The sequence below is a fragment of the Parasteatoda tepidariorum genome, chromosome 4 (genome assembly GCF_982258835.1).
Source record: "Parasteatoda tepidariorum strain Cologne lab strain chromosome 4, Ptep-v5.0, whole genome shotgun sequence".
NCBI classification, from domain to species: Eukaryota; Metazoa; Arthropoda; class Arachnida; order Araneae; family Theridiidae; genus Parasteatoda; species Parasteatoda tepidariorum.
The window spans coordinates 32,408,269-32,552,447 of NC_141758.1; the positions used below are offsets into that span (position 1 = coordinate 32,408,269).

The 144,179-nt window shown below is 29.4% G+C and overlaps 4 protein-coding genes across 7 annotated transcripts in view; 3 read left to right on the plus strand and 1 right to left on the minus strand.

The window, feature by feature from the left end:
• Positions 1-6,861: 6,861 nt before the first annotated feature.
• LOC107457031 (two pore potassium channel protein sup-9) lies at positions 6,862-75,095 on the plus strand. The gene is made up of 3 exons (XM_016075067.4): positions 6,862-8,638; positions 71,023-71,241; positions 74,364-75,095. Exons 1-3 carry the CDS (start codon positions 8,224-8,226, stop codon positions 74,903-74,905), a joined length of 1,176 nt encoding a protein of 391 aa, XP_015930553.2. The 5' UTR covers positions 6,862-8,223; the 3' UTR covers positions 74,906-75,095.
• A 7,262-nt stretch (positions 75,096-82,357) lies between these two features.
• LOC107440438 (WD repeat and SOCS box-containing protein 1) lies at positions 82,358-104,746 on the minus strand. 4 transcript variants are annotated; one of them, XR_015432999.1, is made up of 11 exons: positions 104,532-104,739; positions 104,274-104,361; positions 100,736-100,904; positions 100,400-100,444; positions 98,099-98,322; positions 96,163-96,395; positions 94,523-94,695; positions 93,166-93,279; positions 92,029-92,139; positions 89,593-89,764; positions 82,358-84,269 (listed from the first exon to the last, which is right to left on the minus strand). XR_015432999.1 is itself a non-coding variant. In XM_087160886.1 (10 exons), exons 2-10 carry the CDS (start codon positions 104,308-104,310, stop codon positions 84,104-84,106), a joined length of 1,257 nt encoding a protein of 418 aa, XP_087017012.1. In that variant the 5' UTR covers positions 104,311-104,361; positions 104,532-104,746; the 3' UTR covers positions 82,358-84,103. The 4 variants fall into 4 exon arrangements, 2 of the variants coding, with proteins under 2 accessions (XP_087017012.1, XP_087017011.1); XR_015433000.1 differs by having other exon boundaries at positions 98,099-98,307; positions 104,532-104,716; XM_087160886.1 differs by lacking the exon at positions 89,593-89,764 and having other exon boundaries at positions 98,099-98,307; positions 104,532-104,746.
• A 239-nt stretch (positions 104,747-104,985) lies between these two features.
• Positions 104,986-117,772, plus strand: LOC107440432 (RILP-like protein 1). The gene is made up of 7 exons (XM_016053349.4): positions 104,986-105,452; positions 108,285-108,417; positions 108,813-108,925; positions 111,163-111,360; positions 112,898-113,058; positions 113,640-113,717; positions 116,189-117,772. Exons 1-7 carry the CDS (start codon positions 105,183-105,185, stop codon positions 116,265-116,267), a joined length of 1,032 nt encoding a protein of 343 aa, XP_015908835.2. The 5' UTR covers positions 104,986-105,182; the 3' UTR covers positions 116,268-117,772.
• A 9,699-nt stretch (positions 117,773-127,471) lies between these two features.
• LOC107440431 (SEC14-like protein 2) overlaps positions 127,472-144,179 on the plus strand; it is a 20,313-nt gene continuing 3,605 nt past the window's right edge. The window contains exons 1-10 of the mRNA XM_016053347.4: positions 127,472-127,707; positions 130,059-130,128; positions 133,713-133,756; positions 135,457-135,519; positions 135,592-135,685; positions 135,862-135,956; positions 136,853-136,931; positions 137,975-138,055; positions 138,145-138,231; positions 141,958-142,052. Of these exons, the coding sequence (XP_015908833.1) occupies positions 127,651-127,707; positions 130,059-130,128; positions 133,713-133,756; positions 135,457-135,519; positions 135,592-135,685; positions 135,862-135,956; positions 136,853-136,931; positions 137,975-138,055; positions 138,145-138,231; positions 141,958-142,052 (765 nt within the window). The 5' untranslated portion in view covers positions 127,472-127,650. The remainder of the gene's footprint in view (positions 127,708-130,058; positions 130,129-133,712; positions 133,757-135,456; positions 135,520-135,591; positions 135,686-135,861; positions 135,957-136,852; positions 136,932-137,974; positions 138,056-138,144; positions 138,232-141,957; positions 142,053-144,179) is intronic.

The following is a 144,179-nucleotide window of genomic DNA, read 5'->3' on the forward strand; positions in this document are numbered from 1 at the left end:
TCAAGGATAGACTCAAATTTGTATCTATTGATTGATGTTGCCGAATGTCCAGATTTGGTTTTTCTTTTCTGTCTAGCTCTTCGCAGACTGTCTCGTATTCCGTTCCACTTCTTTTTACATTCCTCTTCTTGCCCTAAAAATGATAGAAAGTTATTAATATAAGTTGTTTGTTACAGGTTTCTTGCTACAGGAGATTCTTTCAAAACCATATCATTCAGTTACAGAATGGGAAGAAGTACAGTTGGTTCCATTATTCATCACACAAGCAGAGTGGTAATTCAAGTACTTATGAACGAAGTAATGCCAGCTCCGAATGAGGACAGGTGGAATGAAATAGCGATAGAATTTTGGAAAAAGTGGCAGTTTCCCAATTGTATTGGTGCAATGGATGGGAAACATGTGACAATACAAGCTCCAAAATCGTCAGGAAGTCTCTATTGGAACTACAAGAAAACATACTCCATTGTTCTTTTAGCTCTAGTTGATGCTCGTTACTATTTCATATTTCTAGACGTGGGAAGCTACGGAAGAAACTCTGATGGTGGTGTTTTGTCTAATTCTAATTTTGGTAAAAAGCTATCTCGAAACCAACTTAACATCCCTGACAAAAAGTGTCTCCCAGGAACAGACACTAAACTTCCTATGGTTATAGTTGCAGATGAAGCTTTTCCCCTTACTGAAAACATTATGAGACCATTTCCTGGAAAGAACTTGTCTAACGAGCAGAGAATTTTCAACTACAGATTGAGTAGAGCAAGAAGAATATCGGAAAACGTTTTTGGCATTTTGGTGCAAAAATTTCGAATGTTCATGAGACCTCTCCAGGGAAGTCCTGACAACATAACGAGTCTTGTTTCAGGAAGGAAAAAAATATGCGAGAAACTTCAAACTTTCCTAATACACTAATAAATATATATAAAAAAAATTTAAAATATTATTTATACATTTAATTTTTGGGATTTTTATGGAAATAGCGCATTTTTTTAAAATGTAAATCTAAGCAATAGAGATTTAAAAAGTAATGTGATGCAACTCCCAACTTGTTAAATTGTTTGAAAAGATTTTCTAAATCAGCAAAATAATACAGTAACAGTAAAAGATTTTAGGAATTTCCTAAAACTTAAACTATTTAATCAACACTTAAAGGCATAGTTGTCTATTTAATGGTAGGTCTGCCGGACAGTTCTATCAAGAAATTTGATATTTGGAAATATTAAGATAAGGCAGACATCCTTAATTCGATAGTGAATGCGGTGAATAAAATTCTTATTTTGAATTACATTTTGGCAAACTACGAAAAGTTAAAAAAACTAAAAGGGAAATTGGAAATGACCAAATCTTCACTTTTAATTTATCCGTTCTTAGCCGCGGAGGGCGTAAGAGCAAGATTTTATAATATGAATAAGAAAAGTACCTTTTTATAAAAGTAATCAGATATTTGTGCTTTAAGTGTAATTTTTCCTTTATAAGTTAGAACCTTCAGTTTTTTTTATCTCCCTAACATAAGATCTAGAGCCGCAAAGGGCTCAGTGTCTAAGGCTCTGAGCTGTTATTGTGAAGAGCTGGGATTCGATCCCCAGAGGTAGCCTGAAGCCCACCTAGCTTCAGATCGGTGGAGCCAGCTTATCTGGGAGGTAAAGGCGGTCTGTGCACATTATGACCACATTGCCACAATTATGCCGTTGGTCACGAAATTGCGGAGCCGTATCCTCCATGACCCCCTGGCCCACAATGGGCTGTTTCAGGAATGTTTTACTTTAACATAACATAACATAAATAAATTTATATTAATAATATATTATAGCGTTCTTTAACGTTATAAGTTTACGAAATAAATGTTCAGAATGAAAAACTTAAATTAAATATTTTTTCCTCAATGGGAGCGTCGGTTGATAAAAGTTCCGAAGTTTTGTTCAAAGTCATTAAAAGTATTGATGCTTTTTTAAGGTTGTGTGCTGATTTTCACACTAATAATGTTTTACTTTTATTCTAATTACAAATTAATTTTCAATTAGCAAAGGATTGTTTTCACACATTAAATATTAAAAAATATATTGATTTTAGCCTTCTTAATTGCTTTTTTATTGCAATTTTACTTCTATGACACAATTGTTCAAGAAACAAAAAAAAAATATTTAATTTAATAAATTCTTTTCACTTATAGTAGATTGATTGTAAAATAATTAAGTTTTCTTTGTATTTTAAATTCAAAATGTCCAAACGTTAAATTCAAAATTAATACACTTTAGTATGCTTTATTAGAAAGTAGTACGTATTTTAATTAAAATATGTCAATATTTATTCTCCAATAAGTCTGAGATTAAAATTAATTCCATTTTGGCTTTAGATATATCTTTCTTAGTCGTAATAAATGACTACTTAGTAAGTTATCAAGTTTGTCCCCATTACCCCCATAGCTTGTCTACTCTAACCCTGTGTAGTGGGGCTATAGTGTGAACAAACTATGGGACAAGCCGGCATAAAACATTTTTAACCTTTTTTTAAACCTTTTTTAAAAATAATATGAAAAAACCACTAGATATGTAAGTAATGCGTGTATGTAATTAAAGTGATATCTAATCATATTGCAGATAAAAACTTTTCTGGACTTACAAGAACTATCTGATTAAGAAGAAACTATCTAGTTGCTAACGATGCCTTAGAATATCTCATTGTTACAAGGATACAGTTAACCTAAATCTAGTTAATTGAGTTCTCATAAATCAGAAAAAAATTCGATAAGTCATACTGTGCATACAAAGAAAAATTGATTTATCTATAACTAATAGTACAGTTATAAATCCTGGAAGAAGAAAAAATATTATCAAATAAATATCATTTAAATAAATACGATATTTTTAATTGAACAAACATAGGTAATTATTCTTTATAATTCTCATATGTAATTAAATTCAGACAATGTTAAGCAACAAAAACTTAATTTCCCTCTCGCTACAAATTATTTATGTTATTTAATGCTGTGCAAACTACACGAACAACTTCGTGATCTTATTTCAGTTCATTGTGAGACCAAATTTATTGAATGTTTTGAAATATGTTCTTCTTTGCATCGATATTTGGGACGTGCATCTAAATTTAGGATTAAGAAGCTGTTTTGAAGAATATTGTAGCGATAAATGTATACTTTCAGTTTATTGATTCCGGCATGAAATTTATGAAATTGTTTACCCATTTTCTAGTAAATAATGAAACGTATTTTTATTCTATGCCTTATTGTAATCTCATGTGATTCGTTAAATTTTTTATTGGAATCCTTCATGCAACTTCCATATTTAAAAGGCATTATTTAGTAGGTTCTTGATTAACCGAGATCCAGCCATCAACTATATCAGAGAGCTTCAGTAACGGATTTTATAAGTAGTATGAGCAGATTATTTAAAACGCGAACCAGTTGTGCGCATGAACCCAAATTCTATTTTAAAAGTACTTGAGATAAATTTATCATTTATATTTGAGAATTGAATCTGTATAGTGGTTGACAAGTAAATAAAACTAATAATATTCCAAAATTAAAAAATTTTTTAGACATATATTTGCTACCACTTTCTAATTTTTAATAGATTTTGCATTAAGTGGCTCTTTCGTGTACCAACTGGTTTATCTTCTTAGTGGTCTGATCGGACCTATACCTATAAAAATCCGTGTGGTGGCTTCTAACAGTTGTGGTTTGTTACAAAAAGTAAATAAAAAAACTTTTTTATTTGGTTTAAAACATAATTTGCGCTTGTGGATTGAAAACAATTGAAACAAATCAATTTTCCTCAAGAAGTTGTTCTTTCACTTAAATTTGCATACTAAAATTCGTCATGAAATAAATAAAAAACGAAACAGAGATTTATCGTTTTCAACAAATAAGATGTAAAGTACTTTTATTATACAATTATAAATTTAAATAACCATTAAAACTAAGTTATCATTCTTTTCCTTTTGGATTAATGAAACTATTGATAACCTATTCTGTTAAACTATAATGCTAACATTTTATATTTTTAGCTTTTTTATCTCTTAAAAGTTTCATGAACAGTTGCATAAATTCGATTATTTGAGATATTTACAAATCCAGACCGACCATCTACGTTGATCAAGAGTCCACAGTATAATATTTTATATCAAACACATCTCTTCCCGTTTTCGAGAATGAATAAAAAAAAAAGCTCATATGAATTAAACAGTATTTTAATGGTACACATGTTTTGTTTAATTTCATTGAATATTTGTCTTCAGAATCAGAAGGAAAAGTGACTTTGTTCCGATAAGAGATTTTCCTAATGATTGTTACAGATTTTATTGTGTGTCCTATAGAAAATTAAAAAGGGGTAGCCAATTTACTTTAAATTAACATACAGAAGAATTTAATTTAAAGCAAGCAAAATATTTAGATTTCGCTTCATTTTAAAAACAAGACTGTGATTGTTTTAAGGCAAAATATTGTTATATACTTGGTAAAAATAGCTTAGTAGATAAAATATCTTGCTTCATCGAAAAATAAACAGAAAACATCCTAAGTATCCTACCACTATTTTATTTTTAATAGGACCCTGTGACTACTTATAGCTGATTGCAGAAATGGTTTCGTGAAATTCATAAATAAAAACATAATGTGAAAGACATAATGTAAAGATAATTTAAACAACCTAATTTTCATTCTCTGCCGAGTACTTTTTATAGAACGATAAAAACTAGTGACACAATAATTATATCAGTTTTTTTAGTCGATTTTGGTTTAAAAATGTGATTCTTGTCACCCAAATCATGATCTGCTCTTTTTAGCGTAGCTGGGCGCTTGAGGCCTAAAGGGGCCCTTTTCCCATTCCTCTAGCAATTTAGATGCATAAGATTCCCAAAATTTCTTATTTTGATCTGAAACCATTAGCAATATTTTTAAAACTGAAGTGGTTGTCTCTTCATAAATTTTTAATGTATTTGCTCCATTTAAACACTTTTAAATCAAAAATTAAATTCCTTTAATTAATATATCATGATATAATGTTTCACAATTATCGCGTTTTAAGTGAAATTTTATGCTAAATTTTAATAAATTTTTCAGAAATTCTAGGACTAATATATTGACCTCGGTGATTCGTTTTGTCCAACTCTAATAAATATATAGCATAAAAGAGTTGTTGAGAGAAGTCCTTTTTCTCTAATACTCGTTTTCAGCTACAGTGAAATCTCCAAGAAAAACCACCTCTATATAGCGTACTCCTCTATTTACGACCACTTTTGGAAGGCACGGAATTTTTTCTATTGACTTTGTGTTGAAGAAAACTTTTAAAAGAAACCATCAAAGACGAAAGAGACTAGATTTAGGAGAGACTATCCAAGCGACAGGGTAAACCTCTGCACCAAATTCGAAAAAAGTCAAATAAGAAAACGCGAAAAATAACAAAACAAGTAAGTCGTTTCTAATGTGTTCAAAATATTTGTGTGTGTCTCTTATTTAGAGTCATATTCTTTAGTCAGAGTGCACAGAGTGTATTTTTGGAGGAAATTTAAATTAGGAAGAAAAAAAAAGTTCTTTTCGAGAAAACTAAGAGTCTCAAACAAACTTTTTTAAAGTTAAGTAATTTTTATGATATAAAATTAAATGCTACAAAAAATCATAATTATTTATTTAAAATAGTTCTATTGTTCATAATTGGTAATTTTGTTTTTACACATTATATCAGTAGAGATTATTTTTGTTGACGCTAAGTTTTGTTGTTGATTCATTTATACCGTTTTTCCGAACCGAACAGCATTGACATTTCCACACCAAGAAAATGATACTGAATAAAATTAAAATCGTTTGCAAAAAATCGAGTACCTTCGATGACATTTTGAAGTCAATGGACGTAACCTCCTCTAAGAACGACCAACCTCCATTAACGACCATTTTACTGTGGAACAGAGAGTGGTCGCTTCTGAGAGGTTTCACTGTATATATTCGCATTTTTTATGTTACGAATTTCGTATTTTTGATATTACTATACGACGCTTTAAAGTGGCAATCGCTTATAAACCACCCTATAAAAAAAATTTGCAAACTGTAAATAAAACACACGATCCAAATCGATGCTTCCGTTCAAAATTAGTTAAAGTAGCAATGAGGGATATAGAGAATGTTGCCAGATGTAAATATTAGTATTAATGGTGAAATTTTTTAAAATAAGAATATTTATTTAATAAATAATGATAAAAAACCGTTTCTTATTTGAATTGTTATAAGTCGAGTAAAATTACTCTCATTTATTTCTTATTGAATTTCACAATCTGTATTCCCCTGGCTAATTTTTTTCCAAGTATACTAATGATTATTTTTCAAAATCTCGGTAATCCTTACGATTAACTCATTAACAAAATGTCCCTACATAAAACTGCAATAATTTTATATTATGAAACTAAATGTTCTGTGTTTTATTGTGGAAAAAATTGGCGCAAAAAAAGAAATAAACAATGATGAATAAAAATCAATTATGGGGGCTGGCCAGTGGAGTCTCCAAGTATAACTAGAAAATATTATAAAAATAGCTTATTGGCGATACTTACTAAAAATAGCTTAGCTAAGGAATAAACCTAAAATTATAAACATGAATCTTTAAATAAATGTCGTCTGTAATCATATTACATAAATAATAATAATTTTGCTTATTAAAATTAAAAAAAAGGACTTAATGAATACCTCATCTGAGGGATTTATTATTCTACTGAACCATCCAGCTAGTAAAATTTATTCTCGTATCTGTTTTACAGTACGATATTTTAATTTCTGAGAGCGCATGCGTTTTCTTTCGTTATGATGCCAACGCAGTCAAAAATAAAAAAAAAAGATGAACTGGAACAAATCCTCCCCATCGAGCTGTTTGCCGGTAGAGTAGTTACGGGGTTAGTAGCATATCGTTTGGTGTCGGAAAACTTTTTGAGAGGAGGAAATTTTTTTCCCCATCTTCTACTCGCTTTATCCTGACACAGATTCATCATGCCAGCTGGAAAACACGTGGATTTGGATTAGATATTTTTAAGATACCAACATCAAAAGTTGTCACAAATTTTATTTCCTAAATATAGTTGACTGAAATAGTACAATAATTCTTTAATCTAACGTTAAACTATGCAAATGATTTATATAATTTGTGTTTTATAATTATTATTCTAAAAAAAAATATCGTCTGCGTTATTTGACACCAAGCTAGGACTTTATTTAAGTCTGGAGAAATTTCGTAAATAAGTACAATGATGTCAAAAAGTGATTATCATTTTTGCCAGAGGTAAGGAACATTTTTAGCTTGTTGCTTTTTAAATACTGAATATTAAATGCTTCCTTTTTACTCGATAAGACAATGCAAATGAGTTTTTAATCTTTTGGCCAAAGACAGTGGAACAAAGCAATTATGATTTCGTAATATATGTATGAAACTTTGAATTGCGTCATTATAAATAATTGTAGCTTTAAGAATAAGCTGTTATAAAAAAATAATATTGAAGTGTTTTAAAATTAACATTTCATTATTCAATCTGAAAATATTATTCGAAAAATAAAGATAGGTTTGTATTTTAAGAAATATGTATTTCAGCATATCCGTATAAGATAATTGCTGTTTTTTCCTAATGGTTTTATATTTTGAAGAGCATAGACTGCAATATATACATTGAATTAAAACTGCGTATGAATCAATTCTGGACTCCACCTTCCAGCTTTATATGTTGATGGATTTAGACTTCAGTATACATATTTAAAGCATTGAATTAAAACTGAGTAACGAAAATCCAGGTATTCGCCTTGAATGCTTGAAGAATGTAGACTTCCATATGTGAATCGAACCAAGCTACAGAAACATTGAATTAAAACTGCGTGTAAAATAATTTTGGTCTCCAACTTGTGTTTTTGATGTGGTGAAAAATATAGACTTCCATATATAAACAGAAGGAAACTACAGAGACATTGAATTAAAACTTCGTGTGGATTAATTCTTGTTTCCAGCGTATGGTTTTCATGTGTTGGAGAATATAGACTTCAGTATATATACATAAAACATTGAATCAGAATTGCGCATGGAATAATTCTGGACGAATTTTCCTATACAAACTAATGGATTAGAGCAAATATACCTGCTGTAAATATGCGATGTAGAAGTTTCTTTATTTGTGCGATGAAGTGATAAATAGTAAGTAATGTGACTTTAGTTTTGATTTTATTCTAAAGCCACTTAAACCAATCTTAGAATGGCGGAACCAAGAAATGTATCAAAACTAGTGAAATGCGGACATTATTGTCGAGTTTTCATGACTCATTTGTTCTCGCATGTCGGGCTATGTGGTTTAGTGGTTGGCTATGCCATAGTCGGAGCACTAACATTCGAGTATCTTGAAGCCCCAAATGAAATCAATCAGAGATCTACAATACAAGGGTATCGGGACAAATGTTTGAAAGACATGTGGAATGTTACCGAAACTCTTAATGTCCTGTATGAGAAGAATTGGACAATCTTAATGGAAAAAAGACTTAAACAGTTTGAAAATGATGTTGTTCATGCTGTTAAAAATGAAGGATATGATGGAAAAGACAGTTCGGACACCGAACTGCAGTGGTCTTTTTCTGGAGCGTTGTTGTACTGCATCACTGTTATCACAACCATCGGTAAGTTTTTATTTTCTTTATACTTTTAATGCACGCACAATTGAATTTTTTTTTTAAATTAAGCAAAATGAAACGAATGATATTTTTACTTATATGAATTCCAATTTTGGTCAAAGCCATTGAGTCAAGCCGCTATGTCTTAGGGGATAAAGTGTTCGCCTTCCAATGAGGCGAACCAGGTTCGAATCCCAGTCGATATGAATTCCGCATCCAACTTGCACCGACCACAGTGTTGACGTTAAATATCCTCAGTGGTAGACGGATCACGGGTTAGAGACCCCTTGCCGTCAAGCTAACCGTGGGAGGTTCTCATGGTCTTCCTCTTCATGTAACGCAAATGCGGGTTAGCTCTATCAAAAAGTCCTCCGCGAAGGCAAATTTCTCCCAATACTCGATCCAGGAGTTTCTTTGTTTTCTGGATTGGGTTCAAAATTATAAGGCTATGGAGTTGAATGTTAGCAGTCGTAAACCATAAAATTGTGTCGGTTATTCAACGACAGTTATAAAGAAGAAGAAAAAAAGAAGAAAAAAGCCATTGCGTCAATAGCTAAAATGCTTAACTCGACCTAAGACTTCCTGAGAGCTCAACTGAGAAAATAATCTCAGATCTAACAAAAATTTTACGAAGATCTAAATCTAAAAAATGCAGATCTTAAAAATGTAGAAGTATGTTTATAACTGCTTTAATCGTCAAACAGATCTTACATATATCGACAGTAAACAAATTTTTATATATATATATTTTTATTACTAATCAAATGTTAACATTAAATTACGTATTTCTACTTTTTATTTGTGAATATAATTATAGGTATCTTATTTGAAATTTCATTTCATATTATAAAATAACAAATAAAAGTAATAGAAAAGTAATGAAAATTAAAAAAACAAATTTTATTTTGTAACCGTAGCTGAACAGCCAACTCAATATTAAGTTTAAGACTACCAATTTTCAACTCCGTATACTTGTAAATTTGAACCCCATTCAGAAGACAAGGGAACTCCTGGATCAAGTATTGGGAAAATTTGTCTTCATGGAGGACTTTTTGACGAAAGTAACCAGCATTTGCGCTACATGTAGAGGAAATCCTCGATAACCTCCCACTGCAATGGGATTCTGACCCATGATCTGGCTACCACTGGGGATATTTTATGTCAGCACTATGGTTGGGACGATCAGATTGCGGAATTCGTATCGACCAACCATCGATGAGAATCGAACCCGAGTCACCTCCATCTCCTGAACCACTCAGACTCAAAGCATATTGTGCAAATATATTTGTATAAAACATTGCGATTGTGCAAAACTATTAAAAGAAAAAACACTCCCACATCCACCACACAAGCATGCCCGCACACTCGCAAATATTATGAAAAGATTCATCAGTGAATATGTAGAAGAAACTATTTGAATTGATGCATGAAATTTACTAATCTTTTTAATTAACTGTGCAAATTTAACAAATTTGATCTTGTAATAGTTCAAAGAGTTGACCTAAAATAAGCTAATTTATTGATGCTACGAATTAATTAAGTTTCGAAATCAAATACAAAAACTCTTTCTCTAAATAATCATTCGATAAATTGTTTATCTTTTTTCTCCCAAATCTTGATTCTTGGAATTCAATAAATAAAGTATAACCGAAACCAGAAAAATATAACTTGATAGTTTTATCAGAAAGGCTGTCGAAATTAGTTAATGTTTATTTTTCTGCAAAAACCACTATGTCTCGTGAATTTCTTAAACAAATCGAAATCTCTTAATCTCTGTGCTCGCCATAATGAAATATGTTCATCCAAAGATATGCCTCCATGCAATATATATATATATATATATATATATATATATATATATATATATATATATATATATATATATATATATATATATATATATATATATATATATATATATATATATATATATATATATATATATATATTCTTCTGGATTGGGTTCAAAATTACAAGGATACGTAGTTGAATATTAGTAGTTGTTTACCCTAAATTGGGTCGGCTGTCCAAAGACGGTTATAAAATAAAATAAAAATTGCAGGTATCAAGCCGCGGTGGCTCAGGGGATAGAACATTCGCTTTCCACTGAGGTGGACCAGATTCGAATCTCAGCGGTGTCTGATTGATACGAATTTTCGCTCCCAGTCGCATCGACCAGAGTGTTGACACAGAACATCCTCAGTGGTAGACGGATCAGGGGTTAGAATCCCCTTAGAGTCGGGATAACCGTTTGAGGTGTTCGCGGTTTTCTTCACCATGCAACGCATGTTCCACCCAAAAGTCCTCCACAAAGGCTAGTTTGTAGCAACGCTTAATTTGGGAGTTCCCTTGTTTTCTTGGTTGGATTTAAATTTATAAGGATATGGAGTTGAATATTAATAGTCGTAAACTCAGAATCGGGTCGGCTGTTCAATGCCGGTTACAAAATAAAATTGCATCTATCCGCCATATTTTGATAATCAAAAAACCAAATCCAATAAAAAGATTGTATTTTAAGAGAGATTATGTGCTCATATTGCGTTGCAGGTAAATTATACATATGTATTAATTAATTAGCTGATTAATTAATAGTTGAAATCAACTCTTAAAACCACACTGGATTGACTCTTAGTTTCAGTCTTAGAGTTGATCATTAAACCACAAGTTATTTAGAGTGATGAATCTTTTTGGGAGGGGTTCTTACTGTTTGTCTCTTAACTAATCTTTATACCGTTAGTGTTTGCTATTTCTTTGACTTTAAAATATTGCATAACTTTAACTCAAATTGTATTATTAATACACATGTTACTCATGGTAATGTCTTGATACTTTTTTTTGTGGGTTCACAGTACTTGTAGATGTTTACACAAAATATACAAGACAGTTTAACAGTAAACATAGCAATTTAATAGCTTGCAATAAGCCGTTTTTTTCTTCCGTTTGTTTTGAAAGTGATAATATCATCTTTTGTTTTAATTTTAAAGTCATTTTTAAGCTTGTTAACAAAATCAAATTTAAGTCTCTTAAGGATCTTATTAGTTTTGATAATCGCTGGGGCATTTAACTCATTCCTTTCCTGGGCGAGCTTGGCTACATCGGATAAAGTAGAGGACCTTTAAAATTTAGACTTAAGGAGCACGATAGATATGTCTGATATCAAGAATACGAGAAATCATCAACTGTACATTGTTGGAATCTTGGGCATTAATTCACTTTCGACAATGCCAAAATTATTATTACACTACTCACATCAGCTCATCTTGATGTCTTGGAATCCTGTTTCATTCATATGATTGCTGATTCCCTTGTTAACGACATTAGCTCTTCACCATCTCTCCATAGCAAGTAGGAATGCATTTTACCCTGATTTGCCCTTCTTGGCCGCTCTGGTTTTTATTGTTCTGTTTCTTAAATTTACTTATCCATTTTTCGTTGGCAGCTTTTCATTTTATATTTCATATCATTTTGTTTCATTTACACTTGGCAAGTCTTGAAAATGGGGGCTTGAAACATGTCTAATGTTATTTCCTATTTATATTTTTTTGACAATAATATATTTTTACTTATATTTTTTGATTGAAATGAATGAAGTTTTTTATCAGGTAAAAAAAAAAGCTAGTAAAAACTTTAAACTATGGTATTCAGTGCCTTGAACAATTCAATTCTTTAAAAGTAAAATTAATGTTCCTGTTTTCTTTTCATACTGATAAAGATGTATCATTGTGACATCATAAATTGGATAGGTTTTTAATAAATTTTTCCATTTGTGATTTTAAACGTTGTTTTTAATGAAATTTAATTTCATCAAAATAATTTCTGTAATTTTATTCATCATTTAGTTTTTCCTCAATATTATTTATCAGAAGATAAGTACTTATGAGTAAGTACATATTAAGTGAGCCAACTCTAAATTTATAAGCTAAAAATTTTATTGAAGATATCAAAATATCTACGAGGAAATAATGTACCATTAACATGTTGAATGCCTCACTATTTTTAAATGGCTTGCCCGTCTGGCCAAACGGTAAATAACTACAAACTAAATTTGCAAACATCAGACACATTTACTAGATTTTTAAAAGGTTTAGCATGACTCATCAGAAAAAAGTGGTGAATATTATAAGCCTGCGAATTGCTTGGAAATAGTGGTGGATAAAAATCTACTAAATTAAATTTATTAAACGAAGAATCACAATTAATAAACTTCCACTTGAAAATATTTATTCGCTGTCCGTAGCAAGTTGGCATCTCTGTGTTTATAAATAAAACTATTTTTGTGTGATCTATATTGCATTAATTCCTTCAAACCATTTTAGTAACGATAATAATATTAAAAAAAATTAAAAATTTACTAGAATTATGTGTTTCTAATAATCTTGGCTTCGGGGTCACCGTCACGGGGGTCACCGGTGACCCCCATGGAGCTACGAACAAACTCCGTGTTGATCACCGGTGACCCCGATTGCATTCATTCTGTTACACGTGTTAAAAGAAATCGAACTCTTTCAAAAAAGAAATTTTCGCACCATGTACCTCCAGATATACTTACATGCGTTTTTTTTTTTTATTTCTATACTTCCACCCCTTATATTTTTTTACTTCCAAAAATAATTGCAAAAAGCTGTAGGTTAAGCTTTTAATTTTCGAAAAAATTAATAATTTTTCTGAGAATGTATGGCATATAGCTTCCAACTTTCCCTATAAGTGAAGAAAACTACTTTCCAGTCGCTTCCAAGTGAAGATAATAATGCTGTTGTGTTTTATAAATTTGCTAGTACTTAATAACATCGCCGAATATTAAGTTAATAATCCCATGAAACTGAAGTAGAAAGATACACTTTAGATGAGACTTCATATACTTTAAGAGATATAAAGCAGGTAATTAGGGTTCTTCGCTCAAAAATAGACACCCATTTGTAAGACTAGCCAGGCGTGAATGAGGAAAACAAAAATTATTTCATACGAGAAATAATAGTTTTTCCAACCAAAAAAATAGAAAGGAAAAGTAAAAATCGAAACTAGAAAAACCATTTGACTAAAAGTGAAACAGTAATTTAAAAAAGATTAAGGCGGGAATAAAAGACTAGAAAAACCGCCGTCACAGAGAGAGGCGAATCAAGACAATGTGCATTTCCCCGCGCTATGAAGAGGTGGTGAAAAACTCATGTCGTTAACTGAGGTTGTTGTTGTTGTTAATTTACGTCGCACTAGAGCTGCACAATGGGCTATTGGCGACGGTCTGGGAAGCATCCCGGAGGATGATCCGAAGACATGCTATCACAATTTTGATCCTCTGCGGAGGGGATGGCACCCCCGCTTCGGTAGCCCGACGAACTGCGCGCGAAGTCGAGCACTTCACGGTAGCACAGTTTAACGAGGACCAATACCCCACACCCTCGGTCCCTACGCAGACTGATCCAAGTGGTCACCCACCCGCACACTGACCGTAGCCAGTGATGCTTGACTTCTGTAATCTGCTGGGAACCGTGTCGTAACGATCAGTCCACTGCCGGACCGTTAACTGAGGTATCGGCATTGATGTGAATGAAACAACATTCCATTGCACCAAAATTAGCTGATGTAACAGGAGTGAAAGGAAATTTGGCCTTATCGAAATTTAATTCCAACACAAGAATTGCTGAATTATGATCAAGTATTCTATATGCATGCATAGCTGTCTTCATTTGAACATTTTGGTAGATTTATACCATAATTACACGATACGAAGATTGGAAAAATTTCCACGGTTCGTCTTCAAGATTTTAACCAATAATCACAGGGTATTCTAGTTTTACCGCAGAAAAAGTTTGCGAGTACATATTTAACAAAATCATCAAAAATGAGTCATTTTTGTAGCTATAAAACATAAAATTGCAAACAACGATGATAAATTAATATTTAAAAAAAATCATTTAAATGTATGTTTTTCAAGACCAATGCAGTTTAAATACTAACGAAACAATACTTTACTCAAAAATGTGTATGAGAAAGTTCAAAGTTAAAAAATTTTAGTGCCGTTTTAAGGCGCAAATCACACTTTCGAATGTCAGTGCCCTAATGCTGATTTCAGCTTTTCTTAAAATAGAGATAAACAAAACGTCTCATCAGCTTCCGTAAGAGAAAGAGAGAGAAATTATAGATTTTAAGAATAATTTGTTTTGTTCTTAACACTCCGAGATACACCTTCCGTATCCGATGCCTTGTAGTTAATATTCTTATGAAAAGAGCAAACTTTTAATTGAATTTTATTAATTAATTGAAAAAATGCCGATAGCTTAAAAAAACGTTTTTAAACTCTTGTTTCAAAAGGTTATTCACCTTAAAACTTTCATTCGGCCTGAAAATAACTGTAAAAAATTTGTTTTATATTAAATAAATTAAAGTGCAATATGTATAACTTTTCCCGGGTTGTTGCTTGGAAGGAAGAAAAATAAGATTGGACAAGAAACAGCGTTCTGCAGCACTAAATGTGAGACGGGGGGGGGGGGGGAAACATTTCAATTATAGCTAACTTTCATAAGGAGTAAAATAAGCATTTACTATTGTAAATTTTAAACCATTCATCACTTTTTACTTTTTCTCGTGACAAATAACAGTCCTATGATACCAATTTTCTCCTCTTTATTTGGAATATTTCTTCGAATGAAAGCAAAATTTGTGACCACAAAGATACATTCAGAGCGTTTTGCGGATCGATCAATAGTTATAATTGGTTCGCAATATTTGCATATCTGCCAACTTTCACTCTTTCCGAGAATGGGTTTTCAGAGTGGTTGTAAAACAATAAACGAAAAACTATCTGACTCTAAAATATATTTACATTTTGATCCCATTGAAATTCGCATGAGCAAGGATTATTGTGCTTTGATATATTTATTGTAATTATTTATTTGTAGTGGTGGTCAAACTCATTTATAATTATCATTATAATTCAAAAAGTTAATTGGAATAACCCGTTTTGGGTATTACCAAAAGATATCAAAAAGGAGATAGCTTACCTCCACCAAAAGGCCGGGAACACTTCGTATTAATCCATAGACTTCTATAAATTACATAAATAATGGCAGTTGAGAGTGAAACATTCAATATTAAATTTTATTCACAATCACAAACATATGGACACAAAATATTTACGGACACACACAACAAAAAAAAACATGCTTCGCATCGCAGTTCTAAAACAGTTCTCCCTCGAACCAGAGTGTCAGTGTGTGTGGGAGGAGTCGGATTTTAATTGGAATTTCCAACATCCTCCCACCTTTGAGTTTTTACACCAAGAAACTCAAATACGCTTTTCCAAAACATCCTTTTCGTTTTCACCAACTTCAAGAGGAAATAGTCTCGATGTTGATCGTAGAACTTCACCACCTTTTGTCTTTAACTTTACGAGTCTGATGTTTCCATCTCGTGACGTGAACACCTCGATGACTTTCCCTAGAGGCCAATCCAGTCTCTTTGTGTTGTCACTGGATATCAGCACAACATCGCCTATTTTGATAGGTGAAGAACTTCGCATTTTTCTATCGAATTGTCTCAGCTGTCCCAAATATTCCGAACGAAAACGTTTCCTCAGATCTTGTCTCAATCTTTGACGGTAGGCAAACCTTTTATTCAAAGATTTGCTGTCCAAGAGATCCATGTCTGGTAGTCCAACTTCTCTGACCTCTTGAAGGAACATGCTGGGAGTAAGAGGCACTAGATCACTTATATCTTCACTGACGTACGTGAGAGGTCGTCCATTGATGATACTTTCACAATCACATAAGACAGTATTTAATTCTTCGAAGTTGAGAGACGTCCGACCTAAGACTTTGCGAAGTATTCGCTTGAGAATTCCAATCAAACGTTCCCAAAAGCCACCCCACCAAGGTGCAGATGGGGGGATAAACTTCCAGTTAATCTTATTCACTGCACTATTTTTAACTACTGCATCCCAATTAATCTTTTTAAGAAGATTGTTCGCTCCAACCAAGTTTGTTCCATTGTCTGAGTAAACGATAGCTGGTCTTCCTCTACAAGCCACATATCTTCGAAAAGTCTCTAGAAAACTTTCAGTGGACAGTGAAGTAGTTAGTTCCAGATGAATTGCTCTAAACACAGCACAAGTATAAATGACAATCCACGACTTCTGATTTTCTTTCAGATAGAGAGGCCCTGTAAAATCTATTCCTGTAATTTCAAATACAGAAGCTGCTCTTAGACGGTCAACAGGCAATGGAGCTGTTGGAGTTTCGATTGGTCGTGAATCAAATCGTTTGCAAACTATGCACTTTCTAATAACTTTGCGAACAGTCTTTCTGAACTTCAGAATCCAGAACTCTTCTCTAAGTTGGGTCATTACAATCTGAACACCTGCATGACAAAGAGAACAATGTTTCCAGTGAACAAGCTTTTCAACTATCGGATGATCACTTGGTAACACAATAGGAAATTTGAAATTCTCCAAGTCGTCTTTTAACGAGAGTCTAGTCTTAATTCGAAAAAGTCCATTATCATCCTCAAGAACTTGGAGATTTTGTAGTCGCTTATCATGAGGTCCCGTGAAAGATTCTCGCTGTGCTATTTTTAGCAACGAAATTTCAGTTCTGTTCCTTTCTTCCACAGTTATGTTTCCAAATTTTCTAGCATCTTTCTTCTTCTTACAATTATCCAAAAATCTGTAAACCCAGGAAATAACTATTAGTAGTTTAGAGTAATCGGAGAAAAGATCATAAATTTTGTCTTCATTTTCTGTATTTGTGACGCTTACAACTGTTTTTCTTTTTTCTGCATTTATAATTTCCTCATCAGGAAAAATATTGGATTTAGGCCAATTGTCAGGATGGTTTTGCAACAAGGAGGGTCCTTGAAACCAGTTAGACTTTGCTAAAGTTTCAATACTGCATCCTCGGGAAGGCAAATCGGCAGGATTTGATTGACCGGAGATGTGATTCCAATCATCTGGGTCGGTCAAAATTCGAATTTCTTTCACACGATTATATACAAAAGTAGCCCAGTTTTCATTCTTCTTAATCCAGTAAAGCGCATTGCTGGAATCAGACCAGTATCGTGTGGCAACTTTTTCCATTCGTAAACTTTCTTTCACAGATTGGCAAAGTCTTGCTCCTATGTTACATGCTAAAAGTTCTAGCCTAGATACTGATATTGGCTTCAGTGGGGCGACCCTTGACCTAGCCTGTATTAATTGACAAGTAATTGAGTCCGGTGCTTCACTCCTCAAAAATACGCACGCAGCATATGCTTTTTCGGAAGCATCACAAAATACGTGCAATGTTATTTCCCTAACTCCCTCATTTTTATCTAAACATCTGGGGATAGAAATATCATTTAAAATTTTGAGTTGATCTTTCCACTTAATAAATTTCTTAGCCATCCAAGATGGCAACTCGGAATCCCAAGACAATTTCAATTTCCAGCATTCTTGTAATATTAATTTTGGTATTAAGGTTACAGGACAGGTAAATCCAATAGGATCAAAGATTTTGTGTACGGTTGACAAAATATTTCTTTTAGTTACTGATTGATTATTTTCAATAGAATCTAAATCTCTTAAATCAATGGATAAAATGTCCTTTTTACTATCCCACTTTAAACCCAATACAGGGACTGTTTTGGTTTCGATCAATTCAGATTCAAATTCCTCAAAAGGAGTATGCTCCCACCCACGTAAATTAAATTTTGCGGAAGCGAGAATTTCTTGTGATTCATGAATAAACTTAACTAATTCTTCTTTATTTTCAACACTGTGTACACAATTGTCTACATAAAAGGATTTCAAAAGTTTTTGAGATGTTTCTCTAAATTCAGAAGAAACATTATTCAAATGAAATTCAAGAGTAGCTCCTAATAAGAAAGGACTCGAGGATATTCCAAAAACAACCCTTTTATGCTGAAAAATTCGCAAATGTTCTTTTTTACCGTTCTGCCACCATAAACATTTTAAATAAGGCCTATCTTGTTTATGGAGTCCGATTTGCAAAAATGCCTTTTCAATATCGGACACAACTCCATATTTTCCTATTCTAAACCTATTTATGGCAGAAGGTATAAGTTCTACTAAGTTGGGCCCCTTTTCTAAACAGTCATTGATAGAAGGCGACTCTTTATCTCGAGCGGAGCCATCAAAGACGGGTCTAACCTTCGTTGTCGAATTTTCTTTAAAAACAGGGCGGTGAGGTAAATAGTGTTCGGGTTCAGAACAATGCGCCTCCTCTATGATACCCTGATCTAACCAGTCATCAAAAATTGTTTCGTATTCAGTAATTTTGCCTAATTTCTTAAGGGATTTTACACAATTTTCGAGTCTTTTCTCAGAAATACCCTTACAATTTTTTAAGGGGGGATGCCCATCAATCCAGGGCAATCGAACTTGATACCTCCCCTCAGAGTCTCTAGTAACGGTTCGAAAAAAATGCTCTTTCGCCGATTGTTCTAATTCTTCCCTAGTTTTTTTCTCACTGGGGTCAGCAATACCAAGTGTGTCTAACCGCCATAAATCTGAAATATTCACATCATTTACATGACAAGATAGGACGGTATTTGTACTATCATGTTCTTCTGCCTTATTATTCTTTCCCATTAGAGTCCAACCTAATTTAGTTCCTACGCAAACCAATCCTGAACTAAGTTCCTCTATTCCCCCACTGAGCAGTTTGCCAGCGATCTCAGCCCCAATTAACAAATGAATTTCTAAGGGAGAAGATTGATACAACAACTGATCATTATAACCCTGTGTAGTATCAGTTAAAAATATGCTACGAGATTTAAGTTCTTTTATATGAGGGAATAAATTTATTCTAGAAATATTAGAACAAATTACTTCTTGATCCAATACCTCAAAATTACAATGATAACTATTATCTACATTACTTATATGAACTAAATATCTTCTATGATTTTCTGCTTTTTTAACACCCCCAAATAAAGAATGCAAAATAGATTCTTCACCGATAACATCATATTCCATACACGTTGCAGCGTATTTCGATATGTACGATCGCTGCGAACCCGTATCAATGAGAATCCGAATAAATTTGGTTTTATTATCCCCTCGTATTTGTACTACTAATGTTTGTAAATAAACCTGACGCATGCATGTAGTGTTAGTTAAAGAGCTTTCCGTAACGACTTTTTCTTCCGACCCCTTTTCATTAATTTTATTGCCATGAAATTCTTCATTCATTTTACACATAATTAACAAATGTTGCCCATTACATTTCAAACAATTAACTTTATTTTTACAAAAGCGCGCAATATGTCTATTAGGCTTATAACTTAAGCATCGAAAACAGATACCCTTCTCCATAAGTATTTCTTTCTTTTTTTCAAATGGTAAATTCATAGCATATCTACAATCTTGACTTAAATGGGATTTATTACAAAATACGCACTCATCCACTTTCGAATTTGCCAGATGTGAAACGTTTTGTTTTGAGCTATTAATTAAATCATCGGCAGATATCTTATTCCTCTGGAAGTGGTGAGTCATCGGTTTTCTGTTATGATTTTCTAATCCGAAAGGAGAACGAGCTATCAATAATTTTTGTTCTGATTCTATTTCCTTTTTTAAAAAATTTAAGAGATTAGCTAATCTATCATTTCCAGAAATCTCTGTTTTTAATTCACTTTGCGCCCGTTTATATATCTTCAATAAATCGCTTGGCAAACATGACTCAATCAAGGGATATAACAAAATGGCGGAAAAATTAACTTTCGCTACACCCAAAGATTTAAGAGATCTCAATTGGCCTTCTAGTGTATCGTACAATCTGACTAAGGAATACTTTTGACCTTGAGGATTTGAATTATTTATTACTAAAGCAAGAAGTTCTCGAATATAAACTTCAATCAACAAATCATCCCTCCCAAAACGCTGTTTTAAACATTTAATAATTTCTTCATAATTTTTTCCTGAGAGGGGAAATGATTCTACTAATTGTCTCGCTGCCGAATTTTTTACAGTTGATTGAATTAAATACTGTAGCTTATCGTCATCCTCAATGTCCGAATCTTCGTGTATTTTTTTGAATTGCCCCCACCACTGAAGCCATTCCTTAATGTTTCCATTAAATTGTTTCAATTCTAATTCAGGAAGTTTGAACTTGCGCGGCGAATTAATATTTTCAGTAGAACTTTTTAACACGGGTTCTTCTATTTTCGGTTTTTCTATAATATTCAGACGTCTCTTTAATTTAGTACTGGTTTCTAGAAATCTATCTTCGTACACAGTTATTGCGTCATATTCTAAATCAAAATTATCTTGCGAGCATGTTTGATCATCACTTAAAATGGATAAAAGTTTAAAATCCAATTCTTTCAATTCTTTGTATTTCTGTTCTAAAAGAACAATTTGTGTGGCCAAAATATCGGGATCATTTTCATTTTCTTTCAATAAATCTAACGCCTTATTCAATGCCTTTGAGAAATTACTTCTCACTGGCGTTCGTAATTTCTTAACACTCTCAACTGACATATCTAATTCGTATAAAGTTTCATAAAGTCTAATAAAGTTCTATTCTAGTCTTTCTAATTTCTTAAGTCTATGTATGTCTATTCTGATCCCGGCAGGGATGCCAGATTTTGGGTATTACCAAAAGATATCAAAAAGGAGATAGCTTACCTCCACCAAAAGGCCGGGAACACTTCGTATTAATCCATAGACTTCTATAAATTATATAAATAATGGCAGTTGAGAGTGAAACATTCAATATTAAATTTTATTCACAATCACAAACATATGGACACAAAATATTTACGGACACACACAAGAAAAAAAAAACATGCTTCGCATCGCAGTTCTAAAACAGTTCTCCCTCGAACCAGAGTGTCAGTGTGTGTGGGAGGAGTCGGATTAGCCTTGAGCACGTGATTATCACGCGCTCACTAGATGAAATTAAGTGATAGATTAATGATTTTAATTGGAATTTCCAACAACCCGAGTATTGCTACCATTTTAAATATGAAAATAAAATCTTGCGGAAAATCCAGAAGAGTTGGTAGGTGTGCTCAAATATTGCATATAAAGCTCATATCTGAAAAGTACAGCACGAAAATACATTCAGAGCCACAGCACTCTTGGTGGGTAATATCGCTTTGCAAGAAAAGCTCCTCAACAGTATTCGTTCGTTTGTTGTTGTTGTTGTAGAACTGGGCATCTGAGGCCTAAATGGCTTTTATCATAATCATCAACACTATTAGATTATAATGCATTAATTTAAAATTTATATTTTTTTAATAAATAAGTGGTAGCATGTTTACACCTAATTTTAGCGAATCTGTTAGCTATGATTTCAACAATATATTAACTCAGCGAATATCCTTTGCCCTTGAGTACATTAAAATGCTGTTGAACAAATGTAAGTACAAAATCCTTTAAAATACTTCTTCTTTACTTATGTCAGCGGGAAAGCCTTAGCCGGCACTAGGCTGTAGTGCTGACGAAGAAGAAGAATCTCTTAACCCGTTTTGTCCCGAATTTATATATTGAAATGATACAAAAAGTGGTTTTATGGAAGAAGTGGTAAAATATATTATCGAAATTAATTGGTTTTTCTACAGTTAGAGCATTCAAAAAGCCTTTGATAGATCAAAAAGTACTTGTTCCTTATAATTCTAGATCTAATCAGAAATAACTAAATCATCGTGGTATCTGAGAATCTTTTAATTCACCCAGATAAATGAAAATGCTGAAAAAAGTTTCCCACCACAATGAATGTCTTCGAAGAAAGGAACTGTCCTAAATATATGACGCTGGGCGTTAACCAATTAATGCATGATTCTTTGTTTAGTAAATTCGATTTATTGAGTTTCTACTCACCACTGCTTCTAAATTCAAATATTTATGTGCTACACCACTTTGTTACAGTTATGCCGTGTTGAGCTTTTCATAAAGTTGACAAAATTGAATGACAATCTTCAAATTTGTGTTTGTAGTTCTCTACCGTTTCTTAAAATATTTTGTCGAATCCGGAGCAGTTGGCATCTTTGGTAACTGTAAGTGGCGTGTAACACAAAGCTTCGAATTATTTAGAAGTAGTGGTGGGTAGCAACCCTATAAATCGAATTTACTAAACCAAAAATCATTAAAAGACTACCACTCGAAAATATTCATTCGCTATTCAGAGCAAGTTAGCTTCTACTGTGTTACACAAAAGAATGGATAAAAAATTTTTTTTAATTAATTCCCCGCACAATTTTCGAAGAACTCAATTAAATGAGTACTTTTTAACAATCACCCTTTTCTTAAATAAAATGTTTTATTTTTATTATTATTTATGTCTTATTATTATTTAAGGGACTTATCTAATAATTCAGAATAACATTCAAAATTATTCATAACGATTATTGTTCGTTTCCAATTATCTAATAAAACTTTACTGACAACCCAAAAAGACTAACTATGCTTTTAAACGCAAATAAGAACTGGAAGAAAAAAAAATTGATATTTTTATTTGTATGTTTGTTCTATTTATTTCTTGTTCTATCGTTAATAATTAATGAGAGTGTATTTCTGTAATTTATCTGTTTTGTACTTCTAAATTAAATTTGACGGAAAATTACCAGTTTTACCCTTGGGCTTTTCACATTTTAATGATTACATGGTTATGTCGACCACGGGTCATTTTTCTTATTGTTAGTCCATGATATAAACAAGCCATTAATGAGTTGCAATATTTAGATTGTACACAAACCAAATAAAATCATCTTAGTAATTACTTAATAGACTAGCAATGATTGTCCTACTTAATTAGTAAATTAAAACGGAAAGGACTGTTATTAGAATTTCGATTAAGTTCGGTTATTTATTCATCTGGTTGAAATAACAGTATTGGTATGAGCATATATTTGCTTAATATATTATATACGCGTTTTTCTTGATTATATGGGTTTTCAGAATGCTATGTTTGTTATTAAACTGAAAACTGATTAACTAATATTGCATTTTTTAATTATTATTTTAATTTTTCTTTTAATTTTTTATTTTTGCATTTTTCTATCATATTAGGGCAACACTTTCCTGAATAATTTCAGAACTGAAAAAATTGATAAAACAAAATGTTTTAACTAATTACTATTTACCAAAAATATTTGCAAATTAAATCTGCGTCACATATACTCAAATGAATTATATATGTGTCATTCTCACAAAAACAGTCATTTTCATGTCCCCAGTATATTTTATGTTTGTTTTGCAACTTACGAAAAAAAAATTTCAGGAAAAGTGTCCTTCAGAATGCAGGCTAACAAAAGAATAAAAATAAAATTATCAATTTTTATTTTTTATTTATTTTAGGTAATTAAAATATACCAATATGTCATTCCCTCACTTGTCCCCACTGCTGATTTAAAAAAAGAAAAAAAAATTCTGAAGTAAAAAATTTTTTTTTGCAAATTCGTGTTTTTTATTTCAGAATATTTAACCTAACTGAGCCTAACTGAGAAAGTGGATAATAATATGTTGCTTTCTTGCATGAATATAATTGTATGTGATTGACTTCATAAATTAATTAGGCCTAACTGTTATTTTTAAATTTTATTAAATTTGTCATTCCCTCACTAGTGTATAAAGTGAGGGAATGATTAAAGATGAGTATATTATGAAATTTTTTTTTTGTTCAATCGTGCCAGCCAATTTTATTTCCCAACCTGTAAAATCTGTTAAATGTATAAAACTAAATTATAATAAATATTAGATATACTTAGTATGTTATCATTTTCAAACTTTAGGTAGATGTAACTTAGATAAAAACTTGTATTAAAATAAAATATCATTCCCTCACTATTAGTGTCATTCCCTCACATTTTAAATAGTGAAATTAATTAATTTATTTATTAATTAATTTAAAAAAATTAATTAATAAATTTATAAATTAATTTTTAAATTAATTAATTTATTTATTAAATTAATTAATTATAAATTAATTATTTAAAAAATTAATTAATTTAAATATTAAGTATAATTTATAGGATACATACTTTCTTTATAATGCCATAACATATTTCTATTAATATAAAAAGTTTCAGAGCTTTTTATTCACTTTACTTTTTTAGGATTTTATAAACTGAAAAATGACAGTTTTCGTGAGAATGACCCATATGAAAATGAAATGTTCAAAATGAAGAATAAAACAAAGAAAAAGTATAGATATATGAAGGAAAAAAGAAAGGGGGGGGGGAAATAATAAGTAAAAAAATAAAAAATAACGAACAACAAAACCGGAAGAAAAAAATACCGGAAAAAAAGTACCGGAAGAATCTTTCTGCGAAAACAATTTTCATCATTCCTGAAAAATGTCCAGACCTTGTAAGTTGATCTGATTTCGCTACTCGCTTTATAGTCCATTTTTATACTGTTTTTTCTTTTTATTTTATTTTATTTTCTGTTTTTACATGTTATTTTTACTTATTTTTTCTTTTTGTGTTCTATTTTATTTGTTGTAATTTTCATAAAAAAAATTTTTGTGTGCTCCTCTTACTATTGTATTAATATATTTCGCTTTGGCTTTATTGATACAATATCAGAAAGCAGTCTGTTTTGCGGATATAATCGTGTGGGCTGATGAAAAGATTATATCTTTTTTTCCGGTTTTTTAAATAAAATTTCACTTTTTTTTTAAACTGTTGTTTGTTATTTTTCTACTTATTATCCCCCCCCCCTTTTTTTCATATGTCTATAATCTTTCTTTGTTTTATTCTACATTTTGAACTTATCTAATGAGCTCTGTTTACTTGCAGCTTAAGCGCAATAAATGAAACTTATTGTTTTTCTTAACTTTCTTCGTGTTTTCTTGTATTTATATATATATATATATATATATATATATATATATATATATATATATATATATATATATATATATATATATATATATATATATATATATATATATATATATATATATATATATATATATATATATATATTTAAGATTGTTTTTAATAAGGTGTCTGGAAAGTTCGCGCCATTTTCCGTTAGGCAGAGCTCCCAAAAGTCAAATTTGTAAAGCTGGTATCAAACTTTATACTATAAATCTTATTTCATGTTTCTTAAAATGGTTCATTAAAATTTATTGCTCTTCACCAAGATTTGGAAACTTTATTTATCCATACAAAACTGATAACACCCATGCCAAATTTAACGCGTTTCAAAATAGATTTTTTTCCCAGTGGTAGTGAAAAAACTATATAGATATTGTAAGCAACCGCTTAACTCGTTTTATCCCGACTTTTAAGTGGTGCAAAAAGTGGTTTTATGAAAAAAGTGGTATAATATGTTATTCAACTAAATGGCTAATATCAAATATTTGTTACCATTTCAGTTCGAAATGTCCCTGCACCTTATAGTTATACATCTAGTGATGGAAACTTAAATCACGAATAAATTTTCGTGGAAAGGAAACTTTTGATTTCCCCTTGATGAAAGACAAAATTGAAGCAATTGTCCTACCAAAATATATGTTTCTGAAAAAGGAAACTGTCCAATAAATATGACGCTGGCCACTAACAGGTTAATTTACTTTTCATTATCACTTATAACACTTTGTAATGAATTAGTTGGTACAAATTATGTATGTTTAGACTATTTATATGTAGTAGTAGGTATAAATACATTAAATCAAATTTGTTGAAACAAGAATCAATCATGACTGAAAAAGTTTTACCACCACTCTAAATAAACTCACAATCGAAAAATATTTAACTATCTACTTTAAGCACTAATCCACGATGTATTTTTTTAAAAAGTAAAAGGTTTTTGGGTAAGATTTGTTTTACAAAAGTTTTTTAAAACTTTTTCATAAGTTTTGTAATAAAGTTAATGATTACTTTTACAATGAAATAAGTTACGGAAATTAATTCGTTATAAAAGTAAGTATTATGGAACCTACTTTTATGATGAAGTTATAAAAATGGGCTTTTTAACTCAACAAAATTTCTTACCTGAGTTTTTACATAAAACAATTTGAACTGATGTTTTTATCTTCCACACCGTTGTTCACTTTCAAACAAAATTTTAGCATTTCTCGGATCATCTGTCCCTCTAGGAAATCATGCTACTTCATCAAAATTAGATGTATTATTCATTGGGTTACCTGAAAATTCATACCTATAATTTATGCGTATATTGCAATATGTCCCCGATTATTTGACACCTAATCATACGTCACATTGGTTACCAGGCACCCATCTCACCGTGCGTTTAAACAATGCCTCCTACAACTGAAAGCCTCCACACGATTTTTTTAGAGGTAGTCCGATCGCATGTAAACTCTCTTTACACACATAGTATCCCCAAGAGATTTTGAGCGCGCTGATTGGCTTTCTCGGCAACGCCATCTGTGACGTATGGCTATTTCATTCTGCCATGCTTGTTATTTTCAGCATACAGTGATTTCTATACTCCAGCTTTTGTGTACAAACTTGAAATGTCAGTTTTTTCAACAGAGAAACTGCCTTCTTCATTTAAAAATGAAATAAAAATATTTCCTCAAATACCATTACCCCTTAGAAGCAATGTTCTAAATTTTGACAATTGCAACAAGTGGGTAATGGAATTTGGGGAACCTAACAATACGAAATAGAATTTTAGAACTTCCAAACGTCATGGAAAAAGATTTGTTTGTATTTAATTTCTATGGGAAATGCTTTTTTCGTTAAATTTCTGATTATTACATGCAGGAATTCTTATGAAGCTAATATCCCTCTAATTTACTGAATAACACTGAAATCGAATTTAATTGCCTTGCTTAATTCTTATACTCACTATAAAATGAACACTGAATAGGTTTCACTGGATATTTATTTAATTAAATTAATGCTCATAGAATTAAATTAATATTTTATTTATTTATTGCGGATTACTAAAATTAAATTATAAAATTTTTTATTTAAGATTTATTAGTGGCGCCATCTATTAATATAAATTAAAACTAAGTGGCCTGCATAATGCCTACCTATTTATGACTGATTTTTAATGTTTTTTTTTTTATTTGTTAAATGTTTTATGATACCGAAAAACTATTAATTGACATCTAAGAAATTAAGCAATTGTCTTTTAAGATGCTTCTTTTATTAATTTTTGATTGCATAATTTTCATCAAAATAAAAGTTAATGATTATGAATTGTCCATTAAATTAATACCATGAATAATTAAAGAATAAATTTACAAAAAATTCCCTCTTTTAATTCTAGTACATTTCTATAGGATTATAAATATTTTTTTTATTATTTAATTGCAGGAAATTATTTGTTTGTCACCAAAGTGCGTTTATGAAAGTGCCGCAGGAAAAATGTAAAAGAAGTTTTTCAAAAAATTCTACAATTTTTTGCTGAATTATAATTACATTTTTTAAACATTTCAGAATATTTTCCTCTAAGATATGATAAAATCTTTTTCAAATAATCAAAGATAATTTTAAAAATTTATTAATATACATTTTAAAATTTCATATAATAAATTCAAACTTAACTGAGTGGTTCTGCAATCATACTTAATAAATTTAAGTAAGAGATTTTAATTTTTAAGTCCATATTCACAATGGTATTAAATTTCAATATTAATCAATTCTTATATATATATATATATAAGAATATATATTAAAATACAATTAATGGCGCTGTTTAATTTTTTGAACAAAACTTCAACATTTGTCATAAAATTAGTATGAGAAATATAATGGAACTGATTTATGATTGATTTACTTTTTGGGAACACACTACGGAGAAATGTTATTGGGGAGGAGCTGCAAAAAGACGTAACAGAAGGCAATGCCGAGAAAGCCAATCAGCGCGCTCAAAATCTCTTGGGGATACTATGTGTGTAAAGAGAGTTTACATGCAGTCCGATCAGACCATTATGATGGTAAACCAGTTTACGAAAGAGTAACTTCATATGAAATCTAGTAAAAATAAGAGAGTGGTAGGAAATATATGTCTAAAAATTTGTTTAATTTATGAATATAATTGATTTGTTTTATTTACTTGTCAACCACTACAGATTCAATTCTCAAGTATATATGATAAATTTCTGTCATTCAACTTTAGAATAGAATTTGGATTCCATGCGCACAACCGGTTCAATTTTTTAATAGTCCGCGCGGACCACTTATAAAAAAACAGCGTGGAGGCTTTCTGAAGTAGGAGGTGATGGTTTAAAGCGTTCTGACATTCATTTCGTTATTATGACGGCTGGTGTTATCCAATTACTTTCGTAATGATGAATCTGAAATTAGGTTACTGGGAAACGCTCATTTAACAGAAAATAATAACGCATTAATCAAAGAAAAATTTCTGGATATTATATCATAATTGATGATGGAAGAATAAAATATGGTGCTTTTCTTTAATTCAGTATATACGCTTTACACTTATCATGGACAAAACACTTAATCAAATCTTTACACTTCTCGCGGTTTAACACTAGGTTTACGGGATGCGTCATTTTGACGCATTTCGAATTTCATAAAGAAAATTACAAAATCCGTTTGCATTTTTATTTTATCCCTTGTAATGACTTTTATCCATTGATAGGGGTAAATATTTATTGAAGTCTATTTTCTTCAAAAGCGTTGAAATATTGAAATTCTCTTTGTGATATACCTATCTCTACTGATATGCATCAATTTGACGCGATCGTAATTTAGACAAAATTTTGAGTCAACATGCAAAACATCACATCAATAATAAATAGGAATGTAGGTACAGACAATACTTCGATCCGTTATCCGATACCTCAAATGAAACAAGCGATAAGGAACTGTTGCCGATAAGCAATAATGCAACAAACGCAAAATGTCAATTGATGTCAGAGTGTCAGATTTTGAAGGTTTCAGTTGCTTAGTTCCAGTATTGAAAAATAAAATACTAGAATATTTCATAAATATATATCTCATATTTTCCTTTTTTTCTCATAGTATATAATTACATTGCTTTCTAAGTGCAGAGATGCCAACTGCTCCGGACCCGCCAATATAACTTTCAAAAACGGTAAGTAATTCCTAAGTAAATTTTGCAAATATAAAATTGTGAAATTTATAAGACTATGAATTACTTAGAAATAGAGGTGGATAAAAATCTACTTAATAGAATTTATTAAACCAAGAATCACAATTGATAAACTACCACTTTAAAATATATATTTGCTGTCCGGAGCGAGTTGCCATCTCTGTAAGTGCTGTTGTATGTGTTCGTTCATGCGTCAAATTGGCGCGTGCTCGTTGAGAAACGTATATAAGAAACGTCCGTAAACCTAGTGTTAATATCTACTTGAATAAGACTCCAATTATCCGACGATTTCGATTTTCCGACATACTCCTCGTTTCGAGAATATCGAATAATGAGAGTTCTGTACTATACTCTAAAATCTTCATTAAGTTAGCCACTAATGCTGGTTTAAAACATTTATCTTTCTTCGCTCTCAAAATAATTTAAAATTTAACAATTTGTCTCCCAGAATGCTCTGCCAAGTAGGTTATTTAAGCAAACATTTTGTTTGAGTAAGTTAAAACTTATGTTGTTATAATTATAATAGCAAAAAAAAAATATCTGGTTCGAAGTTTCCTTTCAATTTTTAGCAGAATGTATTTAAGGAATTAATTGTAATCGGCAATTTAAAAGGCAATATGTAGCAATAGAAACCTCTTCTGATGCATGTTTAGAAAAAAATTCTGTATAACCAGTAAAGCCGTTTAACCTTTTGACGCAAATGGAACACCTGTGCCCCTTTTATGTATTTTTTTCTGGTGCTATAATTAGAAACAAAAATATATCTTGGATTTTTTAATTATTAAAAACAGTCTATGAGCTTCTAAGAAAAGTTGTTAGATTATCGAAATTATATTTGCACGAAAATATAAAATCCAAAAAAAAGTAGTTTGAAAAAAATTTTCATTCATGCTTAAAACTTTATCAATATCTGATTTTCTAAATTAAATAAATCTCAATGATGAATGATTAGATCTTAGATCTAAATACTGCAAATAAGAGCAGATATAGAAAATTATTGTTTGGAAGTGAGCCGTGTTTGGAAGAACTTACCTTTAACGCAGAAAAAGACACTGGGATTTAATGCTGTATTTGCTAACCATAACTTATTAAAATGCTAAATATAATATCATCACGGATTTTGGCCCAATTAATAGAAAATAATTTTTAAAAAAGTATGAAAAATATACTTAATAAAAATTCTGCGTCTAAGTGTTAACGCTATCATTTAAATTTCTTTAAAAATACATATTAATAGAATGAGAGCTTTTCTCCGAGATTTAATTTTTAATACGCAAAGCAATATTATTCACCTCTTAATCATTGTTATTACATAATGTTTATTCGTTTATTAATTACTGCCACATTTAAATCTTGTTCCGTATTTGGGTCTAAAATACCAAACGCCTCGTTAAGTAAAATTGCTTCGGATTAACAATGAAAGAAAAAGACCAACATAAACAGCAATTAGTAGTTTTTATCATAACTTTATGATTGTTCTTTAAATTATTTATACTTATAAATCATTATTAATATTGAGAAAAGTGAATTAAAGATGTTGTAAATAATTAAAATGAATAAAACAATAAATAAATTATAATAATATATATAAAAAATTGAAACAAATGTATAAGAGCCGAAAGATTTTAAATGCAGTTAATATTAAACAAAATAAACTTACTTTAATAATTATTTCACTCCTACTTTTAAAAGAGTAGGGAGCCAGTTTGTTTACATATCATTCATGCCAAAATCTTGTGTTTGAACAGAAGATTTGTTTACAACACTTAAAATGGTTATAAATTTCGTGATTAACAATTTTTTCATCATGATACGTAATCAATTCAAACAAATATATAAGACCTGGTAATCGGGTCGTGAAGTTCTAAACAATTTGGCCCACTCCGAGGAAAAATTCAAAAAAATTAGTTGAGAAATATTAACAAAATGAATCATTTTTAGTACTTTTCATCAACAAAAATATCTTTGTAATTTACAGGAAATATATCTTGATATTAAAATTGCCCAATTTAATTCCTAAAATTAAGTGAAATTTAAGCTTTTAAAATTATTCTGTAACTTTTTCCACCACTTTTTAGATTTTTCCGGCAGTGGCCATGCTGCTGTAAGTACTGTCCAAATAATAAAATTATGATTTCTTGAATTGTTTATCTACTACCACTTTAAACGTTGGGAGGTGTATGACAGATCAACCTTAACCTCGTCATTACGAAATCAACGGGTTGAAAACAGAAAATCTACAAAAAGAAATATCATAGCTGGGGTACATCAGGGCAGCATTCTTGGACCGATTTTATGCATCCTATATACTTATGATTTTCCAATAAATAAAGCCCACTACAACAGCATAACAGCCTATCACGCAGATGACACCTGAATTATAATAAAATCCAGAAACCCAAATCTTACCCTTCAAAATTAAATAATTCCAAAATCATTATATATATATATATATATATATATATATATATATATATATATATATATATATATATATATATATATATATATATATATATATATATATATATATATATATATATATATATATATATATATATATATATATATATATATATATATATATATATATATGAAAGGGTAGCAGTCATGGTGAGTGATGTTAGGCCACGCAGATAGCAGTTGGAAGGCAAAAAATATTTTATTAGCTTCACAGTATATTTAAGACATTTTCTAGCAAAGGCGGAGCTCCAATTCGCACTCAAAAACTGTGTGCTTAAGTTTTTATCCTAGGGAAAGTAGCAAAGGAATTTCCCTCTATTTTGTTATATTTGAGGGGGAAAGGGAAGTGATACGGATTACTATTGGTTTATGAAAGAAATCTAGCGTTTCCCACACAGAGCATAGGGAGATATGTCCTGCTCTTAATTAAATGCATAGTTGAGCCAAAAATAGATTTAAGAACAGGATGTGGCTTTTAAAAGTGTGAGAAAGAATTTGGAAAAGAATAATTAATTAGGAATAAAGTAGGAGTTGTTTCATAGCAAAGAAACTAACATAAAAAGATTAATAAAAGCTTTTTATGTTACATCCCCCCTCGCCGAAAAATTTTGACTAATATCTAAAAAATTTTAAAATTATCCCTTTGCAAAACTTTCCTTATGATGACACAATTAAAAAATTTAATACTAATATTTGTAATATCAACAAGATATAAAGTAACATGAATTATAATGAAAAAAAAACACATTTGCACACTATGTAAAAAAAAATTTTCATACAGTGTTAGAGGAAGAAAAAAAAATTTTAAGTAGCGCTACTATCGAAATGAAGTGTTAGATCTCCATTTTCAAAAATTTCTTGTGATTAAGTTTTTTCTGTCCTTCTTTATAATCACAGTAAATAAAGTTATTCCTCATACTAACACAATTAAAATAAACTTTTCACTTAAGACAAGAAAATCTATAAAAATTTCCTAAAAGATGTAAATATTCATATTCAATAACAAGAAAGATACAAAAATATGAAAATGCAAGTGATATGAGATATAAAAATACAAATTGACACTTTTTATCAAAAAAATTTTCAATATAAAATGTAAAAAAATTTTTGACACAATGGTCTTTAATCTGAAGTTTAAGAAAAAAAAAAAGGGGGTCCACATGTTCCATTTAACTATGTGTATTATTGTCATATTTGGTATTTAATTTTATTTTCATGAAACAAAAAAAAATTGACACTGGTAAATTTGATGGTTATTTTACCCTTTGAGGTTCAACTTTTATTGTCTCTATAAACTATTTATTTTTAGCAAAAATATCTGAAAAATTTCTTAAAATTCCTGAAGCTGGAAATTTTTTTCATCCTCTTGAATTTGCATAATTCCGTCAACATGATTTTGACAATGTTGGCCACCATTATCACAATCAGTCTCAAGAACACTTGAAAATTCAAGATTTTTTCAGTTTTGCTATTTAAATCTTTATTTTCAGTCTATCTTTTGTTTTATTTTTCTTTAAACTCACTTTGTCAACATTTTTCTTTTTACTATTCTTTTTTTTTATGCCGAAATTTTTATTTTCTTCCTTTCTTTTTGTTTTTCTTAGATTTAAATTTTGTTTTCTTTTCTATCTACTTTCTTTTTCGATTTTTTTATTGCAAACATTAACCAGGATTTCAGGGAAAAAAATGTGTGAGAACAAATTGCTTTTACCAGAAAAGGTGATCAGTCTTCTCAGAATTTACATTACAACCCGTTTAACACAATTCATTATTAATTGAAATCCAAAACAAAGCTTTCAAATTCAATATGGTATTAGGTAAATCAGTTTTTTAAAATTTGACTGACCTAGCTATTTTCCTTATTTTTAATTTGAAGTGCAAGTTAGGTTAATTTGCAAATTACTTTTTGTTTGTTTTCATTTATCTTTTTTTTTTCTTTTTGGACACATAACTTTTCTAAAATATTTGTTGGGTTTATTTTTAAAGTACCACCTGTGTTAGTATTTAACAAGATAGTTTTCTTAGTCACCATCGGGTAGTTGTTACTTTTATTATTTTTATTTTGAATGTATTTTGAGTGTATCCGGATACTATTAATTGTCAATTTTGTGGTTGGTCACTTTCTTGTTTAGGCTGGGTTTGATTCTCAGTCATAAAAGAATTAAGTTTGTTTATACAATTTTGGCCCCAATGATAAGCATTGGTTATACCAAGCTTATCACAGTATTTACATGGCTTAGGAGGCAACTCCTGGGAAGCCTGGGCGAAATGACTAGTTTGTTGTTTATTTCTTTGAAACTTTTCATTTTGAATTCTAGGTCTAAATTGGGATTGTTGGTTATAACTTTGACTAGGCCGGGAAAAATTTTGATTTTGTCGAGGATTATAATTTGGTTTACCTGAGTTGCTAAAGAATGGCCGCCTTGGTGCCCAGCCTTGATATTGTGGTCTATACCCATTAAATTTGGATTCTGGTAATTTTTGTTTAGTTTCAGTTTGGGGTAAGACCGTAGGTACATCATGAATTATTTTCGAAACAATAATGAGCCATTCAATTGGGGTTTTAAGTTCTTTTAAAACCAAAAGTAATTTGATTTGGTGGGGCAAACCAATAGATAGACCCTCAATTATATGATCATTACTTAAATTTATTTTTCGACCCAACTCTACCTTTTCGGTAAAATATGAATTTAGGTCTTTAGCTTGGCCAGAAAATTTTAAATTTTGAAAATCATTAAAGCCAAAGGGAGGTGAAAAATAATGCTCTCTAAAAATTTCAACTATTTCTTGATATGAATTACAATTAAGACAGTTATTAATATACAATTTCAAAGCTGAACCTTTAATGAATTTTTGAAAATTTCTAACTTTCCATTCGTCATTACATTTAGCATCTAGAGTTTGTTTTTCGAAATATTTGAGCCAGGATGTGAATTGAACACCAATGTCAGGCTCAAAGACTAGTATGTCTGGTTTATCCTGTACACTTTGATCCATACTTAATTTTTGTAAATTATCACTCAATTCTTTTTCAGAATTATCTGTATTGCTTTTAGCGTTTTCATCCATGTTAAAATTGTAGTTTTTGCCACTCCGTAAGGGCATTCAAATAACCAAAATAAATTTCATTAACTAAATATAACATTTAAAAGAAAAAAAAGTTAAATTTATGAATAGCACATATTTTGCTTTTTTAAACACCATAATAAAATGAAAAATTTAAATTTCTCTTCTACAATTAATATAATATACACTGTGATATATAATGCAATATAAAAAGTGATTCCTTAAATAATAATTAAAACTATAATCATACTGAATCATAAGTGGAAAAAAAATATGTGATAGCACTAAATTTTAATATCATTATTTAATTTAAACAAATAATATTATAAACCATTGAATAATAGTATCAATAAATGGAACTATTATCAAAATATAAATATTAATAGATAAATATAATATTACCGGAATAAATATTTGGAACAATAAACATAAAATTATATGTTCCTATTTCAATATATGAGCGTAAATGATTCAAAAGTATTCACGTTTAAAAACTTAAACTTTTGAGAGTAAATACCAATCACATCTGTAATTAATCACCAATAAATCACTTCTAATATTTGATGAATCACGCGCACACGCGAGCGGAATCATAGCTACCACTTGAGATCACATTCTTGGTCATCTTCCGTTCAAGGAAACACAGAACACTCGAGAAAATCGCCAGAAAACGAAATCAATTCGATCATATGCTGAACCTTTATCAATCCTCAATGAGACCGACAAGCAGCAAGCAAGTAGGGCAACACAGCAAGCACTTGCTGTAAATCCGCAAGAAGCTAATTGTTGATAGTAACACACGGTAGGCGAAAACGAAGCCAAAACAGCGAAGACATCAATTCTTTAACGGCGATTCCGGTACAACGGTGTAGAGGCAACGTCTGGACCCATTATGAAGGAAAGTCCCGAAATTCTCATTCTTTTAGTCAGGATATCTGTTTCACGAGCAACGCCGGCATCTCCTAAAACTTCATTCCATTATTTTCTTCTTTCCTTTTTTATTTATATATTTTTTACTTATTTGAAAAAAGCATTTTTTTTAATGGAGCCAGTGAAAAAAAAAGTGCCAAACCAACTGCAATTTATCTATCCTGCTAGGCTTGAAAGGGTAGCAGTCATGGTGAGTGATGTTAGGCCACGCAGATAGCAGTTGGAAGGCAAAAAATATTTTATTAGCTTCACAGGATATTTAAGACATTTTCTAGCAAAGGCGGAGCTCCAATTCGCACTCAAAAACTGTGTGCTTAAGTTTTTATCCTAGGGAAAGTAGCAAAGGAATTTCCCTCTATTTTGTTATATTTGAGGGGAAAAGGGAAGTGATACGGATTACTATTGGTTTATGAAAGAAATCTAGCGTTTCCCACACAGAGCATAGGGAGATATGTCCTGCTCTTAATTAAATGCATAGTTGAGCCAAAAATAGATTTAAGAACAGGATGTGGCTTTTAAAAGTGTGAGAAAGAATTTGGAATAGAATAATTAATTAGGAATAAAGTAGGAGTTGTTTCATAGCAAAGAAACTAACATAAAAAGATTAATAAAAGCTTTTTATGTTACATATATATATATATATATATATATATATATATATATATATATATACTGTTCACAAAATAATTAAAGGATATTGTAAGTCTTGTACAAAATAACGGTATAAATAAATGTTTTTGCATGAAGTGGGAGAAGATAGTCACAAATGCAAATTTTTCTTATTTCAAGCTCGCAGTTTGCAAATTTTGAGTTTGACGTTGAAGACGACGCTTCAGCGGTAGCGAATTCGATTTGGCTTTCAACTTAATGTGAGACAAAGCGGCGAAAAATTATCAGTAAGCGCATTATTTCAATGAGTGCGATGTCGCAACGAAGTCATTTAACCGAATCAACTGGAATTTCACAAACCACTGGAATTTCACTAAGTAACGAGAACGAAGCTCTAGAAACAATCCTGCATTCGTGCATGAAAGTGCAAGATTTGGCGGTGGGGGAGTGATGGTCTATGCTGGCATCTCCATTGATGGGTGCACCGATCTCCAAATCGTTCGAAATGAAGCTCTGACCAGTTGCCAAAGTAAGGATGAGATCCTTGTAGTCTCTTACGTTGCAGCAATTGGAGATGACTTCGTGTTAATGGACGACAATTGCAGGCCACATCTTGCCAACTCAGTGAATGATTTCCTTTCGGCAGAAGGAATAATGTGAATGGATTGGCCAGCGAGTTTTCCTGACATTAATCCAATGGAGCATGTTTGGGACATTAGAGGCAGATGAATTTCTGGACGCTTACCATCCCGCACAAACTCTCCAAACACTGGAAAGAGCTCTTCTATAGGAGTGGGGCGGAACCAGCCCCTCATAAATAACCTCATTGACTCGATGACTCAAAGGTGTTCAAAGTTGCTGGCCGTCTGGGGAATCCATACCCCCAACTAAAAACAATTTTTTTTAAGGAAGCACCTATTTTAATTGTTTTTCTTATATGCACAAATTGTGGTCTTTTCCTTTCGTACCCAAATGCTTAATAAAACGCATTTTTTCTGCCAAACAAATCTCATTTTTATCTTATATAACCTACTACGTCTGTCGATAATAATCAATCATTCAAACAATTCTCCAAGTGCTAGATTAACCAACAACCTCAATATCCTTTCATTGTTTTGAGCAGTGACTTTCAGGTCTGTATTTTACTTCTCTCAAAAACCAAATAGAATTGTTTTTAAGTAACAGTTTTTTTCTTCTCTTTTCCATCTTACTTTAGAGCCTGGATAAAACCATGCAGGCTCTAAACCATCAATGTAGGAGCCTCTCTGGCCCAACGGTATCGCTTTCCAAACGCTGTGCAAAGCGTGGAGATAGTGGGTTCGAATCCCGCTGTTACCCTGGATGTATCTTCGCGTTGTACGTATCTGTCCTTCTATTTAACAAAGGTTTATAAGCCTAAATTGAGCACACAAGCTTGCAAATGTATGTAATTCCAATAAACCATCCATGTAAATATTTAAGATATAGTACTAATTTATAAAAAACTCACAGTAAAGAAATTCAACTTTTTTTTTATAATATCTAAACCTTTTCCACCGAAAGTTCCTCTTTGGCACCATTATGTATTTACCACTCTGAGTTCCAAAATTTTTACACTTCAGTGTTCAGTAACCATTTTATTTAATGGCCTTTTGGTGTTGTATAGTAAATGTGCAAACAGTGGGTTTTGTCTTCTAAACTCTCTGTTTTACGTTTTTTAACTGTAAATAGAGCATCGCGTTATGGTTAGTTTATTTTAAGGCCTATACACATGTGTATTCTTTATGAATGCACCAGCACCAGAATAGGGTTTTATCACATTCATCTGTTTGGAAATTATAAAAAGTTCGGAGCGAAGCTCCCAGAAAAGTTCAGTAAAAGAGTTCTGTTATCACTGGCTGAGCAGCGGCAGTCTTGTAAGAAAGTACACGAATGAAATTAGACTTTCACATTGGTGACAATGACAACCATTAAAACTCGCTACTACCAAATATACCTACTCTTTCCAAGTTATTTTATAGAGTGGTAGACTATTAAAAACTAAGCTCTCTGAATTTTTGGTTAATTCTGTCTCAAATTAAAAGCCTCAACATGACGCATCAAATGTCCTAGTATTTTCTACAAGTAAATTTTTTTGTCATACAAAATTTTGCATTTCAGCATGATACATGAGTTAAGTTTTGGCTTGTTAGTTAAGCGACTTACATATTAACACATTGCTGACCGGCAATTTTTCTGTGGAATGGATGAGGAAGTAAAACAATATTAACTTTAAAAATAATTATTTATTACTCGACTCTTTATATGTCTTTTTTGACAAGTTTTGTAAATATATCACGTTTCGTAAAGTTATAATAAATTGGTAGAGAATTAAACAGTAAAACTTGAAAAGTAAAGAAAATTACATGCACTTTTTAAAATAGTCACCTCGAGATAACTGCTAACATGATTGCTATGACTCGTGACCGGTCACAAACGCTAGACCACGAAAACATGAGTTAACTCGGGCGTGCCCGGTCAGCAATTTATTAAAAAACATATTTCAATCATTATTTTCGACACTAACTAGTAATTAATCACCAATAAGTGTTTCAGTAATAGCTTAGTTGCTCGATTAGTTAGAGTTAAACTCCAAAGATGAACTGTATAATGTAATTATATTTGTTTTATTTTTTTAGTGGCTGATTAAAAAAAATTATATAATTTAATTTTTACACACAGGCAATTTAAGTCAGTGTTTTCCAAAGCAGGGCCCACTCTCCACTGTGTATCTATTTGATGACTAAGGGGTAAATTAGAAAATGCCCAGATCTAGAGTTAAAATAAACCTTCTATACATGTTGTTTAACATCTTATAGTATTATCTGTTGATTTAAAAGAAGCTAGTTATTTTGTTAAGGATTATTGGCGCAATAGTCACTTTTGGCCATACAGCACCTTCAACTTGTTTTAAAAGAAACATTCTTCTATAAGTAAAAGCTAAATTGATTTGAATAAACCAATGTCCCGTAGGTAGTTAAAAATGTCACTGTGTGGTTTCTCTCCAACTAAGAAAGTCAATATTGGATTACAGCTACCAAAATGGCGTTGTCTCTGTGTTTTAAATTTGTTACACTTGATTAAAATATGTTTCACAGTGAGTGGTTCCTTACAATGAGAACATTCGGACGTAGGTTCTTTTAATTAGAGATGTTTATGGGTTATTCGAGAGTGACCAATGCGCAAGCGTTTTAATATTACTTCCTCTTTTCGATTTACGTTTAGACTTTTATAAGATTCTATAGAAAGTTTAATGTTATGTAAGTTATTGCTTATTTCATTTTCCCAGTGTAAATACTGTTTATTGTCATTCGCATTTTTGATATCTGTGTAAGTAAGTGGGTTGTTTGTTATATTGTTAGTTGCAGGCCCGGACTGGGATCTAAAATCGGCCCGGGCATTTTGGAGATATCTGCCCTCTACTTCAGATAAACACCGTGTGCGCGAAGCGTACGTGGCTCCTAATGTATCATTTTTAGGCATTTTTTACTTATAAATTCTCATGAACGTAAGTTAATTTACCGAAATAAGAAAGTAGATTAAAATTGCTTAATAATCCTTTATAGAATATATTTCAGTTTAAAATACATGGTTCTTATGAGGAAACATCGGTTGATAAAATCAAAAAGGTGAAAGATGAAGTTGTTGTTGTTGTTAATTTACGTCGCACTAGAGCTGCACGTTGGGCTATTGGCGACGGTCTGGGAAACATCCCGGAGGATGATCCGAAGACATTCCATCACAATTTTGATCCTCTGCGGAGGGGATGGTGAAAGATGAAGAGTAAATAAAAATATTTATTATACTGCACATACATGAATGATTTATCTAAAAAAATTTTTAAAAATAGATTTAATACTTCTTCAAAAGTCATTAAATTAAAATTTAATGACTTTTGAAGAAGCTCACTATTTTCTGCCACTTTATCGATTCTGTCGTCGCTATCTAATTTCATTAATAGATCGTTTTCTATTGCCATTACCATGAGAGCATTCAAATTATCCGAAGATAAAGTACTCCTCATTCGATTTTTAATTACTTTTAATGTGGAGAATGATCTTTCCCAAGCCACCTGACTTATTGACAATGCTAGTAAAAATTTTAATGCTGGACCAATTAAATTGTAAGAATTGGTCAATAAATTGAATATCTGTAATATCTTGTAGCAACAAATAACACAATTTTTGCACGCACTGCGTGTTTCACATTTTTGGACTTACTTCTTCTTGTGTTTCCAAAGTAAAGTCGTTATTATCTTCATTTGAATGATCTTCTCTTATTATTTTATAATCTTCTAGGTCTGAATTTTTCAGTTTTTCCCAATGTAAAGCTAAATTTTTTAGTTCAATCCGCAAATTTTCACCTATAGCTGTTTCATTAAATTTTAGCAAGAATTTGCTTAACTCATTTAGTTCGCCAGATTGAAGCTTGTTAAGACGCATTTCAGGGAAATGTTTCGGATCTAGATAGGAAATATCAGCGTACTATTTTCCATTTGCGGGAAACCGGCGTTCCATTGGCGCTACAACTGTGCTGAAAATAATGATATGGACGTTTATCTTAAATGCAGTGGTTTCATCATCAGAAACTGTTTCATTCGACGCTATCTCAACCGGCATGAATTTTCTTTTCTTCACTCTTTTTTGTGGAAACTTTGTTTGAATTTCTATTTCAGTTTCTTCAAATTCCTTATTTACGCGAATAATAAAATCGTCTGTAACTTTTTGTACACCTTCAAAATCTCTCACTATTTTTTTTTAGTTCTGAACACGTTTGTGATACCATTCCAAAAGCTTTTAAGATGTCTAAACCAGAGGTTTGCAAATATTGGGAGAGCGGTGTAGTTAATTCAAATATTCTTGAGAATATTATGGCGGTGATTACAGTTTCATATTTGCAAAATGATTCTAAAAATATTTTTGCCTTTGCATGGATATATGGCTTGAAATTTGAATTTTGTTGTATAGTCTCTAAACTTGTAATCAATGTGACATATAACGGCTTTATAGTTGAATCTGAGTTTGAAAATGACAGACATTTAGTAACAGACATTTATCTTTAGCAGTTTACAAGATTAAGAGCCCATTAAGAATAGCTGTTTCATAAAAATTCTTTAATTTTCCAATCAAAATAAGAAAAAATATTGCATGAATAAATACAATATGTATTAGACAATTTGCTATACAAACAAATATCAACTTTATTACAATTTTTACTAGAAGACAATGAAGTGTATAGTGTATTCAAATATTATTCAAATTATTATTATATAATAATTATAATTATTATAATAATAATATTATTCAGATATTATTATTTTACTTTTAATGTTTTAGTACGGTATAAATTCGACAATAGACCCCCATAACCCCTTCGTCCTTATAGACCCCCTTTAAAGGTGCTTCGACCGGTTGGGGGTCGATAACGATCCTTACGAAACCCCTGGAACTTAATACCTATACAATATAGAAATAAAAATTAAAAATAGGTACTTACCAAATAGAATTTAAAAAACACACAAAAAGAAATAATACATTATATTAAAAGTCTAGTGAAGAGTCACACACTGTAGAAAATTCTACTGGATAAAATAAAAGTTCACGTTTGTGCAATACTGCAAATAATAAAGAAAGAGAATCTTACACAGCACTAAAGACTCACAGTCGGACATTTATTTATTTATTTGATTTTATCATGTGTCAACAACGACATCTAACAGTATCTCCAGGAACTAATTTAATATTAAGTTATAAAATACAGGTGATTCAGACCATGCGTGCCACCCATGTTTTTCGAGAATGGAGCGAATAATAGATTTGAAATAAAAATCTTATATCTAAATCTACCCCAAGGGATTCAAAAGTGATACTGTTAATTCCCGCAAGTAGCCTGAATTACCAGAATTTGAACACAAATTTGATTTTTAAAATGGAAACCTATATCTTATTTGGCATCATTGGAGAGAGTTTTTGAAAAAAAGTAACTTTTACTTAAAATACTTTTTAATATCTCTTACTATTTTCAAGATAACAGATAAAAAAAAATACATATTAATTAGATTTTGACATATTCATTGAAAAAAAAAATTTTTTTTTTGTCGTAATGTCTTATACCTTCATTGAAACACATTTGTGCTTTTCTTCCCATGTTTTATAAAAATTGAAGCGATTTTGATAACTTAAGTTAATTATTTTTGGTAAAAATGATAAATTGAAGTAAGTAATCAGAATTTTTTCATATCTATTATCTTGAGAACGGCAAGAGATATAAAAAAAATTTCAAGTAAAAGTTACTTTTTTTCGAAAACCCTCTCCAGTGATGCCAAATAAGATATAGGTTTCCATTTAAAAAATCAAAATTGTGTTCAAATTCCGGTACTTCCGGGAATTAGCAATATCACTATTGAATTCCTCGGGGTCGATTTAGTTGTTAGATTTTTTATTTCAAATCGATTATTTGCTCCATTCCCGAAAAAAATGGGTGGCACGCATGGTCTGAATCACCCTGTACATTAAAACAATATTATTTACTACATGTATCATAAATATGTTATTTAATATTATTATTATTTGCGCAATATTATTTGAAATTCATGCAATGTGTAAAAAAAATTTGCGCTGCTGGTTCGGCCCAACCGGCCCTCAGGTCAGACAGGCCCACCGGGCATTTGCCCGGTCTGCCTACTGGCCAGTCCGGGCCTGGTTAGTTGACTTACTGCTGTTTCATTGCCTGAAATGCCAGCATGGCCTTATTTAAAAGAAGATTTTCCTGATTTAAAAGAAAAAAGAAATTGATTTTACAACTTGGATGATACAACCTATGTTTGTGAATTTGTCTGATACAGGGCAGAAAAATACAACGATATATATATATATATATATATATATATATATATATATATATATATATATATATATATATATATATATATATATATATATATATATATATATATATATATATATATATATATATATATATATATATATATATATATATATATATATATATATATAAATTTTGGGAAATTTCACCAATGTTTGAAAAACCTTACCGCGAAAAAGCTAATTTATGTATTTATATGTACAACATGCATTTGAAAGCTTGTATGATCGACCAAGGCTTATAAGCCTTTGTCAAATATAAGGATAGATAGCACAATACAGAGGACGACTGCATGAAGATGCATCAAGGATAACAGAAGGATTCGAACCGACTATCTCCACGTGAGACACGGCGTTTGGCGGACGATATCACTCGGTCAGGGATGCCGAAGACTGCTGAAACAAAGTGACGTTTCATTCGAAGTTTTGAATCATTTACATGTAGTGATGCGTAAAATAACTTTAAAAATCAAATTTGCAATTTAAAAAAAATCATACACTGTATAACTCAAACTTAGCTGTCGATAGAAAACAGTTTCCTAGAGGGCACAGGAAGCTGACCAGTCCATACCTGCCAACTTTTACGCATTTGTCATAAAAAAATTTTTCTATATTTAAAGTGGTAGAAAAGTGTATGCTTTCTATATATTCCTAGCATTTATAAACTTATTTTATAATCTTTTTAGACTACCACTATTTTTAGAAGAATATACACTGATACATAATACTGATGTCAGCCCATTCCAAGTGATACCTCGTATGCATCTGCTTAAAGTTTAAATTTAAATTCCATTCCACTGGGAAAATCATCCTCGAAAGGGTTAAAAGTTTGTAGGGATGGTTTAACGAATTCCTGACAACTGCTGTGATAATGCGACAGTTTCATTTTAATGAGTTGAAATAGTTTAGCTTTTTCTGGTGTTGGCACACTCATTAATAATAAAATATCGAACATGCGTAATTTCATATCAAAGTATCGACATTTATATAGTAAAGATATTATACTGAACACGAATGAAATGTATTCCTTATGAAATAATTAGATTATTAATCTTTCTGTTTTTGAGATAGGTGTATTGGAATGTTAGTTAGTTAACCGGTTAACGCCCAGCGTCATATATTCAGGACAGTTCCTTTTTTCAAAGACATTCATTGTAGTGAGAAACTTTTTTCAGCATTTTCGTTTATCTGGGTGAGTTAAAAGATTCTCAGATACCATGATGATTTAGTTACTTCTGATTAGATCTAGAATTATAAGGAGCAAGTACTTTTTGATCTATCAAAGACTTTTTGAATGCCCTAACAGTAGAAAAACCAATTAATTTCGATAATATATTATACCACTTCTTCCATAAAACCACTTTTTGTATCATTTCAATATATAAATTCGGGACAAAACGGGTTAAGGTAAATATTTTTTATTTACGTTCACGTAGCTAAGTCAATAATAATTATAATCCTTTTATAGTTAAGGTAAAACCTAAGCATTGCTATTTTCTGCTGCGTGAGGAAAGTAGTGGCCGTATTTTTGATTTTTTGCCAAATATTCTCTTCATTCTTGAGATTCTGGGTTAGAAACATGGTTCCACGGATAGATTTTAGTAGATCTTGGTTTACTCATTCGAGTGAAATTATCACACCAAGAAGTCTTTCACCTCGTATGCTGAACTGTTTTAGCAAACAAAATAGAGTTTTTAGTTTTATTTATGTTTTGCATATAATATAATAAATATGCATTTGATTTTGTTCCTATGAAACGCTTTTTACTAAAACAAGGCAAAATGAAACAACAAACGAAGTACGAGAATTATTTATATTAATTTTGAAAAATAAACCTAGAAAATAAAATGTTTGGGGACATAAATCCAAAAGCTTTAAGTAGACATTTACCTCGCTTTTAATTTCAGACAATTTTTTGCGCTTCCTAATTGAAGCTTAATTATCTCCCTTAATACCATGAATGAAGAAATAAACTGCACTATTTTGGCTGTTAAAAGGTTTAATAATCTAATATTTATTTTATGAATATGTATACTGATACATTTTATAATGAAATCTTATTATGATCAGAATATGAGATATTTTGAAATAACTTGTAAGTTAATGATATAACACTAGAAAAACTGAACACTGCTATATACGTAGAAAGTCTGAAGGGACCAGTCTGGTCTTACCCAGATTGTTTGTGCGTAAATCAATTAGCCACAATTAGTGCGTAGATTATTAGATAGCCACAAAATCTTGAAAGATGATCATAATTAATTTAAAAAGAAATATATTAGAGACTCTGCCATCAAATTCTACGATATTTTATTCCATTTGATTAACGAATAGATTTTATTAAACGGAACACTCGCTGTTATACATTAGTTTCTCATAGATTATTGAATTTCGTTTATTCTATAAATAATAATAATAGTACATAAGATTAAAAATACTCTTGTTTTTTAATGAAACAAAGATAGCTTATACTTACAAAGAGTACTTCATACCTAAACCTACTAGGGAATATGGGGTACGTACGAAAGTACCTTATCGGACACCCTGTTCTTTTCCGTCTTTCTAGGAATGAGGTTCTGTACGTACGTTTCTATTAGGCTAACACTATTGATTAAATAGACACTTAAATTGGATCAAATTATAAAAAGTCAGGAGGATCAAATTAAAAATGCTCGATACTTTCGGTAAGTTTTATTTTGAATTACAGAGCGATAAAAAACGAGCGAGGTCAAAATCGCTCCATCCATCTTTCTAGTGTATTCTAAGCGATGGTATGCTCCAAATGCAATACTGTTATTTTTTACACTTTCCAGTTAAGACTCTTTGCAGCGGTATATATATAATAGTTAATTTTACAATTGTAAGCAGGGATAATTTTAATTATGCAAGTACTTAATATTTTTAAAGAACACTATTAGAACTTTTGTACAGTTATTTAAATTATTTATGCGTGGGGATAAACAAAATTATTCTAAAAAAGTTTGATTAAATAAAAATAAAAAATATTAACATTAACATTTTGCTACCACTTTGAAAATAAAATAAAATTCTTATAAATTTAACAAAAATAACAGAGTTTTTTAGGCATGGAATTTAGCTAAAGTAAAGAACTTCAACGAAGATGTAAATGGTGTTTGAAATTTATGAGGAACGTAAAGAGATTATGTTAGTAGTAACTTCTAAAACTTTCATATTTCGTGCAGAAAACTTCATAACATTTATCAACAATTAAAAACCCTATTACATCGAATGAACAGCTTATACTCTGATATAGAAACCTAAGGCCGTTTGTGGACTAAATTAAGCGTAAGCTTCTTTAACTCAGAGTGGTACTTAATGTACCACTCTGAGTTAAAGAAGCTTATGCTTAACGTACATTGTAACGATTTTTTTTTCAAGTGATAACAAATTTAATGCTTTAATATTTAATTCTCGATTCCATAAATGAGATTTTAAAGAATGTTTTCAAACACGAATTTCTAACCAGTAGAAATATTTATATAAGATTTGACAGAGTAAACATTTGGCGTGCTGGAAGGGCCACTACATATTTAAGAGCTTTTTTTTTTTTTTTTAATTCATTTTGAATGTATTTTATTTGCAATTTTCAATGATTTTTTGAGAATTTTTTTCTCAATTGTTTTTTCTTTACGTCACATTTTGCTTTGCTGCTCAAAATCTATAAGACTTAGAAACATGAAATTTTGAATGTGTGTAGAAAATATGCAAAGAGTTAGAAAGAATACAAGAAAATACAATTTGATTATTAGTTTTATTTTTTTATAACCGTCGTTGAACAACCGACTTAATTTTGAGTTTACGGCTACCACTGTTTAACTCCGTAGCCTTGTAATTTTGAACCCAATCCAGAAGACAAGGGCACTGCTGGATCAGTACCTAGAGGTATTTATTTGTTACGAAAGATTGGTGGACTTGGTGATCCCGACAGATTTAACATGCACCAGTCACCATTTTATACATGGGTATTCTACTGCCGGCTGGATTCAAACTCCCATTCTCACGAACACGAGTCCAACGCCCTCCCAACCAGGCTATCCCAGCCAAATTTATCAGTTTATTCTATAACAGTCATTGCACAGCCGACCCAATTTTGAGTTAACGACTACTAATATTCAACTCCGTAGCCTTGTCATTTTGAACCCAATCCAGCAGTCCCTACATCCTGGAGCAGGTGAGGGCCGTTATATTAATACTGTTTATAAAAAAAAGAACATTTCATAAACTGATGTTATTTAATTGATGTTTCATCATTTTTGCTTTCTTTTTAATTGTTTTAAGTACATTTGTTAAATTTTAGTGCAATAATAAAAATTGTCATTATTAATGTAAATTTTAGGCTTATATTTTTAAGGATTTATTAAAGGGTCCATTAAATATCAAGGAGAATAAATGTGATAAGGGTTTGAAGTATCAGCTCTGCTCTTGATGGTGTATCTAGGATGTGAAAGAGCAACAGTCCCGGGCATCCAGCCAAAACGAGCATTCAACATATCAATGGAACACACTAAAGCTTTATATCAATTAGCAATTAGTTTTAGATAATAACAATTGTAGAATAATTATCTTATTACAGAATGAAATGTTTTAAAAGACAAATATCTGTTAATGTTTAACATTTAATCAACTAAAAAACAGAACCAATATTGAAATTTAACGAATTTATTATTTTTAATTACTGATAAATTTTGTGACAGAAAAAAAAATTAAAGCCTGATAGATTTCAGAATTTTAGAAACACCTTCTAGTTCTACTATTCAATCAAATAGGTTTCGATGTCTCTCATCCCGCCTGTCTCATTAGTGATTCAACATATTTCAATATCATTTTTGTTTCGTTCCTACTTAATATTAACTTGTTTGCGACAGTTAATTTGTGTACTTCTTTTACTACATTTTTCGAGGAGTTCAAAAATATAATATTGATGATTTTAACTGAAATTTGCTTTATTTGTATACCTCTTTTATTAGGTCATCATCACACCCACACGCAACTGTCTGCTCTAAATAATGCTATGTAAAATGAGATAGCAAAACAGACGTGTGTAGTTATTTAAATTCATATTCAAAAGTATTAGTTAATTGTTTTTTGAATTGACAATTTCAATCATTTTTTAGATATTTTAAAGTTTTATTTAAAACTGCTGCATATCACATAAAAGCATTAAATATATCATTTGTACAATTTTAAAGAAAAATAAGAGGGAATTCTGATCCTTAGAAACAGATATTAAATAGTCTGATGATCGAATGAAGGGTAAAAAAAAAAAACTTTTTTACCTTTTCAACTAAAAAATTGTTTATTCATAAATAATTTATTAATACTCAAATTGCTTAAATGATGACATGTTCCCAACAAAGTTCTTTGTTTTATTCAGTCATTTATTTATACTCTTTATTTATATTTATTATGCCCGACAATGTAAAAAAAAAAGAAAAAATGCATTTTTGGCTTCTGAGGGCCCCAGCTACGAATAAAACTTTTTAAAAAAAAGAGAGAAAAAAGTAGGATCTGGGGGCCTCATCATCTCGTCATTTACCTAAATCCGGCCTTGATTGTGCATAATAATCAAACAGAATATCGAAGGTATGGTAGTCATTTTGTATAATTATTAGGTACTGTTGAATTTAAAAAAATTTCTACTCCCAATTATAATTACCTTATCACCAATTATAATTACCTTATCACCAATTATAATTACCGTACAGGAAAATGACATTATAATATTATTTTAAAATTTTTTTGTTCCCAATTACATATAATTATCAAGTCAGATTGTATCATATCAAAATATTACAAATTATAGTACCACTGTTTTTTGACTCTTATATACTACTGACCCTGGGGATCTCTCCCGTTAATTTTGTACCAGTATAAGCTTATTTCTTCATGACTTCTGAGCATAGAACAAACCAGTATAAGATGAATCGGTTGGTGGCGCTGCGCGCCAAATACCGAGGTACCCTACATATCCAGCATCCAACCAATTATAATTACCTTACCACCAGAAAAACTATATTATGATATTTTTTTTAAAAAATTCCTGCTCCCATTTATAATTTACCTTATCACCAGGAAAACGACATTATGACATTTTTTAAAAAATGTCTGTTCCCAATTATAATAACCTCACCATCAGGAAAACGATATATGATATTTTATTTTATGGGCAAAATTAATGTTGAAATTAACTTGAGGCTCATCCGTTTCAAAACATTCTATGGTAACTAAATCTTTCGTTGAAGCAATAGCACACCTGCCAGCTTTTAATCTTTACGAAAAAGATTTTTTCTGGTCTTGAATCATGCAATTCAATAGATTCTTTCTATTGTTAGGACTACTCTTCAGAAATTTAATTTCAAAATATCAAATATTAGGGGCCCGGAAAATTTCGTGGGCCTGGAGCCAGAATTTGTCTTGATCGTTCCCTGGTAGTAGAAACTCAATTTAGCTTTGTTTATTTAATTAATCTATCGTAACTACCACAATGCCTTAAATTGCCAATTATAGCAATTTAAAACGAATTAATTTTTTTTAACTCTAATAATAAATTGAAAAAAATATGCTAATATTTATTTCTGTCAATAGATTTTTGCCCTATTTTAATCGACACTCTTTGTAATGTTAGGCAGAATAATATTTAATATTTAGTAAAAGCTTTAGCATACAAATAGTGAAATTTTACGGAGTTGTCACGGGCGACTGACTATAAATGCAAAAAGAGGTGACTAATAAAATCCAAATTTTATTAACCCGTTTTGACCCGAGTTTATTTATTGAAATGATACAAAAAGTGGTTTTATGGAAAGAGTGGTTTAATATATTTATTATCGAAATTAATTGGTTTTTCTACTGTTAGAGCATTCAAAAAGTCATTGATAGATCAAAAAGTACTCGCTCCTTATAATTCTAGATCTAATCAGAAATAACTAAATCATTGTGGTATCTAAGAATCTTTTAATTCATCCAGATAAATGAAAATGCCGCGAAAAAGTTTCCCACCGCAATGAATGTCTTTGAAAAAAGGAACTGTCCTATATATATGACGCTGGGCGTTAACCGGTTAAAAGGGATTAAAATTAGCAACTTTTCCTAGCGTGTTTTTTCTTTTCAGTTTACTATTAAGAGTGTATGTAATTGCTTTTTATTTAATTATGAATAATTTGAGTTGTAAGTCCTAGTGATAGTTACGTTTGAACAATTAAACAGATAATTAAAAAAAATGAATTGAGTTTCTACCACTTTTAACAATTGTTATCGCCTGTGGTTATTATTGTGTGGCCCTGAGATTATTACAGATTTCTATCTATGTTTAATTTATTTAAAAGTAATTACTGTGATAATCAAATTTAATTCAATTTATGAAATCAAGGAATAATTAGAAAGCATACAACTTTACTGCCACTTACTTTAAGTGTCAAAATTAAATTTTACGTAAAATTTGGCAGTCATGCAATAGTGGTAATTGTAAACGTTTATTGCCCCTTGTTCTTCAAATTTTAAAGTTCACCCAGGTTCGTAGACGACAACAAAGCGAAAACAGAAAATACTCGGAATTGCTTTCATTTATTGTTCTGTCTTCTTAGAAGCTTTCTTTCTCGAATGTAATAAGAAAAGAAAAAAAGAAGAGTTGATGTTCGAATAGCATCGAATGTCTACCGGATTGCAAGAGGAGTCAGTCAGTCAAGTTTCCCTCTTCCGTTGCGCGTTCAGTCAGCAGATGTCATTGCCTGTACGATAAGTTTCTATTTTGAACAACTCAGTTTTGACTTTACCCCCCCCTACTTTTTTTACGACTAAAGAAGTTTGTTAAGAATGGAAAGACGAACGGAAAGTTGATTTTATACCGAGTAGTTTTTTTTTTTTTTTTAAAGATAAAGAATGTTTTTTTTTGAATGATAAAATGGGGCTCTGCTCATGCTGAAATCATATAGAGGGGAGAAATGTAATAGGAGACACTCAAAATAAGCTGGTAATTTATTTTTATTTTTTTAACTTGAAGACCTAAATTTTTTTTTTAATACTTCATAACGTCATCAAAACGATTTGAACAGAAATATATATTTACACTCTGTTATGAATGCAGAGATTCCACCTGTGTAAAAAATTATTTTCAAGTGGTAACGGGATTCAATTTATTTTTAATTTGGTATTTTTCTTGTTTTGTAACTTTTTCGCCACAACATATCGAAAATTCGAAGTATAACATAAAATGCAACTACGAGTCAGTCATCTCGTTCGTTGTAACATTTCCTAAAAAGTAGGCGATATTGTCCATACTCTACAAGTTTTGCTATTTAATTCACTACCAATTTATTAAGGCTTTTGCAGAAAGCGGAGCAGTTCGCATTCCTGTAAATGAGGGAAACAAAAAGGAGCAATTCTATCTTTTTAATTTAAAAATATTTATAGGAACATTTTTAACTATTGAAGTTTAGTCACTTTTGCTATTTTATTAAAATTATTATTTTAGATGGGTGCCAATATTTGCTTTTATCATTATTACTATTAATGGGAACGATTTTTTTTTCATTGGAAGTTTAAAAATTTTTTTGTCTATTTTCGGTTAGGAAACGCATCGTCGGAGAATCTTTTCTTTTTAGATGCTACTCAAAATAAGTATTTGATAAAGTAGGGGAAGCTTGAGATGCGCGTTTGAAAATATATAGCTCAAAAGTTGCTTTTAAGAAATTGACATAACTGTTTGAAATGAGTATTTGAAGAAAAATCGATACGGATCCAAACGAATGTTAACACGTTGAATGTCACGCTAATTTTACATGGCTTGCTCGTCTGGCCACACGGTAAATAACTACAAACTAAATTTGCAATTATTAACGGATTTTGCTAATTTATAAAAAGTTTACTACGGCATGTTGGAAGAAAAGTGATGAATTATATATGCCTACGAATTGTTTAAAAATAGTGGTGGATAAAAATCTACTGAATTGAATTTATTAAACTAAGAATTACAATAATTAAGAAAAATTTGAATAAATTTTCTACAATTACATAAAAGAGTGTATATTTTATAGTTCTATATCATGTTATACGCCGTCAACCAGCTGTTTTTCGAGGCCTAGGTGAAAGAGCAGACGCAGCTCCCGGTGGTTGACGCGGCGCTCAACGTGTTAATGAAGTGATTTCGGTACTAAGTGCCCCTCTCTATTGTTAAACAGTGTATTCCAAATACTCCATATTTGTTATTTATGAAAAAAAGTGCTCACTCGATCTGTATGAAATTTCCCTTAATTTTTTTTTAAACATTATCGTCAGCATTCATAGAGTAGTTCTTCAAAAACACGATAATGGAGTGGGAGCTGTGTGTTCGAATTTCAGCGATGGCTGTTCGATACGAATTTCGCACCAGGCTCGCACCGACCACAGTGCTGTCGTAAAATATCCTCAGTGGTAGGCGCATCATGGATTAGAGTCCCCTTACCGTCAGGGTGAGCATGGGTGGTTTTCGTGGCTTTCTTCTTCGTGTAACGCAAATGTGGATTAGATCCGTCAAAAAATCCTCGTCGAAGCCAAATTTCCCCCAATACGTGATCCAAGAGTTTCATTGTGGTCTGGATTGGGTTCAAATTACAAGGCTAAGGAGTTTAGTATTAGTAGTCGTAAACCCAAAAAATTGAGTCGGCTGTTCAACGACTGTTATAAAATAAAATAGTAGAGTGGTTCAGCAGTTAGAGCACCGACCTTTCAATGAGGTGTGTCGGGTTCAAATCCCAGCGACAGCTGGTCGATACGAATTCTACACCCAGCTCGCACCGAGCACAGCGCTAATATGAAATATCCTCAGTGGTAGACGGATCATGGGTTCGAATCCCTTTGCAATCGGACTAACCGCTGGAGGTTTTCGTGGTTTTCCTCTCCATGTAACGCAAATGTGGGTTAGTTCCCTCAAAAAGTCTTCCGCAATGTCTAGTTTGTCCCTATAATCGATCTAAGGCTACGCAGCTGAACTTGGATAGTCGTCAACTCAGAATTGGGTCGGCAATTCAACGCAGCGGTATAAAAATAATAAAAAGTCATGAGAGGATTCTAAAAAACGGAATTAAATACTATGTTCCTTTTCTTAATCGCAGATTTTGAGTTATTTCTTTCATTAAACACGTTTTCAAGCTGTGTGTTTTACTTCAAGGTCCATTTTGAGCTTTTATTTGTTTAAAAAACGTGCATTACCCAACCTATACTTTCTGAAACGCATATTTTGAATTTTGCCCAAACAAGCGTTTCTGAACATTTAAGAATGATTGAAAGTAAATTATACGTTTGCATATTCTAAAAGATGGAATAAAGAAAAGCATTGCACCTAATTAAACAAATTAAACACAATAAATGAAAACGAATCGAAGGTGGTTGCATTTCATTAAAAAATTATACGGCACCATGTGTCATGAAAAAATGTGTTTGAAATCGATTCGAGATCCTCCCCCCCCTCCTCTTCGCATCTACTATATTCACCAGATCTTGTGCCACGTATTCCCGGACATTTTGTACTTTACAAAATTCTACTCATGAAAAGAAACCTTCAATTATATTAAAAAGAATTAGCAGTACAAACTACTTTTTAAATTTAGTGGTGTTGAGGAAATATAAATTAAGAATTACAATGTTTAGCCACTTTCTTTAAAAAGATCAAAAGCAGAAATAAATGGTCACGAAATGTGCACAAAGTTCATTTTCAACAATACAATGCAACATCTACCTATACGTTCTTTATAACTTGTACATTCAGAAAAAAAAACTAATTTAAAACTATAAATACCCTTTTGAAAAAAATCTGCTACAAAAACGCTGTTGCATGTTATCCAAACAAAAACTCATTACAGATTTGATGTCCCTACACTTGAATCTAGTAAATTCAAGTACTTGCATAAAGCGACAAAAAAACTTGCTCCCCTATGCTATTTACAGTGGTGGCCAAACGTCTGAAGGACACTTTTTGAAAGTTTCATGTTTTTCAACTTTGTGTGCTTGTAGAATATATTAATTTTCACTTAAATACAAACGTTTATATATCAAATTGAAAGTAATTTAATGTAGAATTTAATAATAAATTCAGTATTACAATATCTGTATTACAAAAAAAGTTATGCAATTAATAGTAAGATCTATCTTAGATTTGCATTTTTTTAAAGTGATACTTACACAATCAATACTTGGTAGGATAACCCTTAATTTTTAAGACAGCTTCACAGCGTCTTTTCATCGAGTAAACGAGTGTTTGGAGTTCATCTGTTGTAATCACATGGTGCCAAAAATCAATTATAGCTTCACTTAGTTGTCTTTTATTGGATAGACGTTTTTTTCGTACAAGAATTTTCAAACGTCGCCACAAATTTTCAATTGGATTGAGATCAGGGCTGTTTCCTGGCCATGGTAATATATCTATGCCTTTATTTTGAAACCATGCTTTGCATACTTTTGCTGTGTGGCATGGAGCTGAATCCTGCTGAAAAATAAATGGTGCGTTGTTGGAGAAGAGATCCCTGATGGAAGGTATCAATTTTGGTTTCAGGGCAGTTTCGATGTATTTTTTGGCATTCAGGATGCCATCAATCACTTGAATTTGGCCCACACCATCTGCAGATATACATGCCCAAATCATGACATTTGCTGGATTTTCAGTAGTTCCTTCAATGCAATCAGGATGAAGCGCTTCACCTACTCTACGTCTCAGGTATTTTCTACCATCACTTCCAAAGAGCGATATTTTACTCTCATCACTCCAGATTACTTGCTTCCATTGATTTTCTAACCATTTAATGTGTTCTTTTGCCGACTTAACTCGTTTTTTGCGTTGCTTTTGATTTAAATATGGTTTTTTCCTTGAAATTCTAGCTTGTAGTCCAAATCCTGATAAGCTTCTTATTGTTCTTGAACTTACTGCGATACCAGCTGTATTCATTTCACATCTAATGGCATCTGATGACTTTTTTCTATTTTGAAGGCATAGCCATTTAATTTTTCTATTGGTAGTAGCACTTGTACATTTTTTTCGGCCTGATTTGTCATCCTGAATGCCAAAAAATGCATCGAAACTGTCCTGAAACCAAAATTGATACCTTCCATCTGGGATCTCTTCCCCAACAACGCACCATTTATTTTTCAGCAGGATTCAGCTCCACGCCACACAGCAAAAGTATGCAAAGCATGCTTTCAAAATAAAGGCATAGATATATTACCATGGCCAGGAAACAGCCCTGATCTCAATCCAATTGAAAATTTGGGGCGACGTTTGAAAATTCTTGTACGAAAAAGACGTCCATCCAATAAAAGACAACTAAGTGAAGCTATAATTGATTCTTGGCACCATGTGATTACGAAAGATGAACTCCAAACACTCGTTCACTCGATGAAAAGACGCTGTGAAGCTGTCTTAAAAATTAAGGGTTATCCTACTAAGTATTGATTGTGTAAGAATCACTTTAAAAAAATGCAAATCTAAGATAGATCTTACTATTAATTGCGTAACTTTTTTTGTAATACAGATATTATAATACTGTATTTATTATTAAATTCTACATTAAATTACTTTCTATTTGATATATAAACATTTGTATTTAAGTGAAAATTAATATATTCTACAAGCACACAAAGTTGAAAAACATGAAACTTTCAAAAAGTGTCCACACTTTTGGCCACCACTGTATCTTGAATTGAAATGCTGGCTTAAAAACAAGTAGTAGAGCTGTAGTAATAGTAGTAGTAGTAGTAGTATCCGAACTGCACGGGATCGAACGTGTATCGGATAATGAAAAGTTCGGATAATTGGAAAGTTGCTTAAAATCTAGTTTAAATTATTATTATTTATGCACTAATTGGCCTTCACACTTTTTCTAGGCTTAGTTCTGGCAGTACTATCTAAAATAGCTCTGGCGTGTTTGAAAGTTTTTTTTTTCAATTTTTAAGTATTTTTTATTTATTTTTTTTACTTTTATCATTTTGAATTTTTTATCATTAATCTTTTATAATTTTTTTGTCAATTACTGATTTTACCACATTTTTCTTTATTTTCCATTGCAAAAGAAATCCAGCAAAGACTTTTGTTTAAAAGAAGAAGTTTTTTTTTTGAGCAGCCATACCCCTTATTCATTTTAAATAAATCACCTGAACTGGATCAGCATCATTTTGACATTCTAGCCAATTCATTGCAATATCTAATGAATTACATGCTTCTATATGAGAAGGTTCACTAACTTAAACTAGATCACCTACTTCTTCCTCTTCGTCTGTAGAGATCCGATTTTCATTCAAAATTTCATAATCATTTAAAATTTGAAATTCTGGGTCGTTTTCAGTGTCTCAACGCCAGTCTTCTATTTCTTCTGCTGCATAACCTGTCATCTTTTCATCCGGAAAATCAACTGGATCAGTTTTGTTTGTTTTTTTGTTAAGAATTTTATACCAAGATTTTCTACGCGTCGATGTTTCTACTAAATTCCAGGCATCCGCTATCATCATGCAGCATTCTTTTAAATCAATAGCTTTGATTGAGTCTCGAAAATCCCCCTCATTTTGTTCATCCAACAACAAAATCTTCCTTAAAAGTTGCTTTTTATAAAGACGTTTCGAGGTTTCAATGATTTTTTAATGTTTTAAATTAAATATGGTCTTCAGATGTAGTGGATATTATTTATTCCTTAAAATTTAGAAAAACTATCGATAAGTTTAAAAGTATTCTAAACTTTAAAAAAAAAAAATTTTAAAAATAATAAATGAAAAAAAGAAACGAATTCGGACATAGTTCGGATAATTGGACGTTCGGATAATCAGCGCTAAACTGTTATTTGAAAATTACATTTTTCCATTTATAGTAAGGAAATTTCTTCCTTTTGACACTGGGTTCAAGACAATGACAAAATTATTGTCATTGGATTAACTAAGTTCTGTTTAGACCCTCAGATATTTTGAGATTGTTTTCTTCATAAAAATAAACCCACAGAATTGCAGGATTGGGGAGATGCCCAAAACCAAAGCATCTTTCTACGAATCCTAATTTTGAAGCGAAGACATATCGCAATTCATCGGCATTCTGCTTGTCTGTCTATCCATCGACGCAGACAAGAAAAAAGGAATATACCTGAAGCGGGCCTTCATTAAATATGACACTTTGGCAAAGAAGCTGCTTGTGACAGTGCTGTTATGAAGATAAATCACGTGATAGTATTGCACGCGGGAATACATGCCTTTTCAAATTCTCAACCACTTGGGAGAAAGCTAAGATAAACATTTCATTTGTCAGTGGGAAAGAGTTAAACGAAACTGACGGGTTTTCGTTCGTTTGTTTTTTGTGGAACAGTTTTTGGACTGCTTATTTGCCGGTCCAATAAAACACTTAAATTTGTTTAACGTAATGATGTAAATACGTTTTTTTTCTTTTGACTATCACACAGCAATAAAATCTATATTTTTAGATCATTGCGCAAAAGGTTTTCTTTTTGATGCTTCAAAAATAGAAAACAAGGCTTTTTTTTGTTTGTTTGTTTGTATGGTTGCACCTTTTCCTTGAAGGTCATGTTTGACAAAAACTTCCTTCTTCGAAAGTTCACCTAAAATAATACTGTTAGCTATAAACTACGTACTCTGTAGCTTCTTGTAATAAAATTGCGTTTTAATAAAAGCAAAAATAAGTCGTTTTTGAAATCAAGATGACGATATTCAGGGCGGAAAGAAGTATTGGCAACTAAACTACTTTTGCTATCGATTAATCTGTAGGTGGGATAACAATATTTAAATTTTTTTCTTTTTTGGTTACTGTTTCTTATTTTAAAATAAATATTTAGTCAGTAGTCTCAGATAAATTAAACATGTTAAAAACGAAATGAAAGCTGAAAGGAACCTGTTAAATTGGTCCTAACTCAGTTTTTTTTTTTACTTCTTTTTTTTGCCCTGGTTGTCACCACCCTAAAGATACTTTTTTTTATTTTATTTTATAACCGTTGTTGAACAGCGGACCCAGTTTTGGGTTTACGACTACCAACGTTCAACTCCGTAACCTTGTAATCGTGAATCCAATCCAGAAGACAAAGGAACTCCGGGAATTGAGAAAAACTTTCCTTCGTGGAGGACTTTTTGATGGAACTAACCCGCATTTGAGTTACATGGAGCGGAAATGAACCCTTGATCCGTCTATCACTGAGGATATTTTACGTCAGCACTGTGGTCAGTGCGAGCCGGGTGCAGAGTTTGAATCGACCAGCCATCGCTGCGATTTGAACCCGGATCACCACATTGAGTGGCAAGCGCTCCAGAGCCGCCACGACCCGTACCTACTTTTCAGAAAAGACAAAATAAACTACAAACACTTTTCTTTTTAACTATCGCTATTTAGTAATGTTTATACTATATTGATAACGGTCAAAATTAAAAAAAAGTCAAGTAGCATACAATTTCTGTGCGTTACAAAGTGACCACTGTCTGGAAATGTTTTTTATTTTTATTTTTTAAAGGGTGTAAATACTTTAATAAGATTATCTTTAACTGTACTAATATACAGAGGCTCCAACTACTTCGCATTCACACAGAGTTGTAGGGCTCTCACGATTTAACAGGTTTTTTCCTTGTTTTGGGAAGAGTATGATCTGTGTGTGTTTCCATTTTTTTTGAAAATTTTTTATCCTGGTACATGAGTTGATTTTATGGATTTTATTTGTTCTATAAGGTTTATTGGGTGATTTTTAAGCATGATGTTGTTTACCTTGTCCAATCCGGGGGCCTTGTTGTTATAAAACTTAGTTATGATATTTGATAATTGTTCCAGAATGTCTGGTTGAATTGTCTCGAAATGATTATTTGAAGTAATAAATTTGTGGTGGATATCCAAGATCTCAATTTCTGAGGTTTTGTCATTAGGTTTGTAATGTAAGGAAAATTGTTTCTCCATTGCATCCGCGAATATTTCACATTTGCTACTGTCGAAATACGCTTATTGCTAATTCACAGCAGTTTAATATAATTGTATTTCATATAGTAGTAAGTAAAACCATTGTATATTAAATTTATTTATCAAAAACAAAATTATAACTTATAAAATTTGCTCTAATTTTAATAGTAGGAAAAACTTCTCGTCGAAACGGTGGAAGTTGGCATGCATGAAAAGATGTCACGTCAGGTATACGTACATACATAAATTAAAAATCTCACCAAGTACTAAAATCTAAAACAAGATACGTTTGATTTTAAACAAAATCATTGTTACATATTTTTTTCTTTTATTTTTTACTATAAGTTTTATATTTATAAAGCTGCCACGTAACTTTAACATATAAATACTAAAGTTTTGTGTTCTTAAAATTTGATTTCAAAAATGGAACGCACAGAAAATCTTACATTCTGAACTATACTTCATAATATGGAAGTGCCATATTATGAAGTATAGTTCAGAAGTTGTCAATTAACGCAATGCCAAACTTATGGAGTTATGCCAAACACACGAGCACCCAAATCATCGTGTGCGAGGAAAACAAACATTTTGCCGCCAAAGGATACAGTGATAGCTGTTCTGCTGCTATCAGCAATTTTGCAGTGTCATTTAAAAATGATAACCACAACAAAAATCACCAAAGTATATTTGTCTTCTTATTTTTACTTTTCAGTTTAAAATAAATTAGCTAAATATGTATAGTTTCTTGCATAATATAAGCAGAGATTTTGCTTGCAATGAACGTGATGAGATTTAAAAAAAAAAAAAACTTTAACAGATATAAAGTTTTCTTTTTCTTTAGAAATCGACGTTGATCTGGAAAAAAAAAGCTTTTCTCTCACAGATATCAACTTGCTTCGCCATGTGAAGATTATTTAGAGAAAAATTATGTTTTAACTACCGATTCTTAGTTTAATAAAATTGATACAGATTTATTTTTTCAAATATCATATAAATAGTATTTAAGTTCCTATTAAGCTCCATTTTGTACCAATTATCTTGAAGTGATTCTCTTAAAGAGATTACAAAGTTTACCTTTATTCTGCGAATTCGGTTTAATATTCTCTGCATGAGGAAAAAAACACAAGACTTGTGACGCGTCATAAAAATTTTAAAACATTATATGTTCAATTTGTAGTTTTTTTTTTCTTTTGTTTTTGAAGTTTTTATCTCAATCTCTTCTTGCTAGTGGTCAACAAAAAAGTTGTCAAATTTAAAAAAATTTCTCACTATAACTGTAACCGTTAGAGCTACGCAATCGTTTCTAACATCATTCTTGAGTGCATAAACCATTATACATGGATACAAAATTTAATACTATTCACTGAAACAGTATGCCTTCTAGAGTGCCATAAGTCGAAAAAGTTATTTTAAAATCACTCTGTATTGTAAAAAGATTTTAATAGTTCTTCTTTTTTTTATTTTTTTTTTATTTTTTTTTTTTTTTTTGTAAAGTGATTATGGTTACTGTCCAGTTGTCGTAAAACTGTTTTCATGAGTTTCATCTCCCCGCAAAGCAATTGTGAGTCAATTTACTTCAAATTGTTCTATATCTAGCTTTTTTCTTTTTTTTTTTTTTTTGTCAGCCCTCTTACCTTTTGCAGTAAGTTTGATTAAGGTAAGTGACGAAAATGAACGGGCCATAAATATGCGTGTTTTCTCTTCATCGTCTGCACCAGGAAATAAATTGTAAAGTAAATTAGGGCGCGATTTCAAATGAGGCCTCATTTTGAAACACTTTGAGAGAAAACTCTTGAGAAGAATGTAGTGTCCATCGATTTAAAGCTGTTTACAGAAACAGAAATGCCGAATTGTTGCGCTTATGAGATTTCCAGTGATAACATAATTTATGTTTTATTACTGGGATTTTAGGCTAATAAGTTTATCGAAAACTAAATTTACCCGACTTTACATTAAAATAGTTTAAACATATATATAAAGAGTAGCTTTGTTGATCATTTTACCTGTAGTAGCTCTTAAAGAGTTTTCAAAATGAAACGAAGAACAGAAATTTTTTGTTTTCCCCTTTCCAACTTTATAAAATATTTTTCAGCAAACGCATCAGTTAGACTCATTGAAAATATTATCAACTTCGTTTAAGTTAACCGCGTTAAGTTTGCTGGATACATTCTCGTAAACATCTAGAGTCCTTAACTTCAAAGAAATAGAATGTGAGTCCAGGTATTGTCCCCAGGCCTTAAGACTTTAAATTGTTGATAGTAAAATTACGTTAATGCTAGTAGCAATTTCTTATTTTAACGTATGACATTAAAGTTTCGAGATCTTGCTGGAAATAAAATAAAAAACTATTAAGAGAAATATTTTCTTTAAAAATTATGAATAGAGGTGATCACAATGTATTGAATTATTAATATCTGTCTCAACTTTTTACCTCTTTTTAAAATTTCTAAGACTTGTGGGAACTCTGAAATCTAAACTAATGTAGGTTGCGAAGAAAATGAAACACTGACAGTGACCTACCGGGATACCATGGGAAAGATTCTGAAGAAGGCCTTAGCGCATAAAGGGCTGCCGAGTCAATATAAAAGAAAGAAATATTTAAGTGGATATTTAAATTTAGAAAAAGTGTCATTTTTCGAAACATTTATAGTGAATAATTTGAAGCAAAATACGTGATTTAATAAATGGAATATATTATAATAGCTGTTTTAGGTGGTATATTTATTATCTTTCTTTTCAGTACCTGATATATTATAAGGCCTAAGAGACCTTAATAAGAGAAAGAGGTCACAAATTTTTAGGTACCCCTTTTAATGTATTTATGCCAATAACGCCTTTTTTTCCATCGAAACTTTTCAACTGAAATTCCGAATGGAAAGGGAAAAACTTGTTTGAAAACAAAAATTAAAATACGCATAAGGTTATTTTTTTATCATAATTATCCAGCATTAAACAATCAAAAACATATTTGCACTGAAACAAAATGTTTATTTCATTCAAGATTAGATGCAGAGGGCCCCCTGACAATTTGAGCCTACAGTCACTGGATATCTAAATCGAGCCCAGGTCTTTTTAATCTTTTAGAGATGCCAAAACGTAAAGTATACATCACGTAAAGTATATATTAAAAAAAAAATTCCTACTTTAAGCAAAATTTCGAAGGCCGAGATTAAGAAGAAGTAGGATTTAATTCTGCAAGTTGTCTCACAACTTTAATCATTGTTCTTTGCATCCATACCTTTATATTTCCATTAGCCAAATGATTTCTGTCACTTGGATAACGTGTCGTGTCAGGATGTCAATGCATGTCACTCACAAGACTTCTTCGAAGCTTTCTATGAGAAAGACCTCTTCAGGGGTTGACAGACATTGCCATTTTTACTTCATAATTATGTGGTCCGTAATTGTAGTAGAGAATATAACTGTTATTTTTACCTAAACACTTAATTATGAATCTTCAAGAGAATTAATAACATCCTTTTTATTTGGGGCTTATATGTCATAGATTGAATGAGCTGCCTACTTTATACACTTTTTGGGAAACTTTTTTCTAGTGGTAGTTAATATATTTAAACGCATGATTCGTGGTTTTGTAAATTTGTGTTAAAGTTGTTTTCCCCACCACTACATTTAAATTAGACAAAAGTTAATAAAATACGGCACTTGAAGGTTTGGTAAGAAAAAAAAATTATTTATATTATGTAAACTTGCGATTGTCATCCACTCTATTTAAAGAAATGATAACAATGCATTAATTACTGAAGAAAGTTGGTGAAGAAAATATAATACATATTATTTTAAGTGTCCTCAAATTTATTTAAAAATTTTCTTTAATATTTTAAGTGGTACTAAGTTTAATGCTCGAATATTTTATTTTTATTTATATAAATTTGATTTGCATTGATTTTAATAACCGCTAAAAAAATAAATTTTTAAGAAATATATATGACCAGATGAACGATTTGCGTAATTTTTTTAACTCCTAGCTAAATTAAGTAATTAAAGCAGAAATTTTTAAAATAAACCGAATTTTCACAAACTTTTTATCAGAATTTAAAAGCATGGCTATTTTTCAATATGATCTTTTAGGTATCAGTTTAAATAATTTATGTATATTGATGCACAAAGTTCTTTTATGTTACTGAAATACTAACACACTACTTTTTTTTTCCTCTCAGAAAAAATATTTCCTAACCTAAAACTATAGAAATTCCATAGTAGTTGCATTGTACCTATAAAAACATAAATTCCTATTATTTTGTATATTTGTCATTTTCTTGAGCACTTGCGTGCTTGAAAACAACAATTTGCAATTCTCACAGAGTACATAATCCTAGTAGTTTCTTTTCTTTTTTTATTCGTAATTTTTTCAAATTGCAAAAATAAAAATATTTAAAAAAAACTAGTTTATTTTCGTTATACTTTCAACAACAATTGTGGCCATTGATTTATAACTTACGAAGGAAATTGTCATAAATCAAAAATGTCAATACATTCATTGACTGATCAGTAAAAGCATTAATATTGAAGGATAAAACCATTTCGTAATAATAATAAAAACCATTTAAATACCGTTCCCGTTCCATCTGATTTTACAAGAACAGAAAGAGAACAACCTTCTAAAAACAGTGATGACGTCCTGAATTAAAACAATATTCTTTAATTTTTGTGAAAAACTTCATTTCGCTTGTAAATATGTTTTGTGTTCATATTTTGCAACAACTGTTTTCGTTTCGTTTTAAAATTATATTATGAATTTAAATTAAATTGTAAAAACCTTCTATAGGGTAAAAAGATAATTTTAAACCAAGTAGTTTCTGTAATGCTTTCACATCTTATTTTAAAAAAACAAATGTATATAAAATGTTGAAATTTTTAGTGTATCCCCATTTAAGAATTAACGAATATAATACTGCTCAATATGCTTTTTAATTGCAGTATTAGCGAATTAAATTGTATTATTAAAATATAACCATCCCATCAGTGTATAAAATCTGTGTATCAAAATATACCTGTCCCATCAGTGTATAAAATCGGTGTATCAAAATATACTTATCCCATCAGTGTATAAAATCTGTGTATCAAAATATATCCATCCCATCAGTGTTTAAAATCGGTGTATCAAAATATACCCATTCTATCAGTGTATAAAATCATTGTATCAAAATATATCCATCCCATCAGTGTATAAAATCGGTGTATCAAAATATATCCATCCCATCAGTGTATAAAATCGGTGTATCAAAATATATCCATCCCATCAGTGTATAAAATTGCTGTCAGCATAGGCTGAACTAGGTCGCTCACATAAAAAAGGAGAAAAAAATTGAACGTAAAACTGAGTTGTTTTGGTGGGAAGAATTATTTTTAGTAAAAGTTGTAGGGGTTTGAGAAACATTGAGTTTGAACGAACAAACACGAGAACATCTGATCGCAGTTTATATACTCGAAGAATAAAAAAAAAAGATTTTTTTTTATCAGGTAATATTTTTAAGCTCTGTGAATTTAATTCCTCCTTAACAGTTTTGTCTTGAAGAGGAGTTGTTGTTATTTATTACCTCGGCTTCTGTAGCTTCTGTTCGGGATGTTGGCGATATCTCAGCCTATTCCGGCGATAGTGGTGAACCGTTGGCGATAACGAGTCTCGTTTTGACATGCTTTATGCGAAAGAGTGTGACACTAAATTTTTAAGTGTGAGGGGTTCTCTCTTGTATTTTTAAAAGGTCTTTTCTGGTATCTGTGGCTGAAAATAAATGCAAGGACATGAAAAGTGTCGACATAAATTGTACGATGAAGATAAGTAAATGTCAGAATATTGCTACTTTTTTTCTGTTCACACATTCTCACCTTGACATTTAAACAAAAGATTGATTGAAAATTTATTCTCAAGGTAGCCTTTAAAACCTTATTCGTCTTGTCCACTTTTCCTGACGATTCCAATTTTGACAAATCTTTCGCATTTTCGTTGCGAATGCTGAAAAAAAATTACTTTTTCGTTCTAAAGGAAAGATAATACAGCTACGCCAATTTTTTGGGGTTTACTACTAATGTTCAACTTCGTAGCCTTTTAATTTTGAACCCAATACAGAAAAAAAGGGAACTCCTATATCAAATATTGGGAGAAGTTCGCCTTCGTGGAGGACTTTTTGATGGAACTAATCAGTATTTGCGCTATATGGAGTGTTAAACTGGGAAAACCTCCCCGGGTTAGCCTGACGGCAAGAGGACTCTAACCTTTGATCCGTCTACCGCTGAAAATATTTTACGTCAACACTGTGGGCGGTGCGAGCTGAGTGCGGAATTCTTATCTACCTGCCTTTGCTGGGATTCGAACCCAGTTCACCTCATTGGAAGACCAACTCTCTATCACATGAGCCACCATGGCTCTGCACTCTTGTGTAATAGCAACTTAAGTATTCATATTTGTAAAGACATATAAGAATTAATGTTTTTTGAATATTATAAAATTAATGTTGTCTAAAATAACAAATAGACCTTTAGTTCAGAGGCAGAAAAAGCTACATTTTTTGCTGCGGAACTGTGATTGCATAGAGGAATAAAATTAAGTCAGAAAATAAAAATTTTAGCTCAAATTGCTTATAAGTGAACTGCTTTAACCACCTTTCCATAAAAAGTGAAGGAATGCAACAAAAGAGTGCAGAAAAGGCAATTTTAATTTATGAAATTCCAACTCGTTCGAAAGTTAAGGCAATTTTATGTGCTTTTTTGCGAGTTTTTTTTTTCCTTTCTTACTCACTTGCATTTGTTTATGTTAGCAACTGTTCTTTCCATTCTATTTCGAGAAAGCCAAGCCCGTCAAGTATCAATTCTCTTAAGCGAAATATTCTATTTTCTTTCACGAAGATTTCACTTCTTTAACCATATATTTCTTACTTGCACATTTCACAAAGACAGGTACGAATACATGTAGAAGATAAGCAAACTAATTATGCATCGAAGTTGCCTGGAACACAAAACCGAAAATATATATCACTTTTATAATAAAATGCAGAAACAAATAATAAATCTAAGCTGAGTAAAAGACGTAGACAAGAAATAATTATATTTCAACAAATTCAAAGTGCGGTACGGCGCCGTATTTTATTATTTTCACGTTTATTAACATTCTAACTTATGTGGAAAAACTTAGCTCAAAATTAGCACGCCATTTTGCTTATAACTATTAGCTGGCTGCGATGACTCAGGGGATAGAGCGTTCCCCTTCCCTGAAGCGAACCGGGTTTGAATCCCAGTCGATACGAATTCCGCATCCGGCTTGCTCCGACCACAGTGCTGACGTGAAATATCCTCAGTGGTAGATAGATCATGGGTTAAAGTCCCTTTACCGTCAGGCTAACAGTGGGAGGTTCTCGTGCTCCTCCATGTAACGCAAATGCTAACCCTCATTTGCGTAACATTCGTTCCACCAAAAAGTTCTCCACGAAGGCAAATTTCCTCCAATACTCAATCCAGGAGTTCCCTTGTCTTCTGGATTGGGTTCAAAATTACAAGGCTACGGAGTTGAACAATAGCAGTCGTAAACCCATAAAATTGGGTCGGCTGTTCAACGACGGTTATAAAATAAAATAAAACTATTACCTGGCGCTGACTTCATATCACGCTGACGTAGATCACATGCGTGGGTATCCGAGATCTTCTTCTTCAAGTGCAAGTACCCATTTGCTGTGACTACATAAAGTTATCGTTACATATATTTTTTATCATTTTTATTTAATCTTATTGTATAACAAATTCGACACTTAAGTTTAGTTTTTCTCCAGTGTTATCCTATGTTCTCATGTAACAATTATAATACTAATAAAATGTGCTTTCATAAAATTATAATACGTAATTATATATCAAGGTAATCGTAATATATATTATATATCAAGGGACGGAGCATCTGGCAAGACAAAGATTATGATTTTTGTAAGATAGGAATTTACGTGTGTAAATGAAGAATTTCCCCCTCCAAAAGTGTAACAGCATGGTACCTCTGAGTACAAGCATATAAAAACAATATTCAATACTATTTTTCGCAAATTTTTTAACAATGACTTTCACTAAATGTTTTAAATGCCACTTTTAAAATCTCACTATTTTTTAACGACTCACTATTTTTCAATTATTTTTCTAAAACTCTCACTATTTCTCAATGACTGACTGTATCTCGAAATTTAGATTCACATTAAATGAAATTACAAATGTCTTGAATTATCTCGCCAATAAGGCACGCCATTTAACACTTATTTTCGCCTTGTTATCAATTAATCAAGGGGGGAAAAAGGTGTCTTCTTTGAAAGATGAGATGACGGGTAAAGAGGGGAAGGATTACCTAAGATAATCTTTATTCTCTACAAATGAAAGTGGAGCCAAGGAGAAGGATAAAAAAAAAAGGGACGTTCTTGCAATCAAAGAGCCATTACTTATTTCATGACAAAACAAGCCAACTACTAATACAAATGCATTCGCTCATGACGTTTCAAGGTGAATCGTTCGTGAATTTTCTCGCCAAATACTTGGTGCAGTTCCAGAACATAACAGCTGCAAATACCACGTAATGAAGCAGAAAATTCCAAATGGACCTACTGTGTTGTTGATTTCCTGTATCTGTGAGCAACAATCTAATGTCAAATTTTTTTTTAAAAAAATGGGAAAAAGTATAGGGAAAATAATTTGCATTTTTTAATTATGTGTGTTTTCATAAAGCAAATACGGGAAGTCAAATTTTTGAGTAAAAACAGCTTTTCACAAACTTTTTTGTTCATTTAATCTCTCTAGACCCAAGTTATTTACTAAATACAGGATTTCCATAACCTGGAAAAATTCTCAGAGGGCTGCTTAAAATTCCATTAAGCTAACTTCCAACTATTTTTGTAAAATCAGATTTAACGTTTTTACACCACTATGAACGAAATAAAAATATTTCTGGCAAATAAGAATACTTCAGAGTATGTATATTTTGAAAAATTTAGCAACCACTTATAAACAATCTCAAGCCGTACATGGGGCGTGCCGTATTAGGTAACTGGCAGTCAGCCACTGCTCTTACAGACGGTGTCCAATTTGCGGGACTAGAGGTTGAAAGTTAACTAATTTAGTCCTTTTTCTCATTCTCAACTCAAATGAAAAAGTGTAAAATCTTTGAAGCAGTGCCCTTTACGAACCCGAAAAAGAACATTTGTGTTTAATTTATAAAATGAACTTGTTTTTTTGAATAGCTATTTTAATTGTGCCGAAATAGTTTCTTGTGACTTTCCTTGAATGTTCGGAACTGTTATATATTAATTTATATATTAAATAGCACTATATATAATTATATATTAAATAGCACTTGAATTAAAGGAATATAAATAAAAATAACACTTTTTACTTCGTTTAAATGATGTAAGATTATTAATATTAATAGGGCGAAAGAGGCATGCTATGAGCCCAATACCAAGCATACGAATATTTTTCAGATCAAATAATGCTATAAATATGAAAAATATCAATATATATATATATAAATGTATATACTGTTTTACCCAAAAAGATTCATCAAATCAGTAACGCATGTAAATCATTTACTATCTCTTGCTGCTATAAGGAAAAAATATTTCAATTAATTCACTGTATTGATTGGTCAGTCCTAGTGGTTGTTACGATTGACTAACTGAAGAGTCAGTTAATAAATAATAATAATTAAGTTTCTACCTTTTCTTACATTTTTAATCACCTCTGGTATCTTTAGTATAGAGTTTTAATTCCCTTCAAATATCTTTTTTAATGAAACTTAAGTAGCGACAAAAAGCACCGAAAATGAAAAACCTTAAAAGTTTCAATTTTTTTTTTCTCTACTGTATAAGCTCGATCGATTAGCTTTTGATTTAATTAGATCCGTAAGCAAGTTAAAGCACATAAAAATTTCATTTGTATCTTTAGCAATATCTTATGCGTAAATATGTATGCATTTAATATTGTACTTCTTATACTTCCCTTGCAACTTTTAAAATATTAGTCCCATCAACTTGATATTAATTTCTTTCGATAAAGCGCAAAAGGGACTACCGAAAAAACAACACCGTATTTGTCTAGTTAACTGCATAACACATTGTCAAATACGTAAATAGGTATTAGTCAAAAACTAGACTTTTTATGCATAAAACCACTTAAAACTTCTAAATTATTAATCCCATCAACTTTGTTTCATTTTATTCATCGTGAAAAAATAAACGGGATGATCTTCCTCAATTGACTGTTGGTATTACTTTCAGATGCGTAAATATTCAAAATTTGAACTTCTTACTTGTAAAATCTTAACAATTAGCAACAAAATCATTTTCTGGCAATATTTGCCATAAATATAAAAATACGTTTTTCTTATAAAAATTATATTGTGCAACCAAACTAATTTATATTTCAAAACATAAAATAACCTGGGAACGCATGAATCGAGATATTAACCCTTCTAAAGTGTTTGTCTGGAAACCTTTTCCAAATGTTTAAAATTATAACAATATGCTTTGATATTTTATTATTATTCACTGGATTAGATTAAAAATTATTCTGACCCCCATCACCCATTAATAGTAATTTTATTTATTCATTGGTTAAATACATAAAAGCTTTAGTTTTATAAAATATCATTCGATTTTTCCTGTTACAGTTACAGAAATTCCGACTAACATATAAATATATTATTTTTGTAAAATGATGGTTGTCAACAGTTTTCCTATAGCTGAATAGTTTTGTTTTAGCATGGAGATTGTAATATGAATACAGGACACTCTAAATTTTGGTTAAAATTCAGAAAATGATAAAAGAGATGTAAATTTATCATTAACATGGGATTGCAAACCATGTTGAGAGCAAAAAAACGCATGCAGACTTTGAATCTAGAGTAGACAAAATGCATGATTTGTCGTCGCTTCAACAAACATCAATAGCACACCTCGTATCTTTGAGCACTTCCGGGAATCGTTTTTACATCATTGTGGACAGTGCAATGACGTCAATGGGCACCACAAAGCTCAACTTTTGTAATAAATAATCAAATAAATAGTTTTGTAAATAGCAAGCTTTTAGTACTTTTTGTCGATATTTTCCAGCGAGACGTCAAATCCTGCTTGGATTTTTTTCTTCTTTCAATTTTCACCTTCTCAAAGCAGTTTGAAACTCAAGTTCAGTGGTAAGACTTCATCATTTAAATGCCTTTTTATACCCCTCATAGTTTTTTGGCCAAATTATAAAACACCTTGCGTATAAAAATAAATAAAATGACTTAAATCTGATGACATTGCCTACAATATTAGAGAACAATTCGTCAAACACACAATTGCACTATGTCATTAAGACATATACTTTATATTATACCATTTATACCGTGTATCATTGAAATAATTTTTCCATCATGATAAACGAAGAATTTTTTTTCGATAATGCCATAGATTACTGATATGATGTTAAAAAAAAAACACTGCTATTTTAAGGTTATCGAAGAATTACATTTTCTAATCTATTGCAGGTTATGGCAACATTGCACCGAAGACAGATGTTGGAAAAGTCGTGACAATATTTTACGCTTTGCTTGGCATTCCTCTGATGTTGATGTGTTTAACAAACATTGGCAATCTTTTGGCGAGATCCTTCAAGTTCACCTACTCTAACTTATGCTTCTTATTTAGAAAACCTCGCCGCACTCATCATGCCTCATCAACTCAAAAACAAGTGGAACAAATGAAAGGTGAACTACACTGCTTAATCTATACATACAATAAAATAGAGAGTTTTTTTGTGTCTGTATACCTAATTGCGTGTGTAACGTAGGCACTAAAAATAACGAAATTCAACATGAAGCTAAATGAGTACAATTGTGAACAAATTGCAAATACCGATTTTCGATTTTTAATTAGATTTTTAAATACAGAGACATTTAAAAAACAGAATTTCCTCATTATTTAGGGGAAGTCATTGTTTTAAATTAATCTAGAGACGATTCCGTTTTGTCAAATAGTTTAAAGGTAAAGGCCTCCTGGATGATAGCTTTTATCAAAAAAGTTATTAATTGTGAATTCTGCATTAATTTATTATTTTTCATTCGTTTAGCCAGGTTATCTGAATAATCAGCATGATCGTGATACCATATGTGGATATTACGTTAAAGCGAAATGAATGGTTTGAAGAATAAACACATTAAATAATTACTATTTACATTTATTTACAATTTATACAAAACTCGTTTAGGTTAAATGCGGCATCAAATATTTAAGATGCAATACGCAAAGATAAAGTAAAAGAACAACATTAAAATATAATTCTAAAATGTGAGAATTAAAGTTGAAGTAGTATAAACAAACAGTCCATAAATAATAATAAAAACAATTTAGAAATGCAGAATATGTGTTTCACATAATGTCGCTTCAACGTCACCATAGTAATATTTCTAAGGTTATCTGAAACCATATGTTTATTTTGTTTATGATCATGTTTTTAAAACGTGTTATTATAAAACTAAACATTTTAAAAAATACGGTAATTAAAATTTTTAAAAATAGCTTTGTTCTGAAAAGCAAAGTTAATGAAGAAATGGTACTTATTCTTTTAAGAGAGTGAAGAAAAAAAATCAGCAAACTATTATAGACGTCAATGATGCTTAATTAATTTTGGTTATTGGTACTAATTTCAATTTTATAACCGTCGTTGAACAGCAGATCTAATTTTTGGATTTACGACTACTAGTGTATAACTCAGTATCTTAAACCCAATCCAGAAGACAAGAGAACTCTTGGATCAAATAGTGGGCGAAATTTAGCTTTATGAGGGACTTTTTGACGGAACAAACCCGCATTTGCGTTAAATGGTGAGGAAAATCATGAAAACCTCTCACAGTTTGCCTGACGGCAAAGTGACTCTAACCCATGATCCGTCTACCACGCAGAATATTTTATGTCAGCACCATGGCCAGTGTGAGTCGGGTGCGGAATTCGTATCGACCAGCCATTGCTAGGATTCTAACCTGGTCACCTCATTGGAAGCGAACGCTCTATCTCCTGAGCCATCACGGCTCAATAGGTACTAATTTAATTTTATTTCATAACCGTTGTTGAACAGCCGACCCAATTTTTGGGTTCACGACTACTAATGTTCAACTCCGTAGCCTTGTAATTTTGAACCAATCCAGAAGACAAGGAAATTCCTGGATCAGTACCCCCAGAGGTATGATTTGTTATGGGAACATGGAAGACTTTGAGACTCAACAGATGTAACGTGCATCAGTCATCATTTACTACACGGGGAGTCTTCGGCCGGAGAGGATCAAACCAATAGGTACTAATTGAAATTTGAAAAAATAATAAGCTACGAACTAAACGGCGAAATTGAAGGATTAAATGCGCTTATTACTTATAGGAAATTATGAAAAATCCCCATACTGTAATTGTCACCAATGGCACTACTGGCATCATGGTAATTGGAGCAGTTTTAATGGGTACAAAATATCTTAAATAGATACAAAGTATCTTATAAGTAAATTTGGTGCTTATTGCAGCAGCACCATTTCTGTACATTTTTGGGATGCTGAGGAAATAAGTTTTTTACAATCCCTCGAAGGTATAAGTACACGAGAAAGTAACTATATTAAATTTAAATTATCATGCCTCGAGCACCTTATAAAGGCTCCGATTCTCATGATAAATTTAAATTTATTTTGTGCAAAATCATGCAAAATTTATTTTAAATGGATATTCTTCTGTATCATGTCGATTAATATAATGAAATTGCTCCAAACTATCTCTATTTAAACAATTTTTTTGTCAGCAGCAAATGTTTCGAAAGGTAAAAAAACAACTGCTAGCACAATTTGAAAGATTATGCTTGAAGCTTTTAGAAATAGAATCATTTTCCTTCATGTAAAATTCGGATCGACCCAAATGATTAAGTTAATAATTTCTTCTAGCTTTAAAATACCAGTTAATTTGAAATCATGTTATAGAATTGCGATATTTATATAAGAATGCTTTTGAAGTTATAGTAAATATTTAAAAAGGAAAAAAAAACTTTTAACGATCATTTTGGTCAATGCAAATTTTGTTTGGATGAAAAGACCATCATTTCATCCAATCTTTCGAATTATACCAGATTTGCTTTCAAGTTTTGTCAGGTAAACTCTTTTAAAATATTTGTTGCAAAAAGTAAAATTGTTTAGAGTTAGTATAAAAGTGTTTCTATTGTTTTGATAAGTCTCTGTATATATCTAGATATTATGTTCAATCCTTATCCTACAATGTATCATTCTACATACTGTCTGATGTTGTTAGTGTTGTTCTATTGTGATTTTAACGACTAAATATATATACAATATAACGGGTGTCTCAAAAATGACTGACAATTTTAAAAATCACCTAAAGCAAAAAAGGGAGACAAAATTTATGGTTTTCTGTACTCTGCTAGGAAACAAGTTTTATTGTCACCTAGTTTCAGATTTAATTAAAATTCTTCAACAATTGGCTTTGCTGGCTTAACTATCCACAATGTTTTCAGCTTTTAGAACCGAAATATTTGCAGGAGCATCTGTTTATATTGATCACAGTATGCACAATGTTGTTGCTGCAAGCTGTTGACATTTTGAAAACGATGTCGCAGCGCCATCTATTTCGAACTTTTGTAACTAATTTCAAAAAACTAATGAGAAAAAATCACTAGTTTCCTGAGCAGAATCACACCTATAATAATTTCTATTCTCAGAAGATTAAATTGGAATAGTAAAGCAGTGAGTTTCCAAACATCCATGTAGAAATTTTACTTATAAATTTGTTTTATTATTTTTAATTGCATGTAATGTTAACAGTATTAAATAACGTTTTTTAGGACCAGTGCCAAAGGTTGTGGAGATAGCCACTCTGGAACTTTGCAACGGAGAAGAAAAAACACCTGTGGGAGACAACATCTCGCACATGTCATCCTCTCCTGCGAAATCATCCATGTCAAACAACACAGTGGTCGTCGCTGATCCTTCTCCAGTCGTCGTCGAACGAGTTTACCATGATTCCATAGGTGCATCTGAGCAGAGAGTCCCCATGCTGCCAGTCTTACTTTTGGTTACTGGCTACATATGTGGTGGTGCCGTGCTATTCTCTCTTTGGGAGAAGTGGACATTTTTAAATGGGGCTTACTTCTGCTTCATAACCTTAAGTACCATCGGATTCGGCGATTTGGTTCCAGGGTCAGACATTTTCGACGCCGAGAGTGGCCAAGCCAAACTTATAATTTGCTGTCTTTACCTCATTATGGGGCTGGCCATCATAGCCATGTCTTTCAACCTAGTGCAAGAAGAAGTAGTCATTAAGTGCAAAACAGTGGCTAGAAATTTAGGATTATTGAAATCGGAATATGATGATGACGATGATTGATTTATAAGTGATAGATTCCACTCAGAATGGTTAAATCGGAGACAAAAATATCACTCTTTGGGTTATAGGTATCGATAGTATTACGGTATTTGTGTTCATTCGTGCTCTTTCAGTATTCCGTATTTATCTGATTATAATCATATTTGGAATTTTCGCTAGCGATGTTTCAATAAAGAATTTTACTATAAGAGTAGCAAGTGTGTTTTTTGATTGTCAATATAAAAAATAAAGATCATATTTTTTAACTCACCGCTTTCAAATGGACCTGCTGATAAAAAAACGGTTCTCAACAACTCACTTTTTTTTCTTTTTTTTTATTTGAGATTTTACTTTTGGTTGTAGTTGGTTCCAATTATAAGCTGTTATTTCTTATAAAATTTGTTACCTAAACTAAAAAAAAGTCAAGAATCAAGAATTTTATTTTTCATTTAAGAAAGAAAAAAAATTTTTTTTTTTCATTTAAGAAAATTATCTCTGCAGAGGATCAAAATTGCGATGGCATGTCTTTGGATCATCCTCAGGGATGATTGCCAGACCGTCGCCAATAGCCCATTGTGCAGTTCTAGTGTGACGTAAATAAAATATCTACCTGCTTGAAGGCCGAAGAAAGAGAAAGCCAAGTCAAGAAAATGCCGAAAAGCTGGTCGTTAAAAGCCTCTGGATTGGAAAATCGCAAATTCTAGCTCCCCACAATATTTAGAGTGGTAGTGGAATAATTATTAAGGTAAACTTAATTTGTTTAACTCGCGTCTGTCACCGTGTGGTTTCACAAAATTTGGCACGGGCTAAAAAAGCTTTGAAAGCACGCAGTTTCAAGTTTTGATCTAACTGTAGATGTCATCTAGGAAACCGTTACCAAGGTTTCGTCATTCACCACTTAATTTAATCTGCTTATTTTGGCATTTTGACCGACAGAGAGTTATCTATAATTCTTGCCTCGCATGTAATTAAATCTTCTATTGACTTTATGATCAACAAATGTTAGATTTTTATAGTTAATCCACTGGCTTCAGACTATACCGGCCCCAGTGATTCCCTTTTCTAATCATCCTGGCAAATTTTGCACATTAGCTAATTTGTTTTGATTTTGACTATATTCAGTGCGCTTTTTATCGAGTGTGTCGGGGAAGTAATTTGAGGTTATGAGATACTTCACTTAACCTCCTCTCTATTTTCAAAATTAATACGCTTATCATTGCTCAGATCATAAAGTCAACTGTTTAAAAGCTCGCAATATCTCTTTATATTGCTTCGGCAGAATAAGCAGACTAACCGACATCTTTTTGTTTCTTCTTATTTTTGAGGAAGAAAAAATGATCGAAATGTTTCTTGCTTTTGCAAAGTTATCTGTTTTTTGGAGTATTTCACAAAATAAAAGTACCATTGAGTTTTACAATAACAATAATCCTAGAAACGTTTGATAAAAAAATAGGTCTAGGATAACAAAATACTGTAATATTGAGGGAATGAGCCCGCCATATTAGCCATCTCATCATGAATTCTGACCTTCCCGTCAATTTTTGAGAGATATTCGTATTCAACAGGTTTGTATAAGTAAAAATTGCTTATTTCGTCTACTGTAGCTACTAGAACACTTTAGCAGATATACAAGTCTATGTAAATGAAACTAATGCTTTAAGTAAATGAAATACGAACATTAAAAACTAACTTTAATATAACATTAATATAACATTTAACAAGTAAATAACATTCGTGGAAATATAAGAACACAACTATAGACAAAGATCGCTGACCGTTATCTCGAGTAGAACACAAAAGCTAAACTGGATCTCTTTGTTACAGAAAACTAAACTGAAACTCTTTGTTTAGTTGCCAGATCATGAAAGTTCAAAGTTAGTGCCGCCAAAACACTAAAAATGGCCATTTTTGAGAAAAATAGAGAAGATAATCTTGTCCACGGGAAAAGATCTAAAAAACAATTGTGAAGTCCGTTGAATAAAGACTTAAGGTCTGGTTTCTTAGGACAAGCGCCTTATCTCAGCGTCAGCGGGACGTCAACGTCCCGCTGACGCCAACAAAATACTGGTTTGTTAGCTCAAGGCCTGGTTTCTTAGAACTAGCGCCTTATCTGGGCGGCAGCGGAAAGTTGATGTAGAGCTGACGCCAAAAAAATACTTTTTTGTTAGCTCAGCGTGAGCAGTCGGTCCTACGCAGACATTATCTCTCATTGCGCATGCGTTAATAACGTAAACAAATATTTATTTTGAATTTGTATTTATTTTGTTATTGTCGACCAGTGTTTTAGAGAACAAATAATGACTTTGTCCAAGAAAAAACATATTATAGCTGAGTTAAATGAAGAGTGCTATGTTTAACGAAGAAGCTATGTTTAATGCCAAAATCAAAATCTTGGCGGATTTCAATGTGCTGTTGGATGTTGTCCGCCATTGCTTCTGTGGTTAACGTCACGTTGTAATCCAACTGCAGTTGAGTTGGACGGCAATTGTAGTTCAAGATGAGCGTTCGATGACGCATACTATCAAACTCACAAATGGACCAATCAGAGGTTAGCGCTGATTTCCAGCTGACGGCGTCCTGTCCTAAGAAACCAAGCCTTTAGATTAAAAGTATTGTAACAAGTGATTTATGCATTACGAATTTATTTGGATGTATTAATAAATTCTTACGGAATTAAGCGTCACGTTCACATCCTTTAACACGCGTTCTAAGCCCGTTTTTTTTTTTTTTAATTATTTGGAATCTTTATTACAATTGGATTCATTAGGCTCAAACGTTACGATCATTTCTTTAAATACGCATCTTCATGCTGCATCCATATTTTAAATCAAGTCATTCAAGTTATGTCCATTTCCTTAAGCATGCATTTTGAGCTGTATCTTATTTTCAGAATAAGAAAAAAAATTATAATATAATCTCGCCCTTTCAAAACGCCAGACCATTTTACAACGATTCATAAACTTGATCCATAAATCTCATTCAACACTAGATCCATTATTTAGATTAAAATTCTTCATAAACACTTCAAATTCGGAATAATTTGACAGTCGGATTTACGCAGTGTATATTCTAAGATAGGAATGTTTATCGATTTTAACGCACTATTAAAATTAAGCATTACTTTAAGCAGATTACTCAATACTTAAACCACTTAGCTAATTTTATTAAAATATCACAAGATGTCGGCAACTATAGAAATATAAGTAATTCTATATAAGTAGAGATGTTGGGTTTCCAGACAAAACTCTTTGTTATGATCTTCATTTTCACCCAAATATTTATCACCATATTTGTTTATTTTGATGCGTTATCAAGGTCAAAATAGGTTTCTCATATCAACATAATTTTATTAATAGTTTAAATATCAATATTTGGATCTGAAATCATGCTGATCATTTTTTAAAACCGAAATTGTATTCAACAAAAGAAAACATCTATTCATTTTAATCATAAATTAGTTTTACTTTCGATTTTTTTAAAAATTGTGTTTGTGAGGACGGATAGGTACTTTATTTACGTCGCACTAGAGCTGCATAATGGGCTATTGGCGACGGTCTGGGAAACATCGCTAAGAACGATCCGAAGACTAACCATCGCAATTTTGATCCTCTACAGCAGTGTTCCCCAACCTTTTTATCACCGCGGACCTGTCAAACAACGCTTGATAATTGGGTATAATATAGCCTACGTCACAGGTTGTGTTGTTCCTACTAAATTTAACCCATGAACGGCATTTTCTGCGAGCCTAACTTCAAGCCACAAATAAACAAACGAAGCGTTCGATCGTTTAAATAGCTGCTCGCCAGATTTTATTGCATTATAAAGAAAAGTTATTGAAACTAAATACAACTAAATAAACAACAACAACTAAAACAAATAACAACAACTACTAATAACAATAACTAAATAAACAACAACTAAATTCCATTCGTTTAGCATTGCGTCATATGTTGTTCCTACTAAATCGAAGTAGTTGTGTTTTTTTCATATTATACCCAATTTTACCGCGGCCCGCTGGAGGGGGGGGGTTGATTGCTTATATATTTTAGATTATATTGATTCATTAATTTTAATTAAATTCTATTTAAACATGCCTTTAAAATAAAATATAGTTACACCAAAAAATAAATATAAAGGGATGTAACATTTTAACTTACTAGAACGTTAAATCAATGAGAATCCTGAACTTGTTTCTTTGCAATGAGACGGTTCCATCTGGGGGTAATCGGAGAAAATTATACATTACAAACATTAAAAAATTTATGCCACTACCCCTTTTATTTAAATCAATAAAATTTTAATGCAACACAGATATTTTTAATTTGGGGTATAAACCTAGGAATTTAAATTGAGTTTCAATGCAATGGGCGGCCCCAGTACCATTTGATCCACGGACCGGTACCGGTCCGTGGACCGGGGGTTGGGGAACACTGCTCCACAGAGGGGATGATTCCCCGACTTTGGTAGCTCGACGACGTAAGCGCGAAAACGAGCACTTTACGTTAGAACAGTTTAACGAGGATCGATACTGCACACCCTCCTTCCCTACACAAGTTGATCAAAGTGGTCACCCACCCGCTTACTGACAACAGCCAGTGATGTTTGACTTCGGTGTTCTACTGGTAACCGTGTCTTTACGATCAGTCCACTGAGGGACTTGTGAGGACGGAAGTTCACTGATTCGTTCATGGATGTGAGGATTCAAAATTCCAATCATTACCAAACGAGCTAGAGCACAATCTTATCTTAACTTGTGCTCCATACTGCATGACAATGCGAGTTTCTCCAGATCGCTACAAGCAGGATTTATAGTCATTTTTACCGGCAAATCGACATCGGTTTCAATTACAAATTCAGACCCCTTTCAAATTAACTAGATTCTTGAAATCGCGCCCGAATCTTTGTGTTATATGGCAATACAAGCTTCGATAGATTTCTGAACCTTAAAAAATAATTTTTAGCTTACAGAAATTCATCCTCGATCAACATTTCGACCATTCATCCAGCTGGAGTCCTTAAATTTCAACTGGAGCTCTGTCCCGGTGTTAATACAAGTTACAATCGTTTCCTGAATTGTGTTAGCAAATTTATCGAAAACCGAATTCACGATATAAATGCACCTATATGTTGACGATGTTGCTTTCGACCGCACAGCTAATGTGGAGTTGTAAACATTTTTAAATTTCACAACACAGGACTGTGCTATTTTAATACTACTGGACTAAAGTCAATTTGAAGAAAATATCCTATCACTTATTATATGGAATACTGTTTAGATTACTTTAGTGAAATCTATTTAGTAAATAAATTTTTAAAAATAATTATGCAAGTTGTTGTTGTAGTTCATTTACGTCGCACTAGAGCTGCACAATGGGCTATTGGCGACGGTCTGGGAAACATCCCTGAGGATGATCCGAAGACATGCCATCACAATTTTGATCCTCTGCAGAGGGGATGGCACCCCCGCTTCGGTAGCCCGACGACCTGCACGTGAAGTCGAGCACTTTACGGTAGCACAGTTTAACGAGGACCAATACCGCACACCCTCGGTCCCTACGCAGACTGATCCAAGTGGTCACCCACCCGCACACTGACCGCAGCCAGTGATGCTTGACTTCGGTGATCTGATGGGAACCGTAATAATAATTATGTAAGAGAGTCATTGGGTAGAACATAGACAACACGACCAGTAGGTTAATTTGACTTAAAAGGTAATTTCAAGTATTTGAATACTAGGCACTTAACAGAATGAAACCTCAGGTAGTAGCATCTACACCTAACAAATACATTCAAAAATCTATGCAACTGGCGTAGAACAAGGCTACTTATAAACAAAAATTGCTTGACCTGAAAATAATAACTAGAAACTAAAGAATACGTCATAATTCTTGTCTTTTTTCCTATGCTGACAGAACATTATATTTGTGACTAATAATTATTTTAGTTGATGATACATGCTTTTTGAGGATAACTCTTTAGTCCTATCATTGAATGTTGTTTTAGTAGCTGAATAATAGCACCTAAAATGGTCTCAAAATAAATTACATATTTGAATTCAAGAACTTAAAATGTACACAATTGTACAGAACGCAAAAGAAAAAGTGAACATCCTGAATAAATTTTGATCTAATATGATTTTCACGTACTTCGTACTGAGACTTAACGGTCGGAGGGCCTAACCTTAAATGTGCTAATTAATCAGTGCAAGCGATATTTTAATCTTAAAATACACCCAATTGTACAGACCTCAAAATAAAAAGTGAACATCCAGAATAAATTTTGATCTTAATGTGATAATTAATTATCACTTCTGGATCAACTTTTATTATATTCTGAATAAACGTACCTTTTCCTCGATGGATTTGGATTCGTGGCTCTCAAAATAGTAGCTGCAATCTAAATATAGTCCCAATAATAAAAGCAAGAGAGCAGACAAAAGTTTGGACTGCTTAATGTTAATTCACTTTTTGAATATTTTGCTACATTTAGAAGATACTTTAAGCGAATCGAAAATAGATTTGCATAACAATTATAAAATTTGTTTAGCCCATGATAATTAATTCCGTGTTAACAATATCTTTTAATAATTATGCATTGATTATTTTTTTTATTTAATAGTAGTCTAGAAAAATTTCAATTGTAAGGCATAATTTTTTTTTTTTTTAACATTTTAAAGCATACAAAATTTGAACGGAATCAGCAGAATTGTTCCTGAGAAGTTGAATTTCTCAAAATCACATTTAAAAATTTTATATATCAGGAACATTCTCAAATGTTCTATTTTGTCATTTAAAATTATGTTCTTTAAAATTATGTAAAAATTTGCATGAATTACAATTTAAATTTTTTTGACTATTAAATAAAATAAATATTAAATAATGGTAAAAGATCATTTTTTACATAGAATTATCTTTGGATTGATGAATATTAAAATGAGCAAAAAATTTCCGAATCACTTCACAAGTTTTAATGAATCGTAATACGCGAAAATCCAATCAATGAGCAGAAGTTATTCACTATTTACTTCAGCACACTGCACCATACCATTTGTGATCTTTCCCAGTTGTAACCAAATTCATATTTCAATATTTTCTACTTGAAATAAATAATAATGGGTAACAAATATTCTTTTTTAGTCTTCTGCTGAACGTGATTCTTTAACTGATCTTGATACTTTGTATCGCTGATTCGAGATTTAAAATCCCAAAACCCAAATTAGGCAATGCGAAGTTTTTGCATTCAATTTTGCAACAAAAATTTTTTTACTCAGTATTATTTTAAAAATATATGTATAAATTTTAAAAAAAGACAAAAATCGTAATTTCCAAGCAGTTTTCAAAGTCCTCTGGTGAAAAAGTAAAAAAAAAAAAAACTGCCCTTAACATAGAGATTATAAAAAAATTAAATAAAATATGAGTATCACTCTGAAAATTGTACAAAAATAAATAAATACAGATAAATAAATCCAGACAATTATTGGAACAAATTTTTATTTTTTAAAATATTAAGTATATTTGACACAAGAAAAAAAAGTGTAAATTTAAAAAGCTCAGATATAAAAACAAATCCCACACAATTAATCTAAAAAAAAACAATGAGCAACATTAGCTATTTGGTGCTGGAACAATGCTAGTAACAGCAGGAAAAGTGCTCATCTAGAGAGAATTAGGCCGACTAAAATCTCAAAACAATGTGGACAAATATCAATACAATTGGAAGACATATGGAGTATATTTACAGTACCTGGCATATGTATCAACTTTAATTTCATTCTCTACTCAAAAGTTAGGACCATGCAATATAATATTGAAATCCTTGACAATAAAGTTAAAATGAAATAAAAACTGTAAAGCAAAAAATTTTTTGCACCAAATATTGTAAATTATAACTATCAGATTTAAGGTATTAATCAAAATTGTTTCATCCTAAACTAGTGAATGAACTGTTATAGCGTAAAAAATTAAATATTGACAAACTGAGCGAGTATGATCAAAATTAGAATTCAAGAAATCACAGTACCTTATGATTAGAAAAGTAAATAAATCAATATTTGTATTTTTTTTTTTCTCTTCCCTGACAAGCTCTATTTTGATCACAACACATAAGCAAAATGCGTAAACTAAGTAGCAAATAATTGATATCCAATTAAGGAATAATAATAATTAAAAAAAACTTTTAACAGCAATTTTAATTTATTTAAAACAATCGTTTTCCAATATAATAAACAACATTTTTAGCATAGTATACCTAACTAAATTTATAAAAATATAATTTAAAAAAAACATCACATTGAAGTGTTAAGATCAGACGTAAATAGAAAAAATAATAGTCACTCACTTTTAAGTAACATATTTCCCAGACATAACTCCAATGATATTTAATCATACTAGCAACAAAGAGTTACCAAAGATATTTAAATGGAATATATTGAATATTATATGAAAAAAAAAATTTATTTTTTCTAAAAATCTATCTATAAGAACTATAACAATGACTAAGATGTTGAAACTGAATGAACACATTTTCTAATGGTTTAAAATATGAATATAAATAAAATGAAAACTTAAAATATTAGCAAACTTTACTTCAATGCACAATCACTTAAAATCACAATTGGACTTTGAGTTTCAAAAAAAAAAAAAGTAAACTGCTCATAATTTTATTGCCTGAATTATCAATGAATGCCTGAATGGTGAAAATTTCATAAACACGCCTTAAGCATTCTTAATTAACTTTCTTAATATTTTTAACATTATATTTATTCATTTTCTTAGAAATTCAATGTCCTTTTGCTGAAATGAAATATCAGAAGTCTCTAAATTTTTTCTTTTGAATAATCTTTATATCCTTTCAAAAAAAATTTCAAACATAATGATTTATGATTTAAACATATAATATATATTTTTCTAATTAAAACAATGACCAGATTTCTTAAAAAATATATTTTTTAAGACTATTTTCAATGACATACAGATTTTGTTCACGATTAAACACTCTTTTAAGAGTACTTATGCCGATTTTTTAATTACTTTTTGTAAGGACATCCAGACTTAACTCACGAAAATAAAAACAAAGTAAAAAATATCCATGTTAGTAAATTAAAATGTATACAAAAAAGGTAACATCTTGATACAAAGAGATGGGCATTTTCTTTCATCAATAAAAAATGTTTGGGCATGATATACAATGAAAGGAAGATCTTTCTTGGACTAGTAAAACTCACTCCCATTCCTTGTACAACAAATACTCGACTAGAGATTTAGGAATGCAGAGTTCAGGTACGCTTTCTGCACCCACAGATTTGCGAACAGCTATTCGAGACAAATACTTTAAAGACTTTACACACAGTGGAGCTTTCCAAAATGATACTGGACCACTTCGACTTCTAAAAAAAGGGAAAAAAAGAAACAAAAAATATAAAAATTGAAATAGCTGTGGTGCATGAAAGGTAATAAATAATTATACAATAATTTAGAATCAGCACTGTAAAAGCTACACTTAAAGTCTAATGTTAAAATGCTTTAGTACAGAATTTAATTTTAAACAAAAATATTAAAATAAATTAAACTACTGAATCTGAATGGATAATGAAGTGAATGGTACAATTGGAAACTCTAATTAAAAGAAACTTCTGCCAGAAAAAATAATTAATGATTAGTTAAATAAGAGCTAGAATTGACTAGTAAAATTAATGAACTATTTGAATACATGAACTTTAATTTTTTTTTAAAAAAAGAGAATGAATAAAAATGCTATTGTATATTAAAAATTATATCCTCTCTAGTAACTCTAGTTAATTGTTACCAATACAAATATTGTGATTCTTTTAATTTATAAAATTAAATATATTCAATAATCTTTTATTTTAAGCAAATCTTTTGCAACTAAATAAATTTCTTTACCTTTTTCACATCTAAATCACATAAAGAGTAATGAAAAACTAAAAGTAAAATATTTCTGACTTCGGTCACATTAATTTGAAAACAATATTTTGTTCAGTCTGTAGATTTATTTATTATCTTGCTTTAAAACTCATTTAAAGTTCAAAAAACAAACTCATTAGTCACAGTTACATTAAAATTACATAAATATAAAGATGAAAGTTAACTTCACATCTATGAAGAGTTATTTCATGAAGTTTAAAGAATATTAAACTTCATGAAATAACTCTTCATAGATAAAACTATTATTTAAAGAATTTTAAACTTATCAATAAATCATACTTTATCAATGAATGAATATACATATATTGTATACCCACATATATGTACATAGCGTTGATGTTTAGTAAAATAATACTGTCATCCAAAGATGGCTTTACAAAATCTTAATGAATTTTTTACTAACATTACAGATGAAATATACATTTAAAAAATTACGAATGTGCTGGTTACCAGCAGACAAACTATATAGAATTTTCCATTTATTTTTTTGACGAAATATTATGCGATTAAATTCAAAATTATGAAGACAATGGTTACTCAAGCAAATCTGATTAGGGTTAATATGGTGAATTTGTTATTTTTAGTTGCATATCATCTAGAAATCATGTATGGACCGAGATTGTGGACGGCAAATTGTGCATTGGTATTTATACAAAAAAAATATTTATAGTATACTTTAATTCTAACCACCACTCATAAAAGTACACTTTAATAATAACTAATAACAAAAAAAAAGTCTTGACACGAATTATTTATGACAGACAAAAATGTAATATTTTTCTAACTTCGCTGGTTAAGCTAAAAACTTATTGAAATTAACTTTGTGACTTACGTGAACTAAACTAAATTAAATTTCTTTAAGAGGAAAAGTTACTTTGCTATAAGAAAAACTTTAGATTAGGAGGGCAATAATATATCATGTTTCATATTTTAAACTTTTCATAAATCTGTTTAACAGTATTTCAGAATAACAGCAGAGCATTTGCTCTCAGAAAGCGTTCCTCTTAAACAAGTGGTCCCCTACCCCTGGGCTGCGGACCGGTACCAGCCTGTAGGACAAATGGTACTAGGCCGCTCAAGGAACATTAAATTATTTCCATTTTATTTACTGTGGTGTAGTTCTCTCTGGTTTGTACAATTTTTTATGGACACAAGGTTAACTGGGAGCTGAAATAAAACTTAATCTGAGATAAACTTAAAACTAAGATTTGTCACCTAAGTCAGCACCCATTCCTCGCGTATAACTGTATTTTGTTTATAAGGAATGTTTAAATACAATTAAAAGTATAAAATGAAAACCATCTAAATTATAAACAATTAAGGCTCGCTCCTCTCCGTCAATGGGAAGTGATAAAATTATCAAACGTTGACTTGTTTGTTACATAAAAAAGGTTAGGGAGCACTGTCTTAAATAAGTTTTAATGCATTATCTTTTATGAGATAAGCTTTAAATTGTAAGTAGAATCTTTTAAAATAAACAATAAATCTCAAGAGATGTTTATTTATCTTTCACTATATAGATATGAAAAAGTGGAATAAGGCATATAAAGTTATTAAAAGACAGTAACTTAAAAGTAGTTGCAAAGCAACATTTCAACTTGAGCTAATTATTATCATACTTATTTAAAAATATATTAATTCAGATTATTGTTACACTGAATCAGTTTGAATAAACATTATTTCATTTTATTTTAATGTAAAAAATAAAGAGCATCAATAAAATGAAACTTTCTTTAAATGCAAAAAAATTTTATTTGTTATTACCACCAAAATTAAAGGTAGAGCATAAAAAAATTTCCAGCACTGATAAACTTGAAAGATCAACAAATAATTAAATAAGTAATTACCACATAATTGAAAGCTAAATAATTATAGACTCTTAAATTTTCCTCAAAATTATTTTTTGTTTTTTGTATATTTATAATAAGCTCTTTAAATCCTTTTTAATGCATGAGTGAGATATACAACGTGTGATATATTAAATCATTCATTGAAAGATTGCTATATAAAAATTCACCAATAAAACCATATAATTTATAACCAAGGATAGCATGATTTAAGTCACTTGATAAAATTATTAATTTAAAAAAAAAAAAATTATACAAACCAACTGCATTTTTTTTAAAAAAATTATTAAGTCTGAAATATTTTTTTTTACAGTATAATTTATAAAATATTCTATTGGATTTGAGTTTTTCTTAAAATCTATTTTCATTTTCATTGATCATGAATTCATGATTTTCTTTTTCAGTTAAATAAATAGCGGGGGATACAGTATATTGCAAATAAACTAAAAATATAAAAATTAATAAATAAAAGACTAAAAGTGGCATAAAGCTTTCTGATTCAATTATACCTACCCGTTTTAAACACAAATGCCTTTAAAATTTATTAAACATGTAGTTACTGTACAATAATAATGGGGGAAAATTAAACTACCCAGAGTACCTTAAAAAGTTTTTCAATAATTCAATAAGGTTTTCTTATCTAAACTAAATAACTCGTCTCTGGATATCTTATTGACAAATTGCCTTCGTGTCTTTAAAATAGAGATATAATGAATAGTGATTTGGCCGAATAGCGAAGATTTGGTAAAAAAAACAAAAAAAAACGGCTGAATAATGAGAGTTTTAAAAATATAATTTATATTTTTGACATACATATTTAGTCACTGTTGAAAATTAATATAAACTATACTATATTATTGATATGGGGGTAAAAGGAAGGAACCTATGACATTAATTCATTATATATACTTAAGATCAATTAAAAACTTACTAACAGCTATATATATATATATATATATATATATATATAAAACTGAAGTGGAAAAAAAGTAGAAAAAAAATCCTCTGAATGCTTAAAATAAAGCTTTAATGCTAAAATATTTTCCATAAAAAAAAAAGATCCATAAAATAATGAAATAAATATAGTCTATCAGAAACACTTTCAAAATGCATATCATAAAAACAAAAGATTACATCCAAAAATGAAACAGAAAGAATATAAATTGATACGTGCTAAAAAATAATTTTAAATTTGAACACCTCGTTTTCCAATTATTGTATTTCCAACTATTATATGAAAACATCAATAAAAAAAGTATATAAAAAAACACTTGATATAAATCAAAATAGTTCTTAATTTTTAAACAAAAAATTTAACGCCAAAAATTTAAATTTAACTTTTTCACTTTGCCATATTTTTAGAAAAAAAGTTCTGATAAAATAACGTTCATTAAAAACGCTCCTTAAAACATACTATGGCATAATAAATACGCTGATAAAAAAAAGCTAATAAAAAGAAAAAGAGAAACAAAAAAAATTGTTCATAGTTCTTAAAATATAGTTTAACTTTGAAAATCCAGTTGAGTCTTACCCTATAGGAAAAAAGTGACCAGAAACGCTCTGTAAAAATTTTGTGCTTTAATAAAAACAGAAAAACTCCAAAAACGAAAGAAAAAAAAACGTTTTTAATTCTTAAAACAAAAATTGTTGAAAAAATGAGATTGATTTATTTTAATATAACCAGAACCACAAAACTAGACATTCAGTACAAAGTAATCTAGTTTCCAATTCTTCAAATTTTACTTTACCATTCATCTTGCAGAACAGAAATTTGCTAGCTGTGTGCAAGTTTTAGAACTTAACAAATATGTGTAAAAACAATTTCTAATAATGTATAGTAAAAAAAAAATATTTTAGTAATTAATAAAAAAATATTATTTAAAAAAGTACTTTATTAAATCTACTAAAATTTTAAAAAAAACTGTCAAAAAATGCTTTATAAAAAAAATGCTTTATAAAAAAAATACTTGGCCAAATATTTGTTACATCCCTACTTTAAAATTTTGTAAGATGTTATAAGCTTAAAAGAAATAACTATGATTCTATTTATTTAGTAATAAGTATGTAATAATAAAGTAAATTTAACTTTTCAAGTAGGAATTATTAACTATTTTAGTTAAATAGCTTTTAAATAAAAGCATCATCAGTACATTTCATAAGATGCTTTAAGGTAAATTTTAAAAACAATCATAATTTTTGCTAATCATGCTTATAACAAAGGCATAAAATTTTAAGATTCTTTTATTTTTAACTATTACAACAAAAATATCAAAGGAATATGAATTAGTAATATCATGACATTTTTCTTGAAATTTATGATAAGAATAAGTTTAAGGGTTTTAATTTAATTCGATTGATCAATTCAATTTGATTGCTATTTAACATTAAACTCTTAAAGATAACTATCTTTCCTAAATCCATATACAAGTGCAAAACCGAAAATGTAGTTTATCCATATAAATTCTTTAAAATATCATTAATACTTCTAATAAAATTTAACAATAGCACCACTATATAAAATTTAAAAGAAAGAAAAACTAACAAAAATTAATAAAATTTAAAATGATAATTCTAAAATACAAGCTCAATAATAACCAAAATTTGAAATGGAATTGCCACAAAATGAAAAAATGCACTGTTAGCAACAATTCTTTATAGGAAGAACACTAAAAATTATTTTCCTTATTTAGGAACGGGTATTCTAAAACGAATATAGCTATTTGATCTTTATATTTATAATTTACAACCAAATAGCCATCAATACCTAAAACTCTAGCTAAATTTTAAAAAAATTTAATGTACACACTATTTTTTATTGAATATAAATCTAAAATTTAATCGAAGACAAGATCTTTAAAATGTACTATTTTTACACTTAAGACAAGAACATAACAGGCAAAGATGTAAATCAAATTACTGTGAACTAATTATTATGAGGACACTCATCGTAACTGCACCAATCCAAAGCAGGCCATAAAACCCCCAGTATTTGGAAATAAAGGAGCCAGTGGGCTTCAGCACCTTCGCTGCTGAAGCGCTGAATGCATCAGGCTACCGCTACCAATGGGATTCTCACCCCCGATCATCCACTGCAAATGAAAATCATTAGAGAAAAACAAAGCTGACAATTCGCATACATCCATACTCCTATCAGCCAACCAAACACACATGAAATAGCTCCAGATTGCATCCATTTAAGCGATATTTAAGTAACTTTCTGATATAAAATTATATAAATAATTAAATTTATATAAATATAATTTATAAACACTACCAAGGAAAAAGTCACAAATTATTAAAAGAAGTTGAAAAGGAGCCAATTAATTCGAATAATAAGGAAATATATATGGCACTTGCGTACATCTTCACATTAAATGATGTAAAATATAAATTTTTGAAATTTTTTTTCCATTTAATTATTTGTCTAGGAGAACAATCATCAAAATAGAACATAAATGAATGGCCTAAACTGAATTGCTCACACGTATTGGATAAGATTATAAATTAGGAATATCATTGTTTGAAAGTTATAAAAGAAAAATTAGTTGTCAAATATTCCTTTAAAAAAAAAGAGCAAAATACTTCATTATGTATTAATTCTTAAAGCTATATATTTAAATAAAAATAAAATGTAAATATATTTTTAATACAGCAGCAATCTGAAACTATATTTTGCATTATCAAATAACAATCATGCGCACTCACACTCAAACTAGATTCATATCTTCAGCTCCTACCACAAATTCTGCACCGAACACTTTTAAAATGTCTAACACTTCAATGTAGTAACAATTTACAGCTTACAGCATGATGAAAACATCCGTAAAGCAAAGGTACATAACATTTTGCGTGTAAAATCATTTATATATAATTTAAGTCACTTTAAAAAAAATTTGAATAGAAAAATTAGAAAAGCAAAATCTGTATAATTTATTATATTAAAATTTACAATTTATATTATAATATAGATAAAAATTAAGTAAATGTAAATAAAAATATTTAACAAATAATTCTTTAATTTTTAAAAGCTATAGTAAATCGAGAAAATTTTTAACTAATTTTAACAGAGAAACTGAGTTAAATTTAAAAGTACTTACATGAACCTGTAAAAATAATATCATATGAGACATCCTGGTTTAAAATTTTTAGAATTTAAAATAAAATATTAAACAATAATAAAAAAAATGAAGGTAATATTTTTAAACATCAAAAATACACATAAGTAAAAAAAATAATGCATGATATTATACCTTTGCTTTAAGGAACTTAACAGTGTGACAACATAAAGAAGCAACAAAGTGAAAAATAAAAATTAGAGGGAATTTTGTATAAAGTTTTAATTTTAAAATGCACATAATTTTTTTTTAATTTGATAGGTTTTTTTAAATATGTGAAACCATTTCCGATTTTAACAAAATTTTTTAAGATTTAACAGTTAAAGGTATTTAAAAATATATTGCTATTCATTTTATTAGTGTGCATTAAATTATGACATCTCAAACTATCACAAAAAAAATTATTTCAACAAAATAACAAAAATAATATTTTTTTAAAAAATGCCTACTAAAATTATAGTAAAAAAAAATTTAAAAGAAATAAATTTCTCAAAAAAATATATATAGTTTGATATAGTAAAATATTCTCAACTAGATATACTCAATGATATACTATAAAATAAATAAGAAATGAAATTTTAATTTTTTTTTCAAATATTAATAAATTAAGAGAAATTAACAGTAATTTATAAACACTGAAATTTCTATTCACTTTTCAAGCAAAAAAATCAAAGTAAACTGGAACAATGTGAGAAAATGGAGGAAAAAAAATAATGAATTCTTAAAAAGCTGTGTCAAAAAATAAAAATTGCTTATTTGAATCTTATTACATGAACTTCATCAGAAGTTGCATAACTTCAGAGTTTCATTTCATCTAAGATATTAAAATTTTATTCACTGAATCATATCAGTTAAAGCATTAAAGAAAACCAACAAATGAAATTTATAAAAATATAAACTCAATAAAATAAAAAGCTTTAATAAAAATATTCAAAGATTTATTATTTAAAATCTTGATTTCTATAAGCTGAGGTTATTGAAAATGTTCAATAATAACAAAAGCATAAACATGACATGAAAGCAATGGTGCACAAAAACAAGAAATCTTAGCAGCAATTACTTTTTTTTCTACAGTGTTTTAAATAAAAGAAAAACTGAAAGAAATGACTAATATTTTCAAATGCAGCAAGCCACTCATTGTTACACACATTGAATAACAGGTATCTTCATCTCTCACAAAAAGCGTGCAGAATTTAGTAAATGGAAATAAACTTAATAATTTTAATTAGTTAACTCACCCTACGGCAAGGATACGTCCTGATGGAGAGTATGTACAGCATAGTGAATTTTCAATGGGAGCCATAGCTTCAGGAGTTTCCTCTTTAGTGATATCCCAAAACCTCAAGAATCTAAAAATTAAAAAAAAATTAAAAATAAAAAAAAATTATATTTAAAACATTGTCTTTTATTTTTGCTATAAGCACTACACATGTTTCTCTGAACAAAAACTAAAAACTTTATGCTTGATTAAAAACTTCATTTGCTCAAAATATACACGAATTGGAAATAACAGTCGACATTTTCAATTGCTCAAGAATAGCTGCCCATTTTCAAGATATGCCAGACGTGAAGGTGTACCTATTTTTGAGCGTTTGAAACATATAGACTTGTTTCCAATTAGTATATTTTTGAAGTGAATGAAGTTTTGATTTAAACTTACTGCTTCAGTTTCTTGGAGTTATTTATTTAAAAACTTTATACTTGGCATAACTAAATCTGTTGTTAAAAATCAAAAATTAACTTTTAATAAACAAATGAAAACAAAAAAATTCAATTGCAATAAAAAATAATTTATTTAAACTCGAGCCTTATACTTAAAATTATGAATAAGAAATAAGATGTTAACTATTAAACCATGCTAAAAAAAGAAGAAAAAAAAACTCCACTATAATTTCTGTATTATTACAGAGATCAGATACAATTAAACTTTGATAGTTGAATGCAAGTAATGTTAAAAATTTTTTTGAACATAAGCACTCTCAATGTCTCGCATTTTCCCTGTAAATGTCAAAATATAGTCTCTTAATGCAGCATATATTAATCATCAAGGTCTACAATACCTAAAAATATTATACCGATCACAGCTCAAAGAAAATTCGCATTCAATAATATCACCTTTCCTCCCCAAAAAGGGGAAAAAATGAAGGAGCTGAAAACCACTTTTCAAGACATCAGAGGGCACCTCAATCTCCATGGATTTTGCTATTTGTTTTCTTCACGTCATAGCCATTGATGGCAAACATATCCAACATATCAAATATTAAATAGCTGATTTTAAAATTTTCATAAAATTTTTTACTCAGTTTTTTAAAAATTGTTTTTTATTTTATGAAACTCAACAACTATCACTACACATAAATGTATTTTACACATACCCATCATCTGCTACAGTTGCAATATGAGCTCCATCAGAAGAAAATGATACATCACGAATCCATGTTCCATTGTATCCACAAGCAAAAATGAGACGAGGTGACGGTTGTAAATGGCTAAAAAGTAAAAATTATATTTTACTACAACATTCCTTAAAGTCATTGCAACCCCAAAAAATATATAAGTAAAGGATAAAAGAACACTAACAAAAACTATAATGCAAATGCGTGTAAAAGTAGTGGTACTTTATTTACGTCACAGAAGAGTTGCACAATGGACTATTGAAGATTGTTAGGGAAACATCCCGGAGGATGATTTAAAGACAGACCATCACTATTTTGAGCCACTGCAGAAGGGATGACTTAACCACTTTAATAGCCCAACGACCATGCTTTATTAATAGCCGACTGTTGGAACAGGTAAGATTAGTAAATTGAGCTATTGGCATAATTTTTACATAGACGAAATTGTCGGCTTTAAAAAAATTTTTTACTAGTTTGCTTCTAATCATTTACATCTCTTAACAATTAAAACTTTTTGAACCTATTTAAATACAAATAAAATTTATATTAATTCTAATACAAATATCCACAAACCAGTAGGTGAGAAACAGTGTTGAAATAATTGATTGTATGATTTAGTAAGAAAAGATATTTTCTAGTTATATTTTAAGTACATAAATACACAATTAGAGTCTAAAAAGATTTATTTTAAGAAAAACATCAGATACTGGGCCATTAACTTTAAGTGATGCAAAGGTTCTGGAGACTCAAAAGATCAAAATTTTGCTGTATACTTGGTGGGGTTCAGGTAAACCATTCATGGAGAAAGAATAATTTAGAGCTTTACAGGATTTTTTAAGAACCAGATATTGACAAATTCATCAAAATCCAAAGAATCAAATAGACTAGCCACCCGGCAAGAACAAAGGAAGATTGATGTAAGAAAGTTTTTTTGGCAAAGTCCATGGAGAAAAAGACCCCAGAGTAGATCCCTAAAAAGATGAATCGACTAAGCAGAGAATAACCTATACATTCTTAAGGATATAGACTGGAGAGAAGTCGTCAAATATAGAGATGCCTGGAAAAGGAAGTCACTGAAGAAATACACAATCATACCAGTAATGCTCAATCATATTTACCACTAATGAATATCCCTTTTCCACACACTTTTACATAGATAATTATAAGAAGAAAAAAATTTTCAACATTTTTTTTTTCATAAACAAAGAGCAAGTTCAAAAAGTTTTGTCTTCTCAATTAAATATAAAAATTTAGCATGGTTAAATTATCCCATGAAATATTGCATACATAAAATAACAAAACCATAGTCGTAAAATTTGACAAAAATCATACACACCCAAAACATTTGAGCACTTGTCCATTGAATGAGTCCCAGAGGATGACGCGTGTATCCCAGGAAGCGGAAGCTATGAGACAGTCATCTGGAGAAAAGGCACAGGAAACAACATCATGATGATGACCCTCAAGCATGAATTTCACTTTTAAGCTCTTCATGTCCCAAACATACACCTACAAATATTAATGAAAGGTTGCAATTTATACTTAAAATTTGTCATTTCATCTTACAGTTTAGCATCAGTATCCAAATTAACATAAATTTGTCATCTGTGTATTATTATTTGTAAATTTGTCAGTTGGGCAAAAAGTGCCAGCACTTAATCGCAGTGCATTGAGAGTGCAAATAATTTAGAAAGGATGTGTATCAATGTAACCTAATATTTAGAATTTATTGTGATAAATAATTCATGCAAAGTTTGTTTTGTTTATTAAAATCACAATAATAGGATATTTAAGTGGAAAAAAGATTCTAAGTGACACTTTTGAAAACAATTGTGCTACCTTGATTCTATTTTAGTCTTATTTAAATATGAGAGTTTAATTTTTGCTAAGTTTTTAAATTTTACAGATTTTAGAACATGTAGGTTTCAATTGATAATTTTTGAATTTCCTCAGAGTGAAGGAAAGCTCCAAGTACATTTGGCAATAAGCAATTGACAAGTAACTTTTATAGTCCACTTTATGGTAGCAAATTAAAACCCAAGTGTGCAAATGCCATAGCATGAACAGTTTAAATGAGCATTAAGGATTTATAGAGTTTTGAGAGCTAGCAGATAACAAATAAAGGCAAGGCCATATTTATTGTTAACATATAAACTTTAAAAATAATTTACTCAAACTCACTGAAATGTACTTTAAAATCTCCCAGATTTCAAATTTTTAGTGATTTAAAAAACATTGATTGTTTGAATTTAAATAATTAAAGAGCAAGAATTTCTGAGTCATAAATAAAAAATAATTTAATTAGCCTGTCTCTAATCAAATTTATAAAATCCTGAACAAATGTTCTATTATTTAAGACTTTTCATCCTTGGATAAACTTTTCAAGCAGCTGCTGTATTTTTTCTGAATAATTATTCAGTTTTCCTTATTTAGGGCTTTTAATATACTTAAAGTAACTAATTCCTAATTAAATGAATAAACAATCACCAAGAGTTTTCTTAATGAAATCATACGAGACTTGGATGTCTAAAAAATTTTATGTCTTTAAGCAGCACTACAGTGAATAGACATGATTATTGCTTGAACAACAATGCAAAATTTAGATTTTTGTATAGTTAAAATTTTTTTCAAAATGCCAGTGTAATTTTGGCTTGTAACTTAACTAACCTTAGAAGAAACAACTAGTTTTAAAGTTATGAAAACATCATTCTTAGAGAGTAACTTTTAGTACTTAGCAAAAATTTAATTCTAATTCTTTGCAAATAAAATAAGTTCATAATAAAATGAATATTCATTTTTAAGTAACACACTATCTCTGTTAAGTTTAAATTAAAATTTAATGAATCCTTAAAAACTGTAATAAAAATTATCAATGTAAAAACATTAGGAAAAAAAACTACTGTTTTTAATTACTTTCTTCAATAAAATTTCTTTATCAAAAAAAATTTAATGAAAGAGAATAAAGATTATTTTTACCAATTTACACATGCCAACAGACACAACTGTTTTTCCATCATGTGACCAGCAACAGGAATAAACAGGTCTGTTGTTCATTTTAAGTGTTCGAAACATATTTCCGTCATTATGCAAATCCCATACTTTGAGTGTACCATCATAAGATGAGGAAATTAAAACAAGATTACCAAGTGGATTGAATGTCATGTGAGACACCATATCACTGTGGTCCATAAGTTGAAGAATAAGTTTGCCTTGAAAAAAAAATTAAAAATAAAAATATACCCCATACACAAAATTAAACTATAAAAAAACATAAATAATTTAAACTTAATTAGAATAAAATAAGAACATGAATATTTAGCATTTATATCAGCCCCATATCACCATAGCCATACCTAAAAATGTGATAAGGCAAAAGTTGCAATAAATAAAAGTAAAAATGTAAATGAAAATTTTAGAAAAGTATAAATATCTTGCAAACTGTTCAAAAGTTTTTCAAAAAAGGTTTAAAGATAACACGAGTCATGAAAGATTCTGTTTTCCGGCAGTTGAAAAAATTCTAAATTTCTTTTATATATAAAAAAAATGTTTTATTGCAAGAAATAAAAAGATAATGCTTAGATAAATATATAGGCACTAATATATATATACAGAGAAGTCTCTATAACAAAATCTGTAGGTTCCAGTTGAAAATTTCTTTATAGAGAAAATTTTATGAGGTGTATATTATTATATGGGGGTTTGGAGCTATTGCAGCTATTTAAGTAAAATGTAAAAACATTTATAGTATGTGTGATAATTTCAAAAAAATATTACTTTTAATTAAAAATAAAATCATACACATTGTAAGAAAATGCTTGAAATGGGGAATTCTCATTCATGGGTAAATCACAAATAATTCTATTGTTCAGCATTATTGCTGTGATTGCAGAAAGAATCGCATGCAAGAAAGACTTTGTCCTACGGAGACTATTTCGAATCTATCTGATTCAAAATTTTAATATAAAGGGGTAAATACATTAATGTATAGATTTAGTTGCCTGAAGAATTACAAGACCATTCTTAAAAAAATTTAGAGGTTTTGTTATTATTTTAGACATATGCATTTTTTATAAGATTATAAAAATTCTTTTGCTAAAAACGATTCCAAACAATAAACTTAAACTTTTAAAACTAAATTTTTATTTGAATGGATGCTTAAAATAAAATAAGTTTTAATAACCCAACTTTCCTTTCTTTTAACTCAAATTACTATCTCACATCCTAAAAAATATTAAAGTTTGAAAACAGTATTTAGGAAAAAAAAATATGAAATTTTGATAGTACAGTCGAACTCGTTTATAACGAGCTCGGATTTAATGAGAACTCGGATTTAACGAGGGAAACGAGAATATTTGGTTGGATCAATGTTAAGTCTATGGAACAGAAGTCGCTTTTAACGAGCAAGACCCGGTTTTAGCGAGCAATATTTTTCTGTCTTGCTATCTTTTTTCTCATCTTTCTAGTCTTTCTGTCTTATCTTTTTTTTCAAAATGATAAGAAACGTTCGCGAAATAAAAAAAACGCGATTAAATTAATTAATGTAATTAAAGTAAGTAAGTATTAATTAAAATTTAAGTAAATTCAATCATTTGACCTCCCAAACCCCCCCCCTCTTCTGGTTGCACGCCTGTCTTAAGTACCCGTTTATTACGAGCACTCGGATTTAACGAGCAAATGTTACGGTCCCTTTGTGCTCGTTATAAACGAGTTCGACTGTATTTAATTTCAGCTAAAAACTCATATGAGATTAAATAAAAGAGAAACGCAATAATATTGTTACTTATCATCTAAGTCTCAAATATACTTATCAATTATTATTGCCCTACCAATGAGAAAATATTATGAATTCAGAACCACACATTTCAAAATTTTATTGCACTATTTCACTATTTCAAAAAGTTTTTAAAAATACCTGTCAAGACATCCCATATTCTGATGCGTCCATTAATATGGCCAGTTGCAAGAACCAAATCTTTAGAAGAACAAAGACGGGACCAGAAAGGAGAACAGGGCTTATCACCATAATTTAAGGAAGAAGAACCAAATGCCACAGAGCGAATGAGGTGACCAGTAAACACAGAAATAGTGTTGCAGCCAAAGCAATCTTCTACTTCATGTTTGCTATCAACGAGAATCCTGTAATTGATATTGGACCGTAGCACACAGTTTCAATAGAGCAACTTTAAATAAATATTTTTTTGCGCAATTTAGGCACAATGTTTTAGTTCTTGAAACAAGTAATTAAGAATATATTGGAAAAAAATAAAGAAATTTTAATCAATAACTTTCCTATAAAATTTCTATTTTTAAAAAGGCAACAGTTCATAAGAATTAATTTTTTGTTATAAATTACTTATGAGTATTACATAAATTAATGATATAATAATTTAACATAAATTAACAATTGTTTAATAATTTGGCCCGAGTAAAAAGCATTTTTCTGCAATGTAGAGAAAAAAATGTCAAATTTGTTTAATTTTATAGATCATTTTTTAAAAAATATTTTATCAAATACATTTATATAGGATACTTTTTTTTCTTTTTCTTTTGATAGTTAGAAAAGGTTAGATTTGAAACTATGAATTGAATATCAAAAAATTTTCAACATTTTCAATTCACATCACAAATTGTTTTTCCTCAATAATTTTTTGCTGGTTTATGACAAATAATAACAGATAAAATACTATTGAACAATTAAGATTTGAGCAATAATGAGCTAAAGTCAAAGCAATTGTTCCATTTTCAAAGTTAAATTTTTTTAAATTAAATTTTTATTGTATGAAAAATTTTCTTTGTGCAAAACGCTTGGTAAAAAGAAAATCAAAGGGTCAATACAAATAATGAATATGTGCAAAGAAAAAGAAAAATCAAAACCATTAAAAAATTTTAAAAAAATCAACAAATTATGCTACAATAAAAATTAAAAAATAATCAAAGTGCACATTTAAGAATCCATACCTTAAATATCATTACAATAACAATGGCTCTCGAATAGAAATTATGGAATTTAAAGCCAGTAAATTATTTGACACCATAATAGTTTTTTTTTGTTCAAAACATTAAAATAGAAAATAAACTGACCAGAAAATTAACTAAGCAAGGCATTTATTTTAAAACATTGTAATGATAAGTATTATTTATACCAATTTCACGCAATATTGATTACCAATTTTGATTTACTAGAGGATACATACATATCAAACTCATTTTTTTTTTTTTTTTTAATCTTACTTTAGGGACACAAAACTACAACTCTCCACAAGTGACCCAGTTGAGTTCAGTAACAATAAAATAGTGAGCAATGTAATTTATTTATTTTGTTTAATATGTAAAGAAATTAGAACACCAAAAAAACTTTAAGTGAATTCAAAAGGGTTATATACACATTATCTCGTAAATAATTTACCAATATTAAACATTTTACGCATTTTCATTGGTAATTATTTAATGACTGCTTTACGTATCAAGCAAGTTGCATAATTTGTGGCTTTTTTCATTACTCATTATTTAAATAGAATAACTAATTTTAGTGAAAAATTGATTTGATACTTGAATTGATATTGATTTACATCCCCTAACACAAGATCTTTTTAGCAATTAATTATAATTTGCTGACATATCCTCAAAAATCTGGACCATTTTTTTTCAAGCTCATAACAGAAAAAAAAATTATAAACAGGAAAAGTCAATTTTAAATTGTAGGAATTCACCAGGCATAATAAAATGGAATCATACATTTTAAGATTATTTTATTCCCATAACTTAGGCTCCTCTATTAACTTAGTAAAATACCTAAAATTCAGAATTTTTCAAAATCTGAATCTGAACTTGAACTCACCCAAACACTTGAGTAATCTGGAGTTTTGAGGTTATGCAATATAAGCTACTAAATAATAGCAATGAATAATTAATGATATACTTTTCAAAAAAATCCTAGTGTTTTACAGTAGTATAATCATTTTTATGTCACTCGGCAGCAATTATAGCTTTTGCAAAGCAAGGAAAAGAAACTTAGAATATTTCTAGTAACTCTGATAGAAAACATTTTAATGTAGGCATATATTGAATAAACCATTCAAAGCATTAATGGAAAAATGGAAAATATTAATAAATTAAAACAAAATATTGTGAAGATAGTATAAAAATAATATGAAATAATTAAAGTAATTGAAAACATTTTATACAATAAAATTTTCGAATAAAACAATCTTACCCAATTCCTGGCTTGAAAGGTACATTAACTTCTTTGTGCTTAAACCTATTTAAAAAATTAAAAAATACTCATCATATTGTTAAAAAAAACATGTTAAGTCATAAATAAAAATATCAAATTTACATCAATAACTCAGAAAATATTCAATAATTTATATTACATTAAAACTGTCTAAAATTACAATTATTGTGCACAGTTTTAAATAGTTTAATTAGCAAGTCTTAAAAAATTACTTTTTAATAGACAAAGTAATCAAAAACATATCACTACTTTTGCTAAATTGCACTGTCCTTAGAATAAAAAGAAAACAAACCGTACAAATTATGTTTTACTTACAATGTTGCTTTACAAAAACTCCAAGGAATGATAGTAACAACACAATTTCCAGAAGACCAAGCAAAGTATGACTCATCCGATGAAAAGTCACAACACCAAGATTCGGATCCAGCAGCTTTGGATTTATTTGAATGAATAGGTACTAAAGTTGTAATAAGAGAGGCTGAGGCTAAAATATACAATAACACAGGAATTAAAAAAGTTAATATTGAAATTTTCAGTTGTTGATCATCAATTACAAGTTATTCTACACTTTATATTATTGTTTTAAATTGGAAAATATTTAAGGAATATTTTATTATAATATATTTTAATTTTAAGCTAATTTAAAGACATATTTTGCTAAAGAAATTTGCTTAATATAAAATAAGTTTATAGCTTTCCAATAATCTAACAAAACAAATATTCAAATATTTTTTCTCTTTATGGAAAATAAAACTTAACCTAGCAAAAACTAAATATTAACAAAATCTAATTTTCATAAACCCAAAAACTATAACTTAGTTTTAAACGAATTGTGATAATTTTAAAAACAAAAAACTTAAGCTTAAATATTTATCTTTTATGACATAAAATTTTGTTTCACAAATAACGAATATTTATAGCTTAAAAAAAATGTAGGACAGAAAAAGAAATTTGCAACTTAGGGATCTTTTAGCTTTAGCAATACCAAAATGATGCTAATAAAACACTCCAAGATAGACAAAATGGTAGTAATATCGTATAAAAAGAAACTGTTCTTTTTTTCATTTTCTGTACTGTTATGGCATTACAACTAATTTCTAAATTAAAAGTTATAAAGGTAGTTGAAAGATTTGTAAACTTTCAGTCTATTGGGTACTCTTTCATTAGGTGGTTACTCAGAGAAAATCAGTTTCATTTCCACACTAAAATGGTATTTACAAGTAGGAAGCAATCAGATTGATAAACAAAAAACTTTTTATAAAATAATAACAGAAAAAACATATTTAGAGCTTTATCACTCACACAAAGAGCCTGACATTATTAAGTTCCTTAAGCGTTAAAGAATAAAATGGGCAGGCCATGTTATCATAATGAATGGAGACCGTACGATTAAAAACTTTTTAATGCCAGACCAGTTGGCCCACAGAAAAAAGGCAGACCGAATTTGAGATGGATAGATGGCGCCTAGAAAAAGACTGGCCTGAAAAAAACTTCTTGAGAAAGCTAAGGCCCACCCTGGTTATCATGCTATCTATGATGATGAATCACAGAAAAAGTTCAAATGATAAAATTTTTAGTGGGGGTATTTTTGTATTGATATCAGTTACCAATGACCAACTTTTCCAAGGCCCATTTTAACAATCAAAATAAACAAAACTATTTTTCCCTTTCAATTTTTTTTTTCTTTTTACATTTGCAACCTGTTAAAAAATAATATACAGGGATGCAAATCCTCCGCTTTTCTGCTTATTTATGATCTTTACTTGGTTTCAGATTTTTGTTCTTTTAATTTAATTTTCACTATAACCAGGGAAAAAAAACTGGAAATCACATAATCAAAATTCGAAATCTCACTACACAGCAAAAAAAAAATAAATTTTTTTCACAAGTCTCGCATAAAAGGATTATAACTGCGACAAATAATGCACTCGATTTTAGAGTGTGCAAACGCTTTACATTTTGGAAAAATTTAAAATGCGACTAGCAAAATTATCAGGACTAAAAAAATTTCACAAATATAGCGTGTCATAAAGTAATTATACAAATGCACAATTCGAATTTTCTCGTATATGATAATGTATCATTAAAAAAATACGAAAAAAAAAGTAGAAATAACTGAAAAAATTAGATTACAAATCCTCAGGAATAGCGAACGAATTGTCAATAATTGAATGTGAAATGTGTGATGCAAAGTTTGTCAAACGAAATAACATCATATTAAAATAGTGAAATCTTACAAACCAAGTGAAAATCAATCATATTAACTTCCAAAAAATAATCTTCAAAGCCACACGGATTCTCTGTGAAATAGTCGCTAATAAAATAGATCGAGAAATGATTGTTAACTGAAATGAGTGATTCAGAATTTGCGATATGTTATAAATATAAGAACCAAGCAGAAAATACAAGAACCAAACAGTGGAACCATAGCAATCAAAGCTGGTACAATCAGGAAATAAATGGCTCCGTTTCCCGATATAGTTTTTGGACCAAGCTCCAAACTATTCTGACAATGCTGTTCGAAAACAAACTGAAAAGTTTGGTTTCCACTTTCAGAGAAGAATGGAGATATTCTGTCCTTTACTTTCTGTTATAAATAAATGATTTACTATACAATTAAAACCTTTCAAAAACAAACTTCATTTTGATACAAAATATTTTTGAGCACTGAACTGAGAGTATTTTTTGACACATTTTCATCAGAATAAAAATTCATTTAGTATTATAGAATTAAAACTTTTTATAAACAAACTTCATTTTAATACAAAATATTTTCTAACGCTGAGCTGACAGTGTTTTTGTCACATTTTCATCAGAATACAAATTCATATAAATATCGATTACAAATATAAGAATTTGATTGACGTATTTAAAGTAGAACAATCAAATCACACTCAGTAAGAATATTTCCTAAGTTTGTAAAAATCAGGAATTGTATTTTATTATTCTTTAAGATTTTAAGGTAACTTTTGAGTCTGACAAGCCTTAGGAAATTTAAGTTTTTTTAATTTTTTTTATTTTTTATGAGCTTAAAAAAAAAAGAAAGAAAATAGTTGGCAAAGACGATACAATATTTTGTCACCCAGCTAACCGAAAAATACAGATTTGAACCATTTATTGCAGTTTAATTTTCGTACAGAAACATTTAAAATACTGATTCACATCAAAATTATGAATAAAATCAATTGAAAAATTAACCTTTAAGGGATTAAAAACCTTTAACTATCAAATTTTTTAAAAGTTGAAAAAATTTGGATCAGCTCCAAAAGATCTGTGTCATGGAACAGACCCATTATAATTTTTATAAAGAGAATGAAAAAAAAATTGTATTTTGCAACAACCAATACAATTACTTGAATTGTTATAGTGAAAAAAAATATGCGGCATAAAAAAATTATTATTTCTGAAATAAGGAAATTTTAATCATCCACATGCATAACAATGTTAACAAAACCCAGAAACTTTGAAAAAGCATTTTTATTTCACTTACGTCAGGAGTTCAAAAAAATTAATAAAATCTAAATAAATTTGTTATCTGACAATTAGAAACTCAAAAATTAACATACAAAAAGAACATACCACACACAAAAAATAACTGAAAACATTTCACTAAATAAGTTATTGATAGATTCCAAACACAAATGTATGAAATTTAAGCTTATTTTTAAAGAGCGTTGGTTCTCATTTGTACTCCTAGATTTATAATAAATATAAGTAAATAGAAGGTAATTATCTACAAAAATTATTAATTAAAACATTAACTGCGTCTAATTTATTTTTCATTTAAAAAATTATTAATTTCATTCATTAATGAAGGTTAAAAATTGCATATTAAAATTAAAAAATATCTTACAAATTTCATCTCCAGCCACGCTTCTGTAACTTGCCATTCACTAATTTATAAGCACGATTTTGAAGAGCTTTCGGCTTGAAATGCTTATCTATAAATTAGAAAAGAAAAAATGATTAGTTACTTACAGTATTATTATTATTTTAGAATACTTCAACATATTGATAAAATGTGATACTAGCTATAAATAAACACTTAATACAATACTACGTTATAGACATTAATTTCATTTATAATAATAAATACAAAAATAAAACCTACTAGTAAACAATAATACGCAATCAAAAAATATCTAAAAAATCTTATTGTCGAAAACTAAATGTTAAAATAACTAATGATTATTTGTTTTGGATTCGGTATAAATTTCTCCGTATTACTATATTTAAGAAATCGATAGAATAAGAAGGGTGTGTCTGAAAATATTCACTCTTATTCGTGGATTGTGCAGAAATCTTAAATTTGATTGGCTAAGACTCATAATCATGCAGTAAATAATATAGATATACTGTTGCCAAAAACATATTTTTCCATTAAAACTTTTTACGCGTCATTGTTTAAATATTTTTTTAAATGTTTTGATGATTTATTTTATTATGAAAACTAGCATTTGCAAGAAATGAGGAAATTTTTTTTTACTTCCTCATTAGCTTCAATTATTTTTCTCATTTTTTGGAAACGTAAACTTATTTTCAGGAAGAGAACAACTCACCTACGTGATTTGATATTGTTTGTTTTTATTATTTCCTTGTTTGTTTTATCGAAAAGCAAATCATTTTTGATTGATTTGTAAAATCAGGAATATTAACCCTCAAAAAACTTCTCTCGATTCTATATATTTCATTACATATTTGACATTAATGAAAAATCTTGTTGACTAAATAAATACACGAATATTACTTCGAAATATTCAAGATGTCTAATTCAGATAGAAATTTATTAGTAAAAGATGTGTATGATAATGCCTGTGATATTTTTCAAGAATTTGAAAAAATAGTAGCTATTACTGGTGTTGAAGAAGCTAGCCTTCTCATAAATAAGGTGAAACATGTGTTAGAGTTATTAGAAGAAAGTGTTAGGAGAACCGAGCAATTAGATAAGGAATATGTTGATCTAAAACTCAAATGCACTCACCTGTCAGCTGACAAACTTATGAAAGAAGAAGAAATCTTAAGTTTGAAACAAGTAAACGCAATCATTTATATTAAATAATACAGTATTGGTCGAAATCTCGTTCTATATGATTTAGGAATTCTTTGAGTTATTACAAAATTTAGTAAATTAAGTACAACCTAAAAATTTAAATTATTTGCACAATATTAATGGGATATTTTCATATTGGTACCTGATCATGTCAACTACAATCGCCATGCCAAATATTTTTTTTATTAATCTTCTAAAGATTACCGCTTGCGTATTGGCCACACACGAGTAACTCATAAACACCTTTTTCTAAACGAACCAGAATGCACAAATTGTAAAGAACCTTTAACTGTTATACATATTTTGATTGAGTGTAGTTAATTTAAAAACTAGAGACTGTGCCATTTTGGTAGCTTCCATCTATCATTGTTTTCACTAATTGGAGATATCCTCACTTTAACATTTTCTCATACCTTAAGGACATTGGCGTTTATACATCCATCTAGTTTTAAACCAAAACAGAATTGTGAACCTAGTTGTAAAATATCTACCTAGTTGGAGGTACGATATAGCCAAGACTGGCTCTTGGCCAGAAACCTAAACAATCAAAAGATCTAAATGAAAGATATGTGTAGAGCTGGTGCAGGGGGGCACAACCTATAGCCCATGAGCCAAAAGTAACCCACAAAGCTTTTTAAATTGGCCTTTGAATTACTTTTAATAAAAATATATTAAAAAAGGCATACAATTTTTTAATTCGTGTTCCGAAGCATTATGTTACTGATATAGTTCCAGGGATCTGTCCAGGGCAAATCCCCCTTTAACAGTACTTTTTCTCAAATTCAACTTTAGGAAAAACGGTAGTTACGCGAAATACTTTTAAAAAAGCAAGTTCCAAGATTCTCCTCTGTGCCTCTTAAAATTTTGATTTTGTTTCCCCATAAAAAAATGATAAATCTTGGGTGAATTACTCTGAGTTTTTTAAAATGAAACAATAAGGCTTTCCCTCTGTAAACTTTACAGGAAGTCAAAATTCAAGCATTAATGTAAATTTATTCTAATTTATATTAATTTTTTTATGAAGCATTTTTTTCCCTATGAAATTTTTTTCCGTATGAGTTAGTCCTGAATGTTATCATAATGTAAAAGCTTATATTACTAGTACTGTTAAATGCATGTGTTTATTAAATTCAAGTTGAAGCTATGGACAATGATTTTTATGGATTTTTAAATGTGGATACAATTTTTAAGCTGAAAATTATACAATAGCAAAATTCTTTTTTTGAATATATGAGAAGAAAAATGTATAGAAATTTACTACTCATAAATGATTTTTATTTTTAGTAACAATTTATGAAAATATTTTCTTACTTTTCCCTAGTTTTGTTTTGCTTTAATATAATTTTTAATTTTCACAAAATAGGTACCTCTCAAAAGACCCCTGAGTTCACAGTCTTTCTTTAAGTAACAGAATGAAACCATTTCAATGTGAAAGTTTTGTTTATGCAATGGGTTCATTGTTTGTAGTGAAATATAATTAGCTATCGATTATTGTAACGAAACTAAAAAGAAAAAAAATTCAGTTATCAATTAGTAACATATTAAATAATAATAATTTTCAGTGATGATCATCACATTTATCCAAGTCTGTATTAGTAACAATTGAGAATTAATTAGTTGAAAATAATCCTAACAAAGTAAATATTTGTAATAGTAATAATGATCAAATCTATAAACACAGATAATTTTTTTGTGTAATTATTATTTTAAAAGCTAATTTATTTTTCTTAAAAATTTGATATAAATAAAAAGGCAGTGTCTTTATGGGATGGCGGCTTATTTTTACAAAAAGACAAAGAGGACACATTTATTGGGATCTAAGGCTGGGCCACCCTTCTAGAAAAGCTTAAGGAGAACACTGCATTATGTTAATGTTGCATCCTCAGCGCTGTGTTTTGTAGTTTTTATAGCTCACAGTCCAAAAATGATTGTGCATCCTTAATATAGAGATTTGCTCTTCTGTGTTTTTTTTTTTTTTTTTTTTCGATTTCTTGCAAGTTGTTACCCAGAAAGTATCCAAAATTTGTAATGATTTTGGCTCTGGTACCAATAAGGAAATCTCCCCTTGATGAGTACTATGCATAGATAATTAATTATACAAATAGTAAGATCCAACTTGAAATGAAACATACTAACACGCGATCAATGTAAATATGTAAACAATGATGAATTTAATATTTAATCAATGATTACATTTCATAACATTCTTAGATTTCTGTTTTTTTTTTTTTTTTTTTAAATAAAAAAGTTTGAAGCCATGCATAAAGCCATGCATATTAAGGAACTAATTTTCGCTAGCCTGCTGAGAAGGAGCAACGGCTCCAGGCCTTGAGCCGAAGGAGACATCAGATCAATGACTAACAACATTATAATAATTAAAATCTAATACTATTTTATTTTATTACTAAAGTAAATTTTACATTTATATCATTAAAAATATGAATTAAAGAATTAAAAATGATTTTCAAATAAGTTAAATTTATTCACTAAAAGTTTAATTTCTTCTCAATTAAAAAAAAATTAGGAATATTTTTTATTCTACAATAATTTAACTTTATAATTAATTTAAAATTTAGGAATTTAATTTATATAAATACATGTTTTTTTTTTCTTTTTAAATAGATATTTATTTTATTCCATCCAATCATTATACACCTTTTCAAGGATATTTAAAGACAGAGTTTGCTTACCCACACACCTCTGCACACCACTTTTTATCTTTATTGTTTTTAATTAATCATAAAAATATCTTTTGGTTCATTTCTTAGCTTCTGACATACTGAATACTGGTTATATTTTAAAACATATTTATAGGCTTTTGAGGAACTGGAAGACTCTTGGGTGCAAGAATCTTCAAATCTGAAAACTATCATCAATAAACTATCGACTGAAAATAACATTTTGAAACAGACATTAGCTGAAAAGAAAGATGTTCCTCTTGAAGTTGGTAAGTAAAAATGTAAAATTTTTATTTTTCAATTCATTGTGTGCAAGCTAAAAATTATAATATTCAAGTAAATAAAAATTTGAAAAAAGCTATATAATTTTTCATCTTTAAAAATACAATTTAACTTTTAAAAAAATGTGTGATCTCATATGAAGAGCACAATTGAAAAACATGTTAAGTAATATTTTAGTGAGTTATAGAGAAACCAGTTTTAGAATATACTCAAAGTCATGTATTATATAGCTGTTTTCAAAATAAAATATCTTTTTACTATTGCAAATTAACCAATCCTGTTGTGAGTAAACTCTAAGCAAGAAAAAAAATTAGAGGAAAAAAAATCAGTAATTTTAAGTTAATTTTCTCAACACGTTTATATAGGCACATTTATTTTTTAGATCATGCTTTGAAATCTGTGATTAAAGATCAAGAAAAGGTTATATCCAAATTGAAGTCAAATTTAAAACAGAAAGATGACAGATTTGAGAAGGATCAAGCTACTTTGGATTCAGTGAGTAGATTTTATCTTATTTCATTTATATAATGATTGTTTTATTTAATATATAAGTAGTACTGAGCTTTTAAATCAGAAGAAGAATATTTTTCATTGATTTATTATTGTTCGTAGCTATGCTTGTTTAATGTATGTTAAGAAGTTTGATTAAGTAACAAGTAATGTTATAAATTTTTTTCTTTTAGTTAATTTTTAAAATTTTTCATGAAAACATTCTGTTTTTAGTTTAGAATAATATTGAACGATTATTAAATAATCCTTATATACCTGAATAATGCTATGCATTTTATACCATTAAAAGCAAATTTTATTAATGTATTTCATTTATTTTACAAATACCCTTATTAATTTATGATAAAGGCAAAACAAACAAAAAATTATTTTTGCTGTAAATTTTTACTACAGTCGAACCCCGCTATAGTGAACCTGGGATATAGTGAACACTCGGATGTAGTGAACTTTTTTAGCGGTCCCGTCCGTATTCCTATTTAAATAATGTTATTTTTAACGCTTATAGTGAACAGCTTATAACTTGGAAACTCGGTTATAGTGGACTCAAATTTCATTTCTTTAAATATCTTTTTCAGTCCTCCATCTTTAAACTTGTAGGTGTTGGGACTGAAAATGAATGCATTCCTATAAAATGTGTCATATTACTCTCCTTTATGCTTATCACTTTTAACTATACTGTAATAAATGTCAAACAGATCATTTATCTTATACTCCTCCCTCCCTGCCAAGCCTCGCTTTATCTCTTTTCCCCAAGCTTGCTCTACAACTAGTTAACTTGGCCACATGCTGAATTTTTGGAATTTTCTTATCTGTTCAAACCATATTCTTTACAAATCACCCCTTAACAATCAAGAAGGGCAACAATTTAACTCATTCTTCAGCTGCTCTCTTCATATTCTTACATTATCTATTTCAGACAAGATTTTTATTTCAAAAGCAGTGAAAATGGCAAATTCTCTAAAGAGAAAAGCGTTTTCGATAGAGGATAAAGTTAAAATTGTAAAGTGTATTGATGATGGAACCAATCAATTGACACTGTGTAAGGAATTTTCCTTGTCAAAATCTACAGTTTCAAACATTTGGAAAAATCGAAGTGCAATTCTTGCGGCATACGACAAAAACATGGTTTCATCGAAAAAACTGAGTGGAGCTGAAAGAGAAAACGTAGAAGATGCTTTGTTAAGATGGTTCGAAATCTTGTTCAAAATGTAAAAATCTTGCATTCTTTGCACATTGTAGATAAGAAAATTGATGAACTCAATTTAAAATCAAATTGTGTTCAATCAAAAATCACAAATTTTTTCATAAAAAGTGAAAATAAAACTAGTATTTAGCGACGTAATTACTTTTTCCATCAATTTTTGCTTTATTATCTGTTAATTAGTTAATAATTTTTTAAATAACTTATGCAAAATTGCAAATCCAATTTTCAATCATTCAACTGCCTTATGCAAAAAATATTCTTCAAAAAATTTGGATATAGTGAACCATCGGTTATAGTGGACACATTACTGAGTCCGCAGACGGTTCACTATAGCGGGGTTCGACTGTATTATATTATTGATGAGTTAATATTTCACTCCTAGAATAGTTTTCAAAAATGTGTGGATCTCCTTCTTAGCTCTTAAAACATATTTGTTTTAAAACAGAAACATAAAATCTTAAATAAATGAATTTAAGTAATCTGTTTTACAAGTAGAGGGTGAGATCTGAAATTACTTCAAAAGATGATGAATGATTTTGAAACAAAACAAAAAAATCTTGCATGCTTAACGATAATAAAATTTTTAAAAATGTTAGGATCTTCTTCTTCATTGCTTAAGCATATTTGTTTTAAAACAGAAACACAAAGTCTGAAATAAATGAGTTTAAGAAATCTGTTTCACGAGTAAAGAATGAAACATATTATAACTTTAAAAGATAATGAATAATTTTTAGAAAAAAGCTTTTGCTTAACAAAAATGCATTTCTAGCCGTAGTAATATTCACAAATGATTAATACTAAATGCAAAATATTTTTATGTTTTTGACTTTATATTATCTGCCCTTGTAGTATTTATTTGCCAAAATCATGAATGAGTCTTCAACTACACTTTTTAAATCATCTTTATTGGAGATACAATTAATGATGGCCATGCTATATTATAAAGGAATAGAGCTATTCAATAAGATTTCATTTTTAATTTTCTGCATTATAAAAATATTATTTTTAATTTTTTTAGATGAATACTAAAATTATACATCTGAGTAAAGTAAACACTTCATTACATCTGCGTTATCAAGAGGCCCAAAAAGTCATTGCAGCTTATAAGGATGAGAAAAGGCAATCTGAAGAAAAAATAACTTTTCAAACTGAAAAACTACAAAACATGGAAGATAGTTTTGATGACCTAAAAAAGTCGATAGAGGAAACATGTGAGGTCAGTAAGCTTTTCATATTTTTGTATTGAATGAGAAACATTAAAAGTTTATAATATAATAGGGGTCTATTGTCCCTGTTTGCCATCACTCGCCAGCTGTTACAGTTTCTTTTAGATTGCTTTGAAGCCCAAGCTCATTTACCAGATACTGGAAGATAGTAGTCTAGTGTACTATTTCGTTAACCATTTCATATGTGTGAAAATTATTCCTAAATAAAGTTTCTCGAAACTCATTTTTTAGCAAATATAATTATGTGAAATTTCTTTACATAAGTGTAATTTATTTAAAATATTTAATTAATGTAATGCCTTGTTAATAACATAGTTTCAATAGATTTGTTTTGCAAAATACTTATAACAAAGAATGCAATATATACAGTCCACTTCAATTTCAAGATTTTATGACGGTAAACTTATTCAAACTTCACACTGTTTCATGTGGGTGTTCAAGAAGATAAATACATCTCAAAATGCATGTTTCATGAATTGAACACAACTCAATATTTATGTTTAAGAAATGGGTACAGCTCAAAATGAGTGATTTGTTTAGAAAATGTACACTGCAAAAAATACACCTTTTCAATGTTCAACTAAAATTTTACAACTAAGCAAGTAATTTTGTTCCTGCTTTTTCTCATTTATTTAAACACCAGGCATAACCATTGCGGAGCAAAGTCCATTTCAAGATTGGATTGACTGGGTTTATAACAGATTTAACTTCTCAGGTGATCTATTCGTAATTAGAACTCTTAAACTACAAAGCAAAGTTTTAAAAATCTAAATTCCTATCTAATAAATTTACTACCACTATTATAAATTTATAGGATACACAGCAACCTTGTAAAAACAAATTCTGTCTTTTGAAGACTTTTTTTAAAAAGAGACTGATTTATTAATTATTAAAATACGCTTAATTTATGCAAATGGACAATATCACATTATGATTTTATTGGGATTCACTAGTTCATTCTTTTAAAAAAGAATGTTCATAAAAGAAGTTTGAAATATTGAATCAAAAGCTATTTCCATTTTCTTAATTACACTTTTCTAGCTGTGTCCAGAATGAAACGCTCACTTGCAATATTTTAAATTTAATTTAAACAGGCTGAGGCTTTGCTGTGAATAATGATCGATATCCTTTTACCTTTGTTTTCCTATCAAAAAAGAAAGGGGTTTTTTTTCTTGAGAAATTTACATTAATAATTGATAAATTTATAATTCAGAGAGTTTTTTTTTTTTTTTGTTAAGTAAAAAGATGAATTACCTGCTATGAAAGCATAGGTATGTTTAGTCTTATTTTCCTAAGGAGTGTTGATGGGATGTGATCTGAAACTATCATAGCTGACTAAAATTTTGTCACCTTAAAAATACTCAAACCTGCTTAAAAATGCAAAAGTTATTGAATCTAAATAATGATATCTTTGTTCTTATAACTTTAATGAGAATATACTTTATACTATTTGTTTATGAATTCTATCTATATCTTTTTATGTTTTCTTACAAGCAATTTAAAATATCGTCAATTATTTTACTTTAGTTCAGTTTGCAAAATATGATAGACGTGTATAAACCTCTTCAACAAAGACAGTGCAACAATGAAGATAAAATGAAAACATTATATGATGAACAAAAGAAATTAAAACAAGAAGTCAAAGATCTAAAACTGGAATTAGCATTGCTGCAAATTGAAATGGATGAGTAAGTATTTATTATTGATATGATTTCATGTAAGGCTCCTATACTTGATTCTAGATAAATAATAGTGGTGTTATTTGGTCTCTTAAAATATTGAGTTCTATGCGTGAAATGCATGACTGCATTTTTTATAATACGGTCAGTTCAATGTGGCTATTCTAATTTGAACTTTGATATCAAATGAGGAAAAAATAAGCTATGAACTACAATTTTAAATGTTAACTATATGTGTTATGAATGCATAGAAATGTAAGTTTCCAAATAGCCCCTATGCAGAGTCAAATATTGGCATACTGTTGAGATACAATTGTCACTTTTTTTCTAATGTGAATTACTTTGGTTTATATTAATTAAATACTTACTATACTTTCATTCAATATCTTCTTTACTTATTTTTCTACTCGTATAGAGTAACCAAGGATGGCCACTTTGATCTGGTTTGGCTAATATAATGCTAGTGAAATTCTCTTAATTTGCTTGCTTATGCAATAAATTTTAATCTGATTCAAAAAGTATTTTATTGCATCATAGTTTTATGACACTGAAACTGCTACTAAAGGATCATTTTTCTTTATAAAATTTAGATACGAACAGGAACTATCCAGGGCTCCTGCTCGTCCAAACAGAGATTGTCTAAATGATCATGGCAATCTTGATCAAATGTAAGTACAATTATTTTAAATGAAGATGTTTAGTTTTAGTAACAATAATTTTTCTATTTTGATGGAGGTTATCAAGCCCGAAAAATTTTTGTTCAACTATAATTTTAAAATATTTTTTTAATTATAAAGGATGCTTAATAATTCATTCAAGATTTGAATTTTGTGATATGCTAAAATATTTGCCATTTGTGCAAATGAAAAAAAAAAAATTGAGAGCTAATTAAGATATTAAAAGTGGAGCACTACTTGAAAGAGAAAAACGTTATCTTTTTTGTTTTGTGTTTGTTCAATTTAACACTGTTAAAGTTTTTTTTTTAAAAGTTACGTCCACAAGCCCCCCACTCATGCTTTGAAATGAAATGTCTCAATGAAATTCGGCCATATTTATGCAAAACAGTTATTAAAAAAAAAAAAATAAAGAGTGTATGTGAATAAGCCAAACCCCTATTATCTGATAAGTTGTTTCATACATAACCTATTAATTAGTATATTTTTTTATGGATCAGTTAAAAATTTAAATTTTTTTTAAATAAAATACCATGAAAATGAATTATTGCATGAATTTTATAACAGATGTATTTATAATAATATATTTATTATTTTTGTATATATTATATTTATTATTATTATGAGTATTCAATTATCGTGCTTACCTTTGATTTTTTGAGTGAGAATTATTAGTGTATTTTGAAAAATTTCCTTTTAGTTACTGTAATTTTTTTATTTTTAACTTCTGAAAACACCGTATGAAATTATAGCCAAATTTTTCAAGCATAGACTTTTTTTTTTATTTACAGTGAAACCTCCTGTTATGGACACTCTTGCAAAACAGACACCTCTCAATGTGGCATATTTTCAAATCCCCGTGAATCTTCTATGAATAAACTATTATGCACATTCTCCGCAAAGCGGACACTCCCATAACCGGACGCGAACAGTCATTTATGTTCTGAAGCGTTATTTTCTATCTCTTCAAACCGAACACTACTTTTTCTAAATTTCAAGAGAAAAGAAACAATAATATTAAATTGCAAGAAAAATGCAGCTTTTCACCATTTTTAAAGCCTGTTAATTTTTTGCCTTATCCATAACTAAAAATATTGTTAAGCTATTTCACTACTAAATAATCAATCTTCCTTCTCTCACCTTACCTTATCTTTGCAAAGAAAGCAGAGAGAATGATACTGCTCTTGTGAAATAATTCGGACAGTGGCATCCTTTGATGTTTCCATCTGGACAACAAAGGTTATAAGACCCCTCAATTTGAAGTGAAATCTTTAATGCTTTAAATGCTACTTCCCCACTAAAAATTTCTCTCATTTTCTTATCAATTTGGAGACTGTATTTAACACAGCTGGGGTGAAAAAAGAGAACAGAACTGTAATCTTTAGGTTGTTCATATAAATGAAACATTTATTTAGACACTTGATGATCAATTGTGGATAATTAACTTCAAAGGTCCCCATGCTCCGTGGCAGAATCGCGGCGACATTGTCGCAGAACATTATAGAGTTCTTGCAGAAAAAAATTTCTTTTAAAAAGTAAAGAATTTTACTTATTAAGGCAATGATTCTATTGAATTTTCGGCAATTATTGCTTTCTCCATAGTTTTTAAATCCAATATTTTTATACGATATTATTTATTACAACAACCTAACCTCGAAACGAAACACGCATTTAAGTAATCCCTTTTTGAGGAGTCAGATTCGGGGGATTTCGTCGTCGATCTTTTTTTCGGCAACAGATTTCATTATTGTTATTTTTTATTGTGATGATTATTTACTAGTTGAGAAGAAATAAATAAATAGTGATTTTTATTATGTTTTGTTTTGTTGTTAACACAGCGCTTTTGTTATTTTAAATTAGAAGCGTATATGTTTGTTATCATTAAAAGTATCTTGCAGAAAGGTATTAGAGCTAGAATTTTGTTGCTAATAGCTCGAAAGAATTCTGACTCAGGGCACCCATGCATTGCTTTTTTTTTTCCTGTACATCTTGGGAGGTTTATTTTCACGTAGGTATTAACCACATTTTCTACCTAGTTAAAGGTAGGGGTTAGCGGGTTAAAACCGACTGAGCTCATATTTAGTATCATATGACTAACGCGAATATCTCTGCTAAAAGGAAAATTATATTCATTTATCTGTAGCAATATCTAGAATTATGTATTTATATCAAACTTTTTCATATACTATTTTTTGTATAGAAAAAAATATTTTTTAAAGTTTAAATAAATATCCTTGTAGATAGTTAATGTAGATTATTTAACTATTTCTATATCCTTTAAAATATTCTAAAAAAATTCCTGGTGTTAAACTTCGTTATTAGGGTGCCCTTCCCGTAAACGGACAATTTTTTCGGTCTCAAGAATGTCCACTTAACCGAGGTTTCGCTGTATTTACTTTTTATTTTCAAATTAATAAACTGTTTGCTGATTTTCTCATCTTACTTATTTTGATCAACTTTTACAGGTTTCGGCTTTTTCTTGGAGTCTTTGCTGATAATCCACAAACATGTGTCCTCAGAGGTAAACGAATGTATTCAAAGTGATCAAGCAACAGATGAAACTGTTTTTGATGTTGATATTGCACCTATGTGGCCTTGTTTTGATTCGTAATTATGAAACTTTATGTGATAATATATTTTTATAATGTTATTACTTATTTTAAAAACATATTTTTGTCCGAAAAATTTGTTTTTTAAAGGAAAATCTAAAAATTGTGCAATAATTGTATTTTCAACCAAGCAATAATTTTTCCAAATGATAAATTTTTTACGAGTGATTTTGAAACTAATAGTTTGTTTAAAAAAAAAAAAAAAAATTTCCCAAAAGTTTGTTGGTAGAAAATTTTTTAACCTTAGTGCCATATTTGATAATTATAAGACGGCAAATTTTTGATTACAACTGACCTTAGAGTTTAATTTTGATAGACAATAGCTCAACACATGTATTAAAAGTTTTTTTTATCCATTTTTTATTTTTTTCATTCATTGAATTATATTGAAAAATAAAATACTTTAAGGGAAAAAAATTGTAAAACAAAACTAATCTTTCCTATGCTTTTAAAAAAAATTGTATGAGTGTAATGTCTGCTAAAAGTATGGATATTGTTGCTGAATTTTAGTGCACTAAAATGTCTTGTTTCTTCAAGATACATTTTGAAATATTGTTTATTTTCATAAGGAATTGTTACTTAAAGTTTCTTAAAACTCTGAAAGTTTTCACAAAAAAACTTTTAATATGTGATATTTTGAAAACTATTCCTCTTTTTTTCCATTACAGTTATTAAAAAATGTACTGCAATGTATATTTTTTATTTTTAAAGGAGTTTTAGTTTTATAATATTTAGAATGTTATATTCATGATCTAATTTTTACTGTGAATTGAATTATTGTCAAATTTGTGGTGTAGCAATTTTAAATTAAGATTTATCTATTTTATTTATTAATATTCTAAATTAAAGAGAGGGAGGTAAAAAGTACTAACTCAGATTTTTGTAGTTTCTATATTTTCATATTTTTGCAAGGATGTGTTGCTTTTAATGAAAGTAAACCTAAGTTGTGTCGCCGACTTTTAACAAAGACTTGTACTACTTAAGCAAATTGAAAATTCTTGTTTGATATAATCATTTGCCATAGGAAAGTGAAATTTTACTAAAATGTGGGTTGTCATTTTTTATGCTAGAGTCTTCAATTGTTATTGCTTAAGTTTAATAAAATGTATCCAATTTTTTATGCATATATGTTTGTCATGTTAAATATTTTTATGTGTTTTGTGCATTACTTTTATTGTTTTTATGGTTTGATATTTTTTTAATATTTTTAAAACGAAATTTTTTAGAAGACCAGTGATATAATATTTTGTGCCACAAATGTTCTCGAGAATACTGTACTTTAGCATCTACTTTAGGCAGCTACAACAATATATGTCTTTGCATTTTAATTTCCTCTTTATTTAAAAATTATCAGGTAAATTACAACTTTCATTCCTTGCAATCTTCATTTTTTGTAATTTTGGATCTTGCTCAGAAATTTTTTTTTATTTTAATATATTTATTTTTGAAAAAGGCTTTAGAAATTTATTGTTCCATGTTTATGTTGCAAGAAAAATCTCTACTCATGAGTCTAGCAATAATAGAACTATCAAAATAATCTTTCAATTTTTTTTTTATATATAGTGGAACTCTGGTTTTACGTTGTCCATTTTGTGCGTTATCCTGCTTCCTACGTTATTTTCTGTTAATCCTTAAAAATTGCCTGTACCCCTAATGTTAAATTATTCCATATTTGACGTTACAGTTTCTAAGAAAATCTCACTTCATACCTTTTTTTTAATAGATCAAAATCATTTTTTCTCTACAAAACTCTCACAAAACTGTTTTCTTTTCTAAAGAAAGGGGGACTTGTTTATTAGCTTTTTGTAGCTTTTCTCACATTCTTTCTATTCTATCTTATTGTCCTTTTGTCTATGAGAGGAGAAAGAAAGTATGGGAACTTAAATTATAAAATTTGCGAATGGAATTTATTCTAGCAAACTTTAATCTTTGAGTCTTGTAATCATCCAATCATTTTAAGAATGTTACACTAAACAAATGGTTAGGTAATCATTTCTTTTTCTTGATTCCGATGACCTGCGGGTGTAAGATGCTTTTGAAGCAAAAATAAATTTCTGGAAACTCTGAATTTGATTTTCACAGCGATGAACAATGTCGAGTCAAATGAGTTTAATAAAGCTTCGTATTGTTGATTGCCTCTCGGGTGCCAGGGGAGACATTGACCCTTCGGAATAATATTGCACGTCTGAAAATCTTCCGAAATGGATGGTGCGTATATCAGCTGCAGCACACATAATATTACTTTGGAATATTTTCAATATCTGATTTAATCCCTGCTCCCAATGATAATGATAAAAACGACTAAGATGAGCATAAAATATTGCTGAATATATCCACAACTGATTTAGAGTTTAGAAGCATAAAAAGCCTGAAAAAATTTTGAATGTGAACCATAATACAAACAATAGTAAGTATTGTGAGCTGTATTGTTGAGAAATTGTATCAAAAGAACATGTAAAGATTACACATCTTTACTAGTAGTTCATCTTGTAAGTGTCAATTTTTAAAATATATATAAACTTTTTTGCAATATCTAAACTTTTTCATGCAATATATAAACTTTTTTACCCAATTTTTCATCATACCTCTTCTCTTTGTGCGTGTGTATATATATGCATTATAAACTTTTTCGAATCGTACATTTCAATTCAAAATTGGTTGAACAAAATTATTTTAAGTAGGATTTCAAAATGACTTTAAATAACAAAATAATCATGCAATCTATATTTTGTAATGGTATTAATATTAAGCAATATATTGAACTATTAGTAAAAAATTTTAATCTAATCACCAAATCATTTTTTTAATATTCTTGATAAAAATATTTTTATTACTCTTTTTTTTAAGGTTATCTCTTTCTTGTTATAACCAACTTATTTTTCTTGTCTAGCTTATGGAATTTTTTTTTATGAAGTGTACACTAAGTTTAAAATTTTGCAGAATATGCTTTCATAATATTTGGTTGATGATTCACTATGTTGAAACGTGAAGTATTTTTGTAATAAGAGTGACATTACTTTGTAGTAAGAAATCTATGTTTTAAGTACTTTGGTTTATGAGTCAAAATATTTAAAATAAAAATACTATATATGTATATACATTCACATAAGCATATTTACTAAATTGATTTGCTACAATACACTGTTTGGTCACCACTGACATTATTTAATTATAAATGTTGCTTATCCGCTTTATTGTTTTTCTAATTATATTTTCATCGTTTCTTTGAGTGTTCAGTGTATGAAATATGTATTGTATATTTCTATTAACTACGTGTAGTTATTTGCGAATTTATACATGCTATATTTATTTATCTACATTTGTTAAATTCATTTTGTTGAAATACATTTAATATCTTGGTTTACTTTGTACCCCACTGGTTAATGGATAATTATTTTGTTATTTTCTTTTTTTAATAAAAAAAAAATGCTATTTTATGTGAATTACTTGTTATTAATAAATTCTTTAAATATAAACTTCACCTTCTGTGTTATCCCACTATCCTAGAACTACTATTATATGAAGTATTCCTGTAAAAAGAAATATTTCATGTAATTGTGGATGTATATATATTTCAACCCTTGTATTGCTAAAACTAAACGCATGTTATGATTTTTTTTTTCATCTTCTAAAAAACATCAAGCTTAAATTAAAAACTAGAAATAAAATGATATCAAAATCATTTAAACACATATTACACTTTATCTTTACAAGTTATCTTTGAAATCGCAAAGTAATCATTACAATATAGTTCACTACATTTTATTAAATAAATTTCTGAATTTCATGTTTTCTTTAAAGACAGTGGCAAAAGTCAATATCAATAGATATCAAATTTGTTTGATCTCAGTGTAATATTACTTTGTGACCATCTGTAATTCCTAATGTCAATTCTATATAGGAAAACTTCATTGACATTAGTTTAACATATTCATTACAACCAAAGGTATAGTAGCTACTCAATCTACCTATTGAAAATTTCCTCATCTTGCTTTGCTAAATTTATTTTGTGCTAGATAATGATGTACAGATGCGACACTAGATTACAATAAATTATGTGCTGATAATGTTTTGACAATGCAGAAAACCATTACAGTTTTCCATCTTATTTTTATTACAAAATCTGAACACCAGCTGGTGTTCAGTTTTTGCTCAGCAAAATCTATCTAATAAGAAAAATTAGCTGGAATTCCATGGCAAGGACTGTAGTTTGGAGACGGACAAGTCTTTTAATTTATATGTATGGGCAGCTTTTTCAGAAAGGTCAGTAATTCCAGCTGAAAGAATATACTTTTTTATTTTATTTACTGCATATCTTAAATTTTTCCTACCACCTTTTTCACGCAAATAAGATTAATAACAGGGGTTTGTCCAGACATTTTGTGAAAGGTCCTGTTTTTGTAAAATTGTGAAAAAACTATTCATAATTTGTGAATATAAAATAAGCGTTGAGTCACATTCTTTCAACCAGGGTCCTGTTTTTGTGAATTTGTGCAAATAGGATCCTGTTATTTCAAAAAACCTCATCAAGAAGTTTTTAAATTGTAAATCGATACAAGATTCTGCTCAACAATTGCTTCTACTAAATTAGAGATGCAAAATACAAATATTTAATATTTAGCCTATACTGCTCAACACAGAATATTCATTTTGGACGAATAATGGCAACAAATCACTCACATTTTTAACAATTTCAATTGACATATTTTAAATAACACAACTTAGCAATGTATCACTTTTAATGTGTTACGCATTATGTAAACTTAAACAATTCTTAAATTTATAATATTTTATTTAAAAAAAGGACCAGAAATTAATTTTTATTTACATAATATTCTAGTAATTAATTTTATGAATAAATATAAATTGATCAATTATTTTTTTACAAAAAAAAAAAATCATGATTTAATATTAATACGAATGTGCACACGGTGTTTGTAAAAGTGGAAATATTTTCTTATAATACTACATTTTGAATTTAAACTTAGGGAAACTTAGTTTGTCTGGAACCGTATTCTTCCCCCCCCCCCCTGGGAAGGGTTTATTCGATTAGCAAAACAATAATGAAGATAAACAAATTTGTGAAAGGTTCGATTAAAAGATAAATTATTTTGTGAAGAATCCGTTTTTATGAAAAGATATTTTGTGAAGAGTCCTTTAACGGATCCAAATTTTTTCTAAACAGACCCCTGAGTAGATACATTATTATAAAACACTTCATTAGAGAATTTTACATTGACATCTAGTTTAGTGATAGTGGGCACTCCAATTTAAAAGCATATGTCATTGATCACTGTGTTTCCAAACTAGTTTAAGTGTAAAGCACATCCTAATAAAATTTATCTGTTTAATTTTTAAAATTTTGTTGCTGAAAAAATAGTTTACCAATTTCTTTCAAATTGGCTGATCCATTAGTGAACTTTAGCACTCTTGTGTTATGGTAAATATCACAGTTATGGCATTTCATTCATTTGGCGACTGAAATGGTATATAAGTGGCGCAGAGCAGAACTAGATTTATTGGTGATCGAAATGGGCTACAAATGGCGTAGAGCAGAACTCTCTACCTATGGCAACATTTCGCATGCTTTCACCAATAGCGTGTGGAGAGTCATAGAAGAAGTAAGTAAGTTAGTTTCTGTCTTGATTTTCAAATAGATTAAAATCTTTTAAGTTACAAAACTATATGGAACTGTAAACTACATTAAACATAGTTCTAAAAGAAAGAGTCCAGAAAATTTTACGAAATATTTTTAACAATTAAATACGAAAAATATTAAAGGGAAAAATATCGTAGTACATTCCTATATAACTGAAAAAAGGAAGAGAGGCAGGAAGGGACCAAAAGGCATGGAAACGGTCTTCTCCCCAGATGGGGTATTCGAGCGTTGTGATCGCTATCTTTCACCTTTAGTTTGTGGACAGTCACAGAAGGAGGAAGTAGTACGTTACTGTCTTGATTTTCAAATAGATTCAAAACTTTTGCGTTAGAAAACTTTATGGAACTGAAAACTGCATTAAACGTAGTTCCAAAAGGAAACGCCGTGGAAAGTTTAGAAAATATATTTGATAATTAATTACAAAAAGAGTTATTGAAGTGGAAAATATCTACAGGACGATTTCACAGGCATGTACTCGGTGGGACTTAGCCAGGGCCAGATTAACCTATAGGCACGTGCCTAGGGCCTACGAAAAACTTGGGAGAAAAAAAATTTGTTGACAAAAATAATTTAGCTTTAAAAACAACAAGTGTATTTTGCACAAAATTATGAAGATACAAATAAAAATATAATATTTTTCGGTAATAAATTATTTTGCAGAATCTTATGATCTAATATATTACTTTTTTGGATTCAACGAAATCTTGTATTATGCTGTCGAATTCCAAACTACGCAAAATGTCGTATTCAATAGACATAAGTGCCAGCGATGCCAAACGATCTTGATTCATTGTTGAACGCAAATAATTTTTTATCAATTTTAATCTGGAGAAAGATCTTTCTCCTTCTGCATTTGATCCAAGAATCGACAAATATATTCTTAATGTAATGTGAACGTTAGGAAAAGTATTCACAAGTTTATCTTTAATTTGAGCCTTCAACATTTCTTGTGCAGATTTATGTTTATACAAATTTGAAAATAATAAAAATTCATCGATAAAGTTTTCCTCTAAATCGGATGAGTAAATTTTCACCAAATTTTGCGCTTTTAGTTTAATCTCAGATTCTGACAAATTTTATAGTTATCATCAATCGAACTAATCATAATGGTATTATCGATATTAACTGCAATATCGGCAGTATGTCGGTATTGCAGATAAAGTTCGATAAACAAATTTGTAAATTAAAATCCATATTAATAAAAATGTGGAAAAAAAATATGCAAGAAAATTTCAGCATATATTTTGAAAAGAGGGGAGGAGTGGGGGAAGGGCCCAAAAACGGCTATGCCTTGGGCCTACGAAAGGTATAATCCGGCTCTGGTTTTAGCGGAAAAGAGGCTCAGACCTCAACCCTTTCATAGCCGGAATCTAATTCTCTAAATACTGGGCCACCTCAGATATGAAAATGTATAGAAACAACTAAGAAACACTTGCTCATTCGTGTTCGACTTTGTACCGTAAGGAAATCAGGTCGTTCAGAAAAAATTGCAGAGCGATCCAGGGCCGGATTTAAGCTTGGCGGGGCCCTAAGCTACTGAAAATGATGGGGCCCTTTTAAGTTCAATTCTATTTCTATACACCTAAAGTAAACTGTCGTATTTTTTATTGCTGAATATTAACATTATATTATTAAAAATTTGATAATATTGCTTGATTGTTAAATATATTGGTTGTGATGGGACTATAATGTACAGCCTTTCTATTATTGCACATATTTTTTGAACGAGAAAAAAAACAGAAACTCATTTTAAGAACATCATAAGTACATTTTAAGAACAGAGTAAAGATTTGGCATGTTAGAAGGACCATTATATGTTTAACAGAGTTTTTTTTTCCCCCTGAAATTCTGAATATATGTTAGTTGGAATTTAAAATGATGGTTTTTTTTTCGAAATTTTTTTCTAAATTGTTTTTTTTTTAACGTTGCATTTCGCTTTGCTGCTGTATGACTTAGAAACATGAAATTATGAAGGTGTGTCAAAAATAAGCAAGGAGTTAGAAAGAACATAAGAAAATACAATTTGATTATTAGTTTAATTTTTTTTTTGTAACCGCCGTTGAACAACCGACTTAATTTTGAGTTTACGACTACAAATGTTTAACTCCGTATAATATTGAATAATAATCTTATAATTTTGAACTCAATCCAGAGGACAAGAGAATTGGATCAGTACCCAGAGGTATTGATTTGTTGTGAGAACTTAGAGGACTTTGTGACCACGGCAGATTTAACATGCACCAGTCACCATTTTATACATGGGTATTCTTCGGCCGGCTGGATTCGAAATCCCATTCTCACGAACACGAGTTCAACGCCCTACCAAACAGGCTATCCCGGCCAAATTATTAGTTTATTTTATAATAGTCATTGAACAGCCAACCCAATTTCGAGTTTACGACTATTAGTGACGAGTGTTCAACTTATTAGACTTCTAATTTTAAACTCAATTCAGAACACAAGGGAACTCCAGGATCAGGTATTGGAAGAAATTTTTGTCTAGGAGGGGGACGTTTTGATGGAACTGACCAGAATTTAAGTTACATGATGAGGAAAACCACAAAAGCTTTCCACTGTCAGTCTGACAACAAGAGGACTCTAACCTATGATCCGTCTATCACTGAGGATATTTTACTTCGGTACAGTGGCTGGTGTAAGCCGGGTGTAGAATTCGTATCGACCAGTCAACACTGGGATTCGAACTCAGTACCCTTGAGTCCATCTTCACTGGGTAATAACTCTGCAGGAGGTACCAATTTTATTGATTTGCCAAATTTTAGTCATCTTCAAAATGTAAATAGAAATTCAATCGTAATTTTTGTAGAATAAAAAGATGGAAATAAACCGTTTTTCCTCTTAATCTGCAATGATTAGTCAGAAGCAACCATGAGGGTTAGTGTGTAAAATGAACAGGTGCTGTAGCTTTCTAGTTTTTTAAATACTTGTTATATTATTAGTTTTTAACATGCATAGTTTAAAATGAATAAGAAATACATTTTTCAGTATTAAGAAATAATAATTAAAAACTGTCATCAGCTGGAATAGAGCCCGCGATCTCACAGTTTTGTGTTAGATTTCATAATTATCAGCCCCAAATATACACACCTGCCTTGCGGATATTTTATTATTATTATTTTATATATATTTTTTAAATTTGATAAATGAAGTCATTTGGATACTTGACATTCTTGAACTGGATACTTTAAATGCTTGACATTCGTTATTACAGAATGAAAAGCTTTGAAAGACAAATATTAGTTAATGTTTAATATTTAATTAAAGAAAAAACATAACCCGTATTGAAATCTAACGAATTGTCTCTGATAAATTTTGTGGCAGTAAAAAAAATTGAAGCCTGATACATGTCCTGATTTTTTAAACACTTTCTAGTTTTACTATTTAATCAAATTGGTTTCGATGCCTTTCATCCCGCCTGTCTCATTAGTGATTCAGCATATTTCGATATCATTTTTGATTCGTTCTTACTTAATATTAATTTGTTTGCGACAATTAATTTGTATAACTTTTTTACTACATTTTTGCGAGGAGCTTAAAACTATAATAGCGAGGGCATTAACTGAAGTTAAATTGGCTTTTTTTGTATGCCTCTTTTGATTACATCATCCACACACCCACACGCGACTGACTGATTCTTCGAAACAGATATTAAATAGTCTCTTGATCAAATGATGGGACAAAATTTGCCTTTTAAACAAATAAAAAAACTTTTCTACCTTTTAAAATTGTTTATTTTTAAATAATTTATTAATACTCAAAATGTTTAAAAGATATGTTCCTTTTCATTGACAACACAGTTTTATATTTTATCTAGTCATTTATTTATATTTTTTAAACTTATTTTTTATTTGTTTTTATTTTATTAAATTAAATGCACAGATTTAAAAACAAAACAAATCTGTCAAAATTTTATAAATAGTTTCAATTTGCAATTTTAAGAAGTTATTTCGACTTTGCTTTAAAAATTTGAAATCCTTATAAATTAAAAAATTTAGATGCCTTATTAACTTTAAACACATAATAACAACAAAAATCAGGGAGTTAAAAATAGGAACAAGTATGATCAATAAACAATAAAATCATAAGCTAACTAAATAAATGAATTTTGTGTACGAAATATCATATTTTACAAATTAAACATAATTCATATTTCGGAGATACATGGAAAATTTGGTCAGACAGGAGGTTTGAACAATATTTTTTACACATATATTTAAACATTTGTTTAGCTGATGATCACTTGATTTCAATGCTCTATCAAGCAATATCACATGTTGCTTCTGTCTATTAGCAGTAAGTAAAATTAAAGTAAAACCACATCTGTTATCTCAATTTCATCCAAAATAGACCAAATCAAGGATTTTGGCAGATAGGCCTGTCAAAGAGGGAATTGAATAGTGGCCCACCATTTAAATAAAGAAAGAAAGGATTTCACGGATTTATGTACGATTAATTTGTGAAATAACAAATTAAAATCAATTACAATAATTAAGTAAATTAAACAATTAAGCTAGTTAAAACATTTAGGATAATTAAAAGGAAAAAAAGCTTTTATAATACTTCTATTAGATTTTAAAAAGCGTTCACCAATGTAAAAAAGAAAAAAAAATGTATTTTAGTTTTCAGAGGGCTCCAACTTTGAATAAAACTTCAAAAAAGAAGAAAAAAGTTGGATCTGGGGGCCCTTGCCATCTCGGGGCCCCAAGCTACAGCTTATTTAGCTTATACGTAAATCCGGCCCTGGAGCGATCAAATACTCAGCCTTTGCCTCGGGCAATCGATCTACCTTCGCCAACTTTCCGGCACAAACCGTGGTGGGTGAAGATACTGCCCACCAAACAGTCTGGTTGGCACCACTGATTACAGCATTGCAATCACCTTTTTAATGAGCATTCGCACCTCATGCAAAAAAATAAAATATGCCAATTATTATTTATCAAGAGAACTTTGCTGAGCTAGTTTCTCGCGAGGAAATAATGTATTATTCTCGCCCTCATTTCCGAATTCGTACATGCAACTTCTTCGCATGCACTGTGAATGGGCACAATTTTTGCTAAATGTAGTTCATGCACTGACGATAGCCCTCAAGGAAAATAAGAACTTAATTGGTGAAAAATATTTTTCCCTGAAAAAACTCACAATCAGGTTATCGATTTTTCTCTGCGATGAACAGAAGTGCGTAAACTGCATTCAATTAGAGTAACCCATTTCTCTGAAATGATTTGTGCAGGTGAAACAGTACAGTAGATTAGTAGAAGGATGATATTAAAATTTCTTATTTTCGGAAAGATATCACTGCATATAATTTAAGGAACTCTGAACCAGAGTGTGAGTGTGCAGCATGGATCGTAAAATCGAGAAACCATCTCTGAAAAGAAACCTGCATATGTTTTGTTTAGTAAAAACGACACTTCAGTAAAAATCATGAAACATATCTTTAAGAAGAATGTCCCTTAAATATCAATATCAAAAATTGCGCAGCTCAGGAGTAAGAGACTAAACTTGTTACTAATTTGAGGTCACCATCGCTGGTTTCATTTTTGAGCTGTCTGCTGAAATAAATATCTATTTCAAATTAATCAAATTAAAATACATTTAACCTTTAAGTATCTCCTGAAAGTTTGAAATTATAATAGCAAACATGACTACTGGTCACGTAGGAGATCTGAGTGAAGAGCAGTTAAATGCATTAGATAGTGTAAGTTCTCTCTTTATTTTTATTATGTTTAGTTTTATTAATGGAAACATTATTTTTTAACCTAAGTTAGTCTCGATTGGTTAATTTACAATTTAGTTATTCATACAAGAGGTGAATTTTTTTCGTTTACGATTAAATTCTTTGCTAATTTAAAGCTGTATTAGGTTGTGTAACAGTGGCCGGTGTTTATCGGATTTTAGTACGAACAATACATTTGCAATAATAACAAAGATTTTATTAATCTAATATACTCATGTTTTTTGGTGAAACTTTATGTTTTATAAAAACCTGTATATTACTTACTAAATAAGCTTAAATTCTTTTCATTTATCATTAGGTTACTATAGCTTAGTTTAACTTCAGAATTTTACGTGAACTATTCTATTTTGGGGGGAAAGATGTAAAAAAAATCTATTTTATTATTACCCATTGTCACAACATACCCTATATAAGTACTATAACTAGAATTATAACAATAAGAAAAATGATTACAAATTTATTATTGAATGGATCACAAGTTGCTGATGTAGAAGTTTTTACCTGTGAGAATTGAAATAAGATAGTTCAATTATACATACCCCTGCAATTTACAAATTAACCCATTCAGTCATATGTTTGATCTCAGGAATGACAGATCGATAAGAATTCCGCATCTGGCTGGCACCGACCATAGTGCTGATGAAAAATATCCTCTGTGGTAGATGGGTCATGGGTTAGAGTCCTCTTGCCGTGAGGTTGACAGTGGAAGGTTTTCATGGTTTCTTTCCATGTGATGCAAATGCTGGTTTGTTCCGTCAAAGAGTCTTCTATGAAGGCAAATGTCTCCTAATACTTGATCCTGGAATTCCCTTGTCTTCTGGATTGGGATTAAAATTACAAGGTTACAAAGTTGAACTTTGGAAGCTTAGACACAAAATGGGTTCAACGACGGTTATAAAATAAAATTAATATAACCTACTGGAGGCAATATAGTTTGAATTTCTTATGAAAATGTACTATTCACAAAATGCGTAAACTAATTTTTCAGCATTTTTGTTTTTAGTAGGAAACTCCTCCTTCTTAAAGCTTCAATTCTTTTGAAGTTTTACTAGTATTGAAACTAATATTTTTATACTTGATTTGTAATAGTTACAGTTTCAGCTGATTATGGTTTTTGTTACACGATGGTTTGCCCTGATTATGGTTTTTGTTTTTATATTTCATTGATAATTCACACTTAAGATTTTATTACTTGTCTTAAACAGAAGAATGTCTTAATTATTATAAACGCACTGCAAAAAGATATTTATAAATTATTAGCATAGAAAAGTTTGGTCAATTATATTGATGGTCTAGGTCATACTTTGTTATGATCAAAACGAGAACAGTGCGTCCTAGCTAGTTAAAGGGGAAAAAAATACTTTTTTTACACTCTTAAATTGAAAAAAATAAGATATAAAATAAATTAAAAAGATAAAAAAGCATTAAAAATTTCATTAAAAAAGAAAAAAAATTACATTAAAAGAGTGAAATTTTTCTTCTATAAATGAGATTTTTCTTGGCCTAAAAAGTGTTTATAAAGCAAACGTTTATTAAAAATAATGCTGTTATTTAAGAATAAGTAATTATTTATGTGCAGTAAGAAATATTGAAGTTAATTTTTCTTCCAAGAAAGTTGAAAGCTTGCTGTAATTTAATTTTATGTTATATTATGCAAAACTTTAAATGTTTTTTCGCAAATGTCAAAATATTATTTATAGTACTATGTTCTTACGTTTAAAACAACTTGATATTGTTCTTATTGCATTAAAGAATTATTCTTTTATTTTTAATTTTAAAAATTTTTTCTGCCGCCTTCTCCAAATAACACTTATTTACTCCTACTCTCTGTAGGCATGTCTTGGGTTTAAAATAGTTATTATCAATCACTTAAATTTTCTTTTCTGTTCAGTTGTTAATAATTCTATAATTTTCAAGAAGTTTTTAATTTTATTTTGCCTAACATCAGTTTAAAGAAAAGTGTTTCTGATCTGAAACAATTAGAATTGATTGTAATTTATTTTTGTAGGGATAAAACACAGTGATTTGATCAAGGCATTTAATGAATAAGATTACTGCAATCAGTTTTATGATAGTGATTCCAATCAATAAGTCAATTCAGTGAATTATATTATTGCTTTAAGTTATTGAATCAATACAAAACACTATTGTAGTGGTATTTGTATTAAATAATTCTTGTTGTGAAAATACTATGAAAATAAGTCTCCATTTTATTGTTAAATTAATTAAAATAAATGTATCAAGTTCTTTATTTTTATTTCATAGTATTTAAACTGAATTCGTAAAAAATAATTGAATATTCATGTTTTTAGTTCCGTTCTTCTGTAGAAGACATTTTGCGTCCAGAGCATGATGATTACTTTTGTGCCAGGTGGCTACGTGGTAAGTAAGATATTTTTCACATATTAATGATTTTTTTTTTTTTTAGTTTAAAAATTATCACACTTTATATTTTAGAACTTATAGTTTAGTTACTTAGTTACTAATTTTAGAATACCGTCATTCGGGGCTACTTTGTGCAGGATTTCGCAGTTTTTGAACTTTGACATGTAAAAAAACTATGTTAATTCAAACTTTAGTGGAATTTATCGATATTGTATTCATAACTGGACTCAGACGAGTGAATTTGATCAATATTGGCATTATTTGTATGTAATATTTACGAATAATAAGTCAAAACATACCTTGCACAAAGTAGCCCCCAAATGGGGCTACTTTGTGCAGCGATAGGAATTCATTTTAATAATCATGCTTTTAGTAAAATATTGATATAAAATTGTTAAAAAAGTTAATTGTTGAAATTTTTAAGGACAAAAAGATCAAGATATGTAAAGATATTAGTTTGAAAATAATTTTCACCGTTAAAAAACCATTTTTTTTGTAGAATTTTTTCTTAAAAAGAATGTTTATTTCAAAACATTTGAGTTTAAACAAAAGGAAACCATATACTTTTTTTAACATTGAAATGGATGATATTTCAAAAATAATAGTTATTACATATTCATTAACATTTATAATATTGATAAATTTGAACATAACATGCTTGAATGAACACGACAGAACTTGCTCTTCAGTTTCTGTCAAAATCATCTGATGTCCTATAAAATATATTTTTATGTGTTAAATCGTTTGATTAATTCTTTAGAAGAAAAATAATAGTTTACCAGCACGTTTCATGTGTTTCTTGTGAAATTTATTAGAGATAGTATTTCTGTGGATTTTGTACTTCCGAGAAGCTTCTGCAATCGACATACCACCAGCAACTGCTTGAAAACATTGTAGCAACTTTTCTAAAGTGTAATCAAGGTAATTTCTCGTTCGAGGTATTTTTTTAATAACGTCTGACAATTTTTCTGTTGAAAAAAAAAAAACGAATGAAACTTTGCACAAAGTAGCCCCACAGTGCATTTTTTTTTCATTTTCCGTTTATTTGTTATTAATTTTAAATTTTTTTAACGCTAGCATGATATAATTGTTTATTAATGTACAAATAAAAAATTTTGCACTTACGACAATTGTTTTATCAACGTCTTTGCATTTCACAGCTAAAGTTTCCACGCACACTTTTCGACATCCGACGTCCTTGGAAAATTGTTGACATTGGATGAACGAAACACACTCTGAGATTGTTTTAAAATTTGAAAAAATGTTTGTAGTAATAGAAGAGACTTCTATCTTCAAATTACACACATTTTTAACGTGAAATAAACATAATACTGAATAGCAGCACTTGAAAAATGCCGCAGTCGAATTTGCACAAAGTAGCCCCCGCTGCACAAAGTATGACGGTAATTAAAATAAAATTTAAAAAATTAGTATGAAAAGTTAAAGTTTTAACTTTATTTCCATTTATTTATTTTAACTTCCAAATGCCTTTATGCCTATCCAGTGTTATCAAAATTTCTTATATGGTTGAGTAAATTACATTCCTCAATATTTTGTTGAGTGAAATTCAAAAAAGAGGTTAATTTTTAAAAGCAGAAATTTATCTGTATCAGATACATTATGTTTAATTAGAATATATCCCATTAATTCTCGAAAAAAAAGGAGGATACTGTTGAATATAGTCAGGGGCGTGCATAGGATTTTAGCGACCTTGGCCAAAACATAAGGGCCTTTTGTCCTGGTTAAAAAAATCATGCTTTTTTTATTATTTTTTTAACGAAGTATATATTAAAATTTTATTATTTTTTTAAATTTCAATCACATTTTTAAAAAAATTGTTTTCTTGTTTAATGATCGAGACTCTGATGAAATGTTTAAATAATATAACTAAGATTCTTAATATCACTAATGATAAAAGGGTTATATGTAAAATTAATATAAAAATTAAGGGGGTAATATTATGTAAGAGGGTAATGTTATATTAAAGGGTAATATTATTTAGTTAATACTAACTAATTACTGAATAAATATAGTAAGTTATTACTTTTTTTTATCAAACTAAAGAGATTAATGAATCACAAACACAGAGAACTAACTTGTCAAAAAGTAAATTAATTTAGATCAAAAAAACATTTTCAATAATAAATTATTCCTAGTAGAGCAAGTCTTTATTCTTTATTTTCAAGAAGTAAATATTTAATAAGTTTTAAAATTATTTGTATTGAAATAAATGTGTAAAAATTTAAATGGGTATAATTGAAATATATTTATTGATAATAAAACAGCAAATTATTTACACACTACAATGAGCACATTAAAATATGAATACGACATGAAATAAATAATGAAAAATTATAATTCGAAAGTTAAATTATCTACATTTAAACTCTTAAAAAAGTGATAATATTTTGTTTCTTAATTTATTAACTTATTTCTTGATTCTATGAATGAAACAATCGTTATAAATGAGATTTGATGTCAATTATCAGAGCTTTAAGTATTAATATATTGGTAAATGGAGTATATAAATAATTTTTTTTAGATAAATCTATGATTTAAAAAAAATCAGGTGATTTCAAATAAATGATTTTTTTAAATTAAATATTTTTAACCCTGTTTTTTATTTTTCTTGATATAATTTATGTTGTAGGGATTGCCCTCCTCATACACTCACAAATCGGCAATACTTGAAATTTTTAATGCAATTAATTTCTATGACATAAAAGTTGTTAAAAAATTGCAGTCCTGATGTGGAGGAACATTAGCTAAAATGAAATTAGACACATTTGGAAATATAAAGTATAATAACTCGTATGAATTATTATACATCCAAAGAATAGTAAAAATGCATTCAAGAATTAGCAAATGTAAAGAAAAACTTGTAATAAAGCTATATCAGTCCAACTCGCTCACCCCTAAGTACGGCCGTGTGTATAGTTGAATCTGAACTATGTAGAGCGTAATAGATACCCTTAAAAATCAGAAATCGGGTCCAAAAAACTCTAAAAAGTAGTGATCATGGAAAATATTTTTCAAAGGTTGTTTTAATAGTATGTCTCTTATTTAAATTTATCAAATATTTTATAAAATTTTAAAAAAAATTCATGTTATTTTATTATTTTTATTTTTTTAAATAAGTTTTAAAGAATAATTTTTTCTTGGTAATAAAATATTTTATACTATGTTTTTCTAGGGATTACTGTTTATTTCTAGGGAGAATTCTGCAGTATTTAAATGGAAAATAAATGGCCCTAACCTAAATCCAAAAGGATTATTTCTGTTCCCTTTAAAAGTTTTTAGAAATAAAATTTCTATGAAATATGTATCTAGGCATGTTGTGGCAAACTCTGGTATATAGCTATCTCTTTCTATATTGCTAAACTGTAATAATATTCCTCACAGAAAATTATTGTTTTCCATTATTTTAGAATTTATTAAATAACTATTATGTTATATATAACTATGTACATAATTATAATAAATTATATCAGAAACACTAATTTTTTAATAGTTTAATGAATGTTTTTAATAAATGTATCGACTTTATGCTTATTAAAATTTTTTAAATGTTTTCATTTTAGCTAGAAAATTTAATGCAACAGATGCTGTCCAAATGTTAAGAACTGTAAGTTACTCGTTATTTTTGAAGTCTTCTTCCCTATTAAATGAAAATAATTGACAGTTAACTCTTTAAATATATATGAATCTGTAACAATGTTTTAAATAATGTTGATTTTTTTAAGTAATGTAATGTTTGTTTTTAAGCCTATGTTTTCCTACATTTTTAAAAAAAATCCTTATGGGTAAAATCATAATTTTTGATCCTAGTGGATCATCTGCAATTTTACTAATATTTTTTGCACTTTGATTTTCGGTGTAAAAACTTTTGTATCATTGTTGTTAAAAAAAAGCATTTAATATATGCAACTTTAATATTTTTCAAAAATAAACTTTTACTATTAAACTTTTTACTTGTTTGTTATTGGAAGGTTCTATAAGAAAGCTAAAGCCCCGCATAGGACTGATCGTTAAGACTTGGTTCCCAGCAGATCACCGGAGTCAAGCATCACTGGCTGCGGTCAGTGTGCGGGTGGGTGACCACTTGGATCAGTGTGTGTAAGGACCGAGGGTGTGCGGTATTGATCCTCGTTAAACTGTTCTACCGTAAAGTGCTCGACTTCGCGTGCAGTTCGTCGGGCTACCGAAGGGGGGGTGCCATCCCCTCTGCAGAAGATCAAAATTGTGATGGCATGATCTTCAGATCATCCTCAGGGATGTTTCCCAGACCGTCGCCAATAGCCCATTGTGTAGCTCTAGTCCGACGTAAATGAACAACAACAACAACAATAAGAAAGCTAAATATTCAGTATCGAGCTAAAGGAATTTTTTTTTTCTAAATCTTTCGTTTTTTCAACTAAACCTTTTTCTTTAAATTTATGTCAAATGTATCACTATTTAAAATGTATACAATAAATTTAATATTTAGTTGAGTGTAAAATATAAATTTATGAACTTGACTTCACTGAGCAGATAGCTTTCATTTTGTTATACTAGTTATTATTATTATTAAAGTTAATATGTTTATAAACTATAGTTAATGTGTTTAGCCTTATTTAAAATTAGCAATTTTTATTTAATTAAATTTTTTATCGTTTCTGAATTAGTGACATAGTAATAGTAATTAGTAACACTTGAATAATTTCATAATTTTTGAGGAAACTTTTATTAATGACTGTTTAATGATATTTTTTTAAAGAATCATCATGAATTTCTAACTTTTTATAATTTTATGAATCTTGTATTTAGAAAATGCAAATTAAGGAATGGAATAAAAAATTCCTTTCACAATATTAGTGTTAAAAACTTTTGTTGAAAATACAGTTCTATTCCATTTATAATGAAAATAACTCAATTGTTATCATTTAAAAAAAATTTTTTTTTCCTTAATGGTTACAAAGTTTCTTACTGAAATCTAAAATATAAATTAAAGAATATACTTTAAATGAGCATTACGAGATTTTTTTCTTCATACTTTCATTTCTAATTATTAGACATGATTAAGTTGTAGTTCAAGAAACCATGTTCCAAACAGTGCTTTAAAATATTTTTTTAAACAAAAATTTTATTTTAAGAAGAAAAAAATTATTGAGAATTTCATTGAATTTTGTCCAATGATTAAGTACATCAGATTACTATTATTATTTTTATTTTGTAAATTAACTCGCAATAGTTGTTTCCTTAAGAATATTATGAAGCTCATTTTAGCTCTGATGTTTCAGTAAAATTAATATATTTCTCATGGGGATATTTTGTTTTATTTTGTAGAGCTTACAGTGGCGTAAACAGATAGGTGCAGAGAATTTAATTGATGATTATGAACCGCATGAGGTATGTTGAGCAATTGTTTTTGTCTGTTGATTTGTTTAATTGTGTAAACCTTGTCTAATTTCATTTCTTTAGGTTCTGAAAAAATATTTCCCTGGGGGATTAGTGGGACATGATAAAGAAGGCTGCCCTGTTTGGATAATACCATTTGGGCATATGGATATAAAAGGTATATCTTAATTCAAAATGTCAAGTTCTTTTGAAATTATTATATGCAGAAAATTTTTTTTCTCCTATCTTTTTAAAATTAATAATGCCAGAATAATATATGTTATATTATGATGCCATATGTAGATTAAAATTCTTATGATGCTATGATAAATATTGAAAAAAAAATTTCAATAGGTATGTTCTATTCTGTGAAAAAGTCTGAGTTTATTAAATATGTGGTTAAACTCATGGAAATTAGTGAGCAAGACATGAGAGACCAAAGTGAGGAAGTAAGTTTCTATAAATTTAGGTTTTACTTAAATATTTATTAGCTTAATTTTGTTCATTTAAATCCTTTACTCTTTTTTTATGCAAGCTTCTTATGTGTTTTTTTTTTTATCCTCTTCATTAGTTTAGATATATTTATCTTCTTTTTAAGTAATAAAGAATAATTTTATTTTTCTCTCTGTATTTGTACCAATTTTTTTTTTGTCTGTATGTCAATATATTTTTTTTACTACAAAATTCTGGAGTTTGTGTATATTGGCCCTAAATTCTATATTAAAATTTCGAAAATCAAGATTATTTTTTGAATGAAAAAAAAATCAAAATCATCCACTATTCTATGGTATCAATGACTGAATTTTGAATTTTTAAATTAATATCTATCTACTTTTCTTCATTAAAATGCGATTCAAACATAGCAAAAACGATGATTCATCAAAACATGTCAAACATATATTTTTTGTGATTAATTTATTTATTGTACTAATTTTATAAGCATGACAAGCTTCTAATCAATTTTTCGTAGTTTTAATTTTTTGCTCTAAGAATCTCATGTTTACAAATTTCTTTATAATATAGAAATAAATGTAATCGACTACATTACATATTTGACATTCCCTTTTTTTTTATTACACTACATATTTAATAGGTAAAATCTTAATATAACACGAAATTTTAGTTTAAATTGCTTTATTTTTTTTTTTAAATTCTGTTTGCACTTGTTATTAATGTAATAAATTTATATATTTTTTGTTTAGTAGTACTTAATGTTTTTAGAAATCGTTCAGATAATGAATAGTGATTACTTTTATGTACTGTAATAACATGTATATATGTATTATTATTAATTATTTAAATTTTTTAAAACATAATGATTTATAATTTTTCCTTTTCATCTCAGTTAGGGAAGAAAATAGAAATGCACAGCATCGTATTTGACATGGATTGTTTCACAATGAAACAAGTTGCATGGAAGCCAGGTGAGTTTTATTTTCTCTAATGCAAAACAGTTTCCTAAAACAGTGGTCAACCATTGGTTTTTCTTTACTTTATATTTATGTAACAATTTTAACTCTGATTTAAAACAATTAGCATATCGGTGAGCTTTTTGATCTGAACACGGCTCAAAAAGTATGTTAGGAAAATTGATACAGCTTTGAAATGCATATCTAAGAAAATAGACTCTGCTCAAAATGTGTGTTTAATAAAGTGGACAGAGTTTAAAATGCATATTCCGAGAAAGTGGACAGAGCAAAAAATGTGCCTTTTCAATGTTTGTCCCAAATTAAATAACTAAGAGAAGAATTTCATGCTTGCTTTTCTTCATTTATTTAAACATTGAGCACAATCATTATGGGGCTAAGTCCTGTATTTCGTCGTCCAGGTGGCTGGGTATGTTACAGGTGCAACATTTTATAAGAATTCTTCATAATCAGAACTCTAAACAATAAAGTGAGTTTTCAAATTTTAAATTCCTACAACGTAAATTTACTTCCACTATTATAAAATTATTGAATCTGTGGCAAACTTTGTAAAAACAACAGTTGACTTTAAAAACCCTTTTTTCCCCCTCTCTTTTTTTTTTTTTTTAAGAAAGAATAATTTAGGAAAATATACTTAGTGATTCATGCAAATGGACAATGTCATATTCTGAATTTATATGGATTCATTAAATGAACAAACTTTTATTATTTATTTAATTATTCTTTTGTGCTCTTTTCATTGTTCTTTAAGAAAGAACAATGATGATAAAAGAAGTTTGAAACACTGTATCAAATGCCATTTTCTTAAACATGCATTTCAAGCAAAAAAAGAATTGAAAAAGCCAATCTTCTTATAGGATGCATAGCTTCTAGTATGACTTTCCGAACCTTTATCCCATCAAGCGTTTGCTTAGGCGTTTTCTGAACTTTAGCTACAGACTTTTTTGCTTAAAAAACCAATTTTGCTCATTTTAATCAATGGATAAAATCTAATTTATACTCTTCTTACATTAATTTTTAATCAACTTTTTTGTTTTCAGCTGTGGATATGGTCACCCAACTTGTTAAAGTATTTGAAGATAATTATCCTGAACGACTGAAAAAGGCCTACGTTATAAATGGTTTGTTATTATTTTGTAAAACTATATTTTATCTAAGAAATAGTTTTGAAATCAAATCATACTTATTTTTTTAAAAAATTCCACTCTAGCACCTGCCTTCTTTCCTATGGCCTATGCACTGATTAAACCATTCTTGAGTGAGGAGACTGCCAAGAAGATTCATGTTTATGTTAAAGGTATGGAATTATTTAAAACAGACTTTGCTCTTTTGAATGAAATGATAATTGTTATATTTTCTTGAGTGTTCAAAATACTGTATGCCTCAGTGTATAAGCTGACCCCCTATTTTTAAATATGTGATATAAAATGTTTGGTATATCCGGTGTATAAGTAGGTTGTTGAAAAAAAAAAAAACAAATATGGAAATTTTTAAAATTAAAAACTTACAAAAAATTTATTCTATAAAATTGTCTCAAGTAAAAATTATTTCGCATAAAAAATGCTTACAAAAACAAGAAACTTCCGTACATTATGTGTCAAATTATACTAGACTTTTTGCAAAATGTGGATTTAAATGTTATTGTAAAATCTATCAAAAAGTATGAAATTTTGAATTCTTCGGATGGGGGTGTAGACTATTTTTTGTGGGACAGCAGATGGATGTGGGATGATGTAGTATCCATTGCAGAGTGGGATCTATATGACAACACTGCTGACATTATTGAACCCGGCTCAGATCATGTTCTGGAATTTTTAAATTTGCAGCTTTATGGTTTGTTTCAATAAGATGGATCCTTGCTGAATACCTTTATGATTTTGATATTGCAGACAACATATGTTTACTGACCAACACCCTTCAAGACATGCAGACAAACATTTTAAACAAAGAGGCAAAGAAAATGGGGCTTATTATCAACCAAAATTAAACTGAAATTTTGAAAAATTAATCCTAAACGATTAAGTGACTTGTTCTTAGAAAACAATAAACTATAGGAGTTAAGCAGTTTTAAGTATCTTGGAAGTGTAATTTTACAACAAAGGAGGAACTGATGAAGCTGCGCTTAATAGATTACGCAAAGTCCGAAGCAATTATGCTATTCTTAATAAATTCTAGAGAAACAAAAACGCAACAAATTCAACAAAAATTAGTATTTTCAATACTAATGTTGAATCTGTCTTACTATATGAATCTGAGACATGGCACTGCAATAAAAATAATATGAAAAACCATCAAGTATTTAATAACAACTGTTTCAAAAGAATCTTCTGTATCTAGTGGCTCTATAAAATTTGTGATGCAGAAATTGATCTGGAAATTTTAAAAAAAAAGTTAATGGAAATGGTCATGTTCAACGTAAACCTGAGAAATTTAAAGTAAATCTAGTTTTTATTTGAAACCCTCAAGGCAATTGAAAAAGAGGAATATTTGGCGCAGGATGATTGTAAATGAATTGAAAACAATAAAAAAGGCATAAAGAGAGGCAAAATATCTGGCACAAATAGAGTAAGAGGGAAAACTATGATAGAATCCTTTTGCTCCAATTCGGAGTGAAAAAGATTATGTATGTTTTAAAAGTTTGAATAGGGCTGGGATAGCCAGGTTGATAGGGCACTGAGCCCATGTCCAAGAGGTCATGGGTTTGATCCCTGCTTGCCAAAGACTCTTCGTGTAGTAAATAGTGACTGATGCACGTTAAATCTATAAAGTCACTAAGTCCTCCATGTTCCCATAACAAATCATACCTCTGGGGGTACTTTTTCAGGAGTTTCCTTCTTTTCTGGATTGATTCAAAATTACAAGGCTACACAGTTGAACATTAGTATTCATAAACCCGAAATTGGATCAACTGTTCAAAGACGAATATAAAATTAGAAAAAAATATTTGAATAAATTATCTTAACTTTTCTTATTCTTAATTTTTTTATTCTTAACTTTTTCTTCCTAAATTAATTCTTAACTTTCTCTTTTAAGGTATTGTTTCGAAAAGAACTTTATATATAAAGAAAATTTGATAACTAATATCTATTTTTATGATTAACTTTATAATCATAATATAATTATAAACATAATACATATAATAAACATTTTTGAAATCCTGCATTTTCTTTCATCTTTGAGCTATAATATATTGCTCATTTGCAACATTCAATGAATGTGAAAGTAATACTTTTTTACTTCATTGTGGAAGCTTGAAACAGGTTTAATGAATTACGATTGATAAGCAAATAATAACCTTCCTTTCACTATAAATAAGATGAATATAAAATCTTCCTAAACATTAACCACAAACTCAGTTCAGCTGAATTTACTCTCTTGAGTTCTGAACGAGTTTTTTTCTACTAGTAAAAAAAATGTAACCCTGCAAGGAAATTTTTACAAAACAGTTATTTTTGTTCAATTGCATGAGTTTTATTATGTTTTTTGAAGATAGTATAAGTAGATTAGTGCATGTTTTACTTGAATATCCTTGTATGTATATTGCCATAGGAATTTTATTAAGTTTATGATTTTATTGTTGCTGCTTTTATTTTAATTAATTGCAAATTTTATTTTTGTAGCTTTTTAGCTTTTTGTTTGATTCACTTTTTCTGGAAGAAAAAAAATCCCCATAGTTAACTGTCTTTTTATTACATGTTCAAATATTAGAAAGGTAAGAATATCATTTTTAGAAATCTCTCGTGTTTAAAATTTAATCATATAAAGAAGATTATATTAAATATTCAAGTTATCAACCTTACTTAACATTTAAAAAATAATTTATTTAATAACTTTTAAATAAACATTACGGTGCTATTTTTTTGTATATTTTTTATTTGATAATTGATCTTTTATATGATTAATACTACATGATTGGTATTGTATTAATTATTGATCATATATATTTTTACTTTTCGTGTAAATTAAAAACTCTTTCATTTAGTAATTTGAAATAAGTTTATATCATAGTATTAGCCTGTGTATATAACACAATAATTTTTTTTTAAATAAATTAAGTTCATAAATAAAATTTGCTTTTTCAGCACATTAAATTTCAACTCAATAGGTGAATTTTTCCAGAATGCAGATCGGTCTACATAGTATTTTTTATTATTTAATAATTATCAAATTTTTTTTATTCTATTGTTCATTGTTTTCTTTACCCATTTATGATTATGCCTTCATATTTTAATGTTTCTAAATCTTACAGTTTTTGGACAGCAGAACAATTTATATAACTTTTAGGTGAACTCTTAGAACAGTGGTGATGGCTCCCTTGATTTATTAATATAGTGAGAGACTGTGCTTAAAACATTTATTGTTATAATTCCTTTGTTTGCAATGGAAATCCGTTCTTCACATTTAGAAAATATAAAATTTTCATTTTTATTAATAGGTGAAGTAAATCAGTTTTCACTTATCATAATACTTATAACTTAATTTAAACTTACATTTAAGTACACCCTTAATTTGCACTTACATTTGCACAAATCACATATGCACATAAGTATGTAATACGAACATAAGTATGCACATAGTCAAGTTGTATAATTTAAGAATTCAAATACATGTAGTAATCGAAGTCACCCTTTTATTTTCTAAGACAATAAAAAGATCAATAGTGTTCTTGAGCTATAAATTTGAAATTTAAAAAAAATGTGTTAAAATTTTTTTATTGCTATTATTTAAAATTTATATTATTTACTTAAATGCCATTTAAATTTACATTTTTCTTGTTGTTTAAGAGATTCATAAGAGCACTTGCTTAATATCTATTCAGAGATTTAAAACTTAATTTTCAGAATGTTTTGTTGTCAAGACAATTTCAATTGTTTATTTATTTTTTAAAGTTTTCTAATTAAGAAAGGAAAAAATCTAAATTATTAAACGTTTAAAGGAATTCAACTGTAGTCATTGGCAGCAAAATTTACTGAAATTAAAGTAAAGAAAATGTAAAAAGTGCAAATTACTATATTATATTTAGAAACTTGGAAAAGTGCTGTATTTGAAGATATTGATCCCAGTGAGCTGCCTACACAGTGGGGAGGAACTAAATCTGATCCTGAAGATAAACCTCTTGTAAGTTAAAATGATGTTTGCTTTATTGGAATTTAAAAGAAAAGAAAAATTTTAAAAATAAGTTCTTAGTTACCATAAACTGTAATTGCTTGTTTTCAGACTGTATGGAGACTAATTTCCTTTTTTAAATTTCAAATATTCCATTATACCTTTCATTTAGAAGTGTATGAAAATTTTCAACTGAAATCAAAAATTTTTAACAATATTTTTTTGTGTATAATTTTTATCTACTTTATATGTGTAAATTTTACAGTACATATCAACTGAAATTAAAAATTTTTGATACTATGTTTTGTGCATAATTTTTCTCTTCTTTATATCCGCAAATTTTGCAGTGCATATCAACTGAAATAACAAATTTTTAACAATATTTTTTGCTTATAATTTTTATCTACTTTTATATGTGCAAATTTTACCGTGCATATCAACTGAAATAATAAATTTTTAACAATATGTTTTGTGTATAATTTTTATGTACTCCATATGTGCAAATTTTACCGTGCATATGTTATATTAAATCTAATTTTTACAATCTGCAGATTCAGTTTAACTCTCAAATCTTGAGAATCCTTAACTCATTGAGAATCCTTAAATCTTGAGAATCCTTAACTCATTGGAATAATTTGCCTCAAAGCTAAGCAATTATTTAAATTACATTGAAATTTTATTTTAGAAAATGTTAATATACTAAAATATTTTTGACCAAATCAGTTTTTGTTATTTGTTTTTCTGGGCATTAGTTGATTTCTGATAATTGGGATGTTACATTATCATGCATTAATTTTGTTTAATCCTGTTATTCTTGTAAGAAAATACTGGAAGAAAATGAAAGTGTTTAATGAATTATTTGAGGAAATGAGGAATTTTTAGTTTCTTTTATATTAATTTCAGAAATTATTCTTTTTACCTGACAGTTGATTTATTTTTCTTGCAACTAATTTAGTGAAGGAAAGATAAATTTTAGCACTTAAGCATGAATACTTATTTCTCTAAAGAATCCTGTCAGAAAAATTAGTGATAGGACTTATTTTCCTGAAAAATGTTATAGATATTTACTCTAAATTTTTATTTTCTGTGGAGCAACATTTTTTTTCTAGTAGAAGTTTTTAACAAGGTAGAAAGGAAAAAAATCATTATTTTTATTGAAATTTCTTAATTGAATTATTAAAAATATATCAAAAATGAAAAACCTTTAAATTTATTATATTTCCAAATAATTTTTAGGAAGTATAAGTTATGCATATATGATTTCATTTATATAACTATGAAATTAATAATTAATACTTTTATTTGCATGAAAGCTAAAACTGATCCTCTGTCTTTCTGCATAAATACATTTAATTTATATTACACAAATTACACATAGGGATATAAATTAATAAGTTATAAGGTTAAAAATGATTTACCAAGTTTATAGCATTCATAAATTTTAAGCACTTTTAAATTCTACAATATAAAGACAAAGAAAAACTAACTAAAAACAAATGCATTCTGACAGTAAATATAATTATAATACATGTAGGAAAGAGGCATATTTTTATCAGCTATCTTTCTATTTTTGTTATAGAAAGATTAGAAAATTTTTTGTTTGTTAGTTATATCTGAAAATCTATTAGTTTGTTTTAAAAAACTTTATAATTATTTTATTACTTTTTGAAATATTTTACTTTGTTCTTATGACTTGAAATCTCTAAAAACATGTCAAGTTATCATAAATATTATTTTCTTTTACTTTTAGATCTGCTTCATTTTTTTCCAATAAAAAAATATAAATCAATTGATTTGAATCACTGATATCTAAACACCAACAAAAAAAAAGTTTCATATTTAACTTATAAATTTAATTCATTTTGTTTTTAAATCTGCTCCATGTTGCTGTGCAGCTTCTATTTCTAAACATCATACAAACTATCTATTCCTTTTTTATTTTAACTATTTACTTCTGATTTATCTTAATTATTTTTAATAAATTCTTAGCTTCAAATTCTTTAAGGTATGTAATTATCATGATATGAAGTCAAACTCCATTAAATGGAAATAAAATGTAAACAAATTATTTGTTTTAAGCAAAAATATATTTCCTTACTTCTATATATCTTTATTATATGTACTTTCTCGGAATTATTG

Coding starts and splice junctions, on each gene's coding strand:
- LOC107440432 (XM_016053349.4), top strand. CDS start 105,183: ATGTCTAATTCAGATAGAAATTTATTAGTAAAAGATGTGTATGATAAT. Junction 105,453..108,284: donor AAATCTTAAGTTTGAAACAA/GTAAACGCAATC, acceptor ACATATTTATAG/GCTTTTGAGGAACTGGAAGA. Junction 108,926..111,162: donor ATCAAGCTACTTTGGATTCA/GTGAGTAGATTT, acceptor TAATTTTTTTAG/ATGAATACTAAAATTATACA.
- LOC107440438 (XM_087160885.1), bottom strand. CDS start 104,310: ATGGCAAGTTACAGAAGCGTGGCTGGAGATGAAATTT. Junction 100,905..104,273: donor CGTGGCTGGAGATGAAATTT/GTAAGATATTTT, acceptor TGTATATTTTAG/CCTCAGCCTCTCTTATTACA. Junction 92,140..93,165: donor GCAACTGTAGCAGATGATGG/GTATGTGTAAAA, acceptor TTTAATTTTTAG/ATTCTTGAGGTTTTGGGATA.
- LOC107457031 (XM_016075067.4), top strand. CDS start 8,224: ATGGCGGAACCAAGAAATGTATCAAAACTAGTGAAATGCGGACATTAT. Junction 8,639..71,022: donor CACTGTTATCACAACCATCG/GTAAGTTTTTAT, acceptor AATCTATTGCAG/GTTATGGCAACATTGCACCG. Junction 71,242..74,363: donor ACAAGTGGAACAAATGAAAG/GTGAACTACACT, acceptor AACGTTTTTTAG/GACCAGTGCCAAAGGTTGTG.